At 43.6% G+C, this 108,732-nt stretch overlaps 4 protein-coding genes, 4 non-coding genes and 1 pseudogene across 10 annotated transcripts; 3 read left to right on the top strand and 6 right to left on the bottom strand.

Moving 5' to 3' along the window:
• The first annotated feature begins 48,779 nt into the window (after window positions 1-48,779).
• Window positions 48,780-50,216, top strand: LOC139435787 (uncharacterized; annotated as a pseudogene).
• A 14,205-nt stretch (window positions 50,217-64,421) lies between these two features.
• trnan-guu (transfer RNA asparagine (anticodon GUU)) lies at window positions 64,422-64,495 on the bottom strand. Its single transcript has one exon. It is a non-coding gene; the product is annotated as a tRNA-Asn (tRNA).
• A 794-nt stretch (window positions 64,496-65,289) lies between these two features.
• trnan-guu (transfer RNA asparagine (anticodon GUU)) lies at window positions 65,290-65,363 on the bottom strand. Its single transcript has one exon. It is a non-coding gene; the product is annotated as a tRNA-Asn (tRNA).
• Window positions 65,364-65,668: 305 nt separating this feature from the next.
• On the bottom strand, window positions 65,669-65,742 carry trnan-guu (transfer RNA asparagine (anticodon GUU)). The gene has a single exon. It is a non-coding gene; the product is annotated as a tRNA-Asn (tRNA).
• Window positions 65,743-66,425: 683 nt separating this feature from the next.
• On the bottom strand, window positions 66,426-66,499 carry trnan-guu (transfer RNA asparagine (anticodon GUU)). Its single transcript has one exon. It is a non-coding gene; the product is annotated as a tRNA-Asn (tRNA).
• Window positions 66,500-73,136: 6,637 nt separating this feature from the next.
• Window positions 73,137-87,807, bottom strand: gba2 (glucosidase, beta (bile acid) 2). Of its 2 annotated transcripts, none has more exons than XM_034105983.2 (18): window positions 87,486-87,807; window positions 86,639-87,241; window positions 83,719-83,810; window positions 83,447-83,562; window positions 82,295-82,513; window positions 81,457-81,696; window positions 81,139-81,241; window positions 79,948-80,101; window positions 77,544-77,669; window positions 77,253-77,437; window positions 76,541-76,645; window positions 76,327-76,434; window positions 75,998-76,149; window positions 75,762-75,868; window positions 74,905-75,047; window positions 74,554-74,669; window positions 74,231-74,422; window positions 73,137-73,948 (listed from the first exon to the last, which is right to left on the bottom strand). In XM_034105983.2, the coding sequence occupies exons 2-18, from the start codon at window positions 86,833-86,835 to the stop codon at window positions 73,694-73,696; spliced, it is 2,610 nt and encodes an 869-aa protein (XP_033961874.1). In that variant the 5' UTR covers window positions 86,836-87,241; window positions 87,486-87,807; the 3' UTR covers window positions 73,137-73,693. The 2 variants fall into 2 exon arrangements, with proteins under 2 accessions (XP_033961874.1, XP_033961875.1); XM_034105984.2 differs by lacking the exon at window positions 87,486-87,807 and adding an exon at window positions 87,383-87,444.
• Window positions 87,808-88,062: 255 nt separating this feature from the next.
• Window positions 88,063-92,107, top strand: rgp1 (GP1 homolog, RAB6A GEF complex partner 1). The gene is made up of 9 exons (XM_034105986.2): window positions 88,063-88,438; window positions 88,648-88,763; window positions 89,085-89,218; window positions 89,361-89,444; window positions 89,612-89,761; window positions 89,971-90,117; window positions 91,029-91,156; window positions 91,244-91,421; window positions 91,820-92,107. The coding sequence occupies exons 2-9, from the start codon at window positions 88,648-88,650 to the stop codon at window positions 92,041-92,043; spliced, it is 1,161 nt and encodes a 386-aa protein (XP_033961877.1). The 5' UTR covers window positions 88,063-88,438; the 3' UTR covers window positions 92,044-92,107.
• A 140-nt stretch (window positions 92,108-92,247) lies between these two features.
• On the bottom strand, window positions 92,248-94,216 carry msmp1 (microseminoprotein, prostate associated 1). Its single transcript, XM_034106369.2, has 3 exons — window positions 94,072-94,216; window positions 93,880-93,988; window positions 92,248-93,248 (listed from the first exon to the last, which is right to left on the bottom strand). The coding sequence occupies exons 1-3, from the start codon at window positions 94,178-94,180 to the stop codon at window positions 93,068-93,070; spliced, it is 399 nt and encodes a 132-aa protein (XP_033962260.1). The 5' UTR covers window positions 94,181-94,216; the 3' UTR covers window positions 92,248-93,067.
• A 2,709-nt stretch (window positions 94,217-96,925) lies between these two features.
• Window positions 96,926-108,352, top strand: pik3c3 (phosphatidylinositol 3-kinase, catalytic subunit type 3). 2 transcript variants are annotated; one of them, XM_034106166.1, is made up of 26 exons: window positions 96,926-97,286; window positions 98,200-98,388; window positions 98,632-98,775; window positions 98,941-99,070; window positions 99,234-99,260; window positions 99,971-100,057; window positions 100,513-100,608; window positions 100,696-100,767; window positions 101,025-101,129; window positions 101,523-101,615; window positions 101,782-101,967; window positions 102,973-103,103; window positions 103,470-103,551; window positions 103,678-103,745; window positions 103,880-103,985; window positions 104,064-104,180; window positions 104,390-104,521; window positions 104,835-104,963; window positions 105,186-105,255; window positions 105,326-105,390; window positions 105,468-105,552; window positions 105,634-105,708; window positions 105,789-105,957; window positions 107,353-107,443; window positions 107,536-107,661; window positions 108,103-108,352. In XM_034106166.1, the coding sequence occupies exons 1-26, from the start codon at window positions 97,222-97,224 to the stop codon at window positions 108,115-108,117; spliced, it is 2,655 nt and encodes an 884-aa protein (XP_033962057.1). In that variant the 5' UTR covers window positions 96,926-97,221; the 3' UTR covers window positions 108,118-108,352. The 2 variants fall into 2 exon arrangements, with proteins under 2 accessions (XP_033962057.1, XP_033962058.1); XM_034106167.1 differs by lacking the exon at window positions 99,234-99,260.
• The last annotated feature ends 380 nt before the right edge of the window (window positions 108,353-108,732 follow it).

Below are 108,732 nucleotides of genomic sequence, written 5' to 3'. Positions count from 1 at the left end.
TCTAATTTTATTCGCAGCGCATCTATAGCACTATCAACAACATGATCAATTTGGGGTGGTGTACATTTTGTATAAGTTTCCTCCCCTACATGCAGACATGCTATCGAGTTAAGTATTGGTTGAATCTCTTCCTTAAATGTGGCTATAGCACTAACAGATAGGTTTCTGCTGCAAGAGCTTTTGACTAATGCTTTGTAGTCTAGTAACAGTACTTCAAAAGTTACTAAGAAATGGTCGGATAAAGCAGGATTATGCGGTTCGACTAATAGTTGCTCAATTTCAATACCATAAGTCAGAACAAGGTCGAGAGTGTGATTATAACAGTGGGTTGGTTTATTTACACTCTGACAGAAACCAACAGAATCTAATATAGAGTTAAATGCAACAGTAAGGCTATTTTTATCATCGTCAACATGAATATTAAAGTCACCTACGATAATTACTTTGTCTGTTTTAAGAACCAAAGTTGATAAAAACTCAGAGAATTCTGATAAGAATTCTGAATAAGGACCTGGTGCACGATACACTGTAACAAATAAGATTGGCTGCAAAGTTTTCCAGGTCGGATGCGTAAGACTAAAAACGAGGCTTTCAAAAGAGGTATAATTACATTTTGGTTTAGTATTGATAAGTAAACTTGAGTCAAAGATTGCTGCAACTCCACCTCCTCGGCCCGTGCCTCGAGCAATATGAGTGTTGACATGGCTGGGTGGAGTGGCCTCATTTATGCTGACATATTCTTCATGTCTCAACCAAGTTTCAGTGAGACAGCATATATATATTATAATCTGATATTAAATCATTTACCAATATTGCTTTAGATGCTAGAGATCTTATGTTTAAGAGACCACATTTAATCTTCCTGTTTTGTTTGCACTGTAGTAGTTGTTTACATTTACTTTTATTAGGTTATTATGTATGACACCTCTATTAGGTTTTACCTTAAATTGTCCTTGGGCAGACACACACACCCGCTAATATTGGGTATTTTATGGGTTCGGGATTCCTATGGGTGACTGCCTAGGGAGAGAGCGCAGAGAAGCGTGTAAGACTGCGACTCTGCCTCCTGGTCTCAACTCCAGTTTGTCATGATTACGTCCACAAAGCCTGAAATGTTTGCCGAAAGAGATCTGCCCTTTCAAAGTAGGGTGAATGCCGTCTCTCTTAATCAGACCAGGTTTTCCCCAGAAGGCTGTCCAATTATTTACGAAGCCCACATTGTTTGCTGGGCAACCACCAAGACAACCAGCGCTGAAATGATGACATGCGGCTATACATGTCATCATTGATCAGATTGGGGAGGGGGACCAGAGAAGATTACGGGTGTCCGACATTGTTTTAGCATAACTACACACCGACTCCACATTAAGTTTTGTGCATTCTGATTGGCGTAAACGAACATCATTACCACCGACGTGAATAACAATCCTACTGTATTTACGTTTATCTTTAGCCAGCAGTTTAAGATGCGCCTCAACGTCGCCCGCTCTGGCCCCCGGAATGCATGTGACTGTGGAGGCCTTCGGTCTCTAAATTCACGTGTCTCATAATAGAGCTACCAATAACCAGAGTTGGCTTCTCAGCGGGTGTCTCGCTGAGTGGGGAATATCTGTTAGATACGTGAACGGGTTGGTGGGGACCTGCGGGTTTCGCGTTATGCCCCTTCTGAACAGTCACCCAGCCTCCCTGCTGCTCAGGAGTTGCCGGGGGACGGCTAAGAGGAGCTACATTTTGCCGGTCCGCACATGCTAACATGAGCTTTACTTTAACTGAGTTACTTTCTAAGATGCGGAGCCGGGCTTCTATGGCTATGATTCCCGCCTCCAACCTAACAACTATACTACATTTAACACAATGTATCCTTAACAGTAAGGGAGGCCGGGAAGTAACCAAACATGAGACAGGAAGAGCAGGAAATAGCACCAGAAGGTGGGGAAAGAGCCATGGCTAGCTATCAAGCTAAAGTAGCTACCGTTAGCAAACCCGAAAAGAGTGTAGGCAACTGTGGAGTTACAGTCGCTTAAGAGAAGGAGAGTTGTGAGTGCTTAAGCTGTAGTAACGTGTGATTACAACGTCAGGCAGTTGCCGTGATCAAGAGTTTTAAAACGATCGATTAAGTTTAAGTTAATAAGCTATCAGCAACAGAACAGGCACACGGGATACCCGGAGATAACAACAACAACCGGAAGTTACAACGTGCAACGTGCTCACCGCAATAGGTTCCTCCTTCAGAATCATTCGTATTACATCATCAATCAGATCATCGATCATATAATATCATAATATATAATATATTTTCTTATCTGAGTCAGCTTCTCCAGCCGTATCTGGCCGTGCAACACTTACAGTGTCACATACTGTATGCAGAGTATTATTTTAAGCAACACATTATGTTGACGAAACACTTGAGACAAATGTAATTAAAGTCAGATCCACTCGTGTTTTAGACGTGAACGCGCTCTCAGCTGGAGAGAAAAACCCTGGCTTGATTGACCGAATTGATAACCAGCGTCGTAGGACCGCTTAGCGAGATCTCGTTTGTTAGTTTGTTGTTGTTAGTTTGTTGTTACTTAAACATATCCAGGGTATGTTGAACTGGCTTCGTAGTACAGGGCACAGGTGGCTAGCAGCGCTAATGTCAAAGACATAGACATTATACATTATATTTGTATTTTACCAGGATGCAGTGACACAAATATTTACATATTTACATTTACTATCTACAGCACCCGCCGTCCCTGACATCCCCCATTCCCCCGTTGACAATTTACTAGCGGTACCGAAGAGGGCCGGTCAAGAGTCCCGGGATGATTTTAGTCCCATTCCACCACTGGCTACATGACCATATGATCGCCCATATTGACGCACCTCATTCCTAAACTTCTAACAGATACAACATAAACCGATCCTTCAGCCTCATATGAGCTCTCAGACACGTTCAAAATTAAACTGTCATCGCTGTCTGAGCTTGCTGCTGTGTGCACCATCGTGCGTTTACATCTGACTGTATATATATAAAGCTTTACATGCAGATGCTGGGATCCTGGACGGTGCAGCTGGAGCACTGTGCCCGCAATGACGTCACCCATCATTTGGCGGGACTTGAAGAATCCGCGAGAAGATCCAGAAAATTGTCAACATTGAAGGCAGATTAATGGTTATCAAAGTACAAAATATCCAAAATAAGTTCAGTAACGGTTTTGAATGGGACAATATTTACTCAAATTGATGGGTTTGGATGATGGGGAAAACCGTGTCACAGGCTCTTTAAGGCCAATGCCAGATTGCCAGCGATCAGACAGTACACTTTAACCCCAAAAAGCCATTTTGGGCATTGAAGGGGTAATACTGTTATGATTATTGTGTTATGTCACGTTTTCTATGTCTTGGTTTGGGTGTTTTGCTGTTCTCCCTGTCATGTTTTCCTCTGGGTATATTGTCTGGTCCTTTTCCCTGTGTTTTTTCCTCCCGTCGTTAGTTTCCCTGGTGTGTCTAGTTGTCTGATTGTTTTTCACCTGTGGCCCTTGTGTTTCTCCTCCCCTGCCCGGCTGTGTCTCGTCTTGTGATTACCCCTCCCTGTATTTAGTCTTGTCTCTTCCTGTGTTCAGTGTCGGTTCGTCTTGTGATTTGGCTTGTCCTCTGTGTCAACGCGCAAACAGCAGCAGGCTGCACGCGCACAGTTATCTCCATACGGTTCAGTGCAACTTTAACAGGCAGAGTGAGTGAGTGAGTGAGTGAGTGAGTGAGTGAGTGAGTGAGTGAGTGAGTGAGTGAGTGAGTGAGTGAGAACGATTGAAAAAACGATTGGCTTCAGTCAGCGGAGGGGCTTCAACCGAAGGCAAAAAAAACGGGGTACGGCCCGAAGCACGGCCTCCCCTAACGGGCCTTGCCGGTCGGCCCCCCCCCCCCCCCCCAGGTGCTGGGATCTAGTGCGGCGAGTGTTTTGATGGCAACAGCGGCTGGAGTGGAAAGGACTGCGGAGGTGCCGAACATGGAAGGCGGAAGGGCAAGTGACAAGGCGGATGAAAGGAAGGACAAAGAAAAAGAAGAAGAGCAAGAACAAGGCAATAAAGCGGGAGAGGAAGGAAAAGAGGGGAAGAAGGAGAGGACGAGGTACAGTGTGGAATTAACTGTGGAAGTGGTTGTGGAAGGTGCACTGTCCTATTATATAATAATAATAATAATAATAATGGGTTCCATTATAAAGCACTTCATATTTGAATTCAAATCCCGAAGTGCTACAAGTAGTGAGCATGAACAGTATAAATAAACATTACACAACACGGTAGAATTAATAAAAAAGCAATATAAATAAATAAAAGGTCTAGGCAAAGGCTCTTTTGAAGAGATGGGTTTTGAGGCCTTTTTTAAAAGCCTCCACGGTCTGTGGTGCTCTCATTTGGTCGGGGAGAGCATTCCACAGGCTGGGAGCAGCCGAGCAGAAGGCCCGGTCTCCCATAGTACGGAGCTTAGTCCTGGGGGGTTTTAGGAAATTGGAGTTGCTGGAACGGGTGGTCCGCAAGGAGGTATGGGGGGTGAGGAGTTCCTTGAGGTAGGGAGGGGCAGTTCCATGGACACACTGGTGGGTGAGGACGGAGACCTTGAATTCGATCCTCAGTTCCACGGGTAGCCAGTGTAGTGTTTTAAGGATGGGGTGATGTGATCATACTTCATATGATGGACCTGCTTAAAGGAATACAGAACAGTGTGGGACAGTGGATGGATGCAGAGTGACGGGAGAACAGTATGAAGTGACGATGAGGACCGTCCTGGGGAAAATGAAACTAATGGAGGGGTTGAGAGTAAACGGGGCCGCGGTGCATGCAAAAAACATTATGAGCACCGATGTGACCGTCTCGTTCCTACATCTGCCTGTTTATTTGCAGGGTAAAACGATACTAAATAGGCTCGAGGAGTGGGGAGTTAAGCCCATCTCGGACATTAAAAAAAAGAGTGTGGCCAGACTCGGACATTGCAGACGGCACGAGGTTCCTGAGAGTGAGGTTCAACAATGAGGTCCGCTCCCTGCCGTATTCCACGAAGTTCGACACGGTGAAGGGGGGCGGAGTACTTTCGGGTCCTGCACAATGGCCAGGTTCCAGTGTGCAGGTTATGTATAAAGCCGGGTCACATCTTTAGAGAATGCCCAGACTTAAGTGCCACAGGTGTTATGAGCAAGGGCACTATGCCAAGGAGTGCAAGTTTGGGGCTGAGAGAGAGAGGAGAGAGAAAGAGAGAGAGGAGGAAGACGACAAGGAGGAAGACGAGGAGGAAGACGAGGAGGAGGAAGAAGATGAGGAGGAGGAAGAAGAGGGGGGGAAGGCGACGAGGCGGAGGGGGCAGTATGAATACATGGGGGACACGTATAAGTTGATAAATGTGTATGCACCTAATATAAAGAGGGAGAGAAGGATTTTTTTTTTTGAGGGGTTGGAGGGAAAATGTGGGGGGAACTGTTTGATTGTGGGAGACTTCAATGTGCAGTGTGGAAGGTTGGATGCGCCTGCGGGTGCTCGTTTTATTGGCGACTCCTCGAGGGTGGCACTCAAAAAGATAATGAATGAGAATGGGTTGATAGATGTGTGGAGAGAAAGAAATCCGGATGTGAGAGAATCTTATTGGAGACGGGTGGTGAAAGATAAACTTAGGCAGAGCAGGATTGATTTAGCTCTGTGCTCGGAAGCCGTGAATGAAAAGATTGGAAAGATTGAATATAGGACCCACAGCGTTGAGTGATCATATGGTTCTTAGTCTCAGGATGGGGCTGAAGGTGAATGGGAGAGGCGGGGGATGTGGGTGCTTGAATGCGAAACTACTGAATGATGAGGTATATAAAAAAGGGTGAGAGAATGTATAAGGGAGGGGGTTGATACAAGGGACAATAATATATTAGTGTGGTGGGGGGAGTTAAAAGAGGAGATCAAGAGAATAAGCATAAAACACAGTAAGGGGGAAAACTGTGCTTGATAGAAGAAGGGAGGAAAGGGTGAGGGGAGAGTTGGCTAAAGAGGCAGCAAAGATAGACAAAGAGACAGGGAGAGATTTAGGGAGATACACGAGGATCAATAGATGAGCTAGAGGTATAGAGGGGGACAAATGCAGGGGGGGCGATTGTTAGAAGCAGGTCAAAGTATGCAATGGAGGGGGAAAGGTGTACTGGCTACTTTCTGAGGTTGGAAAAAATTAAGCAGGAAAACAAATATTTAAAACAGGTTGAGGGAAAGGATGGTAGGAAGATAACAGATTTAGTAGGGATAGCAGAAAGGGTGGAGGAGTTCTACAGGGAATTATTTAAGAAAGAAGAGGCAGATACAGAGAGTGCAGAGACGGTGATAGAAAGTATGGATAAAGTTTTAGATGAGAATGATAGAGAGATGTGAGGGAGAGATTGGTAAAGGGGAAATAGATCTAGCAATAGGAGGGTTGGGTAGAAATAAGAGTCCGGGGTTAGATAGGTTAACAGCAGAATTCTACATCACCTTTAAGGAACTGTTTGGTACCAGTGCTGCACAGGGTGTTCAAACACATTGAGGAGGAGGGTGACCTGCCGGCCAGCATGGCAACGGGGGTTATAAGCATCATATACAAAAGGGGGATAGGGACAGATTAGAAAACTATAGGCCGTTGAGCATGCTAAACAATGACTACAAAATATTGGCGAGGGTGTTAGGGAATAGAATAAAGAGGGTAATTAAAACGGTGGTGGGTGGGACTCAGGCGTATAGTGTACCGGAGAGGGATATAAGTGACACGACAAGCAATATCAGAGATACTATTAAACACATGAAGGAGGGGAAGGGTGGCATAGTTATGAGTCTTGATTTAAATAAAGCGTTTGATCGGGTCAATCATGAGTATTTATATAGAGTGTTAGGGAAAGCAGGGTTTGGGGCTGAAGTTGGTGGGCTGGATAAAAAAATTATATAGTCGGGCGGTGAGTTGCGTTAAAATAAATGGGATAGTTACAAATGTGTTTAGGTTAGGGAGGTCGGTCAGGCAGGGATGTCCTCTCTCCTCCATGTTGTATGCCTTGTCAGCTGAACCTTTAGCCACAATGCTAATTCAGAACAAGAACATTAGAGGAGTGGAGATACCGGGGGGACAGACCAGTCTCCTGTACCAGTATGCAGATGACACCACGGTTACGGTCAGAGATGGGGATAGTGTGAGGGAAGTGTTAGAAGTAGTGCAGCAGTATGGCAGGGCGTCAGGGGCGAAGATAAATATAGACAAATCAGAGGTAATGTATATAGGTGAGGAAGGAGTGGAAAGGACAGGAATAGGGTTCAAGGAAAGGCAAGATTATTTTAAGGTGCTGGGGGTTAATTTGGGTATAAAATAAAAGGAAGGGAGGGATGAGCAATATGAGGGAATCATCAACGGAATAAAGAAAACGCTAAGGTTTTGGAAGATGAGGCATTTAAAGTTAAGAGGGAAGGTAGTGGTGATAAATGGGCTCATAATGAGCAGATTGGTCTATATCATGACTGTCATGGAAATGCCTGAAAAGGTTCATAAAGAAATAGACAGGGCAATAAATGAGTTTTTGTGGGAAGGGAAGGGAGTTAGAGTTGCTAGGGAGGTAATGGAGAACGAGTATAGGGATGGAGGGACGAAGCTGATCAACGTGGAAAGGAAAAAGAAGGCGCTAAGGGTTAAAATGATGTTAAAATATGTTGGTGACAAGGAGGGAAAAAAAGATTATGCGTGGAAGGTATTTTTAAAAGAAGCTATCAATAAGTGTGGAGGCTGTGGGGACAGCGATTTGTTCATGGTTTTCAAAAAAGGAATGCTTAGCAGTGTTTCGGAGTACCAGGGAGGCGCTATTAGCATGGGGTGAGTTTCTGAAAGGGGTAAAGCATGAGTGTGTGAATGTTGAGCAAGTGTGGAATCAGCCCATTTTCATGAACCATATGATCACGGTGCAGAAGTGTCCTATATTTGATCTCCAAATGTGGAGGGCGGGTTTTAGAAACGTAAGGGATTTGGTGTATGAGTTTGTGCCGGGGTTCATGGGAGCACGGGTCATAGTGGATGAGGTGAGGGGTCGGGGGGGGAGTATGCTATTAAGAAAGGCGGAAGATATCATGGAGAGGGTGAAAAAGGGTATGCCTGTGGGCTGGGTGAGAATGGTTGAAGGTGAGACTACAAGAAGTGGAGAGAGCGTGGCGGAAATGTATGTGGGGGAGGGGGATACTCGTGTGAAAATGGAGAAAGTAAACACGAGGGTGATTTACAAAATGCTAAGGGGAGGTAAAATAAGAAGACCTGCTTCTGAGCGTGTGTGGGGAAATGTTTGTGAAAAGTTTGATGGGCGGAAGATATGGGGTAATTTAAGGGTGAAATGGAATAGCATTGAATGTGAGCATTTTGATTTTATTTTTCATCACAACAGGGTGTTCAACAATTTGATCATAAGCAGGTTGGATGCCACGGTGAAGAAAGAGTGTGATGTGTGTAAGGTAATTGTGGAAACGTGTATGCATGGATTTTTTGAATGTAGAGAGCTAAAGGTGTATTTTGAACGGGTGAAAGGGCTAATTGATAAGTGTTGGGGGGATAGAATATTAAAAACGATGGTATGGAAGGAGTTGTGGCTGTTTGGGGTGAGGGGGGGAGTGAAAGGTCCCAATGTGAATCTCTGTAACTATGTGCTGAGCCATGCCCGGTATGCTGTAAAACTTAGGAGAGACTTGGCCCATTATGGGAACAGAAAGGTAGACGTATGGGACATATTTAAGAGGATTTTAAGCAAGGACGTTCAGATGGCATATGTGTACCTAGAAAAGGACGCGTTTCTGGAGAGCTTTGTGGAAGGGTGCACTCTGGTGGAGGTTGGTGACAATGACAGACTGGTGTATAAGTATGACGGTGTTGGCTAACAGGTCTAGTGTGAAACGTGAAAAGCGTGGAGTATGTGTCATATAAATAATTGCCTGATAGCAGTGTTTTTTGTTTCTCGTATTCTGATTTTGTATTTTTGTTAACTATGATGGGATATTCAAGTAAGATCCAACTTATTTTTTTTGGCAATCTTCTTTTGGCTAATTGCATTATGCTTCTTTACTTTTTGTCATGTTATGCATGATTATTATGTTTGATTGTTTTAAATGCAGGGCCACATTGAAACCACAGGTAAAAATTGAAAATGTTGAATTGTGAATTTTTCTAATTAAAAAAAAAAAAAAAAAAAAAAAACTCCTCGGTGAGTGTTCTGTTCTGTCTTTGTCAGTATAGCCTTGAAATAAAGGAATTTCACGTTAATCTGCATTTGGGTCCTACCTGCTTCACACACCGTAACATTACGAACCGACCAAAAATAGACCCAGCGGATTCAGCTTTTTTGATGCTCCAGGCGGCTGCTAAGAGAAGGAGGCGCAAAGCCAAGCTAGCAGCCATGCCTCCATGCTCCAGTACCGGCCCACGCAGCTTTGCGTCCATACTGGATTACCTGGCTTACACAGCCAGGGTCCAGGCTTCCGCTCCGGACCTTACAGCCATGTTTACGGCTTCAGAACCGGACCTTACAGCCATGATTCTGGCTCCAGAACCGGACCTTACAGCCATGTTTCCGGCTCCAGAACCGGACCTTACAGCCATGTTTCCGGCTTCAATTCCGGCCCCCGCAGCCATGTTTCCAGACCCAGCTCTGGCACCAGCTGCCACAGTCCCATCTCCAGTTTCCTCTCCAGTCCCCTCTCGAGTTCCCTCTCGAGTTCCCTCCTCTAGTCCCTCCTCTCATCCCTCCTCTAGGTCCCCTCTCGAGTTCCCTTCTCTAGTTCCTCCTCTAGTCTCCTCTCGAGTCTCCTCTCGAGTCTCCTCTCGAGTCTCCTCTCGAGTTCCCCCTTGGTTCCCCTCTCGAGTCTCCTCTCGAGTCTCCTCTCGAGTCCCCTCTCGAGTTCCCTCTCGAGTCTCCTCTCAAGTCCCTACCCAATGTCCTGGTCCGTTGGAGGTTCCGCTGGGGGTCCTGCCAACTCCATGTCCTATCCTGTTGGAAGCCCTGTCGACTACTCCTCTGCCAGGGGTCCGACCAATCGTATGTCTGTCCCGTTGGAGGTCCCGCCGTCTACTCTCCTGCCGGGGGGCCTGCCAGCTCCTTGTCCTGTCTCATTAGAGGTCCCGCCGACCACTCTCCTGCCGGGGGTCCTGCCAACTCTTAGTCCTGTGCCGTTGGAGGCCCCACCGACTACTCTCCTGCCGGGGGTCCTGCCAACCCTTTGTCCTGTCCTGTTGGAGGTCCCGCCATCTGCTCTCCTGCCGGGGGTCCAGCCAGCTCCTTGTCCTGTCTTGTTGGAGGTCCCGCCAACTACTCTCCTGCCGGGGGTCCTGCCAACCCTTTGTCCTGTGCCGTTGGAGGCCCCGCCGACTACTCTCCTGCCGGGGGTCCTGCCAATCCCGTGTCCTGGTCCTCTTCCGTGGGGGATCCTGCCGAGGCCTGTCCCACCAGCTCCGACACCGGGTCCTGCCCGGCCTCCGGCGCTGTCCCGTCTGCCTGCAGACCGTCTGACACATTACACTTATCTGGCTATGCTGTTGTGAACGACTGGGAAGTCTTAGAAAGCCGAGCATTGCCCAATGGCACGTCGGCTCAGGCGGCAGCGTTGTATGCTCTACTTACAACTCTGTAAGTAGTTCTAAGTAGAGCGTGCATTTTGGCTAAAGATAAAGTTGCGACCATTTTCACAGACTCCAGGTATGCTTTCGTGTATGCCACGATTTTGGAGTCTTGTGGAAAATGTGCGGTTTCTTAACATCAGCTGATAAGCCTATTCAACATCATGCGTTAGTGGCTCAACTGTTAGACGCTATCCTGCTCCCTGCACAGCTAGTAGTAGTTAAATGTGCTGCTCACACAAATTCTGATGATCCTATTTCACGCGGAAATGCGTTAGCCGACACCGCGGCTAAACAAGGGGCCATTTCCTCCTCCATGGTGCTCCAATGTCCCTCCACACAACCCACAGAACCCATTTGTTTGCCTTCCTTTAATGATGTCGCGGACATGCAAGCCCGCGCTGATGCTAGGGAGAAAGACTTATGGCTGCGCAGAAGTTGTACACTTGACGTAGAGTCCCGCTTGTGGCTCCACCCAGATGGCCGAATGGTCTGCCCCCGTTCGTTCCTCCATGTTTTGGCACATGTTGCACATGGCTCTACACATGTAGGAAAAGGAGGGATGAATGGGATTATACAATCACAATGGTTTGCCCCAGGCATCACACTAGCAACACAGGCCCTAGTAGATAGATGCATGACATGCCAGCAGACGAGAAAGAAAAGTGTCCCAGTCCAACACGAACACTGGGTACCCCCGTCAGGGCCCTTTGTAAATATGCAAATCAACTTCTCACACATGCCACCATGCCAAGGTTGCAAGTATCTCTTGGTAATAGTGTGCCAGTTCTCCAAATGGGTAAAGGCCTACCCAACCAGAAAAGAAGACGCTAGAACAGTTGTAAAGTGTCTTCTCAAAGATGTTATTCCTAGATTTGGTGTGCCCACAGGAATTAACAGTGACAGAGGTCCAGCATTCGTTTCTAAGATAACCCAGAGTCTAGCTACAGTGTTAGGGTTCAGATGGCAGTTGCCCGTTCCCTATCACCCACAGAGCTCAGGCCAGGTTGAGAGAATGAACTTGACCATAAAGGAGAAACTCACCAAGACAATGTTGACCACAGGATTAAAATGGGTAGATGCGCTACCACTAGTCCTGTGCTCCATCAGAAGCACACCAAATGCTACGAAACCACACCAACGGGCACATCATTACCTAGCGACAAAATCAGGTTGTTTCCAAATACCACACAAACATTCAGTAAGGTGCGAGAGAGAAAAAGAGAGAGAAAAAGAGAGAGAAGAAGGAGGAAAGTGGGCCCCGAGATAAGGCCACTCCCTTTTCCTGCTATTTTCATTCGCAAGACAGGATCACAGAATATTTCCTTTGAATGTCCGATTACAAAATGTAACTCACATGACTGTGTTGTGTTTCCTATGTTTCTAAGCAAAGACTTGTGGGCGTGGAACGTCTATCCAGAGACAGGGTACCAGCGGTTTCAGGTCTCACAGTGGATGGTAAGAATAACACTCAACACCATTGCAAATGTACCCCCAGAAATGTTGTGTTTCACTAAAGAACAGTTAAAGAATGATCTTATGTGTACCACATGGACACCCAATTACAAAGGTCCCAGTACAGGGGTCACTAGATGCTCGTATATTGAACCAGGTTCAGCAGCAATTAAGTCACCAGGAAGTTATGTAGATTCTTCCAAGAATGCCCTAATCACTCCACCTAAACAAACTAGAACCAATTCTGCAATGAGTTTAATGTTAGATTATGCACATGAACGCAATGTTAGCAACTGTTGGCTGTGTCAAAATATGCCACAGTCCATGTTCAGCCCAATTCCTTTCACAAAAGCTGACTACGGTTTAGTTAGCTGGAATGATAGAGCATCCCGAATTAGCGATGAGGCAGATGATTGTTACACCCCTTCCTACCCCATAGGCTCTGAGCAACCTTTAAGGTACGAGGGCTTAATCTCACTCATTGTTGACACAGTAAATAAAGATTACCTGCCAGATGGTTTCAAACAATTAATGATGCTAAGACTTATATATGTCAAGAAATACATTAACCTAGCTTTTGAATACAGATTCCAATTGCCTCTAGTCCATACTAATTGCTCAGCTAATTCTACAAGTCCAACATGTTTACCTCAACCACACACACCATCTTTGTTGGTTGAAGCCTTGGTAACAGTCGTACCCTGGTTTGGCTCCCGAACAGTGGACTCAGTTAAAGTTAAAATACATGACTGTTCGCTGCCGTTACCCCTAGGTAAGTCCCCTACATGTGACTGTTCAGTTTATATTCCCCCAGTTGAGGTGCATGAGTGGAAGAATGTGTCCATATGTTTCCAGAACGGAGGAGGGTTTCTACCCTCTGACGATGTGGGCCACGGCGACTGTAACACCGTAGTAAAGGTAAAATTAACCGGAACTCCCCTCCCAGAGAGAGTTTACATAGTTTGTGGGGACAAAGCCTACGGTTGCGTGCCTTATGACTTTTTTCGTGGCACCTGTTATAGCCTATCTGATCCCTTTGATCCGTAAAGTAGAGACTGATGAGATTGCAGCAATACTCCCCTCCCTACACATAAATCGTAGGACCATCACAACAGGTCAGCAGCTGGCTAGCGCTTTTCTGCCCTGGTACGATATTTATGTTTCCCAGCAGGAAATTATAGCTCTCTCCAAGGTAGTGGAAAACCACCTCAATGTATCCAACACAGCCATGTTAGCTGAACACAAAGAACTGCAGGAAGTTGGAACAGTGGCATTACAGAATCGCATGGCATTGGATATTCTGCTAGCAGCACAGGGGGGCACATGCAAGGTGATTGGATCTGAGTGTTGTTCTTTCATCTCTGATGCTACACCTGAGGTCATGGATATGGCTTATGATACTGCTAGGGGAATAAAAGAATTGCACGAAACTCATGGGTTTGCATTTGGGGATTTAACTGGAACATTTGGGTCATGGGGAGCGGGGTTTGTTAAAATTGCTGTTACCATTTCAATGTTTATCTTAGCTGTGCTAATCCTGATAGTGTGCCTAGTTACTGTAGTTAAACTAGTCTTGCAAAAGATTACCAAAACCGCCCTCCAGGCTCCACAGAGACTGGTGGGGTACACCACCGTTGATGACACCGTGATGATGTACGACGCCGAGCTTCTAGACCGGTGGGTCTCATCCGTGGCATCCGAACCATGGGTTCCCCCTTACAGCAGATGGCCAATAAATTCAAATTGATGCTCAGATTAAAGAAAGATATTTTGGCTTTTTCCCTTTCAGGTTGTTACACTACACGATAAATGTCTGACTTTTCCTTTTCAGATTTTGAACAATGTACTTGATTAAAATGAATGTATTGATTTCATTAAAACTGAGTGCCTTACTCTTGATTAAAGCGTAATGAAGTAAACGTAAAGTAATCCTAAAATTGAGGACACTGTAATTTTGCAGATTACAAATTGATCAAATCACCACTGTGAATTGTATACCTTAACTGTGAATTGTATACCTTAACTGTGATTTTATACCTAAGCTGGATCTGTTATGATCTTGATTTTATACCTCAGCTGGATCTGTTATGATCCTGATTTTATACCTCACCTGGATCTCTTATGATCCGATGTTTTAAATGGATTTGACTAGTGATTGCCTTAAAGTAAACCTTTAAACTGCAAGCTGGTTTTAATTTTATAGTTTGATAAGTGAGATCAATTAATGGTTACATGTTAAAACATATTGTTTTAAAGAAGATGTTTTTGCTATTATGCATCTGTGTTTTATGTGTGTTCATTATTGTGCTTTTGACAAAAGATGATCAAACACTGATGAGAGATGATTTTTCTATTGTGGTTGTCTGTATCAATCATTGTGGTTTAATGTTTCAATCTTATTCTACTTTATTATGTAATTGATGTACGGTGGGACCACACTCAAATCTGAAGACGCCTATTGATTTAAGTATTGACCAAATTATTATTAGACTAATGTTTTCAGGTTATCATAAATGATAAAAAAAAGAGTGGACTGTTAGAGAATAATTGTGACTTTACTTAGACATTTAACTTTATTTTGTGTGTTTACATGTACGACCATCCCTGCTTCTTATCTCCCGTAAGGAATGTGTTGATGCGGTCGTATGTTATTAGGTTTTACAGCTTGACCTACAGGGCATAGGGAGGGTTTTTATGAGTATGAGAACGCTGGTTTCTAAGCTCCAGAGATGGTAGAGACATTTCCTCCGCAGATGTGTTTACGCCATGGTTTATGCCCATCCCCAATATGTGGATTTAACTCTCTGTAAACTAGTTAAAAGGTCTACCAAGATGCGAGGCTGATCAGATTTGACATGGCAAACCACCCGTGCAGTCAGAACCTTTGACTGTGTGACTTGTGATGTGAATTTCTCCGGCCGATGCTTGTATTAAATCTCAGTGTTTGACATCAGAACTCCTGCTCGTCCCGTGTCTCCTTCATGAGTCGGTGACTCTCACAGCATTACTACACAGAATTTTCCTCCACAGGGGCTTTGTGCATGCAGGTTTGCATCAGAGTGAACATCTCGCTCTGACATCTGTAAACGGAAAAGCAGGTTTATTGCTTATGGATTATCAGAAATAATTTCAAAGGGACACAAACACATTGGATTAACCTATGGATTAACTTCAGCAGAGTTGTTATCATTGTAATGCCATTGAAGACCACTTTTGACCAGACAACGACACAGGTAAGCCATATTAGCATTTTTAGCTATCTAGCGCCACATGTTTTGATGTCTGTTTTTGTTTATGAAGTCGCGAGTTCTTATCATATAGTGATAATGTATGTACCCATCGATTCTGTGTCATCTCACGATGTGAATCGATGTGTTGGATGTGCAGAAAGGATAAATAATAAGGTTTTATGAGTGAGTTTCGGTGCAGTAATCTGTTAGCATTTTTCGCTCGCTGCTAATTCAGAGGCTCAGTGTTAGCATTGTGGGGTTTTAAAAAGAAAAAAAAAAGCTAGATGAGTTTCTTCCCGTTACATGGATATAAAACATTCATAGTTTATTAAATATTAAGATGCCCTCAGACAGGCAAGATGTTGCAGGAGGGCCCCGGTACCGGGATCTCTCGTGCATAACAGGTTAAATGATCTGTTATCCCCAAAAGACAAGGCAGGTTCCGTCATCTTTGTTATAAAAAAATAACCACAACTTAAAGGGCCAAATTATGCAGTATTCAGTGGAAATAGGACAGGAAACAACTCTGTGAACACTGCGGTGTGTGACGTCACTCTGCCCAGGGGCACCCCCACTGACAGGACGTGGAGATTTTTCCAGTAGGTTAAATCTAAACCCACGGAATGAGGAATGTACACCATGCGTCTCTTCTGACTCACGGGGTCGATACACAGGCGAATAAACCACCTCTTGTTACGGTTATCTGAGAGAACCCAAATGCAGGACACGGCAGTGTGTTACAAAGGTTTTATTTGGAGGAGATAATCCGGCTGGAGAGTATCCACTGGAGCGTAATCCACTGAAGAGTATCCTCCGGAGTTTGAATCCACTGGAACGTAATCCACTGAAGCGTAATCCTGGAGCACAAGAAGAACAGGTAAGAATATATTCAGGTGTAGCGAAAATAGTCACTATACTTTAAGAAGGCTGAGAAGGCTAAGAGTTTTACCACTGGGGTTTAACAACGATCTGGCGCTGACAGGTTGTGGAGCCTCCGCTGATATACTATCCGTAATGGCTGATGGGAATCAGGTGTGTCGCAGAGGAGAGTGTTCAACTGTTTGCAGCTGGTGGAGATTTGAGCCGGGAGCCAGGAGTGACAGGCACCACGCCCACACAGACAGGGAAAGGGAAAACACACACACAAGGAAGGTGGCTGGAGAATGCAACCACCACAGTACCCCCCCCCCCCCCCCTTAAGGGACGCCTCCAGGCGGTCTACCAGGTTTACCAGGTCTTCCAGGGTTATCCCGGTGGAAGTCCCGTATCAGAGATGCGCCCACGATGTCTCGCCGGGGAACCCAACACCTCTCCTCTAGACCATAGCCCTCCCAATCCACCAGATATTGGAATCCCCTTCCACGGCGACGAACGTCCAACAATCGCCTGACGGTGTACGTTGGATGATTATTGATGATGCGGGGGGGTGGGGGAACACTCACTGGAGGAGACAAAGGACTGCTGGCAACAGGTTTCAACAGAGATACATGAAATGTTGGATGAACCTTCATGTGTGAGGGAAGTTTGAGTTTGACTGCAGATGGATTAATAATGGAGTCGATGATGAAGGGGCCGACATACCGTGGGGTAAGTTTCTTTGACTCTGTCTTGAGTGGGAGATCTTTGGACGAAAGCCAAACACTCTGACCTGGTAAGTAGTTGGGGGCCTGGGTCCTGTAGCGGTCTGCGATGAGGCGGTTGCGGGCAGCGGAGCGGAGCAGGGCTGCTCGGGTGTCCCTCCACACCTTACGACAGCGACGAAGGTGGGTCTGAACGGTAGTGCTGGAGCGACGCGTTGACTTCAAAATATCGTCGACGACATATTTCCGCGTCGACGCGTCGCTACACACACGTGGGTGTGTAAACAAAGCAACAAGCCGTTCGCAATCGCACTTCAAACACAATGGAGACTGAAATGGCTACCAACTCCTCCTCACAGGATTGCGCACGAAGCCCTCGAAAACATCTCGCCCTAGGTCTTCAAAAGCATGGGAATATTTTAAAGTTAGTCCAAAACGCAAAGATATTGTCATTTGCAGTCTTTGCCAAATGGAGTTGGCATATCACACAAGCACAACGGCTATGTTGGAACATTTAAAGCGGCAGTTAGCTGTGGTGGCTACCATTAGCAGCTAGCATTTGCTCTCCGATTTTTACATAAAAATGGAATTATGGATTATAAATTCAATATTTTTTTTATACATAGACGTTAAAAACCTATGGATTAACCGATTCAGCCGCGTTTTTTCTCGTTTTAATGCCATTGAACACGTCTTTTGATCAGATTGACAGCTACGGTGGTGAGACGATCTCCCTAGAAGCTCTGTAAAGGTACGTGTTGTGATGACTGTATTTGCTTCCCCTGTCGCGAGTCCGGATCACTCAGTGATGATACTATATACCTACATAATCTGTGGAGTCTCAGCTTTAATCGGATATCTTGTATGTGCAGCTACGATAAGTAATAAGGGTACTTTTATCTTGAGTTCTGTGCCAATGTCCGTTAGCATTTTTCGCTCATGGGTCATTTAGATGCTTCTTATGAGACTTGTGTTTTGTTTTGGTAAACATGGTTTATATCGTCAGTTAGCTGAGATTATTTCCGTTAATCTGGTATGACACATTAATAGTTTGTTAAATATTAAGATCCCCTGAGACACAGTATCGTGAAAAAAAAAAATTTACATTACGTTTTTTTTACATTACGTTTTTTATGAATTGAACAACAGAAAAATAATCGTTAGATTAGTCGACTAATCGATCAAATAATCGCCCGATTAATCGTTTTCGAAATAATCGTTTTCGAAATAATCGTTTCCCCCCAGCACTACTGAACGGAGGGAACAGCAACTTCCTCTTCCTGGGCTGGAAACAGAGGTGGTTGGAAACCCATGGCACAATGAAAAGGTGAAATACCTGTGGCTGCACTTGGCAGGGAGTTGTGGGCATACTCGATCCATGGCAGATGTGGGACCCATGACGAAGGGTTCTTGAAAGCCACACAACGAAGGGCCTACCCCAGATCCTGGTTGGCCTGTTCTGTTTGCCCGTTCGTCTGAGGATGATAGCCAGATGACAGGCTCACCGATGCTCCCAGAGCCTGACAGAAGGCCTTCCAAACGTGGGAAATGAACTGGGGGCCCCGGTCAGAGACGATGTCGGTGGGGATCCCATAAAGTCGAACTACATGGTTGACCAGAAGATCTGCAGTCTCTCGGGCAGTGGGAAGTTTGGAAAGAGCCACAAAGTGTACCATCTTTGAGAATCTGTCCACAATAGTTAGGATGATGGTATTTCCTTGTGAAAGTGGAAGTCCAGTAACAAAATCCAATGCTACATGCGACCAAGGGCGACTAGGTACTGGCAGTGGGCGAAGCAGGCCAGCGGGAGGCTGGTGGGAGGACTTGGCGCGGGCACACACTGTACAGGCAGCAACAAAGGCCCTGGTGTCTTGAGCCATGGAAGGCCACCAGAAGCGTTGTTTGAGAACGAACAGTGTGCGATGGACACCAGGATGACATGAGAAACGAGAGGTGTGTGCCCACTGCAGGACCTTGGAGCGAACAGGGGTAGGCACAAAAAGACAATTAGCTGGGCAGTTATCTGGGCTAGGCTGCGCTCGCTGGGCCTCCCTGACCAATGACTCAATCTCCAAGGTAACAGCCCCCACCACGCAGGAGGCAGGCAGGATAGTGTCTGGACTGGCAGCTGGTCCATCGGAAGCGAACTGGCGAGAGAGTAGGGCTGTGGCGATACACTAATCTCACGATACGATACGATACACGATATTCAGCCAACGATACGATATATATCACGATATTCAGCCAACGATACGATTCGATATAATTCGGTACACTTATATCATTTTCTGAAAGATTTTAAAGGGACAGTGGGATTTTGGTGACATCTTGTGAGTGTTCCATTGACTTGGATTGAATTAATTCAACTGAAAACTGAAAGCATCAAGTATACAATATATGGCTTTGACAGAGCGTCTACAACTTGCAAATGCTGGACAAAATGAATCAAAAGATGTGGTGAGAAAATTAGTTTCATTTATTGAAACAGTGCAAACTGTAGCTGTAAAGTGCAGTATCACAATGGACAATGGAGAATGAAAAGGTGCAGCAGGTGGCCGAACACGGGGGATTTGAATGGGACTTGTTAGAAATTAAAATCAATGTTTTGATGGCATAAAGTACCTTAAACATACCGTCAGTTTAAATGCTGTTTTATACTGAAAAACCAGAAGTTGTTGTGCACAACCAGTGGTTGAGCTTTTATTCTGAAAATCCTTCATCTCCGGTTAGCATTTAGCATGTGGCTAATATACAATTTCCTTTTGAGGTGAATTTAGTAGCGATATGACACGGAGTGTTGCACATCGAAACCTACTGATTTCAACACTACAACTATAGACGTCGAGATATTATTATTGCTGAATATTAAATGAAGGTACAGTTTATTTGAATACGTTTGTTTACAGACGTGGGTAGCATGAGACAACATTCGGAACTACCGGAAATGATACCAGCCGTGAGGTCTTTTTGGAGTATTGATTACAGCGTTTAAAATGTATTAAATGAAAAGTCATGAAAGAGATAAGGAGGAGAAAAGGCATGTTTAGTTATATATTTAATGTGCAATGTCTGAATCCTCTGTAATGCGAACATTGGAGACGTGGAGGGCCGATCCCCAGCAGCGCCAACCCGCCCACAGGGAGGATTCAGCAGAGGATATTTAACAGCTGGAAAGGTGGAGCTCGCTCTCTTCCCTTCGCTCACGAGAGCCAGAACACAGCTGTTTTTCTGACTGAACCATCTTCTGCTTGTAACATTACCGCGCTTTTTATTAATTAAAGTATACATTTGAACATTCTCAGAGACTCAATCAGTCTCCTTTTTAAAGCTTCTCTCCTGGACGCGAGTATAACGAACACAGTTATCAGACTTAATGTATCGATACCCGCGGCTGAAATATCGATACTTTCTCGGAAAACTAAATATCGATATATATCGCAAGATCGATTAAATTGCACAGCCCTACGAGAGAGGGCGTCAGGCTTGAGGTTCCGTGACCCTGGACGGTAGGTGAGGGTGAATGAGAAGCGGCCGAAATACAGGGCCCATCGAGCCTGACGGGAGTTAAGGCGCTTGGCAGATTGGATGTACGCCAGGTTCTTGTGGTCCGTCCATACAATAAAAGGGAGTTCAGCTCCCTCCAGCCAGTGCCTCCACTCCTCTAGGGCAAGTTTGACAGCCAGCAGCTCTCTGTTACCCACGTCATAGTTCTTCTCAGCTGGGGTGAGGCGGCGATAGAAAAATGCACAAGGATGCAATTTTTGGTCTCGTTCCGAGCGCTGGGAAAGAACTGCTCCTACCCCGGTGTTGGAGGCATCGACCTCCACAACGAACTGGCTAGAGGAATCAGCGTGGATGAGCACAGGGGCAGTGGTGAAGAGTCTCTTTAGCTCTGAAAAGGCTGCATCGCACTCTGGGGTCCAGGAAAAGCCAGTTGTGGGGGAAGTGAGTCTGGTTAAAGGACCCGCCACTCTGCTGTAGTCCCTGATGAAGCGCCGATAGAAATTGGCGAAACCAAGAAACTGTTGAAGCAGTTTGACTGAGGTTGGTTTGGGCCACCCCACCACCGCTTGGATCTTCTCAGGGTCGGACCTAAGCTTTCCTTCCTCAACGATGTAGCCCAGGAATGAGACTGTGTTGACATGGAATTCGCATTTCTCCGCCTTTACAAAGAGTCTGTTCTCCCGGAGTCTCTGCAGAACCTGCCTGACATGGATAATGTGCTCCTCCTTGTTACGAGAGAATATGAGGATGTCATCCAGGTAGACAAAGACTGATCGGTTGAGGAGGTCACGGAGCACATCGTTCACCATTGACTGAAAGACTGCAGGGGCATTCGTCAGTCCAAAAGGCATCACCAGATACTCGAAGTGACCGAGTGGTGTGTTAAAGGCCGTCTTCCACTCGTCCCCTTCTCGGATTCTGACGAGGTGGTAGGCATTGCGGAGGTCCAGTTTGGAAAAAATGGTGGCTTCCTGGAGGGGTTCAAAGGCGGAGTTAATGAGGGGTAGTGGGTATTTGTTTTTTACAGTAATGGCATTGAGACCCCTGTAATCAATGCAGGGCCGCAGTGAGCGGTCCTTCTTGGAGACGAAGAAAAACCCAGCACCGACCGGGGAGGAGGATGGCAGAATGACACCAGCAGCCAGGGAGTCATGGATGTAATTTTCCATGGATTTTCTCTCAGGGCGAGATAGGTTGAACAGACGTGAGGAAGGCAGAGGGGCCCCGGGAAGGAGGTCAATGGGACAGTCGTAGGGTCGATGAGGAGGAAGAGAAAGAGCTCACTGTTTACTGAACACCTCTCCTAGGTTATGATATTCAGTGGGAACAGATGACAGGTCAGGCGGCTCGATCTTGAGTGGTGGAGAGGCGGCCTCTGCTGGCGGTAGGGGAGACTGCAGGCATGAGGATAAGCAAAAAGAACTCCAACTAATGATCTTGCCAGTTACCCAATCAATCTGGGGGTTGTGAGTTCTTAACCAGGGATGGCCCAACACTATGGGGGCCTGAGGTGAGGAAATTAGGTGAAACTGAATAAACTCACGATGGTTTCCAGACAGAATGAGGTTTACTGGCTTGGTGCGATGAGTGACTTGGGCCAGGAATTTTCCATTTAGAGCATTAGCACTAAGAGGTGAATCTAACACTTCGCAGGAAATTCCTGCCTGAGCTGCAATGTCAATGTCCAAAAAATTCTCATCCGCCTCCGAGTCCACTAAGGCGAGCAGGGGTAGGGACTGTTGGTTGCAGCAAAGCATGGCTTCTAGCTGCGTTCTGGGTCGGGGGTTGAGAGAGGAGGAAGGGCTCGCCAGAATCCCCACAGCTACTGACGAGCCTGACCTTTTGGCAGACTAGGACAGGAGGAAACGAGATGACTGGTTTGGCTGCAATAAACACATTCCCCAGCATGGATCCTTCTAGCACGCTCAGATGGTGAGAGGCGGGCCCTTCCCACTTGCATGGGCTCATCTCCATGGGATGAGGCTGAGTAAGGAGTCGGGAAAGATCGGGGAATAGGGGTAGTGGCGGTTCCAATTTGGGGATCAAGTGAGAAGTCGCTGGGATTGGAGTGACGGCTAGTCCTATCCCTACGTCTCTCTCTGAGGCGATTATCAATCTTAATGGCTGTGGCTAGTAAATTATCCAAGCTACCTGGATCATCCCTAGCCGCTAGCTCGTCTTTAATTGCTTCGTTCAGCCCCTGAAGAAAAGCATCCTGTAGTGACTCGTTATTCCAGCGTGAGTCGGAAGCCACTGTTCTAAACTCCACTGAAAATTCGGCTACACTACGGGAGCCCTGCCGGAGAAAAAGAAGGCGCCTAGCAGCATCCCTCCCCCGTACCGGGTGATCAAAAACCTTTTTCATTTCCGAAATGAAAGTATCATATGACCAGCAAATGTGTGGCTGGCTCTCCCTAACAGCTGTAGCCCAATCTACAGCCCTCCCCCTCAACAGGCTCATACATATGCTACCCTAGCCCCATCTGTGTGATAAGTACTAGGCTGCTGCTCAAAAACGTACACTGAAACAAAAAGGCTCTACAATTACCCAAATCTCCAGCGTATCGTTCAGGTGTGGGAATGACAGCCTCTCGTAGCTGATGGAGGAGTGCGGCAGGAGGGGGGGAGGGGCTGTCGGCTGTGCAGCGTGCTGCGGAGGAAAAGCCTGTGAAGTGAACAGTTCTACCTGCGTGCCGATTCTTTGCACATTAACGGAGAGGTTCCGGAGAGTCTCCAATGCCTCACGGAGAACTGTATCATGATGCCCCACGAGAGTGCCTTGACTGGCCAGGGCTTGGCAGAGTTCGTCCGTAGTTTTGGCCTGGTAGCCGGTGTCCGCTCGGTCCATACTGGCCAGATCGTTCTGTTACGGTTATCTGAGAGAACCCAAACGCAGGACACGGCAGTGTGTTACAAAGGTTTTATTTGGAGGAGATAATCCGGCTGGAGAGTATCCACTGGAGCGTAATCCACTGAAGAGTATCCTCCGGAGTTTTAATCCACTGGAACATAATCCACTGAAGCGTAATCCTGGAGCACAAGAAGAACAGGTAAGAATATATTCAGGTGTAGCGAAAATAGTCACTATACTTTAAGAAGGCTGAGAAGGCTAAGAGTTTTACCACTGGGGTTTAACAACGATCTGGCGCTGACAGGTTGTGGAGCCTCCGCTGATATACCATCCGTAATGGCTGATGGGAATCAGGTGTGTCGCAGAGGAGAGTGCTCAACTGTTTGCAGCTCGTCCAGGTAAAATAACACTCTCATCTGCTCCAGCCGTCTCCACGCACTTTTTCGCGCGTGGAACCAGGAATGAGAAACGCAGGAATTTGCTGTGTTTCGGGATGATGGTTACGTGGAGGTATGTATCCTTCAGGACTATGGAAATAAACCAGTCTCCCTGGTGAACACACTCCAGCACCTGTTTGATCGTCAGCATGGGAAAAGGCCATTTCCTTGTTGGACACTGACAGATCGAGGATGGGTCTCATTCCCCCCGCCCCGTCTCCTTCGGGACCAGATAATGTCGGGAGTAAAAACCCCTGATTTTCTTCCCCTTGAGGAACCCTGGAAAAATGATTTCTTTAACAAGCGCGAGACACTGTTCCTGGGATGAAAGGATTGTTTCCTGTACACCACCCCAAATTGATCATGTTGTTGATAGTGCTATAGATGCGCTGCGAATAAAATTAGACTGTTGCTCCTTTGAAAAAGAAGAAAATAAAACAACATAGATTAGCTCCATGGCATAATGCCGAAACCCGTAAAATAAAGCAAAAGTCTAGACAACTTGAAAGGATATGGCGTTCCACTAAACTTGAAGAATCTCGTTTACTTTGGCATATTACTCTCAATGAATATAAGAAAGCACTGCGTAAAGCGAGAGCAGCCTACTACTCTTCATTAATAGATGAGAATAAGAATAATTTAAGATTTCTTTTCAGCACTGTAGCCAGGCTGACAGAGAGCCACAGCTCGATTGAGCCTTCTATTCCCATAGCACTCAGTAGTAATGATTTGATGTGTTTTTTTAACGATAAAATTGTTACTCTTAGAAACTAAATTAATGACCTCTTGCCTTTGAACAGTATAGTGTTATCAACAGCTCCCAGAAACGTAAGTTCTAATATTACACTAGATAGTAAACTAGAATGCTTTTCACCGCCTACTTCCATCTACGTAACATTGCAAAAATCAGGCATATCTTGCCTAAAAACGATGCAGAGAAACTAGTCCATGCATTTGTTACTTCTAGGCTGGATTATTGTAACTCTTTATTATCAGGGAGTACCAAGAAGTCAGTCAAGTGGCTTCAGCTGATTCAAAATGCTGCGGCTCGTGTACTAACCAGAGTTAGGAAAAGGGACCACATTACTCCTGTTCTGGCTGCCTTACACTGGCTCCCTATAGAACACAGGATATAATTTAAAATTCTTCTTCTCGCCTACAAAGCCCTTAATGGGCAGGCGCCATCTTACTTTAAATAACTCATTATACCCTACTGTCCTACTAGGGTATTGCGTTCCAAGAATGCAGGGTTGTTGGTTGTTCCTAGAATCTCTAAAAGTACAATGGGAGCCAGAGCCTTTTCTTATCAAGCTCCACATTGTTCGGGCGGCAGACACCCTATCCGTTTTTAAGAGTGCGCTTAAGACCTTCCTTTTTGATAAAGCTTAAAGTTAGGGCTGATTAGATTCAGCCCCTAGTTTTGCTGATATAGGCTTAGTTCTATTTCGTCCCTACTGACCGCCAGAGGCGGTGCTTTAGCACTGGATATGTCCATCGCGCGCATGCGCAGCTCGAGTACCAATAACAACAAAGTCACCTGTGACCCACGTGACACCGGCTATATCAGCCGGTATTGTCAGAGGATCTGTTCCTTTTCATCTTCTCGCTGCGTGAGGGTACCGTGGCTACGTTTTCGTAGCCTACAGCGTTCAGGTTTGAACGTTTGATCTGAGGGATTTCTCTGCAAACAGCTGGCCGCGTGAAGCTTCGCGACTGACAGTCGGGGCTACGGGTCGTTAGACGCGTCCTCCAGGAGCTGCGCCGGCTGTGCAGAGCCTCGACAGACAGGTTTGTGTCAGCTTGTTGCTGGTGATGGCTGTGTTTCCACACCCGCTCCCAGCCAAGTTGTCCTGATTACCGTCTTATTGTTTGTGGCTTAGACTTTCTGGTGACGACAGTGTTCCCGCTTCCTCTCCCATTAAGTTGCCCTTATGCTCTTTTGAAAGTTCTGCTTGTGGCGTTGTGCCCGAGCTATCATTAGCATTTGAGTCCCAGCTTTGGCTGCGTCCCTCATTCGATTTAGTATGGAAAGCCAAGAGTGTCATACTTTAAACCCGTTTTTCGTTTAGATGCAGAAAGTAAGGTAAGTACTTTCTATTTTCTAGAAGCTATTATCTGGTCTTAACATTTGTGTTCTGACTTGGTCGCTTGATTTTTAGCAGCAGCCGCTTGGCTAACACCTTGCTGTTGAGCTTAACTATTAACTCAGGGCAGTGCTCCCGCTCCCTGTAGCATAGGGTTTGATTGCAGTAGCGCTAGATCGTTGTATTACTGCTCCTAGTACTAGACTCCTAGCACTAGGATGATATGCAGAGAACATCTTCACGGCGGGTGCTGTGTGCTCGGCATGTGCGGTTACTACTGTAACCAGACACGGTTCTATGCGGGCTGTTCTCTTTCTTAGAAGCTAATTATCTGGTCTTAACATTGTGTTCTGACTTGGTTGCTTGATTGACTAACACCTTGCATGTACGGTTAAGCTTCATTATTTAACTCAGCCGGTGAGGGCAGTGCTCTCGCTGCTGCTCCCGGTAAACGCATGGTATGGTTGCAGTAGCGCTATATCGTTGTATTTACTGCTCCTAGTACTAGACTCCTAGCACTAGGACGATATGCAGAGAACAATCTTCACTGTGTGTGCCGTGTGCTCTGCATGTATGGCCATTAAGGAGGATTTCATCCTCCCAATATTATATTGTCTAGTGGGCAGCCGTTGGCTGACACTTTTAGGCACCGGCCACAGTTACTATTGTAACTAAGGTTCTAAGCCGTAAGTACTGGCCATAATTACGACTGTAACTACGGTTCCAAGCTGTGTAAGTACTGGCCATAGTTAATACTGTAACTACGGGGTTAAGCCGTAAGTACTGGCCATAGTTACTACTGTAACTACGGTTCCAAGCCGTGCACGTACTGGCCATAGGCAATACCGTAACTACGGCTCTATGCCGTGTAAGTACTGGCCATAGTTACTACTGTAACTACGGTTCCAAGCCGTGCAAGTACTGGCCAGAGTTACTACTGTAACTACGGCTCTATGCTGTGTAAGTATCCAAGCCGTGCAAGTACTGGCCAGAGTTACGACTGTAACTACGGTTCTAAGCCGTGTAAGTACTGGCCATAGTTACTACTGTAACTACGGTTAGATGCCGTGTGAGCCCTGGCCATGGTTACTGCTGTAACTACGGCCCTGTGCTATTCTATTCTTTAGAAGCTAGTTATCTGGTCTTAAACATGTGTGTTATTTGACTTGATCTCGCTTGATCGTTAGCAGCAGCCGCTCGGCTAACGTCTTGCGTATACTGTTAGCTTCTTTATTTTACCCAGCTAGGTGAAGGCAGTGCTCTCGCTCCCGCTCCCTCTACCGGTAATGCGGATGTAGCTACATCCCTTTTTCTGTTCGGCGAGTAGTAGCACCGCTCTACTCTTCCCGTTCAGCAGGTAGCCGGTGAAGGCTGTGTTCCCGCACCCGCTCCCGGTTACACTGCATCTGGCGTTCGTCTCTAACTAAACCAGTGAAGGCAGTTCTCGCCCCCGCTCCTGGTAGACGCCAAACCGCCTTGCTTTTTCTGTTAAGCAGGTAGCTGGTGAAGGCTGTGTTCCCGCACCCGCTCCCGGTTACGTTGCATCTGGCATTCGTCTCTAACTCGACCAGTGAAGGCAGTGTTCTCGCCCCCGCTCCTGGTAGACGCGGAACTGCCTTGTTTCTCCGTTAAGCAGGTAGCCGGTGAAGGCTGTGTTCCCGCACCCGCTCCCGGTTACACTGCATCTGGCCTTTGTCTCTAACTCAACCAGTGAAGGCAGTTCTCGCCCCCGCTCCTGGTAGACGCCAAACTGCCTTGTTTTTCTGTTAAGCAGGTAGCTGGTGAAGGCTGTGTTCCCGCACCCGCTCCCGGTTACACTGCATCTGGCATTCGTCTCTAACTCAACCAGTGAAGGCAGTTCTCGCCCCCGCTCCTGGTAGACGCCAAACTGCCTTGTTTTTCTGTTAAGCAGGTAGCTGGTGAAGGCTGTGTTCCCGCACCCGCTCCCGGTTACGCTGCATCTGGCATTCGTCTCTAACTCAACCAGTGAAGGCAGTGTTCTCGCCCCCGCTCCTGGTAGACGCTAAACTGCCTTGTTTATTCTGTTAAGCAGGTAGCTGGTGAAGGCTGAGGGAGGTTCTCACGGTAAACGCCTGCATGAGCTGTAGCTGCATGCCTCGGGTGCTCAGAGTGGCTCGAATCACTGAGGTGGAACGTCTGGCAGCAGCCAACAGACACCTCTCCTTGTCACGTACTCCTCCAGATCAATTCGGCCGTTCCCGGCGACTTGAGGGAGCGATGGCTTTGTGTGCTCCCCCCAATAGAAGGACTAGAAATAGGCTGTCCTCTAAAGTGGATCGGCTAGCTGCCGATAGGGGCATGATGAAGTCGCCTCTTGGCCCTTCAGCCCCCCCCCCCCCCTCCTTCGGTTGGCGCCCCTCCTTCGGCTGACGCACCTCCTCCGGTTGACGGAGAGTCCTCCGTCGCGTACCAGTCGAGCCAGGGGAGCTGTTTAGATCAGCTGCCCTGGAGGCACTGGAGTGTGCCGCCCAAGCTAGGCAGACCAGGCAGCAGCACTCGGGTCCTCGCAGACCTGTGCCCACTCCCAGCAGGCCCAGGTGCCGCTCTAGCAGCCGCACTCAGCCGCTGGATTACAGGGGTGGTCTGCAGAGGTCTTAGCGGCCCACTCAACCGCCTCCCAATGACTTTCGTGCCCCATGTCGCCCGCCTTCCAGGCGGCCTCGTGCCCCAGAGCCTTACCGGAACCCCCCCAAGAGGCTCCAGGGTCCGGGGGGCTGGGCTCTGAAATCCCAGGGGTGGTCGGCGGCTGCTTTCCCAGCAGCAGCTCAGTTTCTGGGCAGTCTGTACTTCCGTCCCTTGGGTGGTTTTCACCTTAAGCCAGGGGTACGGACCGCAGCTCCGGCCCCTAGCCTTCGGCTGGGTCTAATTGACAGTCGTCAGCGATCCGGCAGGGGCCCTACCTCTGGGCCAAGAGTTGTCCGTCCTTTTGTCCAAGGACGCAATCAACCCAGTAAGACCCTCTGCTTAGCCTGGGGGTTCTACTCGGCATACTTTCTCGTGAGCAAGAAAGTCGGCGGATTTCGCCCGATCTTGGACCTCAGAGGAATCAACAGATTCCTGAAGGTGCTGCCATTCTATATGCTGACTACTGCATACGCACAGGTGGAGTGGTTCCCAACCGAGGGATGCCTACTTCCACGTGGGCCGGGAAAGAGGATGCCTTATATTCAGTTCCTCCGGCCCTTGGGCAGACTGGTTCTGACCCATGGAGTACCGGCACTTCTTGCTCAGTACCGGCATGCTGGCGGTACTCCGGTACTCATGCACCGTGCCAGTACTCAACACTCTCCCGCCGTTCTTATTATACATCCATATATATATACAGCCGCCCGGTACTCAGTAGATGCGTCATGAGGTGCCGAACGGACATTCTCATCGCTCTAACCGCTGGAGTTTCACAGCGGCTGTCAGCTGTTTACTCCTGTCATTCAAACAGAACGTGCTGGAGAGGGGGCGGGGCTTATCTTCTCCATGTAAATACTGTGGTGGAAACGACTATGTCAAAATTAACCTATTTGACCGTGATTTAATAGTAATACACGTTTCAAAATAATAATAATAATAATAATAATAATAATAATAATAATAATAATAATAATGCCGAAGTAACAACATACTGAAAACTGTTAGTAAAACCATGTTTTAATGCTTTACAATGTACATACCTAGATGCACGTGTGTTGTGTTTATGTAGTGCAACTCCCACCCAGTGGGTGGCTATGTAGAGTGATAGAACAGAGCAGGCACGCCCCCGAGAGAAGGAAAGCAAGTCACGTCACAAATTAGCATTTCTAAAATGTTAGCGTGGATTCATAAAAGTGCAAAAAGACAGCGGTTGTCGCCGGAAGAAACTTCAAATACAGAGAATGCTGTGCCTGTGTTGGAAATTGTGTCTGATGGGGAGCTTTCTTTGGTTGATCCTCCTGCTCCAAGTTCTAGTGCATTAGCATTAGCACTAGCTCCGCCGCCTCCTCCAGAGCCTCTAACGTTAGCTGCTGCTGGCGCAACTGCCACCACCAACACCGGGCAAAGCGATGCACCTGACTGCTGGACAACGGACCAGGTGCAATATTTTTGCAAGACCAATGCATGGCTCCTTCTTAAAGATAAGAAGCTAGGATGTCGGATATGCAGAGATGTCAAATCTTTGGGAATACACACTGGACAAGGACTGAAACTGTCAACTGAATGGGGTGAGTGTGCAGTGTCTCATTTCGGTGTTGACAAGGGCAAACAACAAGCTAGCCTGAGAAAAAAAATCAAAGAACATAAAGAATCACAAGCCCATGTAAAAGCTGCTGACATCCTTACATCTGCTTCACGTGAAACTATTCAACATCAAGTGCAGTCTATGCATAAATCTGAATTAGACACCACTATCAGAGTTTTTCGAATGGCATATAAAATTGGCAAACATAGCCGGCCATTCACAGACATGCCAATTGATTTGAATGTACAGAAACTGAATGGGCTGAACGTGGGCAGGGTTTTGCACTCCAATAAAACCTGTGGCGAAATCATCGACCACATAGCTCATGAGCTGAAGAAAAAAATGGCAAAAGACATTACAGAAAACCAAAGAAAACGTTGTGTTTTGGTCGATGAATCTACCACTATTAGTGGTAAAACGGTGCTTGTTGTGTGTCTACGCTCAGCATTAGCTGATGCTGAGCCCGAAACGTTTTTTTGGGAGCTGATCGAGTTGGATGTAACAACGGCTGATGAAATCACAAAGGCGTTAATGGAGTGTCTTGGAAGAGATTTTAACGAGGACTTTTTAGGTCAGTGTTTCGTTTCTTTTGCATGTGATGGGGCTTCAGTCATGCTAGGGAAGAGAACAGGCGTTGCTACCCAGTTGTGTAGTAAATTCCCAAGCCTGTTTGTGTGGCACTGCTCCAATCATCGTCTAGAGCTGGCAGTTGGGGATGTGGTCAAGGAGGTCTCAGGGCTCAATCATTTCCAGATCTTTTTTGACAAACTCTATTCCTTGTTCCATGCCTCCCCCAAAAATCAGAGGCAGTTAGCGCAGTGTGCGCAAGCAGTCGGACAGCGTCTCCTGGTGATAGGGCGTGTTTTGTCCATCCGCTGGGTGGCTTCAAGTGAAAGGAGCGTCAGAGCAGTCTGGGAAATCTACCGAGTGCTTCATGATCACTTCACAAATGCTGCAAACGACACGAGCAGGGATTCCAGAGACAGAGCAAAGTACAAGGGCCTGGATGATGTGCTCACATCTGCAACGTTTGTCAGCAATCTGGGACTGATGTACGATGCGCTCACAGAGCTCAGCGACCTCTCTCGGCAACTCCAAAAAAGAGAGATGACACTGCCTACAGCAGATAGGCTCTTAACTCGAGAAATACAAGTTTTTGAATCCATGGTCACCATGCCATTCATTCACATGACTACAGTTCATACAGCTCTAGCTGAGAAGTCCTTCAAGGGTGTTGCCCTGCCCCTGCGTGAGAATGGCAGGCTTGTACAGATTCATGCAGGTCAGTTTTTCCGCAGTATGGTAGAGAATCTGAGACACAGAATGACTTCCACAACCTCCTCTCATGTCAGCACAAGAGAAATCCCATTACATGGCCGGGAGGCCCGGGACAATCAGCTAATCCAGGACATGAAAGTTATCCATCCTGGAAGTTGGCCTGAAGAGGAGTTAGACGTACAGTATGGGGACGTAGAGGTGCTACGTTTGTGCGAAGTGCTGAAAGTGGACAGAAGAGAGACTGTTCAGGGCTTTCGCGAATACAAGGAAACCAGGGCATCCCGTACACCTGCTGCCATGGAGCCTCTACTGAAAGCAGTCCGAACCATCGCTGTCTCCACTAGTGAGTGTGAGCGGGCATTCAGCTGCATGAACGATATCCTTACTGCAAAAAGGAATGCTCTCTCTGTCAGCCGACTGTCCAGCCTGGTTTTCATTAAATGTAATGGACCATCACTAGGACAGTTCAATCCGGAACAGTATGTGAGGTCCTGGCTGGCAAAGGGAAGGAGAAGTGCTGATGAAAGAGCCTGTCCAGCTCCAGCCCCTGATACTGATGTCCCCAAGGCCTTCTGGAGCCTTTTCTAACAATGTGAAGTATATTGCAAAGCAGCTCACCCAGTGAGAAGACTTTTGGCATAATGTGCCGATTTGTACAGATCCTGGAGATAGAAGGACTTCAGACCAACCAGGGAGTTATCTGATCAGCTTGGTGTTCAATGTAACTCTTTACCATGGCTCAGACTTTGTTACTTGCAGTTACAGTTTCTCATTTTAGATTGTGCAAATTTTGCATTTGTTTTTACTAGGGCTGTCAAGTTAACGCGTTAATAACGCGTTAACGCAAAAAAAAATTAACGCCACTAATTATTTTAACGCGATTAACGCATGTGTATTTTTTTTCCTCGGCCGCCCCGTAGTTTCAGAGCGCATCGAGTTTAAAATACCATCTACAAGCTGATGCTGCTGACAGCCCCGCTCCTGCCGCCCGCTTGTGGCAGACCACACTTCCACGCTCACCGGCAGGCACCGACTGGTCATCGGGAGGACCGGGAGGGTGTGTGTATGTGTGGCGCGAGCGAGCGAGAGAAAGACCTTACGTGCATTACCGTACCGCAGTGTGAACGCGGCTATTGTTGTTGTTAGCATCTGGTGCTAGCTAGCTGCGCTAACGGATATAAGGAGCTGTTTAAATGAAAACAGAGGAGCGCTCTATCCACACAACTGCACCGAGCACTTGACTTTATGCAGGAAGCCAGACAGCGGGACATTGTAGGAGAAGTCAGCACACTCATGATTGCAGCAACATGATTGCAGCGTCCAGGCAGCTCCCGTTCGAGCATATGCCTTGAGTTGCACATAGCTCCAACGATCACGATCACACACACACACACACACACACACACACACACACACACACACACACACACACACACACACACACACACACACACACACACACACCATTTGTATTGAATGAGAGAGGTTCCAGGTTGTTGTGTTTAATATTCATGAGAATATTTGTCATTGTTCAAATGATAATAAACATTAGCATAAAGCATATTTGTCCACTCATATGTTGATAAGAGTATTACAAACTTGAAAAATATTCCTCTAAGGTACATTTAGAACATATAAAAAATGTGCGATTAATTTGCGATTAATCGCGATTAACTATGGACAATCATGCGATTAATCGCGATTAAATATTTTAATCGACTGACAGCCCTAGTTTTTACATGTTCTTTGTTCATGCTCTTTATCATTTTTCTGAGTTGGAAAGTTAGATTGCATCATAGTTTACTTTATACATATTTGTATTCTTCAGTGGTGAAGTATATTGCAAAGCAGCTCAGCCATGTGAGAAGACTTTTGGCACTTTTTCGTTTTCTGAGTTGGAAAGTTAGATTGCATTCAAAATGTACAGAAATACTTAATTTTGTTAAAGCTTTTTATAAAAAATGCTTCTGACCAGAGCTTTGTTTCCTTGTCATTAATGTTGAACACCACCAGAGGGGCTCTCACCTGAAAGGTCTCTGCTTCATGTGTCTTCAGCAGAAGATCTAGACTTTGATTGCTATATTTTCAGTTAATATTGACCTTACTGAGCTTTAGCCATATCCGCTGCCTATCATAAAAAAATGTAAGTACAGTGAACCTTTCTAAAATATACAGTAGTAAAGAGACAAACCCACCAGCATTATAGTAGCCAAATTCTTGTCTGTGGGCTGTATATATAAAATTGACTTGAAAAAGTTGCTGATTTTAGAGTACTGGCACCTTTTTCATTCCAATTCAAGCACTGGTAATACTCTGATAGCGGGTGTACATTCTCTGGATGTGCTGTGGTTGTCATGGTGACAAACCACGCCAGAGCCCTCTACACGCTGGTTTGGAGTGCCGGAGACCCTGCACAATGACCAGGGGAGGAAATCCGAGTCCCGGGTGTTCACCTCCATGTGCACACAACTGAGCATGCACAAAACACGCACCTCCCCCTTGCGGCCTCAGAGCGACGGACTAGTCGAGAGATTCCATCGCACCATGGGGCAGCAGATGGCCATCCTCACGTATCAGCACCAGCGCGATTGGGACGAGCATCTGCCCCTTGTACTCATGGCATGTCGCTCTGCAGTCCAGGAGTCCTCAGCTTGTTCTCCTGCCCTCCTCATGTTGGGGAGAGAGCTTCAAACCCCTGCTGTTTTGGCGTTTGGTCAGCCGCCAGATTCCCTGGACACGCCTCCAGGGCCTGAGTTATTTGCCGGGAGCTCCAGACATAGGACGTGGCAGAGTGGAAGTAACAGCAAGAGCTGGATGCCGTCCTACAGCCTGTACTGCAGTGGGTCGAGTTGCAGCAGCGGCCACCTTGGGAGGAAGTGGCAGTGTTCTCCAAAGCAACCAAGGGGCTGTGGTCTTAGTTTGAGGCTCTGCGTCTGTGTCAGGGCGTACTACAGCGTGCGTGGAAGGAGCCAGCAACAGGGGAAAATAGGTGGCAGGTGGTGGTCCAGAGGGGTCTGCAAGAGGCTGTACTCAAGGCCATGCATGGAACGGCAGGCTCTGGGCATTTTGGTGTCACTAAGACTCTCCGCCGCCTTCGCCAGGGCTACTACTGGGGGCAGTGCCGGAGGGATGTCAAAGACTTCTGTCGCCGCTGTGACCCTTGTATGGCTCAGAAGGGCCCCCCTGGTCGTTCCCATGCTCCGCTGCAACAGTTTCCTGTGGGGGCCCCAATGGAGAGAGTAGCGGTTGATGTGGTGGGGCCTCTACCTTTGTCAAACAGGGGTAACCGCTACGTCCTCGCGGCCATAGACTATTTCACACTCAGGTCCCCCGGCGAGCAGAGCAGCAGCCCCCCGTCGGTGTCTGAGTTTCCCCCCACTTTCTTTCCCTTTCCCCTGCCTGGACCAGAACCGGCACCCCCTGTCCCCCTGACCTCAGCCCCCCTGCCGAGAAGGCAGACACGACCCCCGAGTCGGTTCAGAGACTGTGTGGTAGTTAAAGTGTATAGTGAGACCCCTCGTTTCCTGTTGAGGGCAAGAATGCGCCCTGGTCTAACTGGAAGGGATGGTAGTCCACACAGACCTTCCTAGTTCTACTAACAGTGTTTAGTTATAGTTTTTTTTGTGCTAGGTTTTATTTGTTCCTCGTGGGCGAGGAACTTTGTAGTAGGGGGGTAGTGTAGCAACCCTGTATAGGGTTCTGAGTGTGTCACTCAAGCATCCCCCGTCTCTCTGCCAATCACAGAGCTGCACAGTGATGCTGGTCTGGGTGCGGGCCTGTGGTTGGGGAGCAGACGGGGGAGGGCGGGGACGTTGTGACGTTGACCCTATATATGGGTATTAGTTGGGGTGTAGAGTGTGTCTGAGGATAAACCTGCAACCTGTACATGTAACCTGTGTCCGTGAGTGAACAAAGGAGTTAATAAACCCTCCATAACTTGAAGCCTGTTTCCGACTACCTGTGTCGAACGTTACAATATTTACAGCGTTGCTGCCCAAATTGATAGCCCTAAACTTTAAATCTGTCACGATCGGTCTGTGTTGTATTTTGTCTTGTCTAAATCTGTCTTTGGTTTTCTGTCTGCGTTGTGTTTTGTCTTGTTTAGATAAGTCTTTAGTTTCCTGTCCTTGTGTTCCCTCCTACCTGTTTTCCTGATTGTGTTCACCTGGTGCCCCTGTGTTTTCTCCTCCCTCCTCACCTGTCTCTTGTTTCCTTGATTAGTCCTGTGTGTATTTTAGTTCTGGTTTTTCTGTCTGTCTTTGTTAGATCCTTGTTGTTGTTGTTGTTGTTGTTGTTGTTGTTTGACTGTGTTCACAGGGAAGAGTTCTGTTTGTTTCATTTAGCCTTGAAATAAAGGTATTTTCGGTTAAATCTGCATTTGGGTCCTGCCTGCTTCACTCAACCCTGACAGAAGGATCTAACCAAGGATGGGCCCAGCAGATCCATTTGAGCTGGAATTACTAAGTGTTTCTTTTTCTTTGGCTTGCTGCTCTGATAGGTGGAGGGGAGCGTCCGGTGTTCAGCAGAGAGAGGCTGCTCTGGCAGAGGCGCACCAGATGGCTATTAAGAAACCATGCTTAGTGAAGTTCTTACCTGACTGGATTTTGGACTTCCTTTCGACATGTGATTCCCGGCCTGATAGCCCCAGGCATGCTAGCCCCCTGCTGTGTTCCGTCTGGAGTTAATCCATGCTTTGGGCTCCAGTACAGGCCCCAGCAGCCATGGTTCCAGCCCCAGTTCTGGTCTCAGCAGCCATGGTTCCGGCCTAACCCTAACCCTAACCATAACCAATTGTTTTTGCTGCGGTTTAAAATGTGTTGATTGAAAGTAAAACTACATTTGTGTAGGATTGCTGTATAAGCAAAGTCCTGAAAACTTTAGGAAAGTCTTTATATTATTTTAAGTCTCACTTATTTGCTGTCGTCTCCACACTTGCCAACCCTCCCCATTTTCGCGGGAGAGGACTGTTTAATACAGCGACACCATTGTTTGGTTTCCATGGTAGCACGTCACTTTAGCAGCGCGCGCAACTCAAAGTCTTGAAATGCTCCCGTTTCTGAGGTCTCAAGGTTGGCAAGTATGGTCGTATCCCTGAATAAATTAACTATTTGTTTTTGCTGCAGTTTAAAATGTGTTGATTTTAAGTAAAACTACATTTGTGTTGCTTCAAAATAGTAGGATTGCTGTATAAGCAAAGTCCTGAAAACTTTAGGAAAGTCTTTATATTATTTTTGCACTACTGACAACTAATAACTATACTATGTAATAGTAGGATTGCTGTATAAGCAAAGTCCTGAAAAAACTTTGCATAAACTATATTTCAATTCGATTCTTACTAAATAAATGTATATGCAGCTTATTTTATTCCTGCCTATTGCCTAACCATTTTGTTTGTGTTTATTTTCTTTGACCAGAAACACATCACACACTTACACCATGATGGAAGCCCAAAAGTGTATATTTGTAATTCTGGCAGTTATCACTGCCCGTTCTGCCAATACCAGGGTCAGAGGCTTCTGGTGGAACACCATGCCAAAAGCCATTCTTCTGTGAGGCACAGAGGTATAATACATTGCTCTTTTTAGTGCTGTCTGTATTTTCACATAATTTACAATGAGAGCTTAATGTCTTCAAGCTTATTGACTTTACTATTGTTTCTTGTTTTCAGAGTTCACAATTGTTAAGTGTGGCTTAAGCTGCAGAACAGCAAGCCATTTTCATTGTCTTTATTGCTCACAGACCGTAATTAATAGGGGCCAGTTTTTACGGCATGTCTATTCACATGAGCCAAACGCTGTGACTGTAGGGCGACTTACAGCACCTGCCCAGCTCCCTCCACCATCTCACCTGCTCACTGCAGCACCTGCCCAGCTCCCCCCACCATCTCACTGCAGCACCTGCCCAGCTACCTCCACCATCTCACCTGCTCACTGCAGCACCTGCCCAGCTCCCCCCACCATCTCACTGCATCACCTGCCCAGCTCCCTCCACCATCTCACCTGCTCACTGCAGCACCTGCCCAGCTCCCCCCCCATCTCACTGCAGCACCTGCCCAGCTCCCCCCACCATCTCACTGCAGCACCTGCCCAGCTCCCCCCACCATCTCACTGCAGCACCTGCCCAGCTCCCCCCACCATCTCACCTGCTCACTGCAGCACCTGCTCAGCTCCCCCCACCATCTCACCTGTTCACTGCAGCACCTGCCCAGCTCAGTAGTTATACAAATGCCATGTTCGTCTCATTAGTATGCATGGAATGTGACAGGTCGCCCCGCCCCTTTTTGGCATTTTTTGACCGAAAGTCCCGCCTCTTTTGACCGGAAGTCCCGCCTCTTTTAACCGGAAGTCCCGCCCCCGTTTGACCGGATGTCCCTCCCCCACTTCCGGTGGATGTCCCGCCCCGCTTCCGGTTTACAAAATTAAATTAAAATTAAATTAAAATTTAAAAAATGAGAAAAATAAAATGCCGTTGTTTCAATCAATTAGTATGCATAGGATATATATCCCGCCTCCTAACCACTTCCTGTGCCCCTAATCCTGTATACAGTATTGAATGTAATTTACAAATACTTGCAAATAACATGAAATTAATCAAAGTAAAGCATCTAAAAAAAATATATATTTAAAAAAAGTCAGCCTCTCTGTTTTTGCGAACATTCCGAGACATGTCAGGACATGAGGGGAGAAACCATATGGTGGCTGAGGGGAGGGGGAACACACACACACACACACACACACACACACTTTCCTCACCCCTCACCCCTCTCCCGTTAGAGGTTGGTTAAATAAAAAGCCAGCGTCTTTTGGTCACTCTTCAATATTTTTCAAGTCGAGAGAAAATGGCCAAGAGACGTCTTGATATGAGTTTAATCAGCGAGACACCGGTGACAACTTACAGCCATCCGTTGGGTGCTCCAGTCCAGAAACGAATGCAGTTTGTATGCCGGGTTCAGACGCCTACAGCCGAAGATATGCTTCAGTCTCCTCTGTCTTGAAGGCATTCTTAAACACATAAATGTAACATTAGGCTATGCATAAAATAACCAAACGATTATTACATTAACTAATTTGAACAGTAATTCACATCATCATCATCTCATAACAAAATAAGCTAAGGCAACTACTTGCATTCAGTGACTTGATTTTTTAAATGAAAACCAGGGATATCTTTTGTTTTGCGGTCCATATCTCATTAAAAATATCTAATGTTAGTAACTATTAAAGAAAGAATGGGGACAATTCTGTTTTAATGTAGTTTGACCATTGTAACTGCTGTGCAGACATACTGATAAAATAGGGCTTCTAACTAATTACCTTAAATAAAATCACTAATTAATTAAACCAGTTCAATACGCATTATTCTTATTCTTATCATTCTTTATGAGCGCAGTAACGGTAAGGTATCTAATTACTTATTTATCTAGTATTCCATCACATAATAACAGAGATGGTCAAACTGAAGTAGAGACATGGCAGAAATCCTACAATGAAGCAGGACAGTGAAGGGGAAGTCTCTTTTGAAGAGGGTTTTAATAGTTTAAAGATCTTAATGCCCCCTTGATCATATCTTTGGTATTTGTTCAACACATTCGCAGCAGTCGGTTAGCGGGAGATGATCTATAAGATTATTATGATCCGGTAATGGCTCTACAGCACCATCCTCTAGTTTAAATTTCTTCACTTTGTTTCTTTTTCTTTTCACCTTCCTTCTTTTTGTCTTTTTAGTTTTCCGTCCTATGGCCCCTTTTCTTTTCATTCGCATTCTGCGTTTGCTTTTAATTTTTCTTCTCCTTTTCATGTTGCTTTTTCTTTTTCTTCGTTTTTCTTTACTTTTTCTATTCTTTTCTGCTAATTGTCATTTGCGATCTTGGCGAGTGGTATGAGATATACTGTTTCTATAAAGGTTATCTATAATACCATCTTTTAAAGAAAGATATTCTTCATATGTCATGTTATCATGGTCCTCTTTTGTCCTAAAGACCTTACATGGATATGATATAGAGGAGAGCTCTTCTTCAGGAACATCCTCTCCCCTACTTTGTAACATCCAGTCATTAAGCCCATATCCATTATCCTGGTGATAATAAGGGCAGGCTACATCAGACTTGGTTTTTCTCAGATCCATGGCTAGTTTTTAACGGTCGTTCTTAGTTTTATATGATTTGCTGAGTGGGTGGGACATATTGCGTTGAGTGGGAGGCTTCATCTGTAGAAAGTACTCTGTTTGAGGAGATTTCGTAATAATGGCAGTTTGTCATTTTGAGGGTATTTCAGTGAAACAAGGCTGTTTTGAACATTTGACAGATGTATGCTTAAATTCTCTGGTAAAGTTACTGAAAGATACACTTTGTGTATAAAAGCTGAAAAGTAGATAATGAAGTACTTTGTGTCAGTAGATTCCGTTAAGAATCTTTGACAGATTTATGCTTAATTCTCTCAAGAAGGTTACCGAAAGATACACTTTTGTATTTAAAAGCTGAAAAGTAGATAATGAAGTACTTTGTGTCAGTAGATTTGGTTAAGAATCTGACTCTTAATGGCAGTTTGTCATTTTGAGGGTATTTCAGTAAAACAAGGCTGTTTTGAACATTTGACAGATTTATGCTTAAATTCTCTGAGAAAGTTACCGAAAGACACACTTTCTTTTTAAAAAAGCTGAAAAGTAGATAATGAAGTGTGCTTTGTGTGTACAGACACACAGAAAACACTGAAAAACACAACAAGAAGGACTGTAATACACATGTATCAGACACGCTCCCCTTGCTATAATGATGACAACAGTTTTTAGATGTAAAAAAAACACTTTTTTTATTTTTTTTCACACACAAAATCAATAGTTATACTGATTGTAGCATCCCCAGGACAGTCTCCAGCATAGAATTCCCCATATTACTGGAGATATCGTGATGGAAGTTTTTCACTTCAGTCAAAATATTCACGTGTATGCTGTTTTCAACACACACATGCATTACATCTACACACAGAGCATACAATGAGAGCACATGATACACTTTTGATGTTTGTTTCATTTCTGAGATAATGTTACAGAATGTTTCGGAAAATGAAGATTCCAGGACCAATGACCCGGAATAGTACTGCCAGAATGAACGATATCCAAAATGTCTTCCAGTTTACAAACTTCGGCCATTCTTTTTACACAGGGGTCACTACTCATTCTGTTTTCAATCGTCCCCATCACCACACTTATTAAACGGGTAATGGCTACATTATGATCAATATATACAGAGCGTTTTGCATAGTAGTTTCCCATTTTTATTTTACTTAAAGAAAAAAGTCACTGCATCGAACAAGTCCCTGGCTTCTTCTCCATCCGACTGCTGTTTGTTAGTCTTCTTCTTCTCCATCCAACTCTGTATGGATATTTCAAGTCTCTCCTTGAGGCATCTGCATTTTACAAGCTTGTGCAGAAAAGCTTCCGAAGCGCTTCCTATCCTCAGTTTATCCTCGCAAATGCCTTTTTCAATAAGACTCTGGTCAATCACTGCAACGAAGTCGGCAAGCCAAAGTCTTTTCATTAACGCTTTGTAATTGTTTCTGAAGAAGAAATCGGGCATGTCATTCCGACAATCGTGTTGCCTCTGGTCGGGGTTACTGCGTCGGCATTCTTTGCAGATTTCTTTTCTGTACCGATACATCACCATCTCCAGAATATAAAACAACTCCGCTTTCACTGTGTCCCTAAACTGAGACTTCTTGACCCGAGGAGTAGCATCAGCAGCAGTAGTACTGCAAGATTCGGGTTTCCCACATGGTGGTGTTGCTGGTGGACTCTGTTCCTGACTGCAACTCGCGGGGGGAGTCTTGGCTTTTCTCTACTCCATGGCTAGTTTACAACGATCGTCTTAGTGAGGTCCTTCGTTTTAGATGATTTGCTGAGTGGAGGGTGGGGCTCATTGCGTTGAATGGGGGAGTCAATTATAGAATTGAGAGTTTTTAGAAAAAAAGTTCTTTAAGCGTTGTAGCTTTTTCATCTCATCTCCAGCAATAGGTCAAATTTAAGAATAAGTAATAGTTTGTCATGATTTTACGGAAAAAAAGTATAGTTTATCAGAAATATGGAAAAGTCATTGTGTACAAATAGTATGTTGAAAATCAAAAAAGAAAACTCAATTCAATACAATTTAATGAATATTTTACCCTGTTCTAAAGTTTTGCACCCTTAAAGAAAAACCCCTTCCTTACCAAGTACTTCATATTATACCCTTTGTTAAGTGTTGCGTACATCAGGGTGTATCTCAAAGTATCTTGGTAACATAAAATAACTAAAATATGTAAGTTTATCAGAAAAAAAAAACCCATTGTTTAACTGAACAAGTGTTGCATACATCAAAGTGTGTCTAAAAGTATCTTAGTAACACAAGAAAAGAGAAAAAAGCCTTGATGTCAACAAAACTGGATTTTCCCACTGAAATAGCGTTAAAATAAAAAAAAAAGTGCCTTTAAAGAAAATGTATTCAAAGTATTTTATTTTCAAAAAAAAAAATGTTTAAGGTTTTGCATACATAAAAAGTGTATCTTACAGTTCCTTTGTGAGAGAATTACACACAAATCTGCCAAGTGTCAGGGAAAATTGTTAAAATCACAAACTTACCTTTTAGAGAAACAGTCTTTAAGAAAAAATCTAATCAGACTGTACTTCATTTTCTAGTTTTAAGGTTTTGCATCCCTCAAAGTGTGTCTAAAAGTATCTTGGCAAGAGAAAAAAAGCCAAAATCTGCCTTTAAAAGAATCCGAATTCCTTATAAAGTACTTCATATTCAACCAGTTTCAGTTTTCAGACACCAAACTGTATCTAAAAGTATCTTGGTAACACAAGAAAAAGAGTAAGTGTCATTTCTTCGGTAATGTTACAGAATGTTTCTGAAAAATGAAGATTCCAGGACCACTTTAAATGTTTCGTTTACAATACTATTACTATATATGAAAGCAAAAATAAAACACATTTTCATTTTGTAATGGTTGTTTAATTGAAAACACCATTCAACACATTTTCAGAAAAACACATTACATTTTACCAAGTTAATGTCGTAGTGCATACAAGGTAATAGACTTAACGATTTGCACTGCTGCTTCTCTCCGCGTTTCATTTACAGTGATCGGTTTATTGTTCAATTCACACTGCCCAAGTAGATGTTTAGGGGTCTCTTGGAAGTATACGAATGCATTTTTTATATCAGATAAATGCATTAACATCACATGCAAATTCTCTATCCTTTCACCCGCAACGATTATAATCTGCTTTCCTTCTTCTTCGGCAGTATCGAGCTTTTTCTCTCATTATACTTTTTCTTCGGTTTTCTTTACTTTTGCTTTTCTTTTCTGCTAATTGTCATTTTCACTTTGTACCATCCAGTCATTAAGCCCATATCCTTTATCCTGGTGATAATAAGGGTAGGCTACATCGGACTTGGTTTTTCTCAGATCCATGGCTAGTTTTCAACGGTCGTCTTGGTGGGGTCCTTCGTTTTAGATGATTTGCTGAGTGGGGTGGGACATATTGCGTTGAGTGGGGGGGAGTCAGTGTAGAATTGAGAGTCTTTTCCCCAGTATAATGTCCCTCGCTGTTTGACTCTTTTTAAAAAAGTTCTTTTTCATCTATCATTTTCAACCAAGCAGCAAGAGGTCAAATGTAAGAACAAGTAATAGTTTGTCACGATTTTACGGGAAATAGTCAGAGCGCTATGTCACATCTTAAAGACAGCTTGAACTGGATAAATGGTTAGTCTTTTTCAAACATACCGTACGTTCTGCATGTTAGTATATCTGGCCCATCGATTTAGACCCTACTGCCCTACTGCCCCTACTGCATGCCCTCAATAGGGTAGTCACGCTTTGGGAAGAGGTGTTTCATTTCACAGATCCACCTTGATTGTTGTTGTGATGGCTGAAGGAAGATGACACCGTGTTTATGTATGACATGCAAAATATCTTGAAGTCCTACAAAAAAAAAAAAAAGGGTACAAGTATATTGTGTTGAAAATATCGCAAAAAGTCGTAATATTGTATAATGTATTAGTTGCATGTTGTATTTTTGCTAGCAATCACTATGTGTCGTTTTTTCAAAAATATAATGGAAAAAAAAGCGAGAAAGACAAAAACAAAATACGTTGAAAAGGGGATGAGTATGTCTGGCTCTCGGGGGGTTGGTGTGTTAAGAGTCACAGTCTTAAAGAAAATCTGCTCAGAAAAAGTACTTAACTTTCTACCAGTTGTAAAGTTGTCATACATAAAAAACGCTATCAAAAAAGTAAGAGACTTACTGTTCCTTTGTGAGAGAATTACACACAAATCTGCCGAGTGTCTGTAAAAAGTCTTAAAAATCACAAAACCTGCCTTTTAGAGAAACAGTCTTTTAAAAAAAAGATATGATCAAGGGGGCATTAAGATCTTTAAACTATTAAAACCCTCTTCAAAGGAGACTTCCCCTTCACTGTCCTGCTTCATTGTAGGATTTCTGCCATGTCTCTACTTCAGTTTGACCATCTCTGTTATTATGTGATGGAATACTAGATAAATAAGTAATTAGATACCTTACCGTTACTGCGCTCATAAAGAATGATAAGAATAAGAATAATGCGTATTGAACTGGTTTAATTAATTAGTGATTTTATTTAAGGTAATTAGTTAGAAGCCCTATTTTATCAGTATGTCTGCACAGCAGTTACAATGGTCAAACTACATTAACACAGAATTGTCCCCATTCTTTCTTTAATAGTTACTAACATTAGATATTTTTAATGAGATATGGACCGCAAAACAAAAGATATCCCTGGTTTTCATTTAAAAAATCAAGTCACTGAATGCAAGTAGTTGCCTTAGCTTATTTTGTTATGATATGATGATGTGAATTACTGTTCAAATTAGTTAATGAAATAATCGTTTGGTTATTTTATGCATAGCCTAATGTTACATTTATGTGCTTAAGAATGCCTTCAAGACAGAGGAGACTGAAGCATATCTTCGGCTGTAGGCGTCTGAACCCGGCATACAAACTGCATTCGTTTCTTGATTGGAGCACCCAACGGATGTCTGTAAGTTGTCACCGGTGTCTCGCTGATTAAACTCATATCAAGACGTCTCTTGGCCATTTTCTCTCGACTTGAAAAATATTGAAGAGTGACCAAAAGACGCTGGCTTTTTATTTAACCAACCTCTAACGGGAGAGGGGTGAGGGGTGAGGAAAGTGTGTGTGTGTGTGTGTGTGTGTGTGTGTGTGTGTGTGTGTGTGTGTGTGTGTGTGTGTGTGTGTGTGTGTGTGTGTGTGTGTGTGTGTGTGTGTGTGTGTGTGTGTGTGTGTGTATGTGTGTGTGTGTGTGTGTGTGTGTGTGTGTGTGTGTGTGTGTGTGTGTGTGTGTGTGTGTGTGTGTGTGTGTGTGTGTGTGTGTGTTCCTCCCCCGACCACCATATGCTCTCTCCCTTCATGTCCTGACTTGTACGGTTAGGGTTAGGGAATGTTCGCAAAAACAGAGAGGCTGACTTTTTTTAAATATATGTTTTTTTTTAGATGCTTTACTTTGGTTAATTTCATGTTATTTGCAAGTATTTGTAAGTTACATTCAATACTGTATACAGGATTAGGGGCACAGGAAGTGGTTAGGAGGCGGGACATATATCCTATGCATACTAATTGATTGAAACAACGGCATTTTATTTTTCTCATTTTTTTAATTTTAATTTTAATTTAATTTTGTAAACCGGAAGCGGGGCGAGACATCCGCCGGAAGTGGGGGCGGGACATCCGGTCGAACGGGGCGGGACTTCCGGTCGAACTGGGCGGGACTTCCGGTTAAAAGAGGCGGGACTTCCGGTCAAAAGAGGCGGGACTTCCGGTCAAAATTGCCAAAAGGGGCGGGGCGACCTGTCACATTCCATGCTTACTAATGAGACGAACATGGCATTTGTATAACTACTCAGCTCTCCCCACCATCTCACCTGCTCACTGCAGCACCTGCTCAGCTCCCTCCACCATCTCACCTGCTCACTGCAGCACCTGCCCAGCTCCCCCCACCATCTCACCTGCTCCTTGCTCCCCGTCATCCTGCTCCTGAAAAGCGACATAGGCCTAAAAAAAACTGTAAATTGTCCACACTGCAATCTAAAATTAAACAAGAACAATTATAAAACACATGTGCATCGCAAGCACACAACATATTTTGAAACGGTCTCCAAGGAAAGACATCTGCAAAGCCAGTGTATTGATGAACACAATGGTGTGTTTGCAGTGGAGAAGACATTTTCAGGCCCAGCAACACCAATACACGTCATTCAAAATACTTGGGGACCAACACATAAAGTAATGTGCGAGGTTCATCTATGTGAACTCAATGCTGACTTTGCCCGAAGAAGTGGTATGCTACCTTATGAATGTCAGCATTTGCAATCATTGCTGTACTGCCCACCTGCACGCAACAAACCATTAACTTTGCAAAAGGAATCATTGGCTACAATGGTTCAGGAGAAATGGTTTGGTGAGGAGCGCAAGGCCAGTCGTGTACAGTGGCAACAAGAGGCAGAGGCTAAGGGTGTGCCCCTGTCTGTCCTGCTCACTGTTGGTGGACCAGAAACCAAATATCACATTTCTGTGTATGAGCCTAAGGCTTCATACTACAGTAGGCTGGGAAGGGTTGTGATTGCATACAACAGCAAGCAGAACAGCTGGCATTGTCCTTGTGCTAAACCAAGACCATCATGCACCCATAAAGCCATCGGGAAATGGCACCTCTTTGCCACAAGAAGACAACTGTTCAGGAAAGTTAAGTCGACGGATATTGAAGAATCCATTCCACCAAATACTTTCACTGAGCAGGATAGTGAACCAGGAGAGGACCATTATCCACCTAGTGAGACTGGCATCAAGCGGGTGCTAAACTACCTATCGGGTAATACAAACATTCCAGCGGAACTCCCACAGGCTACCATCCAGCAGTCAAGAGATGCCGGTGCACTCGATGCTCATCTGACGCACCTCATCCCTAAAGAAGCCAGGTGTAAGGAATGCAATGGCCCTCTCAGGCTGCGGCCACACGAGGACGAAAACGGCTAAACGCATAGGATTAACGCAAACGCAATCGCAAACGAGCTTCCGTCCACACGCAATAGTTATCCGGATAGTGTCTGCCCACACGAGACCGCTCCGTTTAGCTCCAACCGCTGGAGAAGCTGCAGTACATATGCTGAGCCTGTACGTGGCGCTGTAACTTCCTCCACAAAAGCAGCGAAGAAGCATGGTTGTCATGGTTGCCCTTCTGTTTATTCTCCGCGGTGGGGGCCGAGGGAACCGGGCAGAGTTTTTCGCCAGTCAACGTGTATTAAAGTTTAAATCTTCCGGACAAAATGATAAAAGTGCCGGTCAAAGGTCTTCTTTGTTATTTATTGAGCTTTAAAACAAATGAATAACGACTCTAAATAATATAATAATGAAATACACGGAGCCTCTCTTTTTCCTCCTTCTCTTCGGAGAGCGTCAGTGTCTGTCTCATGCAGCAACTGATCCAGTAATGAGTGACCAGGCCGACAGTACAAATAAACATATGTATAACTAGTTTAGGGGGTTTGAGAGGTCATTAAAATAGCTAAGGGTGATGATCTGACTTGAAGTGTGTGTTTTGCTGCAGCAGGAGGAGCTGCAGGTGAGCAGAGCTGCCTGTCTCCGTCCTGTCAGATTAGACTTCACTCGCGAGAGAAAGATAAATAATCTGAATTCAGGGTGCAGTTTACTTTGACGCGGGGGTGAGCAGCAGAGGTGGGGAGAGGCGGGGCTATTGCCTCATCATTAGGTGTAGATGTTGCACAAACAACTGTAGCATGGTCAATAGCGTCCGGAGCACGATAGCAACTCTGCGATCTGCCATTGTTGATGGTGGCGAAACACTTCAGCAATGGCGCGGGGTAAGCGGAGGTGAGCAGAAGAGGTGGGGAGAGGCGGGGCTATTGCGCAATCACTATCAGTGATCTGAAAATGTTCGGATAGGGCGTACACACGGAGCCGTTGGACCCCCCAGAGCGTTGCGTATGCCTTTCTATCCACCTTGGGACCCGTTATCGTTTCCTCAGTCGTTTAGTGCCGTATTCGGTCGTCCTCGTGTGGCCGAACGGTCTATATGACACTAAACAGTAACGCAAACGACCAAATCCGTCCTCGTGTGGCCGCAGCCTACGTGATCCAGTGCTGATCACTGCAAAAAGCAGGATTCTCACAACCACAGGGGTGGCGGAAGGTCAGTAAAAGCACAGTTGTACTATTGATTTTATCTTGTAACATTTGTATGATCTTAATGTCCGTGATTCAGACATACAAATAATAAAAGAAGAAATAGTTTTACTGGTGTCATTAGGACGGCAAGTAATATTTTGGTTGACATTTTGTTTTAAGGCATATCCACCTACCGAAACAAATGTTTGAATTGCAGCCTGATGTACAGGTACCAGGAGTGGGAGGATGGGCTCCACAATTATGATGACCACGTGATCCTTTCTCTGCATTTGTGCCTGACAATAAGGAATGCATTACAGGTGGGGAGATTTGGAAGTTAATGTGTTGTGTTTACTGAAGGATGTCATTTAAAATAAATTTAAAGATAGACCTTGGTTAATTTCAGTTAGCCTCATCTGCCTCCCAACATTTTTTTTTTCTTTGTAGTCCCAGTGTGTTCTGTCCCAGAGTGAGTTCTGTGTTTGTCCCTCTGTTAAATCAACCATGGGTTTATGAAAGGCGCTACGGTATATACATTTTAGTCATTTGTATTGTTATTATTAGTTATTACCCGAATCCCCATTTTCTGCCAAAAAGCCATAGTAACTCAAACATCAGTGAAGAAAGTGTTGTTATGGCAAGAGTGATCGATCTCAGGTTACAATAATCTAATTAAAATATAGTAATTTAGTAAAGATGATTTATAACATAGAACAAGTAAATTGGCAGAAACAGAAAAGTAACTGGAATGTTATGGTATTGATTAGTTAATTTAGCATTACTGTGGGTCACAAACTGATATTTTACATGTGTATTGACATTGTTACTTTTCTCTCAACATTTGTCTGTCACATACTACATACACATACACATACACATACTGCTGTCAGTAGAGTTATTGAAATGATTGAGACAACAGAGAAAGGGTTCTCCATGCCTATCTACATGTCGAGGCCCTTACTGACCATGATCACATGCATGCATGTGTAACATGTGGATACCATCCACCAGTTGTTGTGATGGACCTTCACAGGAAAGGTGTCTTTAATATGCCAGGCGAGTTTGATCAGCCGTAATATTACACGTATAGACTTTTTGCTGTCTGAATTACAATAAGATCAACAGTATGCAAGTTGTGCCTTGCAATACCATGCTGGGCATATACTGTTATTGTCAGTTAATTTGTTTATGCATGTAACATCATATGGCAGCAGGGTATACATGGTTGTTCCAATGTAGTTATCTGAGATAATCACAAATGTTTCATATAACAGTCAGTGACATTCAGAGACCAAGACTATGATGGGATGCTGTGGCTGTGGAAATGCTCAGTCGGGGTTTCATTCCATGGAGGTCATGCAGAATGAAAAGCCAGCTATGAAGACCCAAATGTTTATCTGAATTATATGAATGTATGAAAATGAGAATGGTTTCTGAAACAATGCATTTTACAATTGTCCCTAAAGATGGTAAGAAGAACCCCTTTGTTGTGCCTCTGAGTCCCAACAAAGGGGCACCATGGACCGGCCACAGACCAGGCAGTCTGACCTCATCCTGAACACTGCATTTCAAAAGATCCCTACAACTACAATGTCAGATGACAGTGAGCACCTGGAGGTCACTGAGGAGCGGCTTTCTGATGAGATCATCAACTTGAAGGTGATTATAATGTGAAATAAGTTGGAAAATGCATCATGCATGTAATTAAAATATACTTTATTTGCAGAATTGGCTTACTAATTAATTTCTACAACAGGTAGAGGAAGTAAGGGCACTCCAAAGGACACCAAAGGCTCCAAGACAGATCTTGTCCTCAGACTTAGAGATAAGTCTAATAGAGTGACTTATAATAACACAGTCTTTGAGAAAGTTTGGGGTGCCTCAGGTTAGTGAAATAACATCATAATTATATTCTAAGATGATTACACCTGTTCATATTTCGTGATTTGCATCGTTTTTCACACAGATCATGGAGTTATGTATTTGAACACATTTCATTCCCAAAGATCCCGACCATCATGTTACTAACTTATACCTCTGCTTTCAGGTGGCTGGGCTGATACTTGCCCATGTGGGGTTGTCTATTCAGTTCAATGTAACCTCAGAGCAGAGAGCCCACGGGATTATGTGGATCTTTTGCTGTCGTGGAAACACTTTCCCAATGTCACAGTGTGTGACTGTTCAAGGGGAGTGGCGGTGCGTGGTAACCGTCGACAGCCTGAGACATTTCATCCTTTTCAAGGACGGTTAATGGAGCCTACTCCGGAGAACACGAAGCAGGCTTCAGAGGGCAAGCTTCATGTGAATATGCCATGGTTGAAACACCCCAAAGTTCCAACAGATGGAGATGGCCACCCTCTCACTGGTTCCTCGGAGCATCATGCACTGAGTGATGTATTCCACCAGGGGAACAGCAAAGATGAAAGGGATGTTCTCAGAAGGATAGAGCTTGTGCCAGAGCTGGCGGGGCGCATAAACAGTCAATATGCGGAACAACTGTTCTCAGGAATGAGGAAAAAATAATTACTTTTTAAACATGACAACACCCTCAACACACATATATCTGCAAAGAAATATACTACACCACTACAATGTGACGAAAAACAACAAAGCTAAAGAGCAATACAGAAACATCATCCCAGCAGATGTGGAAATGCAGCTTGATGTCAATGGGAGGATATCATTAGGTGAAGCATTTCTTATAATCATTATGTTCTTGTTCTTTTATGTGGTTATCTGAGGACATGAGGTGGAAGAATGTATTGACCAGCATGATGCTTCAAGAGGGTAGGTGTGACAATGTGGACGATTTGGACTGGAATGACAAATGTGGTCTTTTGCGTCGCAATCCTGTAACGGCTGCACGCATGTTTCAACACAGATGGGAAACCTTTTTTAAAGATGTCATACGATCACCAAGTCAGCCAATTGGGAAAGTGGTAGATTACTTCTATCGTGTTGAGTTTCAACAGAGAGGGAGTCCTCATATACATGCCATTTTCTGGATTGAAGACAGCCCACAAATTGATCGAGACACTGATGAGGAGGTGGTGCAGTTTGTAGACAAGTACATTTCTTGTGAACTTCCAGAAGATGATGAGCTACTTGAGGAAATGGTGTCAACTGTGCAAACGCATAGTAAAAGACATTGAAAATCGTGTAGAAAGAAAAACACCGTGTGTCGTTTCAACTTCCCACGACCACCGAGTGAACGGTCCTTTGTTTCCAGAGTAGGGAAAACGGATAAGTCGTGTTCACAACAGGAAGGAGTCGGCAACCAAATGATGGAAGAACAGGCACGTAAGATCATGTCCACGGTCAAAGAGGCAGTCACTGATGAGACGGCTACTTTCAAAACAGTCTCAGAGCTGTTTGGAAGTCTGGGTATTAACCAGGAGCAGTTTGAATCTGCATTTGAATGCATTGGTAAGAAAACCCAGGTTGTACTGAAGCGCAAACCTACAGACGTATGGGTGAATCCATACAATAAACGTTTACTTAGCGCTTGGAATGCTAACATGGACATTCAGTTTGTAGCAAATGCATATGCCTGCATTGTGTACATTATTTCATACATCGCAAAACTGAACGTGAAATGGGATTACTGCTCAGCAACGCTCAACGAGAAGCGACAAAGGAGGGAAATACGGATGCCAAAAAGTCCTTGCGAAAGTTAGGCAGCATTTATCTGCATAATCGTGATGTTTCCGCACAGGAGGCCGTTTACAGATTGACCCAGATGCATTTAAAACATAATTCCCGATCGGTTCACTACATTCCCACAGGAGATAACGCAACGCGTATGAGTCTGCCCCTAAAGGAACTAAAACGTAGGGCAGATTCAAACACTCTCACAGACAACAACATGTGGATGGCCAGTTCTGTGGATAGGTATTTGGCTAGACCAAATGAAGACATATTTCATCGGATGTGTTTAGCTACATTTGTGTCGGAATACAGAGTTCTGTCGAAAAACCAGACTTCTGTTAATAGAGTGAAACTAGGCAAGGACCTAGGATTCGTCCTGAAAAGGACTAAGGGAAAACCTGCAGTGGTGCGCTATGTGCAGTTTTCACATGACACGGATCCCGAGAAGTACTTCAGGAACATCTTGCAGCTTTTCCTGCCTTACCGTGTGACTGAAGACTTAAAACCTGAAGGGTTTCAGACTTTCGAACAGTTTTCGAACCATAACGGTCGATGGTTGCTAGACACTGTGGTTCACAGTGATAAAACTACTGTTGATGTAAACAGGCGAACATTTGAGACAGAATCTGAAGTGATGGAACATTCTGACAATGTTTCAGGACACACCGTACTGACCGGCCTAAAAAAGGTGGTGGCGTTGCCATTTATGTGAAAAATAAGTTTTGTGTAACTAATATGGTTTCCAAATCTGTTAGTAAACAGCTAGAATTTTTAGCCGTGAATATTGAGGTAACAAAGGGTCAACAGCTCATGGTGGTGGGCTGCTACAGGGCCCCTTCGGCTGTCAAGGACTCTTTATCGTCATTGGCAAAACTGTTATCGCAACTTTCCTACAAGGAAATAGTGCTGCTTGGTGATTTTAATTGGGACTGGTTAACTTCTGTGTCAGAGGATTTTAAAAACCTGTGTACCTCTTTGAATTTTACCCAGATTATAGACAGTCCTACTCGCCCAAATATTAAGTCCCCAAATAAATCCTCCTTAATTGATCTAATTTTAACAAATGTTCCACATAAATACTCATCTGTGGGAGTATTTGCTAATGATGTGAGTGACCACTGTGTTGTAGCCACAATTAGGGACACTAAGGTCCAAAAGGTTAAACCACGTGTCATCACAAAGAGAGACAAAAAACACTTTGTGGAGCAGGGTTTTTTACATGATCTGTTTGATTTTGATTGGGGTAGAATCAATTTGTGTGCTGATGTAGAAACTGCATGGTCTTATTTTTATCTTGGTTTTATGAAAATTATAGATAGACATGCACCTCTGCGTAAATTTAGAGTGAAGGGACGAAACAATCCCTGGTTTTCTGCTGAGCTGTCCAGTCTCCTTCATGAGAGAAATAATGCTGGGGCTAAGGCTAGGAAATCAGGCTCAGAGGTAGAATGGCTACGTTTTAGGCAGCTAAGAAATAGCTTCACATCCCAAATAAAAAGTGCTAAATCAAAGTACTATTTGTCGGTTACCACAGAAAACCTGAATAATCCTAGGAAATTTTGGAAAGCCATAAAATCGATTTCCACTGGTGATATCCCAAATGAGCTACCTCCGTGCCTTACCACAGCATCTGGCACTATATCAGACAGGGCTACTATGCTAAATTGTTTTAATAAGCATTTTGTGTCTTGTGGCTCTCTGTTTGGCTGTGTGGCTCCTGTGAACGCTCCAATCCTTGACTCTGAACAATGTGGTCTGGAAAACCCTTTCAGTTTTACTCCTTTAACTGTTGGTATTGTTCATGAAGCATTATCCAAGTTAGATCCTAGGAAACCGGCTGGCCCGGACAACGTAGAACCTTTCTTTTTAAAGATAGCTGCAGATTTTATTGCTCCACCTCTTACTTCTCTTTTTAACCTCTCCCTCAGCACGAACACAATTCCAAAAGTATGGAAGTCTGCTTATGTCTTGCCTTTACTGAAAGGAGGGGAGGCAACTATTTTAAATAACTATAGGCCAATCTCTAAATTGTCAGTTCTGGCTAAGGTGCTCGAACGCTTAGTGAGTGAACAAGTAAAGGAGTTTTTATGTATAAATGATATCCTGTCTAAACATCAGTCAGGATTCAGAAAGAAACACAGCACCATCACTGCCACGATGAAAGTGGTAAATGACATTACTACTATTTTAGATAATAAGCAGAGTTGTGCAGCTCTGTTTATTGACCTTTCCAAAGCGTTTGACACCGTTGATCATCGCATTTTAAAGCAGAGGCTACTCAGTATTGGCCTATCCAGCCTTGCAGTGGGGTGGTTTGTGAACTACCTCTCTGAAAGGTCCCAATGTGTTCACTTTGATGGGCTGTCTTCTGAGTGGTTAAACATTTCTAATGGTGTACCACAAGGTTCTGTTTTAGGACCACTTTTATTCTCCATATATATTAACAGTGTAGGTGATAATGTGGATGAAGCTACTTTACATTTTTATGCGGATGATACTGTGATGTACTGTGCAGGTCCCTCCATTCAGGAGGCTGGTGTTAAATTACAAGCTGTTTTTAACACTATTCAGACTCAGCTCTCTGAACTAAAGCTTCTTTTAAATGTTGAGAAAACCAAGGTAATGCTCTTTTTAAAAGCTAAAAAGACTCCAGAGCCTGTTTTAGATATTGTAACTACGCAAGGAACAAAACTTGAAGTTGTTGCCTGTTACAAATACCTTGGTATCTGGCTTGATGATTGTCTCTCTTTTAAACTTCATGTCAATAACCTGCTAAAAAAACTGAGGGTTAGGCTAGGTTTCTTTTTCAGAAACAAGTCCTGTTTCTCGCTTGAGGCCAGGAAAAGGCTAGTCACTGTGACCTTTTTACCTGTGCTGGACTATGGGGATTTGTTGTATATGAATGCACCTGCCAATTACCTGAGCAAATTGGATGCTGCGTATCACAGTGCTCTGAGATTTGTCACAAATTGTAAAGCGCTTACTCATCACTGTACACTGTATACCAAGGCAGGTTTACCATCTCTCTCTGTACGGAGGCTCAGTCATTGGTACACGTTTATCTATAAAGCTTTGTTGGGTAAACTCCCGTATTATATCTGCTCGCTGATAACACAGAGAGTTGCAAGCAGCTATTGTCTGAGGTCACATGATGTGGTCTTGTTAGATGTGCCAAGAGCACGGACTGTCTCAGGTAAGACAGCTTTTATGTGCGCAGCTCCACTTGCTTGGAACAATCTTCAGCAAGAATTGAAACTGAGCAATCTCATTCCTCTGCATGTTTTTAAAGCCAGGGTAAATGAAATGCTTGCCGATACAATGGGCACTTGTAAATGTCTATAACTATGTATCCTGTAAATATAATGTATAATGTCCTTTATTGTTTTATGTTTCATGTGGAACCTATATGCTGCAGGTCTCCCTTGAAAAAGAGATCTATGATCTCAATGGGACCAATCTGGTTAAATAAAGGTTTGAAATGAAATGAAATGTGCTCTTGAAGATGCCTGGTGTGAAATGTGTCCAGGGAAACAGTTGGAATGCTTGGAATGTGAACAGGAAGTGAGGGAACGAGTGCCAGCTCCAGACGAACACACAGATACCATTCCAGACTTGGCCGACGCTGGTGCAGGGGGAAATCGTTTTGATGCACATGGAAACATTATGTGTAGATCGGATGCACTTAATCTTCTCAGATCTCTGAATGTCAAACAGAGAGAGATCTTTTATCAAGTTAGACAATGGTGCATTGAAAAGGTAAATGGCACGAACCCAAAACCCTTCAATGTGTTTGTTACAGGTGGTGCTGGGACTGGGAAATCGCACCTCATTAAAGCAATCCACTATGAAGCATCTAAGTTGCTGTCACAAGTTACAAGTTCGCCTGATAAAGTGTCTGTGTTGTTAACTGCCCCTACTGGAATTGCTGCTTATAGTTTAGGAGCCAGCACAATACATAGCACATTTTCTATAGGGTTGGATGTCAAACCTCCCTACACGCCGTTAGGAGAGGAAAGGGTCAGTACCTTACGTGCTGAATTGAGCGATCTGCAGATCCTTCTGATTGATGAGATTTCAATGGTGAATCATAACTTGCTAGCCTATGTTCATGGTAGACTTAGGCAGATTAAGCAAATTAGTGATCACTCACCATTTGGAAAAGTCAGCGTCATAGCTGTCGGCGACTTTTTCCAACTCAAGCCAGTTCAAGGCAAATCCTTGTATTTGGAGAACATGCCATGTGATTTCTGGACTGAAAAATTCTCCATTGCTCATTTAAACACCATTGTATGTCAACAGGACACTGTCTTTGCAGAACTGTTGAACAGGTTGAGTACACGAGCTAAGACCACGGCGCTCGTTGCCAGTGACATAGCTATCTTGAAAAAGTGTGAAACCGGGGAAAGCACTTCAGCGTTGCATATTTTCGCAACAAATGCACAAGTTAATGACCACAATATCAGACAGTTGTCAGCATCATGTCCAGAGAACCTTTGCGTGGAGGCACTGGATTATGAGAAGAATCAACAATCCGGCCGCATGGAATTGAAAAGAGGGCACTTCAGAAATGTGTACACATCCTATTTACCTGAAAGGTTACCGTTGGGAAAGGGTGCACGAGTGATTTTGATCAAAAATATTGATGTGTCTGACGGCTTGGTAAACGGAGTCTGTGGGAATGTCGTAGACATTGTCAACAATATCCACAACACATTTGTGAGCACTGTGTTTGTGAAATTCGATGACGAAAAAGTGGGTACTAACAGAAGGAAGCGTTTCCCTTCAACTAGTGGCAACCCTTTGGCTACTCAGACAGAGATGACGAAAGGATACGCAAGGGAAAATTGCGTAAACAGTTTCCTTTGAAACTAGCATGGGCTTGCACAATCCACAAGGTGCAAGGGTTAACTGTTGACAAAGCAGTCGTTTCGCTTAAAAGAATCTTTGAGTCAGGCCAGGCATATGTTGCTTTAAGCCGCGTCAAAAGCTTAAATGGGTTGACAATTCAGGACTTTAAAGACAGCGCCATATATTGCAAAGAGAATATTCAGGATTCCCTTGATGGCATTTGTATCCTGTGCTACTACACCCTCACAGGGAACACACTCATTCTCCATATTCTCAATGAATGTACAAAGTTTAGACAGACATTTACCTGATCTAACGGTGGCAATTCAGCCATTTGATTACAGTTGTGTGGCTGTAACGGACACATGGTTAACTGAAACTGTTGCAAATCACACTGCACGGATTGAGAAATATACGTTTCACAGTGTGCCACGTTGCAAGGCATACAACTCAACTGACGCTGTTTTGAAAACAATTAAAGACCAACAACAAGTCGGAGTTTGCATATATTGTCAAGACCAGTTAGAGTACACCATTTTGGATATTCCAAATGTGAATTTAGAATGTATTGCCTCGCATTTCACCAGGGAGAATGTGATTGTTGTGGTTCTTTACCGCCCACAAACATATCCATTGCCTCTGTTCAAACTAAACATGAAGCTGTTGACCAGTTTCTTAAATACTAGGTCAGACAGCGTAGTCATTTTGGGAGACTTCAACCATGATCAGCTCAAGTCATTGTCCATGTCATCCTTCATGGAACAACTAGGTTACTTGCAGTTGGTATCCGAACCCACAACAGAAAAGGGAACATTGATCGATCATGTATATGGGAAACACACAAGTAAGTATCTCACAGAAACGAAGGTTATCCTGATGTATTTCAGTACTCATGAGGCAGTTCAATGTTTATTAACAAAGAACACCTGAGCTTCAACTGTTTCATTGTATAACTGACAAAGGACACGAGCGGTAGTTTTGGTTGTATATTCATCTTTTATAAAAACACATTTAAGCTATTCTGCCCCAAAAAATGTTGTGACAACTTGTCTGAGGTTATCCACACTAACCAACATAACCATATCTTCAATTAGATTAATCTGCAGTCGCATAACATTTATCAAAGGCGCACACATTCTGTTTAATTGAAAGAATTTATTAACTCACATATCAGTTTAACATTTCTTTGTCATGTTTGTAAATAAAAGTTGTATTAATTCATGTTTTCTTCCCATAAGTTCCCTAACCCCCTTTGTCATATCAAAGAGTTGATGGACCCTTATTTCATGCTGAGGACCAAACCCACTGCCATGACAACGGGAGGTTTTTACTTTATTTGCATGCTGTTGAAGTGTATATCTGTTGTCTGTCTGTCCTGCAATACAGTAAGATAAATATTGAAAGATTACATCTTCAGGCATATATTTCATTTTCCAAATGTTTTCAAATTTATAACTTAATTTAGTGGCATTGACCACAAAACAGATGTATTGCAGGTTTTGCTTTTTGTTAAAGTTTAGGCAACAACAAAAAGCAAAGAACCACTGGTATGGACTCTCATTTGAGACAGGGTTCGACTCCCTGTGGTGGTTTGATCTATTGTTGTGGTGTAGACAGTTAATTAAAGATCCATAAAGATATAGCTGCACAGTCCAATAATCCCTAATTGTTGACATGATGTGTTGAAGTCCTCTAGGATCAACAAGCGACATATCGCTACCTGGTTGATGCAGGAAGAATGGTACCAACACAACTGGCGCACATGCCTAAGATTTCCTGGTCAGAAACAAAGGAACGCAAAGTCAGGTAAACAATTTACAGGTGGCAGAGGAAGAGAGCCAGTCAGCCAGTCAGTCCGCCAGTCAGCCAGCAGCAGTCAGCATGGAGGAGAATGCTGAGGTCCGGGAGAAAACACGGGGGAGGGGAGGGAGATCTCCCCGTTTGAAAGAAGTCTGCTGTCTGCTGTGACCAATTACATACCAATTGCCCAGCCAACCCCACCAGTGGTGGAGGAGGACGAGGACTTTCAATTCTTCAAGAGCCTCTTGCCCACCATGAGGCAGATGACAAGGGCACAGAGGGCAAGAGTCCGCCTTGGGGTACACCAGCTCATTTTTGTGGTGGACCAGGAGAACAATGTATAATTTTTTCACACGTACTGATCCACATTACATTTTTGTACACTCATCACACACACTTCACTCATCACACACACTTCACTCAAATTCACCAAATAAAACATTATTTCAAGTATGTTATGGCTATACTGTGTCTTCACTTGTTCATGTGGTTTGTCAGTTGCAACATACCAGAAGCTTCATGTATGTCGGTATATATAATGTACTTTCTTCTGTAATTGGTCATGTGAAAAGCTGTTGAAATTATGAGTGGTTTATCAGTAAAAACAGGGCTGAAAGAAAAAGGTTGTTAGTCATATCATAATATAATAATATCAATTCAAGAAACATGTATATTAGGAATGTTTGATTTTAAAATGGCTCATTTGGAATATTTGCTCTTTAAAGAAAATGGGTAGCTCTTAAAAGAGCTTTTGGTTTGGAGGAGCCATGGTGACCCTACACCACGTTCTGCTGCCATGACACTACACCCTCCTCATTCAAATAGGACCTACACCACGTTATGCTGCCATGACACTGCACCCTCCTCATTCAAATAGGACCTACACCACGTTATGCTGCCATGACACTGCACCCTCCTCATTCAAATAGGACCTACACCACGTTATGCTGCCATGGCAATGCACCCTCCTCATTCAAATAGGACCTACACCACGTTATGCTGCCATGGCACTGCACCCTCCTCATTCAGATAGGAGCAGAAGGTCTCCCGCAGTTGGATGGATCGGCGTGTGGCGTTGTTGGAGCCCATCCTAGGTGCATCGCGCAGGGTTGGAGCTTCATCACTCGGCTCTGCGACGACAGGGACGACAGGTGTGCGTGATGACCTTCCTATTGTCTTCCAGCGGAGGAAGTTGTGCAACACACAGGCGGCCTTCACACACAACTCTGTTACCTCCGGGCTGGTGGTGATGACACGCCGGAACATTCTCCACCGAGATGAGAGGATGCCAAACGCACATTCAACCACCAACCTGGCCTGGCTGAGGCGGTAGTTGAACAGCCTCCTTTCACGTGTGAGCTGGCGTCCAGGGAACGGACACAGCAGGTTGTCCAGCAGCGGAAAAGCCTCATCTAATTAATTAATTCTACCGTGTTGTGTAATGTTTATTTATACTGTTCATGCTCACTACTTGTAGCACTTCGGGATTTGCATTCAAATATGAAGTGCTTTATAAATGGAACTCATTATTATTATTATTATTATTATCTCCAACCAACACATGGGGAAGAAGGCCGAGCTGCTCTGCTCCTGGGATGACGGTGTCAGGTGGTAGCTGCAGACTGCCATCTCGGAGGCCCTCTCCAAAAGCAGAATTCCGCAGGCTCCCACCGTCGCTGCTCCTTCCAAAACCTCCGACATCCCTGAAGAGGTACTGGGCGTCCACTACCCTGAAGAGGTACTGGGCATCCACAACAGCCAGTAGTACCAAGGAGTGGGTGGACTTGTAGTTGAAGTAGAGGGACCCATAATTTGCCGGAGCCTGGATCACCACGTGCTTCCCATCAATGGCACCAACGCAATTTGGAAAGTTCCAGCACTCCTGGAACCCAGCAGCGATGGCTCTCCAGTCCTCCGTCTGTGGTACCGGCATGGTCTCCTCGACCAGGGCGGTCCAGATGGCACCCGCAACCTCCTGCACGATGACAGCCACTGTTGTATGCCCGACCCGATAGCTGAATGCTATGGTCCTGTACGAGTCACCGGTTGCCAGGTACCTGAGAAAAAAGTAATATACAAGATTTTTTTTTAAAAAAGGTTATACGCCACGCAGACACACACACCACAGACAGACACACACACACACACACCACAGACACACACATCACAGACACACAATTACACCACAGGCACACACACCACAGACACACACATCACACATTTCACACTTCCATTACGTACACCGACAAAACTACCTATGTGTAGCCGCTCCAAGACCCCCAAAACACGGACTAAGGAGCTCCAGGATCCCTCCCTACCATGAGCAAACAGGCTATTTCACACTTCCATTACGTACACCGACAAAACCACCTATGTGTAGCCGCTTCAAGACCCCCAAAACACGGACTAAGGAGCTCCAGGATCCCTCCCTACCATGAGAAAACAGGCTATTTCACATTTCCATTACGTACTCCCATTAAAAGTGCATGAAATGGACAGGAATCTGTCCATTTCATCCACATTTGACGACCCGTCCAGGGTGGCTTTCTTACCCAGGAATTAGTGTGTGAAAGCTGGGTAAGATTACTGTGAATACAGGGGTGCACATGGCTTTATTACCCAGGAATTAGTGTGTGAAAGCTGGGTAAGATTGCTGTGAATTTAGGGAGGATATGTCCATTTCATCCACACGTGACAACTCCCATTAAAAGTGCATGAAATGTACAGGAATCTGTCCATTTCATCCACATTCGACGACCCCATTAAAAGTGCATGAAATGTACAGGAATCTGTCCATTTCACCCACATTTGACGACCCGTCTAGGGTGGCTTTCTTACCCAGGAATTAGTGTCTGAAAGCTGGGTAAGATTACTGTGAATACAGGGGTGTACATGGCTTTATTACCCAGGAATTAGTGTGTGAAAGCTGGGTAAGATTGCTGTGAATTTAGGGAGGATATGGCCATTTCATCCACATGTGACGACTCCCATTAAAAGTGCAGGAATCTGTCAATTTCATCCACATTCGACGACCCGTCCAGGGTGGCTTTCTTACCCAGGAATTAGTGTGTGAAAGCTGGGTAAGATTACTGTGAATACAGGGGTGCACATGGCTTTATTACCCAGGAATTAGTGTGTGAAAGCTGGGTAAGATTGCTGTGAATTTAGGGAGGATATGTCCATTTCATCCACACGTGACAACTCCCATTAAAAGTGCATGAAATGTACAGGAATCTGTCCATTTCATCCACATTCGACGACCCCATTAAAAGTGCATGAAATGTACAGGAATCTGTCCATTTCACCCACATTTGACGACCCGTCCAGGGTGGCTTTCTTACCCAGGAATTAGTGTCTGAAAGCTGGGTAAGATTACTGTGAATACAGGGGTGTACATGGCTTTATTACCCAGGAATTAGTGTGTAAAAGCTGGGTAAGATTGCTGTGAATTTAGGGAGGATATGGCCATTTCATCCACATGTGACGACTCCCATTAAAAGTGCAGGAATCTGTCCATTTCATCCACATTCGACGACCCGTCCAGGGTGGCTTTCTTACCCAGGAATTAGTGTGTGAAAGCTGGGTAAGATTACTGTGAATACAGGGGTGCACATGGCTTTATTACCCAGGAATTAGTGTGTGAAAGCTGGGTAAGATTGCTGTGAATTTAGGGAGGATATGTCCATTTCATCCACATGTGACGACCCCATTAAAAGTGCATGAAATGTACAGGAATCTGTCCATTTCATCCACATTCGACGACCCCATTAAAAGTGCATGAAATGTACAGGAATCTTTCCATTTCATCCACATTTGACGACCCATCCAGGGTGGCTTTCTTACCCAGGAATTAGTGTCTGAAAGCTGGGTAAGATTACTGTAAATACAGTGTGCACATGGCTTTATTACCCAGGAATTAGTGTGTGAAAGCTGGGTATGTTTGCTGTCAATTTAGGGAGGATATGGCCATTTCATCCACACGTGACGACTCCCATTAAAAGTGCATGAAATGTACATGAATCTGTCCATTTCATTCACATTTGACGACCCGTCCAGGGTGGCTTTCTTACCCAGGAATTAGTGTCTGAAACCTGGGTAAAATTGATGTGAATATAGGCAGAATATGTCCATTTCATCCAGGGAGATGTACAGGGCTTTCTTACCCAGGAATTAGTGTGTGAAAGCTGGGTAAGATTGCTGTGAATATAGGTAGGATATGTACATTTCATCCACATGTGACGACTCTCATTAAAAGTGCATGAAATGTACAGGTACATACTGTAAGGGCCTCGGGCAGATTCGGGCCTCCCAGAAGTTAGGAGCAACCAGGGAGGAGGATATCCCTGCCGTACATGGACAGCACCCAGAGACTGCTTGGGAGGAGGCTGGGCTCTGGGGGCTCCTGGCAGACCACAGGGAGGAGGCTGGGCTCTGGGGGTAACTACTGGGGGTGTGATATAAAATAAATGCATGAGGCATTTCTTAATCTGAAACTATCATTATGTTTTAGTCTGGAGTGAGTCACTCAGTGTAAATCCTATGATTGATAATATTTGCACCAGTAAATTGTAAATGTCCAGTAATATACTTATCATATGTGAATAATAAGTAATAGGTACATATGTTTCTATACTTTACCTTCTGACAGAGGTCACATCACTTCCGTTTCCTTGGAGCAGGTTTATCCCTCCTGAAGGCCAAAGCCCGTCCATTCTGCATCTCCCATTTTGTTATGGCTTATAGGTTTAGTGATCATCTAAACTTTAAGTAAAATAACAATGCAAGTGTTAGAGAGACCTACACTGCAAAGCGAACAACACTGACACCATGTTAACCATTATTTACACAGGTTATCTACACATATAATCATGTATAAACACACATCATGTTCATAAACGGGGAAGTTGTCCTTTTATCCATATATGATTGATGTATGTATATTGAATTACAATTAATGTAATGTTATATACAGTATATAGCTATCTTGAATATATATTCAACAATATACTGTATCCTTCCTGGAGCATATAACACACTTTATCATATCATAGTGAGCAACGATCCCTTATCTCACATAAAGATATTTATATCTTATAATATATGATATACTTTAGGTGTCTATATGAACAAATAAACTGATAAACATAAACTCATAAAATGCCACCAGTACCCAATAGGCATCTTAACCAAATCTGTAAAGTAACTAAAGGTAAGCTATTAAACACATGTCGTGGAGTAAAAGTACACCATTTACCTCTGAATTGTAGTGAAGTAGAAGTACACAGTAGAAAAATATGGAAACACTCAAGTGAAGTATAAGTATCTCAAAATTCTACTTAAGTACAGTACTTGAGTAAATGTTCTTAGTTACTTTCCACCTCTGTGTATACAGTATATATGCTGTATGACTTCTGTACCACTGCTCACAGAAGTGTAGTTACTAATTACAACATGCCCATTAATACAAGAGTCGTTTAACAACTTATTTAAATGACTGTTGTCAATCGGATGTACAACGCATGGCTGTTGACATTGATTAATATAATAACGTGTATTTAACCTAGACACGATAGCATTAGCAATGCTGGCTTGCTAACTTTATGCAGACTGAAGTTGCCGACTGTATACCGTAATGTAAAAGTTGACGCCAAAACGACGGTTGTAAAAATAGGTTTTATGACTGTAAACGGGAAAATAGAAACAATAGTGTTGTCACTTACTCTGAATAATGCGCCTCGCGATTTTTACACTGTCAACCAAAAGCGTGAGGGGGGCGGGTTCGGAGTGAAGCCGTGCCGTGAGTGGCTCTGTCCATTGTGATGCCGTGACGTGATTGGCTCCGTCCATTGTGAACTCGCGTCGTGATTGGTTTAGGTCCAATCTCACAATGGACAGCGAGTATCATGATTGGGTGATAGGATTGGATTTTGACAGACGGTCCTGCGCAAGCTAGCGCCACAGAGACATTCTACCCAGCTAAAAGGGGTTTGGCATGGATCACTGGCCCCACCCTCCTTAATTGGCTCTTTGATTCAAGAAATGTGTTTGCCAAGAATACAGAAAAGTAGAAGTTGCCTCAAATGAAACCTGTGAAAGCTAAATGTGCGCTAGCTTTTAAAGCTTCAGTTCATGTCTTCAATTTTGCTGGAAGCAAGGACGTACATCAAATGATGATGTGTAACAGTTATACTTTTGTTACTGGTTTCCTGGTAACTTGCCCCTGAACACGTCAACTGGCATATTACCTTAGATGTCTATTCAAACATTAAACATCACTGGGTGGACTTGAACCACCAACCTTTCGGTTAACAGCCGAACGCGCTAAACAATTGAGCCACAGAGACATGCTACCCAGCTAAAAGGGGCTTGGCATGGATCGCTGTCCCCACCCTCCTTAATTGGCTCTTTGCTTCCAGAAATGTGTTTGCCTAGAACACAGAAAAGTAGAAGTTGCCTCAAATGAAACCTGTGTAAGCTAAATGTGCACTAGCTTTTAAAGCTTCAGTTCATTTCTTCAATTTTGCTGGAAGCAAGGACGTACATCAAATGATGATGTGTAACAGTTATACTTTTGTTACTGGTTTTCTGGAACCTTGCCCCTGAACACAAAAACTGGCATGTTACCTTACATGTTTATTCAAACATTAAACGTCACTGGGTGGACTTGAACCACCAACCTTTCGGTTAACAGCGGAACGCGCTAACCAATTGCGCCACAGAGACATGCTACCCAGCTAAAAGGGGCTTGGCATGGATCGTTGGCCCCACCCTCCTTAATTGGCTCTTTGCTTCCAGAAATGTGTTTGCCTAGAATACAGAAAAGCAGAAGTTGCCTCAAATGAAACCTGTGTAAGCTAAATGTGCGCTAGCTGTTAAAGCTTCAGTTCATGTCTTCAATTTTGCTGGAAGCAAGGACGTACATCAAATGATGATGTGTAACAGTTATACTTTTGTTACTGGTTTTCTGGAACCTTGCCCCTGAACACCTTGTAGTGGACATTTTTTATTATATCATTCTTATTATATCTTTCATATGCTTAAACCAAATGCTTCTTATTTCCTGATGTGCTTTCTACTATTATTATTATTATTATTATTATTATATTCTCTTATGGATTATTCCCAGGCTCTGCAAGGCCACAGCTGTTTTAGCCGACTGGGAGTCACACAAGAACCGTTATGCTATCTGCTCAAGGCCACTGGGTGTCTCATAAACAATCTGACCGTGTGAACACAAGAGTTATAACATTCCCACTCTTTTCTTATATAATCTCTGCTTTTTCATTGTTCTGCGCACTCTCGCGCAGACTATCTTATACTCTGTCCGACTTGTGACATTATATTATTGTATCGTGTATTTGAAGCTTCAAATATATAACCAAAAGACAGCTTTTCTCGATTCACCATTTATTTGTTTTTATCACTTTGACTTGTACTCTCCAGCTGTGTTTGGGTCCTAGATTTCCATAACAACCTCAACTGGCATGTTACCTTACATGTTTTCTCAAACATTAAAACGTCACTGGGTGGACTTGAACCACCAACCTTTCGGTTAACAGCCGAACGCGCTAACCAATTGCGCCACAGAGACATGCTACACTGCTAAAAGGGGCTTGGCTTGGATAGCTGGCCCCACCCTCCTTAATTTGCTCTTTGATTCAAGAAGTTTGTTTGCCTAGAATACAGAAATGTAGAAGTTGCCTCAAATGAAACCTGCGTAAGCTAAATGTGCACCAGTTTTTAAAGCTTTTGTTCATGTCTTCAATTTTGATGGAAGCAAGGACGTACATCAAATGATGATGTGTAACAGTTATACTTTTGTTACTGGTTTCCTGGTAACTTGCCCCTGAACACGTCAACTGGCATGTTACCTAAGACGTCTATTCAAACATTAAACGTCACTGGGTGGACTTGAACCACCAACCTTTCGGTTAACAGCCGAACGCGCTAACCAATTGCGCCACAGAGACATGCTACCCAGCTAAAAGGGGCTTGGCATGGATCGCTGGCCCCACCCTCCTTAATTGGCTCTTTGATTCAAGAAGTTTGTTTGCCTAGAATACAGAAATGTAGAAGTTGCCTCAAATGAAACCTGTGTAAGCTAAATGTGCGCTAGCTGTTAAAGCTTCAGTTCATGTCTTCAATTTTGCTGGAAGCAAGGACGTACATCAAATGATGATGTGTAACAGTTATACTTTTGTTACTGGTTTTCTGGAACCTTGCCCCTGAACACAAAAACTGGCATGTTACCTTACATGTTTATTCATAAATTAAACGTCACTGGGTGGACTTGAACCACCAACCTTTCAGTTAACAGCCGAACGCGCTAACCAATTGGCCACAGAGACATGCTACACTGCTAAAAGGGGCTTGGCTTGGATAGCTGGCCCCACCCTCATTAATTTGCTCTTTGATTCAAGAAGTTTGTTTGCCTAGAATACAGAAATGTAGAAGTTGCCTCAAATGAAACCTGTGTAAGCTAAATGTGCACCAGTTTTTAAAGCTTGAGTTCATGTCTTCAATTTTAGTGGAAGCAAGGACGTACATCAAATGATGATGTGTAACAATTATACTTTTGTTACTGGTTTTCTGGAACCTTGCCCCTGAACACCTCAACTGGCATGTTACCTTAGATGTCTATTCAAACATTAAACGTCACTGGGTGGACTTGAACCACCAACCTTTCGGTTAACAGCCGAACGCGCTAACCAATTGCGCCACAGAGACATGCTACCCAGCTAAAAGGGGCTTGGCATGGATCGCTGGCCCCACCCTCCTTAATTTGCTCTTTGATTCAAGAAATGTGTTTGCCTAGAATACAGAAAAGTAGAAGTTGAAACCTGTGGAAGCTAAATGTGCACCAGTTTTTAAAGCTTTAGTTCATGTCTTCAATTTTGCTGGAAGCAAGGACGTATATCAAATGATGATGTGTAACAGTTATACTTTTGTTACTGGTTTCTAAAGAACAACCAAAAAAACATTTTTTCCCCCAAAATAAAATTTGACAATCAATTTCATTAATGGGATATCCTAAAGATAAGAAAAATCATTGTTGTCATTTGTTCTAGCTCGGGTAGGGGTATCTCAAAATCTGAGGGGCCTTCCTGCCAGCTAGACCAGGGGTGGGGAACCTTTTTCCTCTCAAGGGCCATTTCAATGTTTACAATATCCTCAGAGGGCCGTACAAGTTATTGACCTCTGCTTAAAAAAACTAAAATCACAGCCCATTCATTTCATTCTGTGCAAAGAAAAAGCAACCTCTTAATCCAGATATCTCACCATGACTCGCGTATGCATGCACGTGCAGGGTGTGGCGTGCTCCCCTGGGAAGATTTTTTTTAAATGTTGAAGTTAAAAGCATCAATCTGGTGCACTTTGAGAGCAACATTAGGAGATCTATGGAGACATCTCTCAACACCCAAACACAACTGTAAGCAGATTTTCTTTTAATTTATGGATATTTGACAAATCACTCCCCTTTGAAACTGTATTCTTCTTTATTAATAACTGTCATATAGTATTTTATACCTGTTTACTTTATTCTCTTATTTTTTTTATAACTATAATGATCATATAAAGATGTGCCTTTACCTCACTGGTTGTAGAAAAAGCTTCTTATATTCGTTAGCATAGCTAGCTAACCAGATGCTAATAACAACAAAGTTATTGACTGTATGATCAGTATGACAGATGAACAGATCGCCACTGGGCTTTCAACTAAAGACACAGACACGCAGAAACTGCGGCATGTGTATGGACTTATCGGTACTGCAATTTCTGAAGTGCTGGAGCGGCGTTCTGGTGCTCTCCGTCAGAACTGCACCCCTGTCAGTCGAGACATAAGCCGCGTTCACACCGCAGAACTTTCCCTGGTACTTTAGTTCTTTAGTTCCGTTATTACCAATAATGTCGCGTTCACACCGCCGGGACTACTCAGTGCCGGGAACTCTTTTGGAACTCTTTTGGTACTTTTTAGTCCCTGCTAGAGAGGTTGTACGAACCTGGTGACAAAAGAGTGCCAATTTCTATTCTATTTCTATTGGCTGGGCGAATTGCAAACCACGCCCCGTTAGACTCTGAATTTGTTTTGTTAGGCAGCCATTTTTTTCCTCGCTACAAAACCACATCCACACCTGAGCGAGTAGTTTTGTACTTTAAAGCAGTTATGACCACACGTACTACAACACCGGAGCGGTGGAATGATGAGGAAGTGTCGGCGCTTCTGGCATTTTACTCCAAGGACGGGATGCAGCAGCTTCTACAGAAAGCAGTTCCCAACTCCAAATGTTTTGAGCGATGTTCGCTACTTGAGCTGGGAATCGTGCACAGTGCACACGGATGCCGGGTAAAAATAAAGAAACTCAGGCAGTACTATAAAAAAATTAAAGACCACGATTTTCTATTGTTATTATATATATATATATATATATTGCCACTGTTTTTTAATACTGACACCTAACTTGCACTAAGGCGTGTCTGCTGCTATATATATTGCCACTGTTACATTGTTTTGAAACTACTTACACTTTATTTTACATTTCACACTGTTATTTAACTTCAATTTACATGCATACGACACACCTGGAACAGCATGATGTCATTATTGTTATGTCTTGACTGTGCAATAAAACAAACAAACTGGCGAAGCTTTATTTATTGTGTCCCACCCCAAATTTGCAGAATAGAAGAATGTGAGAGCAGACAGGTGTCGGTGGTTATCAGAAACACAAGTCTTACACACACAAACACAAGTAATTTATCATGTCATTTGTTTTAGATAAATAAGGGAAAAACACCAAACAAGGGTTGATGTCCTTTTCCAAAATCAGCCTGAGGGGGTAATATATAATAAATACATAAATATAAAGTCCATTGTTATAATGGGGTATTTTATTTGTAAATTACTCTTAAGAACTCCATCATGTCTGAGGTCGGAAAGTAAACAAACGCCTCATACAGCGGATGGGCTTTATACCCCTCCCCCCCCCCCGTGTAGTTCTTCTTCTCTCGTTTTTTTTTGTTGTACTCGCCGTGAAGTGGTTTTGCGCATAGACATATAATATGTCATAGACATACCATAGACATTTATATGTCTATGGTTTTGCGGCCTGCCAGTAAACCCAGAGAAGAAGAAGACGAAGTGACGTCAGCGTAATCTTGCCTCAGGGAAACTACTGCGGTGTGAATGCGATTGGCACTAGCCCCCTGGCGGATTTAGTGCCGTGGTACTTTAGTGGTACTTTAGTGCCGGTGTTGTGTCACATTATGCCTCCCCGTCATGAAATGCCCCCCTTGTCACGGGTACGCGCATTTCTAAATGATACGTTTACGCCTCTAAATGACACGTTTACACCATAGGTTTACACCTTAAAAAGATGTTTAAAACGAAAAGTAAACGTTCAGGGTTTTTATTAATGGTAATATTCAGACTGTGAGTTGTTTAGTGGTAGCTCGTAGTCTGATTCTTATGGTTTAACTTTCGCTCCGTATTTGAGATGTCGAAATTCATGTCACTTCCTTTTCAGTTTTTGTTTTTTTTAATCTTTTTTTTAATCATTATTGTTACGTCCTGTCTGTATAAACGTGCTTTAAAATGTATTGTTTAATTGTACATAGTTGTCATCTAATAATCAAAATATGTTTACAAATGTTACATAGTCTTTGTCAGCATATTATTATATACGCTATGCGTAAAAAATAAAAGTGTGACATTCATGAAACTTGCTCCATTTATTGGTACCAGTCCTAGAACCATACCCTGAAAAATGCTCGAGGGTGGGATTCATAGAAACCTCTTTTGGGGGGGGGGGGGGCATTTTATGACAGGCCTGGCCATCACGATATGCCCCCCCTTGCTATCTTACAAAATAAAAGTGTGACATTCCTGAAACTTGCTCCATTTATTGGTGCCAGTCCTAGAACCATACCCTGAAAAATGCTCGAGGGTGGGATTCATAGAAACCTCTTTTTGGGGGGGGGGGCATTTTATGACAGGCCTGGCCATCACGATATGCCCCCCCTTGCTATCTTACAAAATAAAAGTGTGACATTCCTGAAACTTGCTCCATTTATTGGTGCCAGTCCTAGAACCATACCCTGAAAAATGCTTGAGGGTGGGATTCATAGAAACCTCTTTTAGATAATTATTACATTACATTACATGTCATTTGTTAGGCGCTTTTATCCAAAGCGACTTACATACATTCAGGACAATCCCCACAGGAGCAATTACCTGCATTACATTCTTTCTTGATCTGGGCTAAGGGGAGTGTTGGAGCTATATATCTCTTAATATTATTTAATAGTTTAACATTTATTTTCTTGCTGTTTATAGTGTTTATTGTAAATATATTCTTAGTTGGTCTCATACGTTAAAGTAATTTATATGCTTTTATTTTGAAGGCATGTTTTGGGCACTGGGTGGTTAGAGCACCTGGTGTAATTGTATATATTGGAGACAGGTGGGTGGTGGGAGCCAGAGCACTAGTAGGCAAACGGTTTTTTAGCAGGGTGTTTCAAGCCACATAAAGGAAAGCCATATAGGAAAGGCTTAAGGAAGAGATATAGGAAACCTGTTCATTGTACTTTGTTAATGGAATAAAATGCACAAATGGAGGTTCTTGTCTGGATTTGGATGACCATTGCCCTGCGTAAGATCTGCTAACTTGCCTCAGCGGCTGTATTTTTTAAAGTTAATTATCCGTTTTATTTCTATATGATTTTGGCTGCTACAGGGAGACTGCAAGGTTTCTTATATTAAACTTTGCCTATAAAAATCTAATAAATCTTCAAAATAAATGTTTATTTTATGTGTGATAATGTCAACCTGATCTCACCAGAATGTGTGACTCCAGCACGACTCCTTAACACCGCATTGCGTGGTGGAGTCACTAACTTTACATTCACGTGTCTGCACCACGCAAACAACCCCAATTGGATAATGTACACAATTTTAGTATGGATAATATGTCACTTTATTTCTTTATTTCATTCAACATGTATTATTAATTACTGTGTATGTAAATGTATGGACAATTGCAGGACTAGCACTCACTCCATATTGGTTTTATTTCTGACTCGGATGATAAACCAGGCCTGTCATAAAATGCCCCCCCCCCAAAAGAGGTTTCTATGAATCCCACCCTCGAGCATTTTTCAGGGTATGGTTCTAGGACTGGCACCAATAAATGGAGCAAGTTTCAGGAATGTCACACTTTTATTTTGTAAGATAGCAAGGGGGGGCATATCGTGATGGCCAGGCCTGTCATAAAATGCCCCCCCCCCCAAAAAGAGGTTTCTATGAATCCCACCCTCGAGCATTTTTCAGGGTATGGTTCTAGGACTGGCACCAATAAATGGAGCAAGTTTCAGGAATGTCACACTTTTATTTTGTAAGATAGCAAGGGGGGGGCATATCGTGATGGCCAGGCCTGTCATAAAATGCCCCCCCCCCACAAAAAGAGGTTTCTATGAATCCCACCCTCGAGCATTTTTCAGGGTATGGTTCTAGGACTGGCACCAATAAATGGAGCAAGTTTCAGGAATGTCACACTTTTATTTTGTAAGATAGCAAGGGGGGGCATATCGTGATGACCAGGCCTGTCATAAAATGCCCCCCCCCCCAAAAAAAAGAGGTTTCTATGAATCCCACCCTCAAGCATTTTTCAGGGTATGGTTCTAGGACTGGTACCAATAAATGGAGCAAGTTTCATGAATGTCACACTTTTATTTTGTACGCATAGCGTATATAATAATATGCTGACAAAGACTATGTAACATTTGTAAACATATTTTGATTATTAGATGACAACTATGTAAAATTAAACAATACATTTTAAAGCACGTTTATACAGACAGGACGTAACAATAATGATTAAAAAAAAGATTAAAAAAAACAAAAACTGAAAAGGAAGTGACATGAATTTCGACATCTCAAATACGGAGCGAAAGTTAAACCATAAGAATCAGACTACGAGCTACCACTAAACAACTCACAGTCTGAATATTACCATTAATAAAAACCCTGAACGTTTACTTTTCGTTTTAAACATATTTTTAAGGTGTAAACCTATGGTGTAAACGTGTCATTTAGAGGCGTAAACGTATCATTTAGAAATGCGCGTTCCCGTGACAAGGGGGGCATTTCATGACGGGGAGGCATAATGTGACACAACACCGGCACTAAAGTACCGCAAGTCCTGCGGTGTGAAAGCGGCTATATACACGTTAGGCTCGTGTTGTGTTCAAGGACCCTGACCTTGGCCAGGAAAAACAGGCACTCGCTTGTTTGTTTGCGGTCTAGATTTCTTTCATTTTTTATTTTTTGCGTGTGTTTATAGATTACCTCGAGGGCCGTACCAAATTGTCTCGCGGGCCGTATACGGTCCGGAGGCCGGAGGTTCGCCACCCCTGAGCTAGACTATACATACAGTAGCTGTATGACTAATGCTGGTGGTACCACAGGTCAAAACGTAACGTAATAAGCTAATTACAACATGCCCATTAATGTAATAATTGTATAACAATCGGACAATCGGATGTACATATTTAAACATGGCTGTTGACAATTATTAAAATTACAGTTAACGTTTATTTAAAATAGAAACATTCGCGTTAGCAATGCTGGCGATGCTAACTAATTTGATGCAGACTGACCGAATTTGCCGTATACCGTCATGTGAAAGTTGACGGCAAAATAGTAAAATGAAATCGAGTGATGATTGTAAAATTGGGTTTTGTGACAGTCAAACAGGAAAAAAGTAATATTTAGTGTTTGTACTTACTCTGGATAACTCAGATGCGCTTCGCAAGGACTGCGACAAGTCCACTGTCAAAAAGCGTGAACGTCCATTGTGAACTCGCGTCGTGATTGGTGCACAGAGACATGTATCGTTAAATATGATCTTGATCAAATATTATGGTCATTTGGATACTATAGTTTTGGGCTGGTGACATTTAAAAGTGTTATCATATAGTTTGTATAGTTGTAAATATTATTTTTTTCCCTAAAGTTTTTCTAATTTTGTGAACTCCACACAGATGGTTTCACTTCTGCTTTATTACCAGCCAACATTACACATCAAACTTACATCATCCAGTCCAACCAATGAATGAAATGTATATGAATGGCTAATAATTTAGCTACTTTATCAATATACATTTAAATAACACAATTAACCTCCGGTTTATTATTCAGTCATTTATTCAGCATGATTGTCATGAGTATTGGATTTGATAAAACATAGTAAATGTTGCCACTACATTAATATACTGTAGATGTGGCCAACATGCAACAAGGCACCACATGTTATTAAACAAAAAACATATTACATTACCAAGAACAGAATTCAAATTTGAGAGGAAATCTTTGAATCGACCATTTTTATTGACCAATATTTCAAATCTTGTTTGATTCACTCACAGGCCCTCTTGTGAACCCAACTGTCAAAGACAATAGTGACTGCTTGAGGCTGGTATAAAAACAAAAAACTGTCCATTATTATTGAAAAACTGTGAAATGTAGTGCTTGCAAAGGAATGTAAAGGTGGGAAAGTAGATAATATGTTACAGAAACAAAGGGTCATATTTTAATTAGAAATAGACACTGGCTATGATTTTGACATGGCCTGAATATCACCATGACAACAAAAGAAAATTAGGAACCATTTGCAGTCTCTTCAGATTCCGACCTAACAATATCATGATCTACAGTAGCTACTGAGTTTTTCAAGCGTAAACCATCAGAGTGCTGACCTTGAGCCTCAAACATTTGAAACATTTGAAGAAAAAAACAGTAGAGAATTAAGTTAAAAGTCTGTGACTAAACAGGGCAGTAGTGCAGATGAGGGTGATGACTGCAGGAGAGTTTTGATGTTATTTTCAGAAGACCTTCCTAGTCACACCAGTTTTAATAATCAGGTCCTAGCTCTGAGTTTCTCCCAAATCCTGTCCCTGCTCTCCATCTGTAGCTTCAGTTTGAGCTGTTGCGGTCTGATCCTTCTGTGAAGTGTTGAGGGCCAGCTGCATGGCCCACACACTCAAAGGCCTCATGTACGCCAGAGAGCGGTAGATTCCCTTCTCGCAGTACGCTTCAGGAGTCTGGAAGGCCATGCCCAGCCGCTCCCACACGGTTCGGTAGCAGCCCTCCGCCGTGCGCATACCCTCCTCCTGCATCCCCTGAAAAACAGACAGCCAGAGAGGCATGAGGCAGTGTTTCAGAGGATTGTTATAATGTGTCCAATCATTTACTCCCTGGCTGGAGTGCTTCTCCTAAGTTACTTGCCTCCATTAAGTTTAAAATATAACGAGACCTTGAACCATAGAAAGCTTTTAATGCAGGCTTTCAATAGATAGATTTCTTAGTCGAGGCATGGGGAAAAAACTAATATATACAAAATATACCAAATAGTTTTACCCCTTTAATGTAAGGTGTATAGACTAAAACACATACACACTTACCTCATGTATCATAGTGGCTGCTAGTCCATACACGACTCCAATCCAGACTTCATCCGACTGGACACTGGAGCGGTCAGGCACTCCCTCGGGGCGCATGCCGTTAACCGCCCCCATCTGGCCTCCAGCGAAGCTCATTACATTCAAGTCAAAGACAGATTTCAGTGCGGTCTGAATTTTTTCTTTGGGAAAAGCCTAGAGAGAGAGGGGAAGGGATGCTGAGACTACAAAGATTTGAAGTATGTCCTAATGAAAAACATAACTTTATTGATGTTTGTCTTTCTTGTCGCACTTCTTCATAAGGGCTTGTTTTTTTTTTTACTTGCCTGGTATTCTCCCTCTCCCAGTCCAGACGCTTTCAGGAACCAATGGCCAGCACACTGGTCAGACATGACGCTATTAGAAAGGTCTCTCCCACTGCTGTCATAGTTGTAGTACTTGCCTAAACATGAGAGGAAAATAGGCAGTATACCAGACAGTATTGGTAAGTGTTTCTGAGTATCGGGAACATGTTTTTGTATCACAACTATGTCCCGGAAGTCTATCGCCATAGGGAGCGCGATGTCAAGTGTGAAGTTCTTTATAAGAGCAGTGCTTGAGACGGTTGCAAGCAGTAATACCAAAGGGACATTTTGTTGCAATGTTTTGCACAATCACTGGACTAGTAGAGAATTTACCGTTCCACAGCAGTTTGTCATAAGCAGCGCTGCCCCGGTCCAAGATGTCTCTGTAACGTTTGTATGCCTCCTCATTTTCCACCAGTTTGGCCATTTTACACATAACACACAGGGACGCTAACCACAGCCCACCACAGTACGCACTGCAAACAAACACAAATATAGGAATTTTAGTTAAATGTAACATGTAAAATAAGGGGTAATAAGATCCATAGCTCTGAATGTCATATTTTAATTACAAAACATTTGCTAATGACATAATATTTTTCTTCAATTGATCTTGCCAGTGTATGAAAACCCTAACGTTTCCTAAGTTGATTTCCCAGCATGCAAGATCTAATTCTAAAAATAGATATAATTGTAAATGTACAAGACAAGCCATTCATCTTTACACTTACCTCTAATCGAATCACATTTAGAGAAAACCCTGCCGCTACACACAAGTCATGCTTTTGACATTTCCCTGCCATCTAATGCAGACCGTAAGCTTTAAATGAAATGATCATACAGTACTTTATATCTTGGATTGATTAAATTAAATAGAGGGTTTTTGTATGTTAACTTTGAATTGCTTCAAGGTTTCTAATTTAATAGAATAAATGTTTCTATTGATATAAAGTTTCAGTAGTGGGTAGTATCACTGAGCTAGATTACTACAATTATTCTTGTATTATATCATAGTATTTGAAATATAAGACAACACAAGTAGGTAATGTGTACTCAAAATAAGGGCTACGATTTCTGCACATGTTTGTAACCTGATATCTAATAAAATAATTTCCCAATTTGGGATCAATAACGTACCCATCTACGCATCATGTTTTTTTCAGAGCCAATATGTGTTTCACTCCTCTCACCTTGGTCCCGTCACCGTCCAGCCGTCATAAGTCTGGTCGGCATATCCAGAATTCTCTATAAGGCCGTCTCCATCCAGGTCGAACTTCATCTCGGACTCCATCACCGCCTAGAAGACCAACCACAACGACAAAGCTCAGTGGAACAAGCAACATCATATAAGATAAGATAATTATGACTACAGGTGGGCTTCAACTCTCACATGCAGCACCGTTAAGACCCCATAGATCCCTCGTACCTGGCAGACGGGCCACATGTCCTTCAGGTACTGATGGTCCTGAGTGAGATGAAAGTCCCTGTAGACCTGCAGCACAAACTTCAGGTTCAGGTCCTTCCAGTCTGCAGTGTCATGGATGAGGTAAGCATTTACCCTCTGCCACGGCTCATCATCTAGAAAGAGTCATCATGTGCAATGAGACAATAAAAAAGACTTGAAGACAGTTAAGAAATGTTTGAACACCATTGGGAAACAATCCTACGCAGCCACCACCGGAAAAATAATTCTTCATAATGTATTTAAAATGTAGTGTACCCTCGTTTTTCACTTTCTAGTTTCACCCTTCATACCTGGGTCTCCGATGTCGTGAGGCACCACATTTTTGGCCTTGACCGGAGAGTAGCGCCCGCTCATCAGATGCAGCCTCTCCATGGGGTCCTGCTGAACCACACTGCCGGCTGAGAAGATATCAAAGCTATTCAACGTTGCCCTGGTATTGCTCTTTATCAAACACACGTGATGAGATAGTTGCTCCAAACGCTAAGATGAAAGCACTTCACTCACCAATATCATATTGCAGACTCAAGGCAAGTTTAGGCCACAGCATGATAAGTGCAAACGAGGCGTAGAAGTGCACGTCGTATGTGTTGTACATTCTGTACTCCTGACCTGGGGAAAAAACAATAGCTTAGTTATGTGCGTTTCATATTTAATTAAGACAGATCTTTCTTTTTACTCAACAAATATCTCATGGTTAAAAAATGTTTAGTGTTGTAGCTTCCCCGAAACACAGCGTGCAGGTAGTAGCATAAGGGAACAGACAATCAAAACATACTAACACAGTTTTGGGTGTGTTCACCTTATCTGATATTTAAAATGTGTTCATTATGAACTACAATCAATAAAATGCTAGAAAGTGCTCAAAGTTAATCATTTCTAACATAACATAATATACATTAAAGTACCAACTATCTGTTCATATTGATTAATCCTTTTTTGAAATAAATCAAATAATTATTTTTCTCCAAAAAGTCTCTTCAATGAAGATACCCTTTATCATTTCCCGGAGTTCAAGATGATTTCTTCCAACATTTTGTACATTTCAAACAGTTACCCAAATCCCCCAAACATTCAGTTTACCACCATAAAGTAGGGAAACAGACACTCCTCACGTAAAAGAAGCTCAAATGTGTTGCATGAGAAATAACTGAAACTATCCTGGATTGCCAAGTTTCAGATCACCGTTCTGCCGATCAAGTGCCACATCGTCACTCACCTTCTAGGTAGGCGAAACGTCCGAACTCCTTAACGACGGCGGGCTGAGCTGGCAGCCCCCCGTCCTCGCTGCGCACCCCCCCACTGACATCAGCGTCCTCTGGTAGCTCCGTCCACACCGTCCCTCCATCCACCACAAAGTACAGCTCGTTAAATAGGGCCGACTTATACCAGGAGGGGAGGGAGCTGCAACGCAAGCCAAGGTGATCAACACTTATCAGCATTCATGGATGGAAAGCTATTGTTATTTACGTCTTCATCATTTATAATCAATGTTTGAACCGTCGGCTACCTGTCCTGGAGAATGGGTCTTTGCCACTCGTCAATGCTCTTCTCCCACTGTCTGTAGCGTGTGAGTGCGTAGTGACCTAACGAGGGGGAAGCATCCCCTTTGGTCCCAAAGTAACGAGTGTATCTCCTGGGAACAGAAAGTTGATGTTAGCTTCATCAGGAAAACAACAGCAGAAAACACAAAGGCTTCAAAAAGGACACGGCCTTGAAAGCATACTTGTTCGGATATCCTTAGGGAAGCGCATTGTGTTTTATGTCACTATGGATTATTCATGGCGTAGCTTTTTAGGATGTAATATGTGATCAAATAAAATGCATCAGAGTCCTGGATAGAAGAGGGAACAGCCAATAGCATGTGTTCTAACAAGACAACCTCAGACTGGTCTTTTTCAAAAGTAATAGAAACAGGAAGAACGATATCTGTAACTGTGTTTGACTCTGGCTTGTTTACATTCCTGCAAAGCAACACAATGCACATGTGTTACCTGTGTGTTCTGTGTGTTACCTGTGTGTTACCTGTGTGTTACCTGTGTGTTACCTGTGTGTTACCTGTGTGTTACCTGTGTGTTACTACCTGTGTGTTACCTGTGTGTTACCTGTGTGTTACCTGTGTGTTACCTGTGTGTTACCTGTGTGTTACCTGTGTGTTACCTGTGTGTTACTACCTGTGTGTTACTACCTGTGTGTTACTACCTGTGTGTTACCTGTGTGTTACCTGTGTGTTACCTGTGTGTTACCTGTGTGTTACCTGTGTTGGGGATTAATGTTGTCTTACTCCTAGGAATCTAACCTTTTCTGTGTGTTGATGTTTACGACCAAGTGTTATGACCGGTCAACTCTCGGTCACGGAGCCTAAGAGTCAGAGAAGTGATTCAGTGTCTCCAGGTGTTTCCACACCATCCCCCAATATGTGGATTAACTCTCTTTATGGAAGTGAGGTCTATCGGGAGAGGGTCAGAATCTCTGGCTGTGACTTGTGATGTGAATTTCTCCGGCCGTTACTTGTATTAAAGATCCATGTTTGACATCAGAACTCCTGCTCGTCCCGTGTCTCTCTGAGTCCTGACTAGGGGTGCAACAACTAATCGACTTAATCGATTAAAATCGATTACCAAATTAGTTGCCAACTAATTCAGTCGTCGATTCGTTGGTGACGTCATCAGGTGCGTTTACGCGCCGTTAAACTACAACGTTATCGGTACTGGGGACATTAAAAAAATATATGTCATTTATTATTGATACAAAAACATTATATCGCAGTCTTAGTGTGGCCAGCTCGTTTATAATATGCAAAAAGACAAACAAATGCGTCTATGATGTATTTTCGATCAGACGAGATCTCTCTCCCTGGTCTGTGTGGGAGGGGGCGGGGCAGTTTACACACACGCGGCTGCTACATGCAGCAACACACTGCGGAGAGAACGCCGCTCCGAGGTGTTGTTAAACTTTACCCGTCTCGATGCTCGTTGCCAAAAGTGCAATAAGAGTTTAGCATGTGAGGGCGGTAACACGATCAATTTGTCTAAACATTTATCAAAAGTGCTCCACATCCAGACGGAGGAATGCACCGGGTTCCACTGTCTTTCCAGCCGCTCTGTAGCCCCGTCCACGAGCAACGTGTTCACGTCAGGTGTTCTGTGTGCTAGCAGCAACACACGCAGTTAACTCCATGATACAAACATGGGTTAATGATTAGAGGAAACTGAGTTAGTTAGTTAGTTTGTTAAAGTTTCAGCTATTCTGTTTCCAGTTCTGTCTTCAGATTATTTATTATTTGCTAAAACACTGTTGTTTCTTTTGATGTGAAATATTATTTATTTAATTTAAATGAAAAGCCATGTTCATTTTGTAAACAATTTGTTTAGTTAATTTAATAATATGTATTTTTTAATCAAGTATTCATCTTTATTGTCTTCATTGTTAGTTTCCACATGCCTCAAACAACCTCAAGCTACATCTAAAAGTTGATGGATAAATAAGAGCGCTTGAGAAATTGTGCAAGGCGTAATAGTCAGAATAGTCGATTAATCGTTTCATTAATCGACTATCAAATTAGTCGTTTGTTGCAGCCCTAGTCCTGACTCTCCATTGCTGCAGAAGTTTCCCTTACAACCTGTGTGTTACAACCTGTGTGTTACAACCTGTGTGTTACAACCTGTGTGTTACAACCTGTGTGTTACAACCTGTGTGTTACTACCTGTGTGTTTCTACCTGTGTGTTACTACCTGTGTGTTACTACCTGTGTGTTTCTACCTGTGTGTTTCTACCTGTGTGTTTCTACCTGTGTGTTTCTACCTGTGTGTTACTACCTGTGTGTTACTACCTGTGTGTTACTACCTGTGTGTTTCAACCTGTGTGTTACAACCTGTGTGTTTCTACCTGTGTGTCCTGTGTGTTTGACGTACCTGGTGTGCTTCCTCTCCCTCGAGCCGAACATGATATTGGGCATGTCCCAGGCCAGGCAGAACTCCAGGCTGTTATGGCCCTGAGCCGGCACAGAGCAGCTCACAGCCAACGCGGCTGCCACCTTCTCTCCTTTAGGCGTGGGCGGGCTGGATCCTGCAGAGGTGAGAGTTAGAGAGGGAGGATAACAAGAGAGGTTAGCATATGGTATCTCTATCATGCTGTGCAGGTTGTTAAACATCTTACTGGTGGTTCAGCTCTTGCTGCCTTTGTCTTTATTTACCTACTAATGTGTATTCACTCTATTCTGTATTGTGTCTGTATTAAACTGTCTTATCTATACCTGATCTATAGTGTATTCACTTTCTATACTGCGGTTTGTACACCAGTTTCTATGACACGTCATGGTCAAATCTGGTTACAAAGATAAGTGCTCCGTGATGCACTAGATGAAATTGTTGCCGTTTCACTGAGCATCAGTTTCTTTCCTTCTAATCTCTTTTTTCTGTTACTGTTTCATATTGAGGAAATGACAAATAGGCGCGTTCACACCAAGTACTTTTCCCACAAAGGTTCCTGAGAACTACGATTTTGTCGCGTTCACACCAAAAAGCCCCAGGAACCTTTTTTACACCCTTTTCAGTCCCTGCCTAGAGAGCAGGGACTTTCGTGGGAGAAAAAGGTTCCTATGTCTGATTGGCTGGGCGGATTGCAAACCACGCCCCGCCAAACTCCCAAAAACTTTTGTGAAGCCGCCATTTTATTATCCTCGCATTGCATTATTAGCATTAGCCCAGCGCAGAAACGCAGAGAGACTAACTTATGACAACACAAAATAAAACATGGGAGGGTGGAGATGAGGAGGTGTCGGCGTGCTGAGAGTCCCAGCAGCTTCTACTGAAGCCAGTCCCCAACTCCGGGGACTTTGGGCGGCAGTATACGCCGTGAAGTGGTTTGCGGCCTGCCAGTAAACTCAAAGCAGAAGAAGAAGAAGTGACGTCAGCGGCTCATTTGCCTAATCCTCCCCCAGGGACTTTTTCTGGTGTGAACGCGATCTGTACTTAGTTCATGAGAACTAAAGAGTTCTCATGAACCTTTGTGGGAAAAGTCCTTGGTGTGAACGCGCCTAATGTAGACATCTGTTCCGTTATGAATCTGACTCCTCTCTCCACAGTGAGTTTTTAAGCACCGACCTGTGGGAGAGTCCAGCCGTCCATCAGTGATGAGGTCACTCCACAGGCCGCTGCAGGTTCCCTTTGGACTGAACGCTGTCTGGTGACTGACCTCCCTGCCAGGCTGTTCAAATGGGAACAAAACACACATATTTAGGGTAAATCTAAAACCTAAGGCTCACTATCACCACGCATTTCACAACTAGTTCATTATTATAAATCCACTTCCAGATAAAGACTACCGTTGCAAATCCCGTTTATTCCCTGGGAATTTCTTGTGCAGCTGTCCAGTTCAAACTATTACAAAAAGCTTAAAGTGCAGAAACTTGGTAATCAAACCTGTTCTCGGGCTGCGATGCACAGAGTGTAAGGGTTCACAGCAAGGCAGTGATGTAGCAAAACCCCAGACACCGCCTCCCCCTCCTTCTCCAGGTGGAATGGTTCATTCCAGTGTCCCCCGCTCTTATCTTCCTTGTGTCCCGACCCGTTGACCATGGTGAACATGATGGAGACATCCAAAGCGTAGTCATTCTTGTTCTCTATGTCCCACACAAATACTGCCACTGGGAGACTAGAGTCCTGGGATAAAGGAGAGACACATTGGGAAATAACCTTTGGGAAACCAGCGTGTCGACAGGCACCTAAAATGTGCATTTCAAGATTCAAGGCTTTATTGTCATTAGCTACAGTGTAGATATGGCAATGAAGAACTGAGGTCACAGGCTATTTCACCATGACCTAGAGTTTCTGCTATATATTCAAAAGTGTTGAGACATCAGTTGCTGAAATGATTTGAGGCGTTTTGGAGATGAAGCAACCAAATGACTTATGTTTGACTCACAAGTGAAAAAAACAAAAAAGCAAGTATTCAAGTAACTTCTTAGAATGTAGATTGCAGCATTTGCAATTTCTATATCCGCCCTAAGATTTCCCCTTCATTCTAATTTCTGAAAAAATAATTCACTTTTTTGTTAGAGTTGGTGAAAGTCGGTGAAACATCAATCATAGTCTCGGGGTTCCCACATTTATTTTGACAAGCTTGAGGGTTTTTCAACAAATACCTTCTCATTGTTCAGGTGATCGGGGGTTAGACATGATGCGTGTCATAATTAGATTGATGCAACAATATTTTCACAAGTCTATCATAATGTATAAGATCCAGGGATGTCTCAGTTACCTGGTAGTCGTGGGGGATGACTGGGGAAATCTGCCTGCAGGTTAGGGTGACGTTCTGTCCCGGCAGGTGGTAAACGGTCCAGGCGCGGGGGTACAAGGCGTGATAGAAGGCGTACTCTCCACAGTAGCCCCAGTTCCAGCCCTGCAGAGTGGGAGGACGCTCTACAGAGAGCACCTGCTGGTAAACCGTTTGCCCTCCACGGCGTAAACAAACTGTAAACTAAGAAAGAGAAAAGGATGCGGGCAAGTGGAGAATGTAATCTGTGGTTTAGGAGATTAGACATTTATAACCAACAAGTTCTGTTTGTGCAATTTACTGTTTAGTGTACTGCCTGAGCCTTCTTTAACAACGTACATTTCCCCTCTGTGGGACTAATAAAGGTTTTCTGATTCTGAATCTTCCTACATTTCCCAGAATGCCCTCTGACAACCCCCAAGAAGCATGTCTTGAGCCTGAATCTGCCTCCAGCTAATGGTTCTACATTAGGGTGGTGTGCACTGTAGTTAAAACCCAGAGAGCCAGTTTTTCCAGGGACAGAATGAGTCACACCCTTTTCCCAAACACCCCCACCATGCATTGCAGTTAGTGGACTGAGGCTGCTCACAAGAGAATGGGCTATCTGTCTCCTAGCATTTAACTCCACTGTGGTCGTATTTCAAATATTTGGTATTTTGCGGTCTCCATTTAGCTCTTTCCTTTGGCGAATAGAAAACAACACCACAAATTAACAAAGTAAATACATTTATGTAGATTAACTTCAGCGGAATGTTTTTTTATTTTAAGTGTTTTAGGGATTTGTTTTCTCGTTAGCATTTTGTCGGTACTTAAAGGAGACTGTTCTTATGAATTAAGAGAATGGTTGACTCACATTCCTTACTGAATCACAGGTTAAAGGATAAACACCAACAAATATGGATTGCAGCAGATACATAAACATGTTGTTAACTTGGAAATAATAACATCTTATATATAGATATATATATAGACCTAGGATACCTTCACGTAACAGGCAGTAGGAGTTGAGGTATTGTTTACTGACAAATAAGCCAATGAGCTATTGTATAGGGAAAAATATAGAAAGCCTTAAATAAGTCATTTTAATGAATGAAATGCTTTAACCATAGTCTCTGCCTACTTTAAGATTCTATATACCTGGTTTGCTGTGACAGTTTCATAGTGGTACATCCCGGGGTTAAGTTGCCATCTGCAGAACTCCCCCCTCCAACCTCTCGTGATGGTTCCTCCTCCGATACCACCAAGTGGAGCACCTGCAAATTAGAGTATCAACTGGCTTCAGTCATTTCCTTATTACTTTTCGGAGCTTAACTGGTCAAATTCAAGAGTTATAGTACTGTATGTTTTGGTGAAATATTAAAGAGGATGTAATATCACAAGCTCAGCACACTGCAAGATCCTGATCTCACCATATATTTGTCGCAAGGGTTGGGCACGAAACATATCAATGAACGGAGCTTTCTTTTCCACCTGGGTCTTCTTGTACCACCACTTCAGATACCTGGATGAACACAGAGTATACAGTACAGTTACAACACAGCACTGAATGCGCCCCAACTGCATGTGTTACTTTGAATAAACATGCTCATGATATTAAAATGCATTTGTAATTGGTTAACATGCTTTTTCTGCATGCTCTTTTTTTCTCGCTTGTTTAAAAAGGTAGCTTCAGACGTTTGCAAACACCGGAACCAAAGGTGGACAACGTGCACACACACACGCACAGGCAGAGAGAAACGAGGGCATTGTGCAACCGCATAAAGGAAGCGCTGGTAAGATGAGGAGGGCTACTTTATCTGAGAGGTTAGCAGTGTGAGATGTGCATGAATGTGAGTCTAGTGCAGCACTCGCTATCAGAGCAGGGTGTAAAATATTAATTAGGCTAGGTTACAGCAGGTTAGGGACAACTACAAGATGAGGGAGATCAGTCATCGTGAGCCTTAACGATGTGTGAAGTGGTGAAGTCTCGATATGCCTTATCAGTAGAAAGCTAGCTGATGCTGGGTTGAGGTCGTAGAAAGGTCATGAGCTCTGCAGAGAACCGGCTGCAATGTAATAAAAGCCCCTCATTACATGTATTCTGCTTCATTTGGCTCACGCTTTGCTCCTAGACCTCGAGTGCTTCTTCAAAATGTCTCCAGGGGGCTTTAGCTACATGACAAAAACACAAGATGTGATCAACATGTTTACGTTCCCACTGCCAAGAATGATCCTAATGTTTCTGCAGACAGCTGACAAGGCGGTGAAAGTGAGAAAGCACTTCCTAATGTTCTCACTTTGTCACTCCAAAGCCAAGAAAGATCCAGTTTAATATGAAGCAGCAGGATATCACCATAATTGATAGACTGGAACAGCATTGTTTTGCTTTAAAAATGACTTGAATGATGAATTGATCAATGAATCAAAATGGTTTTCCAGTCAATGGGCTAACCCTCTAGTCCACCATGTAAACGTATATTGATGATAAGAAGTCACAACTCTGAGACGCTTAGTGCTCAGCATTCTTGTTCACATACAAAAGTACCGAATAACATTTGAGCCACCGAGGGCTTTCTGCTTGTTGCCATGAACATCGATCCCATGCCAAGTTGCTGTGAATGCCGGAGCAGGGCCTGCATGTATCGCACACCAACGGAATGTTGGTGTGCGATATTCTGCCATGTTCTCCACCAAAGACCCAACCTACCCACAGCTGGCAAGAGCTTGCAGCAAAAGGGCAAAGTTCCCTTACTAAAAGATATACAATCCCATTGTTCCTTTCTCCTTGAATGTGTATTATAAGAGCTGAATGAGCTCGTTTCTTCTTGGTTCAGTGTACTGTGCAAATAGCTCAGAAAATGTACAGTATACATCCATTGTTCCAACAGTAAAGGCTTCTTAAAATGGGTTTCCTATTAACCCGGGTAGAACCTCCTACTACACAATCATAACCACCCCATTAGTCTGTGCAATAACTAACTAACTCTAACCTTAAGGGGAGAGTTGTAAAAGATTGTGTTTTGTTTCTCAGTCTGCACGTGCAGTGTGTGCAGTGAGTATGACCACAACATTGCAAAGGATTTCTGTAATATGAAGCAAGTTGGTGGTTTAACGCCGAGTTAAAAACATCTACATTGCCACATGTTAAGACAATGTGAACAGAGGTAGAAGCCGTAATAGCAGTGATTTGGATGGATGTGAAAGCTTCAAGTTATTCAGTCAAAGCACATATCTTTATGGCCATCATCAACAGGGAGTATGCATCAGTATACATCAGCGGAGGCCTGATGCCAGACAGATATTGACGGTCACAGAGACAGGCTCTCACGATTGAAATGATAAGACACATGTTGCTGGCTGTGTGCCGACAATCCACTAAAGCAGCAGCATGTCTTTTTCAGGAAAACAAACAGGATCAGATCAACAGGTGTTGAAATCTGCACTGGATGTTTTTCATAACTTTAGGGTGACAATTCAGTGTTGTATGCTCTCTAGAGCTTCACAAGCATCACGGGTGGATGAGCGGGAAAATAGGTAAATCTCAATCTTGTAAATGTCTTGAACCTTGAACTGAAAGTTGAGCTGGATCTAGGGTCAAATGCATGTCCATTACCTCAGTACGGATGGAATGTAAGCACATACTTTTGATTAAACTGAACATTTACAGAGAAAACTTTGAGTCTTGATTGCCGTTTTTGCAAGAAACACAAAGCACTATCTTATCATCTCCACTGATAGACAGAGCTTAAGCTAGACTGTGTTGCAAAAGAGCTGTTTACTCTGTTAATCAGTTGCTACACCTATCTGGGTGAGACAAAAGCTAATACACACAGCATTCACGCGCTATCAGTTTAAAATGCATAAGAAAAAATGGTAAACTACTGTGTTGGTGCTTCTTACTGGGATAAATGCTGACGCACTGCTCTAAGGTAGACAGTTATATCATATTTAAGTTGTTAAAATTCTATTGGATAACTTGTGCCAGCCTTAACCACTTCAAGGCAGGATTACCTGCTCTCTGTCGTGGCTTGAGAAATATGACACTGCCAAGGCCTCCCCAGGTACTCCTCTGTCAAAGCAGTCTCATGGGTTACATGGTATAGAAAGGGTGCCATTACATAAGATGGAGGTGTAAACTGAAAACACCCTGTGTCAATAAAGGAGCTAACCACGGTGTGCTCTGAGGCATAGTGTTGATTTAATAATTTTACAATGACAAATATTTGTAGTCGGACCAGTTCATGTACCACAGGAAAATGGGTGTGGTGCTGGAGACGAGGTGGTGATGATTTTAAAACTTGCAAAGGTAAATAAGTAACTCCCATCTCATTTAACCCATGAATGTCTCACCTGATCCCGAGCCCAACGTGCTCCAAGACGTTGGACAGTGAGACATCCTTTGCTTGAAAGGGCTTCCTCTTCTCCTTGAACTCATGTGCCAGACAGATACGCCAACCCTCCTTGGGAACGCCATATCCCATTTCCTTGGAGACATACCGACTCATAAGGTCCGCTGAGGATTTCTCACCCCACTCTGAAGTAGTCATTTTAGCAGGATACAGGTGAGGGGAGCTTAAAGAATGAATGAATGGGAGTAGGAAATCAGGAAGATCTCACCAACTTGATCGATAGTCAGTTTATGCTTTCACTGGAGGTAGCATGGGAAATCTGCAAGTAGATGATCAAGAAGTCATTCCTGTGGGGTAAACTGGTTCTCATCCAACGAGCTCTGAATACCTGCATTTAAATAATTGCTCCCTCTTGTGTAATGTACCAGTGCCATTATAATACTCTCAATATCCACACGAGTATTTAGCCTCTATAGCTCAGTATGTCCATATCCTCAGGGGCTAGTCTCTGGATTCCTGTTTTCAGAGGTAGCAGATCCCTTGGCCTCCTTTGCATGTAGTCCGGATGTTTTTCGTAATGACAGTTCAACAAAAGCCGGGACACCTACAATGACATCAAAGAAGATCAAATCAAATGGTTAAAAGGAGTGATCCCATCCATCTGGTAGAAATACAGGAGTGTCGATATCATGCAAAGCTACAAACTGACAACATTAGTTAATTTGAATCATGTAACGTTAGCTACCCAACCGCTGGTTACAGTGGCAAACTTGATTAGCTATTAGCAAAAAGCTCGCCATTGACAGCAGTAGAGAAGATTAAGTTATTTGTTGTAATACCAAACCAACCTCTGTCTGCAGGACTTTAGCTTCTGCTGCTAGCGCGGTGCTCAATATGCAAATGATTTACATTTGTCGCTGTAAAATAACAAGTGTATGGCCTCAGCTCTGTCTTTCAGGTGACAATTTCGATCAGGCTGCATTCACACTCCCCTTGCTTTTACAAGATTGGCCGATCTAAACGTCAGCTTAGCTAGAAACCCCTTTTTACATTACATATTTTGAAGGTTGATAATTGATGCTTGATAAATTAATATAAATTGATAAAGTCAAAATCAGTATACCGCCTTGGTAGTAAAGGAAGCCTGATAAGTGTGCCGCAGGGAACACAGTGCACGAAACCGGCAAAGCCGCTGCTGAGACTGTACCATTCTCAGTAGAAAGGGGGACATATATTAATTAACACTTATACATTTCCCCTACAATTGACAGCTATTGCTCCATGTGAATAAATGTAAAAGTATAAAGACCGTATTGAAAGGATTCCTGAAGAATGTGAAGTGTTAGTGCACATAATTAAATGTTTCTTTTACATATTGAGTTTACGCCTCCCAACAAGTTACCATAGCAACAGTCCACCTCTCGCTAGCTGTGCCACGGGACGGCTTCTAAATGGTCGACCAAAAACTTTTACTGTAATTCTACACTGTCGTTTTATTTTGTAAAAAAAAGTTCGATTAAGATCGAGGTAAAACAATGATGATGGACAAAACATATTCTTAAACATAATATTTTTTTCTTCTATAGTTGTGATATTTATATATTAATTGTATATCCCTTGGTCAGTGCTTGGTCGTACGGAGGCGGATGTGTTGTTTACTGTAGCTGAAATGCTAGCTAACCTCATACGCCATGTCTAGTACTTTGGGAAGGAGGGTATATTTGCTTTCTCGAAAGTACATTTAGGTGCTCCGATCTACAAGACAGCGTTTTGCCTCGCAACAGTAACGTTTGAGGCCAAGGTATGTATGTTTATATTGACCCTAAAATAGTAGCTTTTAGCTAGCAAGCAGTCCAAACTATTCAGCTTCTGTTTAGCATGTAGCGGCATGTGCAAACCTGTAGTGTTATCTTTCCAGAATAACAAAGCATGCTTGATCTCAGTGCATTATGATCGCCACATTAGTGATGTTATGTAGTAATGTAGTGTTTTTGGCGTCTAACGTTACAGATGATCGAGGTGGTGGCCTCCATGGCCCGAGGCCCTGTGTTTCTCGCCGGGGAGCTCATGGAGTGTCTCATAACATTCACCAACCCGATGTCCCACCTGTCCACCTCTGCCAGCAGGTAGGGTTTTAAAACTCTAATGTATTTACTCATAATAGGTATGATCGTTTAAAAACCTGTCTTTTGCCCATTGCTGTGTTCAAATATTAAGGTGGTCCTGAACCCTGAAAGCATTGCTTTAGTTGATGTATGCAACATGCAGTGCCCATGGAGCCTGATAAGAGTTAAGCTATGTATATGTGATCCTTCGAAATGCCTTTTTTGTGTGTGTCTTGTAACACGATATGGACTATGTATGTAATGCAAGACAGTTAAATCAATCGTGTAACTAATCACTGTAGATACCCTTTTGTAACTTTGTGTTTTCTGCCTGTGTCCCAGTGAGATGCTGGCATGGGCCAGTGCTCAGATCCACTGCCAGTTTCATGCCAGTGAGAACAGAGTGGCTCTGCCGACCCAGGGCAACAAACACGATGTCCAGGCTGAGAGCAACACAGTGCTTGTTCCAAGCAGAGGTTAGTTTGGGAGAGGAGAAAAGCATAAATGTGTACATGAATGATCTGCTATGAATAAAGGTTCTGGATATAATAGCACTGTTGGTTATCCTTATTGGTTTGTTGTAATATGCCTTGAATCCAATCTACTCTTCTTCTACAGGAGAGCGGGGTCAATGTGTGCTGGACACACCACCTAAAATATTATTCTGTGACCTGCGCCTGGACCCCGGGGAGAGCAAAACCTGTATGTACATAGTGAAAAAAGTCTACATCCATACAAATCACTAGTTTTACAGTATACAGTTCTTGGATGCTTCATGTCAAATTTCCCCCAAATGGTCGTGCAACATTTATAAATACACCATTTTGTTTCTGTCTATCAGTCTGACATGAATGCTCACTCTTCCATAGATTCATACAGTGAGATCGTGCCCATAGATGGTCCTCCTAGTTACCGTGGTCAGGCGGTGAAGTACGTGTACAAACTGACCATCGGCTGCCAGAGAGTCAACTCGCCCATCAAACTGCTCCGAGTTCCCTTCAGAGTGCTGGTTCTACAAGGTCAGAATCACTTTCGCCTACCCTTAAGTTTAGTTGCAAGCATTTTGCACAGCAATGCTTCCAGTGCTGATAACGTGGCATGACTTCAACTTTAAAAACTCATGAGAAGTGATTACTGTGCTTAAACAAACTTTATTTAGAAGAATTAGAATGAGAAAAACTACTACAACAAGAACTTGATAGCTAACATGATCCTGTCTGAACTGTAGGCATGCCAGAGCCTCCATTTCCCCAGGACGAGGAAGTGTGCCCCTCCAACCCTTTCCTGGAGGAAGAGGAAGCGAGCCGCAGGGATGCTCGACCTTTAGAGAGAGCTCTGGACATGCTGATGATCACCACGTCGAGACGTTGCCCCCGTGAGTCTCATCGTCATCTCGCTTTTCTTTGCTGTATTTTGAAGCCTTGTCTCACACTAGTTGCCTTTTAAATACAAAGCATTATTCTTTTTTAATCAGTTTTTATTTTTGTCTTTTTAAAAATTGAACATTTTCAGATTATGTACGCTTTATGTTATCTATCATTCCCAAGTAAAAATGTAAGTTTAGAGCAATTAACAAAATGGTGTTGCCTCTCTTGCTCAATTGTTACATTTATGATGGCAAGATGTAAAAGACGTACCTTTGTTTACCAGCAAAGCAGCTAACTTCAAGCTAGATTTGACATGTTTACCTATTATATGTGTCCTGGAAGATAAAAGTAAAAAAATATAGTAATAATAAAGATGTAAATAGTAATAGTGTTTTAGTAATTGCTCTCAATCTCTAAATAGGACTTGTGAACTAAGAAAGTGGATCACATCACTCCTGTTCTGAAGTCTTTACACTGGCTTCCTGTGTGTCAAAGAATAGATTTCTAAATACTGCTGCTGGTTTATAAAGCACTGAATGTTTTAGGCCCAAAATACATTTCTGACCTCCTGCTAAATGATGAACCATCCAGATCTCTCAGGTCTTCAGGGACTGGTCAGCTTTCTGTCTCCAGAGTCAGAACTAAACATGGAGAAGCAGCGTTCAGTTATTATGCTCCAAATATCTGGAACAAACTCCCAGAAACCTGCAGGTCCGCTGCAACTCTGACTACCTTTAAATCCAGGCTGAAGACTTTTCTTTTTGTCGCTGCTTTTAATTGAACTATTCATATCTTAGACTGCACTGTAACTTTTATCCATGTCTTTGTTTGCCTTGCCTTGTGTTCTCTACTTCTTATGTTTTCCACACTTCTTTATTTGAATGTCCTAGTTTGACTTTATTCCTTTTGCTTTGTCCAGACATGTTTAATATCACCAATATGCGTGGGAAAGTGGCGAAGTTCTGCATCTTCAAGATGGTTTACAGACTCGGCGAGGACATCGTTGGCACATTTAACTTCTCAGAGGGAGATATTCCCTGCCTGCAGGTGTGTTATCTCTTCTCGTTCGAGCACACTGTGGTTCATTTTGTTGTCAAATGTTACCTTCTAATACCCTGTGTGTATGTATTCCAGTATTCGGTGAGTATTCAGAGTGAGGAGGAGATTCAGCAGCTGCACCAGCGGCACCCCGGACAGATCCTCAGTGTGACAGGACACGGGCGCCACATGGAGTCGTGCCTGCACACCGCCTCCAGCCACTTCTCTCTGCCCATCCCGCTCAACGTCACGCCGGGCTTCAGCACCGACATAGGTCAGTCATCTGTCGGCTGAAACATGTCAAATATGACATCTAGTGATATTTCAGACACCCTATTTCAGATATCTTTACCATACTTATAATAATTATAATAATAATAATATAATACACTGTGTTCTAGCAATCAAAAATGGCACCAATGGGGCGGTCTCTACTACATTGACTTCTACTGTAGATTAGTGTTGCTCAAAGCAGGTTTTGACATGGAGAAGATTTGGGTGTTAGACATTTTATTAATATAACGTTTCATGAGCCATCATTAGACTAAATGTTACTGGAAATGACTCAAAGGGAGAACATGAATAAAGTGGAGATTTTAACGATTAACTGTTTGAAAAATGTAAATAATCATACTGTTAACTTAACTATCAAATGCATCTCTGTTTCTACAGTGATGCTGAGGTGGCGCCTTCACTTTGAATTTGTCACCGCCCGGGAGCCTATGGAGCCGCCCACAGTTCTGCAGAACCAATCGGAGGTCACCGTATGGGCAGGGGCGGAGCACGTGGACGTGGACACCTTCAGCTGGGATCTGCCTATCAAAGTCTTCCCCACCAACCCGGCCTTGGCATCCTACATGTCCCACTTTTCAGGGACCAACAGCATCACCATTTGATGTGTGTGTGTGTGTGTGTGTGTGTGTGTGTGTGTGTGTGTGTGTGTGTGTGTGTGTGTGTGTGTGTGTGTGTGTGTGTGTGTGTGTGTGTGTGTGTGTGTGTGTGTGTGTGTGTGTGTGTGTGTGTGTGTGTGTGTGTGTGTGTGTGTGTGTGTGTGTGTGTGTGTGTGTGTGTGTGTGTGTGTGTGTGTGTGTGTGTGTGTGTGTGTGTGTGTGTGTGTGTGTGTGTGTGTGTGTGTGTGTGTGTGTGTGTGTGTGTGTGTGTGTGTGTGTGTGTGTGATTTTGTTTGTGCAGAGCCAGTGATGGATTCCATATGTATATTATGCGACCTATGTTTGCCTTGTTTCTTATGCATTGCATCTTAACCTTCTCTATTGTTGGACCTAATGACATGCAACTGCGGTGTTTTTCTGTATTTATTTTATTTTTGATCCCTTTACTCACTCGCACACTAGCTCTTTATCATATTAGGAAACAGCTGTTTCTTAATCCAAATGTTTTTACTGTTTTCCTGTTTTTCTTTCAGCTTGTGCAAAGGCTGCATAGAAATGTAAATACTACAAGAAAAAATCATTAAAAGTGTGATTTAAATGTGAAAGATTATGTGGGAGGAAGCCATTTTCTTTTCTTCACAAAATTCAACATTCTTTGTTAAAAACAAGATTTTTATTAAGAGGGTAAATGAGTTACAGCAGAGAACAGGTCAACAGGAATAGTTATATATATTAATGTACGCTTATATTTACAATGAGTCATTGTTGGATTAATAGAAGAAGCAAAAACATACTGAAAATAAAGATCTAAATATAGATGCTTACATTTTTACCAAGTTGTTAACATTTAATGCTCAGTGCTAAAACATATTTTCAGATAAACATTTCCTTCATTTATAATACAATCCAGAAAGAACAAATGCTGTTACGTCTTATATTGATACAGTTTGTGAATAAAGTGGTTACTGGTATTTAACCCTCGTGAGCACTGGTTCCACAGGCAGACAGATAGCGGTGTCTGAGGTGGTTTCTACCAGTCGAGCTGCTGCTGCTGCTGCTTCAGATCAAAGGAGCCGTGGCCGGGGTCCTTCATGCCCTCCCCGGGGGAGCAGGGCAGGCGGGGGTCGGCTGTCTGGACCAGGGACACGCTGCAGGTCAGCTGCTCCACACGCAGCTCACACCACGCGGGGAAGTCCACCGGCCGCTGCACCCTGGACCGATATCGAGGTAAAAGAGAGGAGTCAGCAGCTTTTCCGGTCACTCAAAAAACACTTTTCCTTAAACTCTCCTTTTTTTTTTTTCATTTGACTAATTTTGCACTTACAGGTTGCCAAATATCAAGAGAATCTTCCTACACTAAAAGGGTTCCTTAATAAATGCACACAAACGTTGTTATGCCCTTAGAGATGCTATTCATCAAACGATAATAACAGTTCTTCAGCATGACCATTGTTCTGTGGAACCCTTACAGGTCAAACATTCAGCGGGTACTTAAGTCAAAATGTACATAGTATTTTGTAACTGTATTATGCTATATTAATTCCAGTTCTGCCTGAATTTTGTGCATTTCCACAAGCGATCAATGAAGTATCTTGACATTTATTAATACATGATTCATTATTAGTTGATTTTATTTTGTATTATTAGATAACTTAGGTTATCAGATACATTTAGTTGAGGAAAAAGTACAATATTTGCTAATAGATTGCTGTGGAGTAGAAGTAAAAGTTGCATTAAATGGAAATACTCAAGTAAAAAGTATCTCAAAATGGTCTACACGTGAGGACATGTGCCTGCTAACTGTCCACCACTGTACCCACATTTCTTTTTGTGTGTACTCACGTCTCGCAGCAGCCGACTCCCACAGGGTGCAGACAGGTGCACTGCATGCAGGCGTTGTCCATCCAGCTTTCCCCCAGCGAGTAGTTCTTCCCCTGGAACTCACACAGTGCTGCAACGGCACCAAAACAACTCAGACACATTGCAAATATGTATTTCATTTTTCAAGTTACATTTTAGAGCATGGGACCTCACCTCTGGAGTTATAGTGGCACACCATGGGAGCAGCAGACCCAACGCTGGTCCACAGAAAGAAACCTGCAGCGGCAAGAACCCAGTTAACCCCGACGAGCTCCATCTTCATCTGGTCTGATCAGCTTCTGGTTCTTCTGCTCCTTCTGCTCCCTTATTTATACACATCCTGGGGCTTTACGAGCCTAGCGTGGAGGTGTGGTCAGACCGTCATGCGGCCCACAGGCCTGGCGGAGGAAGGTGTCAGCGGTGCCATCCATTGGGGAACGAGGAGGTGGTGGTCTGTGTGGAGAGGGGAGGGGGGGGTGTAAGGATCTTGGCGGTGTTTTGGCACTCCGGAGATCACCTCGCTGCGCTTCAGTGGGCATGAACTTTGAAAAAGTGATAGAAACAATGACACATCCATGTGGTGACTAAGAGAGGGAAGGGTAGGAGAGAGGTGAGGTGGAGGGCAGGGAGAGAGAGAGAGAGGGATGGATGGAATTATCAAACATGATTCATCACCATTCAACTTTTCATATGGTTTTTCAGCCAGGTTGACGTCCAGTAACTAAAGATGTGTCTAATGCAGATCTCAATCCTGTCCCCAGAGTCCAGAGTGAACGTGGAGAAGCAGCGCTTCGTTTTTATGCTCGATAAACCTGGGGAATTTATTTATTTTTAAATCAAGTCTCTTGTTGGCCAGTGCCTTTTATTAAATCATTGTGTTCCTTTAATTTCATAAGCTGACTGCACTCTAACCTTTATTCTTATACTTTATATCCATCTTCTTCTATTTTAGATGACTTTCTATTTCGCTTTTTCTTTCGTTTGCACATTGTCTCGTGGTGAGCACTTGCCTTGTTGCTAAAATGTTACATAAATAAACAGACATGAACTTTTCTTCCCTTAATGTACATTTAAAACACATGCCTGATACACTAAAAGTAATATATCTAATGTCTACACTCAAAATATAGAGTAGAAAGAGCTTCACGTGTCTCCACCAAAATACTCAAGACACTGAGGGAATTTCTTTCTTAGGATTTGATGTTCATTCCTGCAGTAGAGTAAATGTTTAATGTCACACCCATCTGTACGTTTAACCACACTGCACACATACATGTATATGCATTTCTGCTATAACCTCTGACCCCTACCTCCAGAATGACCTCATAGTAATGATGTCACACTGTTAACTCCAGTCTGTGACCTCATGCCAGTCCCATTCAACCCATAAGGAATGATGGATATGCAGAGTGTTAAGTAAGAGGAAACATATTAAATCATATTTATGTAATTGCTTTAATAGAGTTGTTTTGCTGCTATTTCTAGGTCAAGAATTAATCGTCAAGCTTAAAATAATAAAAAATGTTATTTCTTTATCCCCTCTCTTATCACAAAAGGTGTGTGCTTGTTTTCATAGTTTGGCCTATATGTTTTCGATAAACCCAAAATCCATCTTCCACTGGTCTTTAGTTTGCTGTATGTCGTGCACACGTGTGCATTTATGTGTAATCTTAAAATATAAGATGTGATCTGACCCTGACTAGTCAGCATAGTGTCGCTGCCTGGGGCAACAAAACATTAGCTCATCTTCTTCCAGTTGTTTGCTGTCTGAGGTGCGAGATCATAGGAAAAAGAAATCCTCTCCAGCCTCTCACAGGAGGCCCCGGGGCCTCTTAACGTGGTGGGTTACGTACTTTTTCTCTCGTACCCCGACAGTAGTCGGAGAGTGTTGATAGGCCTCATCAGTCCGGGGTGCTTCTTCATTCATTGGATATGACTCACAGTTGCCTCTCTCAAGCTGTACATTGGTTCTATGAAGACTTATTGCGGTTAAAGTATTGGTGCACTTGACATGAGTAATACACAGGTAACGATAAATATCTAACCTGATAGCAGAGATGATTTGAGGAGGTCAGCGCCAGCGGTCGGTTTCAACCTTTGATTGATTTTATTCTGATGCTGTTTCAGACGTTGGAAGATGTTTTATTGGCAGATGTTCTTACATCAGTTCAACTCGGGTGGTGCTGACCTCTTCAGCGCCTGAGGGTCCCATACAATATCCCGACGATGAGTTCACAACCTGATTGTCGTCAATGTGGAGGAAAAAGGAGGACCCCATAAAACAAAAGATGAGGATTTTCCTTACAAACGCCTGTTGCCCTTCACGGATATGCATTTCATTAGGGACATGTGCGTTTGAATTTTGGTGACCTTTCTGTGAAATGAAAGTTCAAGGGGCTGTCATCATGTTTTGTAACATGAATGTTTTGATGGGAGTTTTTAACACATACATAATACATATTTTCCATATAGACAAACTGCAGCCTTAAAGTCCAGTGAACTCATGCTATAAAAACGTAATCTGCATATTTCCACAGCTGTATGTTTCTTCAGCAAATAATTAATAATACACATACCAATATCAATGCAATTTTTTATTTAGAGTATGCCCAGTTCACATAACCTAAAACGTGGTGTATTTGATTAGATACACTTTATTGATCCTAATTTGGGATTTTATTTTTAGTCACAGCAGATAGATAAGACATTGCACATGAATTAAAGGTCAAATGAAATACAACAGGAAAGATATATATCGTTAGTGGAATATAAACAAATGACTCCACCTTTTTTCTTCATTTGGGTGGAGAACAGGTTAATGTGTGTTTGGGCTTTGCTGCTCCACTCTTCGGTGAACTGTCACTTTAATAAGCGTATTGTTAACCCCGCCTCTTTTCTACTTCCTCCTTGGTTCTATCAGACTCGACAAATCACAACACGATACAATGATTGCCTGTTGAATTTATCCATAGACATATAAAGAATGTATCTATCGTGCTGTATCGAGGATTGACTACTCTGGCCTGGCTGTAGATTTTGGCTGATGCTGTGTTGTTGTGTGTAGCTTATCAAAAACATTAAATCATGCCCGGTGAGACAGCGGTTAAAATAATGTCTTTACCGTGAATACACACAGTACAAGTTACATTTTTAAACTTGTCTACACGCTTATAAATTAGCTTTCCGTGTGAGAGGTAGTTTCAAACGGTGTTTTTGTGCCGAGGCCTTGTCGCAAACCCAACCGTTCGCCAAGTCTCGTATAACCGTCCGGGATTTCATGTTGTTCAGGTTTTTTATTAAAATTAAGTGTTTTTCCGTCGGAAGATGGACACTGATAAATTCAACTATGTTTACAGCTGTGACATGGACATCAATGTTCAACTTAAGATGTAAGTGTTGTACTTATAATGCGTCGCGTATGTATCCAGCAGTGTAACTAATCTATCTTGTGACTTGACAGGATACTTGGTCTGTTTGTGTGTCTGTGTGAGTGTTGGACGACATGTGTGTATTTGACATGATTTTATGACTTTAAGCTTTAAAATATGTCATAAGACACTGTTTATTTATCGGAGTTTAATCAAACAGACAGCGACATGCGTTAAAATGTGTATGGAGCTGTATTCTTACCCTGTGTTTCAATCACTTTTTCCATTTATTACTGGACATAATAGGCATTCATTTTGATGATTAAATAAGTATTCATCTGGCCAACATGTAATCATTTGCTGTTGCTCTATGATTTACGTTGTAATAGTAGATACATAGGCATTTTATGGACAAACTAATTGATTAGTGGAGAGAATAATATATACGTTTATTGAAAATGATCATATTCTTTATTTTTATTTCTAGTGTGACCGATATCTGTAAGAAGAGTAAGCCAATACTCACATATGTGAAGCCAAAACTCTCCATAGTAGCCTAATAGGATACATTTTAAATCCTAGAGGGGTGGGGGGGGGCTTTGTGGTTTGTAACCTCTCTTAAACAATGCGTTTGTTATTATATAATGTCTCTTTAATCACTTCCACATGAAATAAATAATCACAATGTTGTGGATTTATTAAAGTTGTAATTAACTGTCTTATAAGTCTGGTACAGAAATGGGTTTTTATCATGATTATCAATAATATCAACATAATGTGATGAGGTAACATTGATTTTAAGTTACCAACAATCTTAAACCTGCCAAGAAAGTTCATTAATTTGACGTATCTGTAAGTGAGAGCACTCTTGAAAGCATCAGAAAACAACGTCTCCCCTTCCTAACCGCCCTCTCTGTCTCCTCTCTTCTTCCAGAGGCAGTTTAGAGGGGAAACGAGAGCAGAACAGCTACAAAGCTCTGCTGGAAGACCCCATGCTGCGGTTCTCCGGCCTCTACCAGGAAAACTGCTCGGACCTCTACGTCACCTGTCAGGTGTTCGCTGAGGGAAAACCTCTCGCCCTGCCCGTCCGCACCTCGTACAAAGCGTTTAGCACACGTTGGAAGTAAGAACAAATCTGTCTCTTTTCTTATTTCACTCACGTAGCAGACATACCCCTTTGATGCCATTGTAAACATCTTTGTAATGTTTGTGAGAAAAATGTTCACCTTCAAAAGAAATTCCTTCTCAGGAAAATACTTAAAAGACACAAACAGCACCTAAAAAACTTGCAAATCCTTTTTTTACCGTTGTTAAATGGTAGTTCTTCTGACATTTTTCTCTTTCTTCTTACACTCACCCTCTACAGCTGGAATGAGTGGCTGCGGCTGCCCGTCAAGTACCCAGACCTTCCCCAAAGTGCCCAGGTTGCTCTCACAATTTGGGACATATATGGACCCGGCAGAGCGGTCCCAGTTGGAGGAACCACTGTCACCCTGTTTGGCAAATATGGGTCAGTCTAAACTCGTTAAGGACTGAAAAACATGTTGGAATATTCTTTATTTTGGCACCATGATGAATCATTACTGCACTTTACAGCTGCACTGTGTAAGATTTGAATGTACAAGTTCAATTAAACAAACGTGATTTTAAAACAGCTCCGCCTGTTGCCTTCTAGTATGTTCCGGCAAGGGATGCATGACCTGAAAGTGTGGCCAGGTGTGGAGGGGAACGGAGGCGAGCCCACCACCACACCCGGACGCACCAGCAGCAGCCTGACGGAGGACCAGATGGGCAGACTCGCCAAGGTACTGTAGGTCTGTGGACAGCAGGATAGGGTTAAGGATTGGGGAGAAAGGGGATGTGGTGTGTTAGCAAACGGCTAAAGGAATGGATAAGGGAAAGGAATGAGATTAGGGACATTGTGTGTGTGTTGGTGGACAGATGTGTCTAAATCATCATCTGTTCCAGGGCCCTGACCTGCAGACACTAGGTGATGTGAGTACAAGAGGAGGCGTTAGTGTTGGCACTGCAGTATGTGTGCGTGTGTGTACTGTATGTGTGTGAAACAGGCCATGGTCCAAACGTATTTCCATCATTCACTGCTTACATGAGGATTATCACATACAAAATAAAAACCCATCTACTGCAATACCTTTTGACTTTTGTGTGAACACTTGTCTGTCAAGTTGTACGGCTTCTTGAAAGCATCACACACATTGGGTTTTGAATTATGTTCTGCTGTTGCCATAGTGTTTGTGCATGTTTCTGTTGTTTATTTGGACACAAGAACGTTTCGGCCAACTTGTTGCAGCTTTTTGGAAATATGTTTTGGGGAGCTCGTTTGATTTGAGTTAATCTGATTGGATGTCAACTATTTCATTCATAAAATACATTCAGATATATCTTCTTTATCCATCCTGAGGGCATAGTGCCAACTCTAACTAGGGCTAGGCTTCCTGTTCATGGCCCAATGTGTGCTTCCACCCCTGGCCCCCCACTGGTGAGTTGATTGGCTGCTGAGTGTGTGACCAGAGACGCTGGATTGGCTGCTGGTACTGGATTTGTGCATGATTGGGCGAGCTGTTTGCACATCAGCCACCATGCTGCGACCAGTTCTGCCGCTACAGAAATCACAACCTCTGTATTGAGACTTTTATATTTGTCTTAACCTCTTTTCGTCCTCCTCCATCTCTCTCTGCATGCAGCTGACGAAGGCCCATCGACAGGGCCACATGGTGAAGGTCGACTGGCTGGACCGTCTGACCTTCAGAGAGATTGAGATGATCAACGAGGTGAGTGGGTTTAGCTGGAGTAGAAGAAGGCGACGTTGCCTCCACAACTAAATCATCGTAACCACTATTTAACAGAATGCCAAGACGATTTTGAAAGAAATGCATTGTTCTCCAGAGGACCAAACCTCAGGACTAATTAGCATGCTGACTTTGATCATTAGGACTAACACTGTGCACGGACGGTTGTAGATTCTTAGGTTTGTACTATGTTATAAACACAATCAGACTTAAACATGCAATCCGGAAAGTACAGATTCAAACTTCTTCAGTATTTGTACGGCAGGGTTTTCCGAGCTGTTTTAAGTGGCTCTTGTTTATTATTTGATGGACGATATCGAGCCGTGTAGTGGGGGGTGTCATCTCATTATTTAGCTGTCTGGCCGCAACTTGGGGATAATATGTCATGTTGTATCTACTGATTCTTTATGTTGTTCTGCATGTGTGTGTCTGCGCAGAGCGAGAAGCGCAGCTCGAACTTCATGTACCTCATGGTGGAGTTTCCCCGCGTCAAGACAAACGACAAGGAGTACAGCATTGTGTATTACGAGAAGGTATTGTTTCGAGGTGAAATTCAACATCAAACTAAAACACACTGGAAGTGACGACACTGATGGTTCACTCTCTCTGTCCCCTCTCAGGATGGAGACGACGCATCACCCGTTCTCACCAGCTGCGACATCGTCAAAGTGCCCGACCCTCAGATGGCGATGGTGAGAGGACACACACACACACACACACACACACACACACACACACACACACACACACACACACACACACACACACACATCCATAACCACACAAGACAACAAATAATATATGGTGGCTATGTGTAATGTGCAGAAAAAGTAGATGCTTATTCGTTTAGCATTGCCCATTACTGTACATATAACACAATATTGAGCATGGTTAATCTATAGAGTATAAACCTATATGTGCAGTATTTTACAATGAATGTTTTTTACAGGAGAACCTGGTTGAGAGCAAGCATCACAAGCTGGCTCGAAGCCTCCGCAGCGGGCCATCGGATCACGACCTGAAGCCCAACGCTGCCACGAGAGACCAGCTCAATGTGAGTGAGGATTCCTGACGACTAGAAAAAGTGACTTCATCATTAAACTCTCCAACAGAATCCTTATCTGTGTGTGTGTGTGTGTGTGTGTGTGTGTGTGTGTGTGTGTGTGTGTGTGTGTGTGTGTGTTGTGTGTGTGTGTGTGTGTGGTGTGTGTGTGTGTGTGGTGTGTGTGTGTGTGTGTGTGTGTGTGTGTGTGTGTGTGTGTGTGTGTGTGTGTGTGTGTGTGTGTGTGTGTGTGTGTGTGTGTGTGTGTGTGTGTGTGTGTGTGTGTGTGTGTGTGTGTGTGTGTGTGTGTGTGTGTGTGTGTGTGTGTGTGTGTGTGTGTGTGTGTGTGTGTGTGTGTGTGTGTGTGTGTGTGTGTGTGTGTGTGTGTGTGTGTGGTTACATCAGATCATCGTGAGCTACCCTCCGACGAAGCAGCTGAGCTCTGAAGAGCAGGACCTGGTGTGGAAGTTCAGATACTACCTCACCACGCAGGAGAAGGTGGGTGTTTTTGTGATATTGTACTCCACATACCCAAAGCTAATCGTGCTCCTCTATCAATTCTCATCTCTACAGCATGATAATCTTCTTCTTCTTCTTCTTCCTCCTCCTCCTCCTCCTCCTCCTCCTCCTCCTCCTCCTCCTCCTCCTCCTCCTCTCGCTGCAGGCCCTGACAAAGTTCCTGAAGTGTGTGAACTGGGACCTGCCCCAGGAGGCCAAGCAGGCCCTGGAGATGCTGGGGAAGTGGAGGCCGATGGACGTGGAGGACTCCCTGGAGCTGCTGTCCTCCCAGTTCTCCAACCCCACGGTGCGACGCTACGCTGTGACGCGCCTGCAGCAGGCCGACGATGAGGTAGGAGGAGGAGGTGGAGAGGGTCAGGAGGACTGAGAGGGTCAGGGGGACTGAGAGGGTCAGGGGGACTGAGAGGGTCAGGGGGACTGAGAGGGTCAGGGGGACTGAGAGAGGGTCAGGGGGACTGAGAGAGGGTCAGGAGATAGGGTCAGGGGGACTGAGAGAGGGTCAGGGGGACTGAGAGAGGGTCAGGAGATAGGGTCAGGGGGACTGAGAGGGGGTCAGGGGGACTGAGAGAGGGTCAGGAGATAGGGTCAGGGGGACTGAGAGAGGGTCAGGAGATAGGGTCAGGGGGACTGAGAGGGGGTCAGGGGGACTGAGAGGGGGTCAGGGGGACTGAGAGGGGGTCAGGGGGAGACAGAAGGATACTTGTATGGGCGGGAAATGATAACTCTGTGTGTATAGAACCTAAAATTCTCCTGAGACAAAGTAGTTTACCTTCCAAAGTGTATTTATAACAACATGATGATGATGATGATGATGATGATGATGATGATGATGATGATGATGATGATGATGATGATGATGATGATGATGGCGGTGGTGGTGACAGTTCACCCCTAATTGTTGCATTTCTTGTTTTTTAAATGTATTATTTTAACCGACTTGTGCACCTCTAGCAAACTCCCCTATGGTTCCATTACATTTGAGAGAATGCAGACATTTCTACGGCCAAAGTCTACAAAATAATCTAATTAGTTAATTGTACAAGTCTTCCTTTGCGGACTGAAAACACACCTGTTTCGACACAATCTTTAAATCTTTAAATCAATGGAGACCAATGCACAAGCATGAAACAACTGTAGCTGTTCTGGGTTTGCATCCTAATGGCTCGTTGTGCGTTTCTTTGGAACAAACCGTCAGCTAAACGAAACGTAAACATTGTTTTTTTCGATGTTGGGTGAAACTGTTCCCTTTTTAAATGAATTCTTTACACGCTGACAGAAAATATACACGTTTTCTAATCCAAATCCATACGTACCCCCATCCCTTCTCTCTCTTTAGGACCTGCTGATGTATCTCCTGCAGCTGGTCCAGGCGCTGAAGTACGAGAACTTCAACGATATTCAGGGCGGCCTGGAGCCAGGCAGCAAGAGAGACGGCCAGGGGCTTTCAGACGAGTCCACCATGGACAGGTCAGTGCTCTGGGGATCTGCTGGGAGCTTTGACAGGAGCAGGGCACACGGGGTGACTCCTCGGTGAAGATGTTACTCTGAACAGTCAGGGAATAGTTGTACCTTCCAGATTTTCTTTTTCTTGTTTTGTTTTTTGCTGCCGAGATCTAAATATACCGCGGAATGTCACACTGGTTGGGAGAGTTTTTGCTGCTTTTGCGGAATTTGATTATTTTGCTTTCGTGAAGCGTCGTGAACTCTGGCCGCACTCCGGGGAGCTCACGCCAGAGCCTGGAGGCAGAGCACTCGCCGTCTAACGCAGTCCATACTGAACCATCATGTTTTAACTGCTGCAATCTCTGATTACTCGTTGTTCTCGTTCTGCAGTTCACAGATCGTGACGGGCACATCGGGATCTTCCACTGCGACACCGAAAGGCAAGGAGGGAGCCGACAGTGAAACTCAAGAGGTGAGAGGAGGATCCATAAAGGAACAATCCCTCGCTGACACATCGACACACATCAGTTGTTGTGGTCAAAAGCATCTTTCTGGGAATGTGAAATGTACTCCTCTCCCCCAACGTGTGTCTTCGTAGCAGGACTTGTGCACATTTCTCATCTCCCGAGCTTGCAAGAACTCCGAACTCGCCAACTATTTATATTGGTGAGTAGCAGCTCCAATCAGATGAGGTCATGATTCAAACTGGAACACAGTCCTTGTGTTCATATTGATCTGTGTGTGTGCACCAGGTATGTGATCGTGGAGTGTGTTCATATTGATCTGTGTGTGTGCACCAGGTATGTGATCGTGGAGTGTGAGGACCAGGACACCCAGCAGAGAGACCTGAAGACCCACGAGATGTACCTGAACGTCATGAGGAGGTTCAGCCAGGCTCTGCTCAAGGTCAGGCACAGAGCAGATTTAAGGACCTTTCCCTTTATTTATCTTTAGCTGTTAACACACACTTCCTTTTCCCTGCAGGGCGATAAGAGTGTGAGGGTGATGCGGTCGCTGCTGGCCGCTCAGCAGACGTTTGTGGACAGACTGGTGCAGCTGATGAAAGCCGTGCAGAGGGAGAGTGGAAATCGAAAGAAGAAGGTAACAACAGAATAAAACAACACAGCATTTTAGATCCTTTTCATGGGTTTTTGGTTTATTGTGCAAAACAATGTTCATTCAGAATTTGTACAACTTGACCCTCGTGGATCCGTTTGGCTCTCACAGCGACATGCCGTTTCTTATTGGATGTGCACACTGAGCAAACTGATCCCCGCTCAGTTGTTTAACATCCCCCCGTGTCTCTGCAGACGGAGCGGCTGCAGGCTCTGCTGGCGGACAACGAGAAGGTGAATCTGTCAGAGATCGAGCCCATCCCCCTCCCGCTGGAGCCTCAGATCAGGATCAGAGGCATCGTGCCCGACACCGCCACGCTCTTCAAGGTACACAAGGAGAAACTTCCATTCCCACATTGGGCTTTGTCTGGACTAACGCCAGTGTCTGTGTGACACTAGTTCACGAGTCTTTTCCCTCTCTGTCTGTGTGTGTGTGTGTGTGTGTGTGTGTGTGTGTGTGTGTGTGTGTGTGTGTGTGTGTGTGTGTGTGTGTGTGTGTGTGTGTGTGTGTGTGTGTGTGTGTGTGTGTGTGTGTGTGTGTGTGTGTGTGTGTGTGTGTGTGTGTGTGTGTGTGTGTGTGTGTGTGTGTGTGTGTGTGTGTGTGTGTGTGTGTGTGTGTGTGTGTGTGTGTGTGTGTCAGAGCGCTCTGATGCCAGCTAAACTGATCTTCAAAGCTGAGGATGGAGCCATGTACCCGGTTATCTTCAAACACGGAGACGACCTGAGGCAGGATCAGCTCATCCTGCAGATCATCTCTCTCATGGACAAAGTAAGAAGTCAGTTTATGGATGGGAAATGAAGTTTAATTTAAGACTTCCAAGCATTTATAATCCTAGATGTCTTTGGGTTTTGTTTCTTTGAACATCTTATCAGCTGAAAGTAAATGTTAATAATGCATTTCCTCTTACATTTCTTATATCTTGAGGGAAATGTTCACACACAGCACATTTGTTGCTTTACTAATGTCTTCCTTGATTCCTTGGGTTAATAGCTTTTAAGGAAAGAGAATTTGGACCTGAAGTTGACGCCGTACAAAGTGTTGGCCACCAGCACCAAGCACGGTGAGTCTTAGTACATGTAGTTGCTAAAAGAACAACTCAACTGGTGGTTAAATGATGTGTTTCCTTCCAGGTTTCATGCAGTTCGTCCAGTCCGTCCCCGTTGCTGAAGTCCTGGCGACTGAAGGCAACATCCAGGTGAGCAGAGAAGTAGAAACAGTGAATATCAGCTGACAAAACAACATACCTTTTATTCCCATCGTTTATTCCCACAGAGCTTCTTCCGGAAGCACGCCCCCAGTGAAAAGGGGCCGTACGGCATCAGCTCAGAGGTGATGGACACATATGTGAAGAGCTGCGGTGAGTCACAGAGCAATGATACTATTTCTGTGTGCTCTACTTTCAGAAGTGTTTACTGACATCGTGTCTCTTTGCCTCCAGCTGGTTACTGCGTCATCACATACATCTTAGGAGTCGGAGACAGACACTTGGACAATCTGCTACTGACAAAAACCGGTGAGGAAAACATTAAATACGAGTTTATTTACAAACTAGTTTACAGAGCAGATTTTGAATTCTAACTCCTCTTGATTCAGGGAAGCTCTTCCACATCGACTTCGGCTACATCCTGGGTCGAGACCCCAAACCGCTGCCTCCGCCCATGAAGCTGAGCAAAGAGATGGTGGAGGGGATGGGGGGCATGCAGAGCGAGCAGTACCAGGAGTTCAGGAAGCAGTGCTACACCGCCTTCCTGCACCTCAGGAGGTAGAGAGACGGACAGATACACAACACATGTTATCTGAAGGGAGAGTCATGCTTTAGACCAGCGGTTCCCAACCTGTGGGCCGCGGCCCCCTAGTGGTCCGCGAAGGCATTGCAAGTGGGCCGCCAAATAATTATTTATTTTATTTTGACCAGGCTAAAGACACAAACATGGACATAACAATAACATATAGGAGATGACATTCCCTTCTCAGACCAAAACAAAACCAGGAGAAATAAAGATACAGTCAGTCGGATCACTTCAACATTTTACAAACAAAAATAGCACCAAAAACCCAACATGGCAAGCATGTTTATTGTTCCTTTAATCCCACTTCTTCGTTAGAGCTCATTATTTCCCATTTCATGGCGTGTTGAGCCACCCTTTTAAGAATGGAGAAACCAGCTGGAGTGAGCTAGAATTTGAAAAATCTGCCCCTTCCTTCAGACTTCCTTATCTTACCTCCTCCAACTTACCTCCTCCAACACACACGAACGTGCACAGATGGAAGGCTGACAGGCAGGTAGGCCATCCAGTTATTTTAGCCGGGCCGGCTCAAATGATTGGTCGTGCTTTTTACCGTACTACGCCTTCCACAGATGATGTTTTTTTATGTATTTATTGTCAAAGCATTTAATGTTTTCATTGCCATCGGGATGTTAAGAGCATTCCATGGAATATAACAAAGTGTTTCTGAAGTGAATGACCTACCCCACCTTTGAATTATGATTACTCCTTGATTGACTTTAAAAATATGTATTTTAGTCAGAAGAATAACTGTGCACGGTCTTCATCTAAAAGCCCAAATAACAAATTAAAGGGTGTAAATGTAAATTCAATATTTTCCGCCAAATAATTTGCAAAACGTTATGATTTGCCTGGAAACAGATTTCTTGTTGTTTAACCTCTTTTCCTCCTTAGCAACGGTCATTACAGTCCTTGACAGCGGTCTGTTCTACTGGATTTACAACGTGTCACATGTTCTGAATTGACCAATCAGAACTTTATTTAGCCTCCGTATTGTTTAGACTATCTGCTACAAGTCATGTCCTTTTTACATTATAGCCAACTCTGTTCCACCTCTTCTAGGCTGGCACTGGTATCAATTAATGTCAGTAGGGCATGGAAATAAACTTGCTTCAGATAAATATTTAATCGCAGTTTACTTCTAAACTTAAGAAAATGATCTTTGTTTACTGACATGAACCTAAACCAAAGGCTGAACAACTGGTAGAAAAAGGAAGTATTGACGATTGATATCTCATAAAGTAAACATAGTACGGCCCATCAGCAGAAAGCTTCAACTCTATTTTTAGAAACATCACCCATAACTGACATCTTTGTACTGAGGATACAATACGACGATTACAACACATGTCAAATCTAATCTTCTTCAGATACTCCAACCTGATCCTGAATCTGTTCTCTCTCATGGTCGATGCCAATATTCCTGACATCGCCCTGGAGCCTGACAAGACCGTTAAGAAGGTATGTTTGTTGCCTCTGGAGCGATTACACTATCTTACCTTGACTAATGTTACATCGTCTTTAATCTGGTCATATCTTTTATTTTCCTCCAGGTGCAGGACAAGTTCCGATTGGACCTGTCTGACGAGGAGGCGGTGCATTACATGCAGAGTCTGATAGATGAGAGTGTGGGCGCTCTGTTCGCTGCTGTGGTCGAGCAGATACACAAGTTTGCTCAGGTAAAAAATCAGGTTGACCATACATTCCATCTTTTGGATGTTTCTTATGTCAAAAGCTGGCGTCGGAGCCATATGTTAAAATGTATAATTTGATATATTATGTGTGTATATATTTGAACATTGTATTTCTTTGTTATGAGTATTATTATATCATTTATTTAAACCAGCTGTTGTGTCATAGCCGACTGCAGCTGCTGGTAATTAGGGGGAAAGAATCAAGGAGAAACCGTTTATTGACAATATGCGTTTGTACTGATCCCTTTGTTTAAGTCAATCAAACTTACCTGAGATGTATTTTTGTTGGAGCCAAGCTTATTGCTACATATGGATATATTAAATTAGATTGAACTGAAACCAGTGCCCTTTAACGCAACAGTAATGTTTAAATGTTAATTTCTCCATTCTTTAAAATCTAAGAATTGTGTTCCTGTCTCTTTTCAGTACTGGCGCAGATGAGGCTGAACTGGATCGAACTTTGTCAACACGAGCACACGGTGGGATCACGCGCTCGATCCCGCGTGTGGAAGGAACTCAATGACTCTGTTAAGAAGGCCAAGAATGCAGTGCCAACATTTACTGCAAGATGGTTGAACAAGGACACGGCTTTCTTTGTTTGCTTATGTATATATAATGTATATTAATTATGAAATGAATGAATGATGTATGGCCAAAATAAAAATTGTTGATACAAGTTTGTTTTTTTAACTTGTGCGTTTTTATCATTTTACCCCAGAACGTGCCGCTATGCAGGGTTTATGGCCCGGAACATGTTTCTAAATTGAGCATCGCTGACCATCTGTGGAAGGTCCTAGCGTCGCTGATGGGGGTAAATACAAGTCCAACCCCAAGAGGGTTGATGAGTCACACAGCCAGTGACTAAGCATTTCCTGCCACAGAGAAAGAAGCTATATTGCTGACGTGAAGGTCTTTATTTAAAGTCTCTGTTCTGTTAATGACCACTAATACTCTAAAACAAAGGCAACCAAATCTAACGTTTAAACGTCCTTTAAATAACGTAGATGCAGCTCCAACTGGTTTACTTTACCTTTAATTAAGAACTTATTAAAGTAT

This window comes from Pseudochaenichthys georgianus, chromosome 18, assembly GCF_902827115.2.
Source record: "Pseudochaenichthys georgianus chromosome 18, fPseGeo1.2, whole genome shotgun sequence".
Taxonomy (NCBI): Eukaryota; Metazoa; Chordata; class Actinopteri; order Perciformes; family Channichthyidae; genus Pseudochaenichthys; species Pseudochaenichthys georgianus.
This window is presented reverse-complemented; position numbering and strand designations above follow the sequence as displayed.

What these genes read in the sequence shown, in the direction of transcription:
- pik3c3 (XM_034106166.1), top strand. Translation starts at nt 97,222, where the DNA reads ATGGACACTGATAAATTCAACTATGTTTACAGCTGTGACATGGACATC. An exon ending in GCGTTTAGCACACGTTGGAA is followed by an intron (nt 98,389 to 98,631) that starts GTAAGAACAAAT and finishes CACCCTCTACAG; the next exon opens with CTGGAATGAGTGGCTGCGGC. An exon ending in AGATGGGCAGACTCGCCAAG is followed by an intron (nt 99,071 to 99,233) that starts GTACTGTAGGTC and finishes CATCTGTTCCAG; the next exon opens with GGCCCTGACCTGCAGACACT.
- rgp1 (XM_034105986.2), top strand. Translation starts at nt 88,648, where the DNA reads ATGATCGAGGTGGTGGCCTCCATGGCCCGAGGCCCTGTGTTTCTCGCC. An exon ending in CACGTCGAGACGTTGCCCCC is followed by an intron (nt 90,118 to 91,028) that starts GTGAGTCTCATC and finishes TGCTTTGTCCAG; the next exon opens with ACATGTTTAATATCACCAAT. An exon ending in GGGCTTCAGCACCGACATAG is followed by an intron (nt 91,422 to 91,819) that starts GTCAGTCATCTG and finishes CTGTTTCTACAG; the next exon opens with TGATGCTGAGGTGGCGCCTT.
- gba2 (XM_034105983.2), bottom strand. Translation starts at nt 86,835, where the DNA reads ATGACTACTTCAGAGTGGGGTGAGAAATCCTCAGCGGACCTTATGAGT. An exon ending in GCATCGCAGCCCGAGAACAG is followed by an intron (nt 81,242 to 81,456) that starts GTTTGATTACCA and finishes CCATTTGAACAG; the next exon opens with CCTGGCAGGGAGGTCAGTCA. An exon ending in CAGCCACTATGATACATGAG is followed by an intron (nt 73,949 to 74,230) that starts GTAAGTGTGTAT and finishes TCTGTTTTTCAG; the next exon opens with GGGATGCAGGAGGAGGGTAT.
- msmp1 (XM_034106369.2), bottom strand. Translation starts at nt 94,180, where the DNA reads ATGAAGATGGAGCTCGTCGGGGTTAACTGGGTTCTTGCCGCTGCAGGT. An exon ending in GTGCCACTATAACTCCAGAG is followed by an intron (nt 93,989 to 94,071) that starts GTGAGGTCCCAT and finishes GTGCCGTTGCAG; the next exon opens with CACTGTGTGAGTTCCAGGGG. An exon ending in GGAGTCGGCTGCTGCGAGAC is followed by an intron (nt 93,249 to 93,879) that starts GTGAGTACACAC and finishes ATATCGGTCCAG; the next exon opens with GGTGCAGCGGCCGGTGGACT.